At 42.7% G+C, this 131,471-nt stretch overlaps 2 protein-coding genes and 1 pseudogene across 14 annotated transcripts; 2 read left to right on the top strand and 1 right to left on the bottom strand.

Moving 5' to 3' along the window:
- The first annotated feature begins 17,127 nt into the window (after positions 1-17,127).
- Positions 17,128-31,633, top strand: LOC309651606 (arylamine N-acetyltransferase 1 pseudogene; annotated as a pseudogene). 7 transcript variants are annotated; one of them, XR_014268734.1, is made up of 5 exons: positions 17,128-17,473; positions 20,860-21,045; positions 27,135-27,258; positions 27,701-27,776; positions 30,654-31,633. The product of XR_014268734.1 is annotated as an arylamine N-acetyltransferase 1 pseudogene (transcript). The 7 variants fall into 7 exon arrangements; XR_014268735.1 differs by lacking the exon at positions 27,135-27,258; XR_014268738.1 differs by lacking the exons at positions 27,135-27,258; positions 30,654-31,633 and adding an exon at positions 29,622-30,643.
- A 28,709-nt stretch (positions 31,634-60,342) lies between these two features.
- On the top strand, positions 60,343-83,144 carry LOC309651549 (uncharacterized protein; the record flags this gene model as incomplete). Of its 6 annotated transcripts, XM_082444402.1 has the most annotated exons (5): positions 73,617-73,941; positions 74,553-74,589; positions 75,421-75,640; positions 77,662-77,740; positions 82,976-83,144. In XM_082444402.1, the coding sequence occupies exons 1-5, from the start codon at positions 73,904-73,906 to the stop codon at positions 83,142-83,144; spliced, it is 543 nt and encodes a 180-aa protein (XP_082300528.1). In that variant the 5' UTR covers positions 73,617-73,903. The 6 variants fall into 6 exon arrangements, 1 of the variants encoding a protein (XP_082300528.1); XR_014258223.1 differs by lacking the exons at positions 73,617-73,941; positions 77,662-77,740; positions 82,976-83,144 and adding an exon at positions 60,343-61,387 and having other exon boundaries at positions 75,461-75,604; XR_014258224.1 differs by lacking the exons at positions 73,617-73,941; positions 77,662-77,740; positions 82,976-83,144 and adding an exon at positions 60,343-61,387 and having other exon boundaries at positions 75,421-75,563.
- A 26-nt stretch (positions 83,145-83,170) lies between these two features.
- Positions 83,171-98,051, bottom strand: LOC309651599 (uncharacterized protein; the record flags this gene model as incomplete). Its single annotated transcript, XM_082444430.1, is given in 7 exon segments — positions 83,171-83,329; positions 84,478-84,795; positions 84,797-85,089; positions 85,092-85,133; positions 85,335-85,470; positions 97,380-97,960; positions 98,015-98,051. Coding segments are annotated over 7 exon segments (1,566 nt in total).
- Between the last annotated feature and the right edge of the window lie 33,420 nt (positions 98,052-131,471).

Consider the following 131,471-nt stretch of genomic DNA (forward strand, 5'->3'; position numbering starts at 1 on the left):
CACAAGCCTTGCTTTCCCATGTTAAATCTCTAAACATGCTTCCCTCAAAAATCCTAAATAACACTCTGTTTACCTGGCCTCTGGTCACTGTAGGCAGCCCTCTGGAAAGAAAAAGAGTTTTCTCTAAGGAAACACGGTGCTTCCATAGCATGGGTGGGAGCTCCTGCTGTCCTGCTCTAGAGCTACAGGGAAACTTGACGTAAGTCTTTGCCTCAAGCTAAGGCCTCAAAAGCCCTGCTGAAGCGAAACCGCTTAACAGTTTCCATTATGTCGTATTCGAAATTCTGCTTTACTTGAACGTTTCTTCACTTTTCCAGACACTAGGCACCGCCGTGTAGGCACCCTTTTTCCTACAAATACACTGTGTACCGGCAGTCTCCTTTGCTCTTCTAAGAAACATCCAGTCTTAGAAGCCTTTCCCAGTCCCTCTATGTATTCAGAGTGTAGGGCAACTCGCTGCACACTTCCTTAGGAAGCTAGGTGGACTCAGCTCTTCAACATCTCCAGGGATTCTGTTCTCTCACGTCCTACATGCCATGGAAGTCTGCCTCATTGGCCTCATTGGAGCTTCACTAAGATACACAATCTGCTTCGCCTACCTCTAGGAACTCTTACCCAATGACCCCATACCTACAGGAGAAAGGAGGCTTACATTCCTACTGGAACCAAAGCACAGTTTTTCCTGTTACACTGCAGGACTTTAGAATAGGCTTAGGCCCTATAGCATACCTAGAACGTTCCAAGGATGAGGGAGTTCCATACATGCAGAACACTCTGTGAAGAAAAGTTGATTCAGCAAGGGACCAGGGTGTAGCTAGAGTCTCTTTGGAGTTTTTAGATATAAGAAGGTGTCCGGGTGCATGTTCACCGGAAATGAAGACCTGAATGCCTAAGCCTTGCGTTCCCATTTTAAATCTGTATCCATGCTGCCCTGAGATACCTAAATAACACTGTTTTTGACTGGCGTCTATTCACTGTAGGCAGTCCTCTGGAAAGAAAAGGAGTTTCTCTAAGGAAACACGGTGCTTCCATAGCAAGGGTGGGAGTTCCTCCTGTCATGCTCTAGAGCTACATGGTAACTTGACGTGAGTCATTGCCTCAAGCTAACTCCTGAAAAGCCCTGCTGAATCGAAAGCGCTTAGCATTTTCCATTATGTTGTATTGGAAGTTCTGCTTTACTTGAACGTTTCTTCACTTTACCAGACAATAGGCACCCTAGTGTAGGCACCCTTTTTCGTACAAATACAGTGAGTACCAGCAGTCTCCTTTACCCTTCTAAGAAATATGCAGACGTAGAAGCCTTTCCCAGTCACTCTATGTATTCAGAGTTTAAGGCAACTCGCTGCACCCTTCCTTAGGAAGCTAGGTCGACTCAGCTCTTCAACAGCTCCAGGGATTTTGTTCTCTCACGACCTCCATGCCATGGAAGTCTGCCACATTGCCCTCATTGGAGCTACACTAAGAAACACAATATGCTTGGCCTTCTTCTAGGAACTCTTACCCAAGGACCCCATACCTACAGTAGAAAGGAGGCTTGCATTCCTACTGGAACCTAAGCAAAGTTTTTCCTGTTACACTGCAGGACTTTAGAATAGGTTTAGGCCCGAAGGGTTACATAGAGCGTTCCAAGAATGAGGGAGTTCGATACATGCAGAAAACCCTGTGAAGAAAAGTTGATTCAGCAAGGGACCAGGGTGTGGCTAGAGTCTCTTTGGACTTGTTAGAAATCAGAAGGGTTTCGGCTGCATGTTAACCGGAGAAGAAGACCTGATGGCACAAGCCTTGCTTTCCCATGTTAAATCTCTAAACATGCTTCCCTTAAGAATCCTAAATAACACTGTTTTTACCTGGCCTCTGGTCACTGTAGGCAGCCCTCTGGAAAGAAAAGGAGTTTTCTCTAAGGAAACACGGTGCTTCCATAGCATAGGTGGGAGCTCCTGCTGTCCTGCTCTAGAGCTACAGGGAAACTTGACGTGAGTCTTTTCCTCAAGCTAAGGCCTGAAAAGCCCTGCTGAAGCGAAAGCGCTTAGCAGTTGCCATTATGTCGTATTCGAAGTTCTGCTTTACTTGAACGTCTCTTCACTTTTCCAGACACTAGGCACCCTAGTGTAGGCACCCTTTTTCGTAAAATACAGCGAGTACCAGCAGTCTCCTTTACCCTTCTAAGAAACATCCAGACCTAGAAGCCTTTCCCAGTCACTTTATGTATTCAGAGTTTAAGGCAACTCGCTGCACCCTTCCTTAGGAAGCTAGGTGGACTCAGCTCTTCAACATCTCCAGGGATTCTGTTCTCTCACGACCTACATGCCATGGAAGTCTGCCTCATTGCCCTCCTTGGAGCTACACTAAGATACACAATCTGCTTCGCTTTCTTAAAGGAACTCTTACCCAAGGACCCCATACCTACAGGAGAAAGGATGCTTGCATTCCTACTGGAACCTAAGCAAAGTTTTTCCTGTTACACTGCAGGACTTTAGAATAGGTTTAGGCCCGAAGGGTTACATAGAGCGTTCCAAGAATGAGGGAGTTCGATACATGCAGAAAACCCTGTGAAGAAAAGTGGATTCAGCAAGGGACCAGGGTGTGGCTAGAGTGTCTATTGACTTGTTAGAAATCAGAAGGGTTTCGGCTGCATGTTAACCGGAGAAGAAGACCTGATGGCACAAGCCTTGCTTTCCCATGTTAAATCTCTAAACATGCTTCCCTCAAGAATCCTAAATAACACTGTTTTTACCTGGCCTCTGATCACTGTAGGCAGCCCTCTGGAAAGAAAAGGAGTTTTCTCTAAGGAAACACGGTGCTTCCATAGCATGGGTGGGAGCTCCTGCGGTCCTGCTCTAGAGCTACAGGGAAACTTGACGTGAGTCTTTGACTCAAGCTAAGGCCTGAAAAGCCCTGCTGAAGCGAAAGTGCTTAGCAGTTTCCATTATGTCGTATTCGAAGTTCTGCTTTACTTTAACGTCTCTTCACTTTTCCAGACACTAGGCACCCTCGTGTAGGCACCCTTTTTCCTACAAATACACTGAGTACCAGCAGTCTCCTTTGCTCTTCTAAGAAACATCCAGACCTAGAAGCCTTTCCCAGTCACTCTATGTATTCAGAGTGTAGGGCAACTCGCTGCACCCTTCCTTAGGAAGCTAGGTAGACACAGCTCTGCAACAGCTCCAGGGATTCTGTTCTCTCACGTCCTACATGCCATGGAAGTCTGCCTCATTGACCTCTTTGGAGCTTCACTAAGATACACAATCTGCTTCGCCTACCTCTAGGAACTCTTACCCAATGACCCCATACCTACAGGAGAAAGGAGGCTTGCATTCCTACTGGAACCAAAGCACAGTTTTTCCTGTTACACTGCAGGACTCTCGAATAGGCTTAGGCCCTATAGCATACATAGAACGTTCCAAGGATGAGGGAGTTCCATACATGCAGAACACTCTATGAAGAAAAGTTGATTCACCAAGGGACCAGGGTGTATCTAGAGTCTCTTTGGACTTTTTAGATATAAGAAGGTGTCCGATTGCATGTTCACCGGAAAAGAAGACCTGAATGCCTAAGCCTTGCGTTCCCGTTTTAAATCTCTATCCATGCTGCCCTGAGATACCTAAATAACACTGTTTTTGACTGGCCTCTATTCACTGTGGGCAGCCCTCTGGAAAGAAAAGGAGTTTCTCTAAGGAAACACGGTGCTTCCATAGCATGGGTGGGAGTTCGTCCTGTCATGCTCTAGAGCTACAGGGTAACTTGACGTGAGTCCTTTCCTCAACCTAAGGCCTCAAAAACCCTGCTGAAGCAAAAGCGCTTAGCATTTTCCATTATGTCGTATTGGAAGTTCTGCTTTACTTGAACGTTTCTTCACTTTTCCAGACACTAGGCACCCTCGTGTAGGCACCCTTTTTCCTACAAATACAGTGAGTACCAGCAGTCTCCTTTACCCTTCTAAGAAACATCCAGACCTAGAAGCCTTTCCCAGTCACTCTATGTATTCAGAGTGTAGGGCAACTGGCTTCACCCTTCCTTAGGCAGCTAGGTGGACTCAGCTCTTCAACAGCTCCAGGGATTCTGTTCTCTCACGTCCTACATGCCATGGAAGTCTGCCTCATTGCCCTCATTGGAGCTACACTAAGAAACACAATCTGCCTGGCCTACCTCTAGGAACTCTTACCCAAGGACCCCATACCTACAGGACAAAGGAGGCTTGCATTCCTACTGGAACCAAAGCAAAGCTTTTCCTGTTACACTGCAGGACTTTAGAATAGGTTTACGCCCGAAGGGTTACCTAGAGCGTTCCAAGAATGAGGGAGTTCGATACATGCAGAAAACCCTGTGAAGAAAAGTTGATTCAGCAAGGGACCAGGGTGTGGCTTGAATCTCTATTGACTTGTTAGAAATCAGAAGGGTTTCGGCTGCATGATTACCGGAGAAGAAAACCTGATGGCACAAGCCTTGCTTTCCCATGTTAAATCTCTAAACATGCTTCCCTGAAGAATCCTAAATAACACTGTTTTTACCTGGCCTCTGGTCACTGTAGGCAGCCCTCTGGAAAGAAAAGGAGTTTTCTCTAAGGAAACACGGTGCTTCCATAGCATGGGTGGGAGATCCTGCTGTCCTGTCTAGAGCTACAGGGAAACTTGACGTGAGTCCTTGCCTCAAGCTAAGGCCTGAAAAGCCCTGCTGAAGCGAAAGCGCTTAGCAGTTTCCATTATGTCGTATTCGAAGTTCTGCTTTACTTGAACGTTTCTTCACTTTTCCAGACCCTAGGCACCATCGTGTAGGCACCCTTTTTCCTACAAATATAGTGAGTACCAGCAGTCTCCTTTGCTCTTCTAAGAAACATCCAGACCTAGAAGTCTTTCCCAGTCACTCTATGTATTCAGAGTGTAGGGCAACTCGCTGCACACTTCCTTAGGAAGCTAGGTAGACTCAGCTCTTCAACAGCTCCAGGGATTCTGTTCTCTCACGTCGTACATGCCATGGAAGTCTGCCTCATTGCCCTCTTTGGAGCATCAGTAAGATACACAATCTGCTTCGCGTTCTTCTAGGAATTCTTACCCAAGGACCCCATACCTACAGGAGAAAGGAGGCTTGCATTCCTACTGGAACCAAAGCACAGTTTTTCCTGTTGCACTGCAGGACTTTGAATAGGTTTAGGCCCGAAGGGTTACATAGAGCGTTCCAAGAATGAGGGAGTTCGATACATGCAGAAAACCCTGTGATGAAAAGTTGATTCAGCAAGGGACCAGGGTGTGGCTAGAGTCTCTATTGACTTGTTAGAAATCAGAAGGGTTTCGGCTGCATGTTAACCAGAGAAGAAGACCTGATGGCACAAGCCTTGCTTTCCCTTGTTAAATCTCTAAACATGTTTCCCTGAAGAATCCTAAATAACACTGTTTTTACCTGGCCTCTGGTCACTGTAGGCAGCCCTCTGGAAAGAAAAGGAGTTTTCTCTAAGGAAACACGGTGCTTCCATAGCATGGGTGGGAGCTCCTGCTGTCCTGCTCTAGAGCTACACGGAATCTTGACGTGAGTCCTTGCCTCAAGCTAAGGCCTGAAAAGCCCTGCTGAAGCGAAAGCGCTTAGCAGTTTCCACTAAGTCGTATTAGCAGTTCTGCTTTACATTAACGTTTCTTCACTTTTCCAGACACTAGGCACCCTCGTGTAGGCACCCTTTTTTGTACAAATACAGTGAGTACCAGCAGTCTCCTTTGCCCTTCTAAGAAACATAGAGACCTAGAAGCCTTTCTCAGTCAGTCTATATTTTCAGAGTGTAGGGCAACTCGCTGCACCCTTCCTTAGGAAGCTAGGTGGACTCAGCTCTTCAACAGCTCCAGGGATTCTGTTCTCTCACGTCCTACATGCCATGGAAGTCTGCCTCATTGCCCTCATTGGAGCTACACTAAGAAACACAATCTGCTTCGCCTTCCTCTAGGAACCCTTACCAAATGACCCCATAGCTACAGGCGAAAGGAGGCTGGCATTCCTACTGGAACCAAAGCACAGTTTTTCCTGGTACACTGCAGGAGTTTAGAATAGGCTTAAGCCCTATAGCATACATAGAACGTTCCAAAGATGAGGAGTTCGATACATGCAGAACACTCTGTGAAGAAAAGTTGATTCAGCAAGGGACCGGGGTGTAACTAGAGTTTCTTTTTAGTTGTTAGATATGAGAAGGGTTTCGGCTGCATGTTCACCGGAAAAGAAGACCTGATGGCATAAGGCTTGCTTTCGCATTTTAAATCTATATCCATGCTGCCCTGAAGATTCCTAAATAACACGTTTTTCGACTTGCCTGTATTCACTGTAGGCAGCCCTCTGGAAAGAAAAGGAGTTTTCTCTAAGGAAACACGGTGTTTCCATAGCATGGGTGGGAGCTCCTCCTGTCATGCTCTAGAGCTACAAGGAAACTTGACGTCAGTACTTGCCTCAAGCTAAGGCCTGAAAATCCCTGCTGAAGCTAAAGCGTGTAGCAGTTTCTATTATGTCGTATTCGAAGTTCTGCTTTACTTTAACGTTTCTACACTTTTCCAGACACTTAGGACCCTCGTGTAGGCACCCTTTTGCCTACAAATACAGTGAGTACCAACAAGCTCCTCTGCCCTTCTCAGAAACATCCATGCCCGAAGCCTTTCCAAGTCACTCTATGTATTCAGAGAGTCGGGCAACACACTGCACCCTTCCTTGGGAAAGCTAGATGTCCTCAGCACTCCAACAGCTCCAGGGATTCTGTTCTCTCACGTCCTACATGCCATGGAAGTCTTTCTCATTGCCCTCATTGTAGCTGCACTTCTAAACACAATCGGCTTCGCCTTCCTTCTAGGAACTCAAACCCAAGGACCCCATACCTACTGGAGAAAGGAGGCTTGCAATCCTACTAGAACCAAAGCACAGTTGTTCCACTTACACTGCAGGATTTTAGAATAGGCTAAGACCCGATAACCTACATAGAGCTTTCCAAGGATGAGGGATTTCGATACATGCAGAACGCCCTGTGAAGAAAAGTTGATTCAGGCAAGGGACCAGGGTGTAGTTAGATCCCCTTTTGACTTGTTAGACATCAGAAGGGTTTCGGCTGCGTTTTCATTGGTAAGCAGCCCTGATGGCACAAGCCTTGTTTTCCCATTTTTAACGCTCTATTCATGCTGCCCTGAAGATACCTAAATAACACTGTTTTTGACGGGCCTCTAGTCACTGTAGGCAGCCCTCTGGAACGAAAAGGAATTTTCTTTAAAGAAACACGGTGCTTCCATAGCTTGGCTGGGAGCTCAGCCTGTCATGCTGTAGACCGAAGTGGAAACTCGTCCTGAGTACTTGCCTCAGGCTAAGGCTGAATTGCCCTGCTGAAACAAAAGCTTGTAGCTATTTCCATTAGGTCTTAGTCGGAGTTCTGCTTTACTTTACCGTTTCTACACATTTCCAGACACTTAGGACCCTCCTGTGGGCACCCTTTTGCCTACAAATACAGTGAGTACCAGCAGGCTCCTCTGCCCTCCTAAGAAACATGCAGGCCCGGAAGCCTTTCCAAGTGACTCTTTGTATTTAGAGAGTATGGTAACACACTGAATCCTTCCTTGGGAAAGCTAGATGTCCTCAGCACTCCAACAGCTCGAAGGATTATGTTTTCTCACGTCCTACATTCCTTGGAAGTCTGCACATTGCCCTCATTGGAGCTGCACTTAGAAACACAATTGGCTTCGCCTTCCTTCTAGGAACTCATACCCAAGGACCCTATACCTACAGGAGAAATTCGGCTTGCATTCCTCCTGCAACCAAAGCACAGGTCTTCCTGTTACACTGCAGGATTTTAGAAGAGGCTAAGGCCCGATAGCCTACTTAGAGCCTTCCTTGGGTGAGGGTGTTCAGTACCTGCAGAACACCCTGTGAAGAAACGATGATTCAGGTAATGGACCTGTGTGTAGCTAGAGTCTCTTTTGACTTGTTAGAAATCACAAGGATATATATATAGGCTGCGTGTTCACTGGAAATGGGGGCCTGACAGCACAAGCCTTGCATTCCCATTTTGAAAGCTCCGTTCATGCTGCCTTGAAGCTACCTAAATAACATTGTTTTTGACGGGTCTCTAGTAACTATAGTCAGGGCTCGAGGAAGAAATGGCGTTTTTGCTTAATAAACAGGGTGCTTCCTAAGCATGGATGGGAGCTCATCCTGTCACGCTCTAGAGCTAAATGGAAACTCGACGTGTGTACTTGCCTCAAGGTAAGACTATGAGTCTAGATATCAATTAGAGCAAAAACTCTGAAAAATATACAAATACATGGAGGCTAAACAATACACTACTTAATAACCAAGGTATCAGTGAAGAAATCAAAGTGGAAATCAAAAAATACCTAGAAACAAATGACAATGAAAACACGGTGACCCAAAACCTATGGGATGCAGCAAAAGCAGTTCTAAGAGGGAAGTTTATACCAATTCAATCCTACCTCCAGAAACAAGAAACATCTCAAATAAACACCCTAACCTTACACCTAAAGCAATTAGAGGAAGAAGAACAAAAAACCTCAACGTTAGCAGAAGGAAAGAAATCATAAAGATCAGATCAGAAATAAATGAAATAGAAACAAAGAAAACAATAACAAAGATCAATAAAACTAAAAGCTGGTTCTTTGAGAAGATAAACAGAATTGATAAACCATTAGTCAGACTCATCACAAACAAAAGTGAGAAGACTCAAATCAATAGAATTAGAAATGAAAAAGGAGAATTAACAACTGACAATGCAGAAATACAAAGGATCATGAGAGATCACTACAAGCAACTATATGCCAATAAAATGGACAACCTGGAAGAAATGGACAAATTCTTAGAAAAGCACAACCTTCTGAGACTGAACCACGAAGAAATAGAAAATATAAACAGACCAATCACAAGCACTGAAATTGAGACTCTGATTAAAAATCTTCCAACAAACAAAAGCCTAGAACCAAATGGCTTCACAGGAGAATTCTATCAAACATTTAGAGAAGAGCTAACACCTATCCTTCTCAAACTCTTCCAAAATATAGTAGAGTGAAGAACACTCCCAAACGCATTCAACGAGGCCACCATCACCCTGATACCAAAACCAGACAAAGATGTCACAAAGAAAGAAAACTACAGGCCAGTATCACTGATGCACATAGATGCAAAACTCCTCAACAAAATACTAGCAAACAGAATCCAACAGCACATTAAAAGGATCATACACCATGATCAAGTGGGGTTTATCCCAGGAATGCAAAAATTCTTCAATATATGCAAAGCAATCAATGTGATAAACCATATTACAAAATTGAAGTATAAAAACCATATGATCATCTCAATAGATGGATAAAAAGTTTTCAAAAATATTTAACACCCATTATGATAAAAACTCTCCAGAAAGTAGGCATGGAGGGAACTTACCTCAACATAATAAAGGCCATATATGACAAACTCACAGCCAACATTGTCCTCAATGGTGAAAAACTGAAACCATTTCCACTAAGATCAGGAATAAGACAACGTTGCCCACTCTCACCACTATTATTCAACATAATTTTGGAAGTTTTAGCCACAGAAATCAGAAAAGAAAAAGAAATAAAAGGAATCCAAATCGGAAAAGAAGAAGTAAAGTTGACACTGTTTGCAGATAACATGATACTATACATAAAGAATCCTAAAGATGCTACCAGAAAACTGCTAGAGCTAATCAATGAATTTGGTAAAATAGCAGGATACAAAATTAATGCACAGAAATCTCTTGCATTCCTATACACTAATGATGAAAAATCTGAAAGAGAAATTAAGGAAACACTCCCATTTATCATTGCAACCAAAAGAATAAAATACCTAGGAATAAACCTAACTAAGGAGACAAAAGACCTGTATACAGAAAACTATAAGACACTGATGAAAGAAATTAAAGATGATATAAATAGATGGAGAGATATACCATGTTTTTGGATTGGAAGAATCAACATTGTGAAAATGACTATACTACTTAATACTTGTTTCTAACACTTTGCCCCAGGTTCTGATTTCTGGAGAAACCTAGATAGTGTTTGAGTGGCATGTAACGTCATGGTAATGAATGAGATCATCCAAGAAAAAATGTGTACATTGAGAAGAGAAAGTGTCCCAAGACTAAGGCACCACAACCTTTCTTTAAAAGTGAAAGAGAGAAGGCAATTTTGGGTAAGGAGACAAAGAAGAAATAGCTAACGATTTAGGAGGGAAATCAGGAGATGATGGGCAAAGGAAGACAAACAAAAACGTGTGTTTCAAGAAGGAAATGATAGATAATGTTGATAGCTGCAGAGATATACAGAACTATCAATAAAATAAGCGCTAATTTTTATCAAAGAGCTAGCTTTTGGTTTTGTTATTTTCTCTATTGTTTTTCTGTTTTCAATTTCATTGATTTCTGCCCTGATTTTTATCATGCTTTTTCTTCTGCTTTCTGTAGGTTTGTATTGCTATTCTTTTTCTAGTTTCCTAAGGTTAAAACTTAAGTTATTGTTTTAGATCTTTATTCTTTTCTACATTTAATGTTATAAATTTCTCTCTAAGCACTGTGCATTCCACAAATTTTGATAGATTGTATTTTCCATTTCATTTCCCACTTTTCTTAAGATTTCTTGTTTAGTTCTCATGCTATTAAATGTGTGTCATTTATGATACAAATAAACTTATTTACAAAACAGAAACAGACTCACGGACTTAGAGAATGAATTTATGGTTATGTGCGGGAGGAGTGTAGGGGGGAGGGATAGATTGGGAGTTTGGGATTGACATATACACGCTGCTATATTTAAAGTAGATAACCAACAAGGACCTACTGTATAGCACAGGAAACTCTGCTCAATATTCTGTAATAACCTAAATGGGGAAAGAACTTGAAAAAGAATAGATACATGTAGAATACCTACATGTATTCAGTATAACTGAATCACTTTGCTGTACACCTGACACAAACACAACATTGTTAATCAACTATACTCCAATATGAAACAAAAATTTAAAAAAATAATCTAAATGTGCGTCATTTAATCTCCCAAGGCTTTGAGATTTTCCAGCTGTCTTTCTGTTATTAATTTCTAATTTAATTCATTATGGTTTGAGAACGTACATTGATTCCTTTTTTTTTAATTAATGAAGAACATTTTATGGCCCAGAATGTGGTCTTTCTTGGTGGATGATTCCATGTGAGCTTCAGAACAATGCATATTGTGCTATTATTGGATATAGTCTATTAATGGCAATTAGATCCAATTGATTGTGTGGCTCAGTTCAACTGATTTTTTGTCTACTGGATCTGTCAATTATTGATAGAAAGGAGTTGATGTCTCCAACTATAAGTAGATTCTCTATTTCTTCTTGCAGTTTTATCAGTTTTTCCTTCATATATATTGATGATTTGTTGTTAGGCACATGCACAGCTTTACTTAAAGAATTGACCCCTGTATCATTATGTTCTTTTGTATTCCTGATAATTTTCCTTATTCTGAGCAGGCTTTGTCTAATACTAATATTACCACTTCAGCTTTCTTTTGATTTATGTTAGCATGATTTATGTTAAGAAAGGGATATTTCTTCATCCCTTTACTTTTTTTTTTCTTGGTCTTAGTTAGCTATTCTAGGGCCCATTAATTTACATATAAATTTTAGAATAAGCTTCTCTGTATCTACATAAAATAAAAGTAAAATAAGAACAACAAAAATTACTTCCTGAAATATTGATAGGAATTGCATTACACTTATATATCAATCTGGGAAGAATTGACACTATGTTGAGTCTTCCAATCCACAAACACAGTATGTCTCTGCAGGCCAGGTCTACTGGTGACAAATACTCTTAGTTTTTGTCTTTCTGGGCACGTCTTAATTCTCCTTCACTTTTCATGGATATATTTGCTGGATACAGAATTCTAGATTTGTGGGTTTATTCTTTCAAACCATTAAATATTTTTCTTTACTTTTTGCATGGTTTCTGAAAATAAGTCCACTATAATTCTTGTTTATCTTTAGTGTGTAAGGTGTTTTTTTTTTTTCCCCTCTACCTTCTTTCAAGATTTTCTCTTTGTCTCTGTTTTTTCTGCAGGTGTCCATTTTTGGATATTTATTATGTGCGTTATTCTCTGAGATTTCTGGATCTGTGTTTTAGTGTCTGTCATTAATTTTGGAAAATACATATTCAGCCATTATTACTTCAAATATTTCTTCTGCTTCTTTCTTTCTTTCCTTCTTTCTTTCTTTCCTTCTTTCTTTCTTTCTTTCTTTCTTTCTTTCTTTCTTTCTTTCTTTCTTTCTTTCTTTCTTTCTTTCTTTCTTTCTTTCTTTCTTTCTTTCTTTCCTTCTTCTTCTGGTATTCCGATTACATTTATGCTGTATCTTTTACAATTGCCCTGCAGTTCATGAATGTTCTCTATTATTTCTTGGTTTTCTTTTTGCATTTTGGGAAGTTTCTATTGACATATCTTCAAGCACACTGAATCTTTAATTGGCCATGTTCAGTCTACTGGTAAGCCCATCAAAGACATTCTTCCTTTCTGTTATAAATTTTTATTTCTAACATTTCCTTTTTTTATAAATTTATTTATTTAATTTATTTATTTTTGGCTGTGTTGGGTCTTCATTTTTACACGTGAGCTTTCTCTAGTTGTGGTGAGCCGGGGCTACTCTTTGTTATGGTGCATAGGTTTCTCATTGTGGTGGTTTCTCTTGTTGTGGAGCATGGGCTCTAGGCACGTGGCCTTCAGTAGTTGCAGCACGAGGACTCAGTAGTTGTAGTGCATGGGCTTAGTTGCTCTGTGGCATGTGGGATCTTCCCAGACCAGGGACCGAACCTGTGTTTCCTTCATTGGCAGGCAGATTCTTAACCACTGCACCACCAGGGAAGTCCCTCTAGCATTTCCTTTGATTCTTCCTTAGAGTTTTAATTTCTATGCTTACAATGCCCATCTATTCTTGCATGTTGTCTGCTTTTCCATTAGAAAGTTTAGCATATTAATCATAGTTATTTTAAATTCCTGGTCTGATAACTCCAAAATCCTTGCCATAGCTGAATCTTACTCTGATGCTTGCCTTATTTCTTCATACTGTGTTTTTTCATATGTTAGCATGCCTTGCAATTTTATGTTGGAAGCTAAACATGATGTACTGTGTAATAAGAACTGAGGTATGCAGGCCTTTAGTGTGAGGGTTTATGTTTATTTCACTAGGAATTATGCTGTGTTTACTGTTTTCTGTAGCTATAGATGTCCAAGTCTTCAATATCCTTTACTATGCTAGTTTTGGTCTCTTTCTTGTCTCAGGATTGCCTGGAAATCCCTCATTAAATAGTGTCTGAAACTTGTAGCTTTTCATCTGTAATTCTCTGTTATATACAGTAGAATTATTGATATGGTTATAAGGGATGGTGAGGAGATAAGTATATTTATAGTCCTATCATTAGTCTCAAGTTTTAAGTAAGCCTGGGTTTTGCCCCAATGTGTGACCTTCAAAAGTGCATCTCAACTTTTCCTCCCCTTAGGTGAGGCAGAAATGCTGGAGATGATTGGAGTTTGGTATTTTCCTTACCTTACTTTGACTAGGCTGTTATAAAGTAATTTCCCTGGAGGGAAGGGAGAGAACAGAATTCTGTGACCTGATTTCAAAATGATTACATTTTCCTCCTTCTATCAGAAGCGCATAGAGATTATTCTGTTGTCTTCACAATGAGAACTTGGGTGGGGATCCTGGTGGTAAAATCCACAAAAGTGTGGAGGACTCCATGAGACTGAGACAGCCCATAGTTTGTAACTTTCAAGCTCATCTACACTGAGTCTCCAGGAGTTCATTGAAGTTTTTAAGTGTTCTTAATAATACTGGTTTCAGCTAGGGCTTCTAATCTTGAACTTCAGTTCACAGTAATCTCCGATTCTATGTATGCACCTGTCTGTCTCTCTACTTTTTAGCAGTGTTGCTGAAATTTGGCCTCTGTACACTGATGCCAGATTAAATCTTGGAGACAGAGTTTTGGGTGAAGTAGAAAGAAATAGCTTTATTTCTCTGCCAAGCAAAGGTGGCCACAGTGGGTAATGCCCTCAAGACTGTGTGTCCCACTCTCGAGGGGGTAGCAAGGAGTCTTACAGTGTTCAAGGCACAGGGTGTGATCAGGTCATGGAATTTCTTCTGATTGGTTGGTGGTGAGGTAAGTGGGAATCAGCATCATCAGCCTTCTGGTTCCAAACGTTCTGGGGTCTACATGCTTGTGGGCAGCATACAGTTAACTTCTTCCACTTGGTGGGGGTTTCAGTATCTGCAAAACAACTGAAAGGACATGGCTGAGAATATTATCTATAGTCCTTGAGGAAGAACTAAAGATCCTTGACATTGTTTAATGGCTAAATTATTATTATTTTGTCTTGCTTGACTGTTTTCCTTTCGTTCTGCATTTTCTCGCTTCTCTGATTAAATTTATTCTCTGAAAAAAAAAAATTTATTCTCTGACTAAAGTTTTTCTACAGACAAAAGGCAGGAAGAGAACATGGGTGGGGGTCTATTCTGGGAAGGCCTCATAGAGTCTTGCTTGGTTGAAGCAGCATTTTTCCTCATGATGTTGATACACTAATGGATCTGTTTGATTTTTCAGGACTTGTTGCTTTTGCAATAAGAATGAGAGGATTGGGGCTTCCCTGGTGGTCCAGTGGTTAAGAATCCACACTTCTAATGCAGGGGGTGGGGGTTCAATCCCTGGTCAGGGAACTAAGATCCCACATGAGGCACGGCAAAAAAAAAAAAGAGAGAGAGAGAGAGAGAAAGAGAATTGATAACTTCTACCTGTTGGAGCAGAAACCAGAAGTCTTGGCAAGCAAATTTTAAAACAGATTTATTCAACAACAAAAGATCTTAAATTAGAGGTAATTGTCTTCCATAGATTCCATCATCAAGAGGGGGAGTTTTAGTTCAAACTTCCTATCTTTGCAAAAGTGTAGGTCTGTTTGTTTTTCTTTAGCAATGAAATAAGAAATTCTTTACATGCTTTAATATTTGAAAGAAAACACTTTAGAACAAGTTAGAATACTTACCATATACAAGTTAATTCTACTGTATTAAGTATATTTATTTTTTTAAAAGCAGAATGCTTAAACTTTTCCAACTTGTACATACTGGAATAAAGAGGGAGTTTATTACTACACCTAACTCACCTCTTTATGGTGAGGAGAATGCTCAGTGACAGCTCCAGTATTTCTCACTTCTGCTCTCCTTCCACATGGAAAGTCTAGGAAGTAGTCAGAATTTGGCTTGGCAGTTCAGATGGCCACCCTGATCCCAGGCCTACATCCTCTGGTGTCCCTGCCCTCAGACCCCAGGATCCATGACCCTGGTCTTACTCTCCCTTAGCCACAAGCCTCCTGACCAGGTTTCTGAAACAATTCTTTCTGGAGATCCTCAAGGGCCTCTGTTACTTTGGCTAGAATGATGGAAGCAATCTCAGAATTACAAACTTGCCATCTGGATCTTAATTCCAGGTGTAACATTTCCCAGGATCAGGGGACAATAGCCCTACTCCATTGAATGAAGCCTTTCCACAATTTCTGTCAAAATGACCCAGGCCCAGACCTGCATTCTGAGATTATATCCTTCTCCAGCAATATTTTTCTAGCAAGATGTCCTCTGCTATCCATCCTTCATCTCTGCTGTGCCCTGGCTACTATGGCAGAAGAGTGCTTCCTCGACACCTTGCCATTTAATTCACCACCAGTAAATGTGATGGGTCAATAGGAATATGAAGTGATGCTCAAACTCACTAGGAATCAGAGAAGTGCAGATTAGAATTACACTGAGCTATCACCTTAGACACATGAGATTGGCAGACATTTGAAGGTTGCTAACCGAAAGTATCAACCAGGATATGAGGAAAGCAGGAAACTTTCTACACAAGAGGACAGAAATGCTCAATGAAATTAAGTACACTGATGCCCTGTCCTCTAGCACGTTCCATTCCTGATGTCTATCCAAGCAAAGTCCTCATGTCCATCTACAGGGCACAAGTAGGAAAGTGCTGATTACAGTGGTGTTTGTAGTAACCAGGAGGTGGCAGCAACCTAAGTGTCCTTCACCAGTGGTACCAGTAGGTTAAATGGTTTTAGGTTGGTTTCCTCCAAAACCAGACCCTGAGATGAAGATTTGCATTCAAGTAGCTTACTTGGGAGGTGATTTAAGGAAGTACCACCATGGGAGTAGGAAAGTGAGGCAGCGGCTCTCTGAGACTCAATGAAGGGTACATGATCGGCAGGTTACCTCAGAGGACAATGGAAGCTTCCTCTCACTGGAGAACATAGGGAGGCAGTGCTGGCCATGACCCCAGAGTAACCCCACCTGAGTAGGTGGAACACAGGGGCATTTATGCTCCCACTCACATTTTCCGGGCTGAGTGGTGTTCCAGGGCCATTAGTTGCAGGTCCATCTGTATGGCCAAAGCACAGGCCAAGAGAAAGCCTTCAGGTAGAGAATCCCAAGTTCATGCAGCATAATACAGGAGGCATGGACTAGAACTGTTAGTGCCAAAGAGAGAGCACAAGCAACACTTGTGTCACGAAGATGGTTTTAGAAATGGGGGCAGGTGTTGTGGGATGAATTAGGAGATAGGAATTGACATATATACACTATTGATACTATGTGTAAAATAGATAACTGATGAAAACCTACTATATAGCACAGGGAACTCTACTCAGTGCTTTGTGGTGACCTAAATGAGAAGGAAATCCAAAAAAACAGGGGATATATGTATATGTATAACTGAGTCACTTTGCTGTATTGTATAAACGAAAACAATATTATAAAACAACTATACTCCAATAAAAATTTTTTTTAATTATATAAAGAAATAAAGTATAGAGGGAAGTGCATTAGAAACAGCAAGAGTGATAGACCTATATCATTAACATAAATTAAAAATACATGCAGAAACAAAAGCACATTATATATGTCACACTCATAACTTATATGTGAACAAATTTAGGACATATTATACAGTGCCTCAGGGTGGAGTGGTGAATGGGACTGAAGATGGGGAAGAAAAATAGGAATTTAGGGGCCACATGGAAATTCATGAGGAAATGCTGTCATAACCTGGGGGAGTGATTTAAAATATCCATCTCCTGCTCCTCTAGGTTAATGAACCTGCTTTTCCTGGATCCCCTTAAAACCCTAACCTCCCACGTTACACTTAGGATATCTGGATTCAGCCTCCCTAAGAGTAGGAACTGTATGGATTACAAGGTCACTCCACTCTCAGCCTGGTGCCAGGTCTCACCAGAGTACATTTGAACAAGATGTGCACAAGGACAACCCAAGTTCCCACGACTACATTTCCCAGAGTTCCCTGGTGATTCTAACTAGATTCAAGGGGTGGAGCAGTTTGCAAACGAGTGAGGTTTCTTCCTGGGCTTGTCCAGGAAGTGGGAGGATGGCAGTCAGCCCGGTTCCTGGTTGTGGGCCCCAGGGGAGCTCGGTAAGTGACACATTGTGCTTTGAAATCGGGGCTTAATCCTATTTCAAATGTGAGTCCAGGAGACTAGATACTACACAGACCCGAATGTCAGGTCCTAAGCCAGTTCAGAAAGTTTGGTTGACATATAAGTTGAGTCCTTATACTGTAATTACTGTACAGGATAATGGAGGAGATAACACACCCCAATTCAAACTGTCGGGGTTGATGCCGAAAGCTCAGCTTCTCTGTACGCCAGTGCCAAATCAGATCTTGGAGACAGAGTTTTGGGTGAAGTAGAAAAGGAGATCTTTATTACTTTGTCAGGCAAAGGGGGACACAACAGCTCCTGCCTCGAAAAATTATGTGTCCCAACCCAAGAAGATTTGATAAGGAGTTTTATAGCAATACTTCCCAAGGGTGGGGTTGTGGACAAGATAAGGATGTGTGCAGGGTCTCAGGTGGTCAGTCCCCTAATCTTGATGAGCTTCTCTGGTCCCTTTAATCTTGCTTCGGGTGGTTTCTTGGCTGCTCCTCCCTTGATTAGCAACTGTTCGAATCTGCCCTCTGGAACTCAGGGAAGGTCAAGGAGGCTGGAGTCTTGCCGACAAGAAATGGGGGACAAAAATAAGAGGCCAAGCCTCCATACCTGGGTGCCTCACAAGGCCCTGCTCAGTTTCAGGGTTAGAGTAACAGCCGTGTGATATCCCAGGTGTGAGGACTTGGGCAGGTCATTTAAGCATCTCTAAAAGTCAGTTGATCCCTCAGAAAATTGGAGCTAATAAGAGAGCTTACTTTAAAAGTTTGTTGCGAGGATTAAAGTATATAAAATATAGCTAATGTGTACAACACGTGATTCAGGGGACAGGATTTCCCTCTTGGATAATTGAAACAGCAATGTCCACCTTCTCTATCCCCACCTGGGTGTGTCCCAAAGGGCCCAGTTAGTCCTGCAGTCAGCAAATTCATGATCACTCCTGCTCCTCCTGCATTAGCTGATCAGAAATTCTCTAATGATCATCCCCAAACTCCAGGGAGGCTGTGTTGCGTTGTCTGCACAGTTTAAGGGAATTCTTGAGGACGTTTTATCTTGATGGAAGGCAGACCCTAAGGGAAGGTCTCCAGGAGCCATAAATGACAAGAACCAGCTCTTTCACTGTCAGGCAGGCTGAGGACACCACTCCCTGCGCACAAATGTGCAGAATTCCACAGGAGAGAGGAGCCTGTGGCGGCTGACAGCCCCAGAGCAAGGGGTCTGTGGGCTCTCCCCTCTGGACTTTGCTCCCTTGCCCTGGCCCGACGCCCACAACAACAACACGCCTGTTGGCTCTTCTTTGATGAACTGACCTTTCCCTTCCCCCAAGTCACAGTTTAGTTCCTCAGCCACAAAGTGGCTGACCCCGCCCCCTCTCACTCAGAAGGAAGTTGTTAACTGCCAACTATGTATATAGCTGCATCCTGCCCATAGGCTTATTTTGTTTGCCCTTTATAGGTTTAAATAGTTCAGAGCCAACTTTAAAAATAGGCAGATTTCACCCACAACTCTGAGCTTCTGTTCCTCAAGAGGGGGGAAAAAAGAGAAACAGAAACATTCAGAACTTCCTGCTGCCTGGGTGTAACTTTTTTTTTTTTTGGCTGTTTTCCATTGGCGTTCTGTGCACTAAGCACTGTGAAGGACGGTCTGTGGGCACGGCTTGCCTGGCAACTTCTCTTGTTTTCATCCAGAAGATCACTGGGCTGGCCACTTGCCCCTGGGGGTGGGTTGGGTTGTGGTGTCCTTGCAGTGAGCCTTGGCACCAAAAAAAGGTAAGTAAAGGGAAGGGATAGGAAGGGAAGGGAAAAGGAAGGATAGGAAAAGAAAATCACAGCATATAGAATGAAAAGCCACTTAGAAGCACCTCTTAAAATTCTACTATTCATTTGGACAGTTCTATTGCTAGGCATATACCCAATGAATTGAGAACAGATACAGAAAAAAGTACTTGACCACAAATGTTCTCAGCAGCACTGTTCGCAACAGCCGAAGGTGGAGCGGAACACAGAGACAGGACATAGACTGGTGGTTGCCAGAGGCTGGAGGAAATGGGGAATAACTGCTTCATGAGTCTGGGGTTTTACCAGGGGTAGTGAGATATTTTGGAACTAGATAGAAGTCGTGGTTGCACAAAGTTGTGAATGCACCAAATGACACCGAATTGTTCACTTTAAATGGTTTATTTAGGTCACGTGAATTTCACATCAATTTTTAAAAGTCTGTTCAGTCATGACAGATATGCTGGCAGTAGGTACAGAAGGTTCCACCTCTGTCCAAATGTGTATTTATGCTGCTTGTAGCCCTGAGTGTGACATCAGCATTTCACTCCCTTCCCCTGGGCCCTCATTTTAGTTCCTGAAGCATAAAACAGAGGACTCCATTCCTTCCCTCAAAAGGAGGTTTTTTTTTTTTTTTTTTACTATCAACTTCCTAGTACTTCTGTCCCAGAAACTTATTTTGTTTGGCTTTTCTATCTTCAGCTGAGCAGCTGTGTTCCTTTAGATTGTCTCTCTGGGCCTGCTCAGTAGTCCTCACAATACCTGCCTGACTCTGCAAGCTTTAGCTCAGAGCCCTGGCTGAGCTGCAGGCCTTCAGTACATAAAGCCCTGTTGTCCAGTGGCCTCTGAGCAGGGCTAGCCTAACAGCTCCCTTTCCATCCAGAAATCAAGCAGATGCCCACCTGCCCTGGTGTCAGGGTGGGTTGTAGTGTCAATCCAGTGTGATGCCATGTCCTTCACTGAGATAGAGAAAAGGAAAAAGAAGGAAAAGGATAGGACATAAAACACAAACACACCACACACACACACACACACACACACACACACAAAGAAAAGCCACTCACTAGCACTCCTTAAGGCTCTTTTATTCAGTCATGCCAGAAGTGCAGGAAGTAGGTATAGAAGATTTCGTCTCAGTCCATAACTGTACTTGTGGTGGCAGCATCTCAGGGGTGAACTACCTCTGGATCAAACTGTTTTTAATTCTTCTATTTTAAGCTTTTGCTTACAACTTTATTTGGGGAAAGAATAAGTGTTTCTTTAGTTGAAAAATAAAAAATAAAATAATAAAAATGAAATAAAATAAAATAAAATAGGAAAACACTGCTGTTCATGAAAGAGGTAGAGACCCTAGACTGGGAGCTGGACAATGAGTTCTTCATATTGACCTGCTCTCCAGGGCTACATCAAAAGGTAATTTGTAACTGAAGTACCATGTCACTTAGGGGTAAATCACAGCAGCCAGCTGACTATTGAACATTGACCATTCAACAAAATAACAAGCATTCATTTGGTGACAGAAGAAGTCTCTTTTGCCTGACTTTCAAGGCCCTCTGGAAGTTGCCTCATCTTGTACATCTTACCTTTCTTTCACACAGCTCTCCAAAATGACCACTGATACGACTTGTCAGGTTCCCCAGATTTAGAAGCTGAGGCCAGGACCATGTGCAAGTGGCTTATGATGTGCTCCTGGGAGAACTCCAGTGTCAGCCTGAATGTGAATTATAACTCAAAGTCTTTCCAGACTCAAGGCAAGGCAGCTGGGTTTTCAGAACATCTCACCAGTAAGTCACTGATACAGGGCTGTCCTGGGAGAACATGAAGTCCCTGGCACTTCCAATTTTCACATAGGAAGGCAAAGCAGCTCCAGGAACCCCCAAGAAGTCTTCCAAAGAGTCCGCAATGCAGCTCCTTAAGCACAAGGACACAGAAGCCATGCTAGTCAGAGGCACAGAAAAAGCGGTCAAAGACATCTAAAGGCTTCTGGGTGGCTTACAGACAGCATTCTCCCCACATTAGCCTCAGTCCTGAATCCTCACCAATGCCATGTGCCCTCTCAAGGTACCCTGAGCATGCTCTGTTCTTTACCCTCTGTACCTGAGGCAGAAGTCTATAGGTCTGATGGCTTCCATTACAACACATTTTAAAAATGTTTTTAAACTACTTTAGCCAAATTCTCATAACATTTCTACTCTTTGTTCTATATTAAAAGGAAACTATTCCTTATATATAGTTCTGTCTCCACCTTTGATTTCTTTCTTGAATATAGTTTAGGTGAGATGTCTGGCTGGAGTGGAGCTTGGACTCCTCAATCTTTCCAGTGAATACAAGGGAAGATGACTGATGACAGGAGATACTTTAATGGCTGATCTTCTGTATATCGGTGGTTCTTCTTCCTTTCCAGTGACACCATACATTAAGAACACTGCCTTATTTTTCTACCCCAATATCCCCAATTATACTTTACACATAAAGGAAGACCGTGTGCTACCATTACATATTGGTGTTTGCTATGTTTGGTAATTCTTGTAGTAGCAATCAGGGACATAGAACATGATTCACCCGTCCTAACTGATCCTATGGCAACTAATCATCTGATTGGTTCCTTCTGAGCCCCTTGTGCTGGCTTCCACAACCTCCAGGCTCAGAACCCATCAGTGTTGCTGTCATTTCCTGTGGTTACACTTGCTACACCCTCCCCTATGCAACTCAGATGCCCCCTTTACTCTTCAGTCCTTTCCCTTCTCTTTTGTGATTTTTAGGTACTTTTCACAACTCATGTAACACTAAACTATCTTTCTGTTTTCAAAGGAAGTCACAATATACATTTTACTATCTCTTCTATTATTTCTAGAGTTTATTATTTCTAGAGAAAGGAATTTCTGAGACTTCTGAATTAAAATTGAACATCAACTTGCTTCCATTTGCTTAGAAATGTTTTAAGTGCCTTTCTGGGAGTTCTCAGTAGATGCTCTAAGTGTGTTCTTTATATATCCCTTGAGTCTTCTCTAATATTAATCATGAAGCTGAAAGGAAAGGACATATCTGCACAGAAATGCTATATATCAAGAAATAAGGCTAGTTGTGTTTTCAGTTAGCTATTTTCCTGGCAACTGTTTTCTAAGTTTTGCCAGTATTTCACTGTGAATCACAACTTTAGTCATAGCAATTTCTTCTGTTTAATCACAGAATACTCAGGTAATATTTGGTTGCTCTTTCTGATTTACTTCACTCTGTATGACAGACTCTAGGTCCATCCACATCTCTACAAATGACCCAATTTTGTTTCTTTCTATGGCTGAGTAATACTCCATTGTATATATGTATCACATCTTTATCCCTTCATCTGTCGATGGACATTTAGGTTAATTCCATCTCCTGGCTATGGTAAATAACGCTGCAATGAACATTGGGGTGCCTGTGTCTTTTGAAGTATGGTTTTCTCAGGGTATATGCCCAGTAGTGGGACTGCGGGGTCATATGGTAGTTATATTTTTAATTTTTTAAGGAACCTCGATACTGTTCTCCATAGTGGCTGTATCAATTTACATTCACACCAACAGTGCAAGAGTGTCCCTTTTCTCCACACCCTCTCCAGCATTTATTGTTTATAGATTCTTTTGATGATGGCCATTCTGACCACTGTGAGGTGATACCTCATTGTAGTTTTGATCTGCATTTCTCTAAAAATTAGTGATGTTGAGCATCTTTTCATGTGCCTCTTGGCCATCTGTATGTCTTATTTGGAGAAATGTCTACTTAGGTCTTCTGCCCATTTTTTGACTGGGTTGTTTCTTTTTTGGATATTGAGGTACATGAGCTCTTTGTATATTTTGGAGATTAATCCCATGTCAGTTGCTTCATTTGCAAATATTTTCTCCCATTCTGAGGGTTGTCTTTTTATCTCATTTATGGTTTTCTTTGCTGTGCAAAAGTTTTTAAGTTTAATTAGGTCCCATTTGTTTATTTTTGATTTTATTTCCATTACTCTAGGAGGTGGGTCAAAAAGGATCTTGCTGTGATTTATGTCATGGAGTGTTCTGCCTATGTTTTCCTCTAAGAGTTTTATACTTTCTGACCTTATATATACGTCTTTAATCCATTTTGAGTTTATTTCGGTGTATGGTGTTAGGGAGTGTTCTAATTTAATTCTTCTACATGTAGCTGTCCAGTTTTCCCAGTACCACTTATTGAAGCGACTGTCTTTTCTCCATTGTATACTCTTGCCTCCTTTGTCATAGATTAGGTGACCATAGGTGCATGAGTTTATCTCTGGGCTTGCTATCCTGTTCCGTTGCTCTATATTTCTGTTTGTGTGTCAGTACCATACTGTATTGATTACTGTAGCTTTGTAGTATAGTCTGAAGTCCAGGAGCCTGATTCCTCTAGCTCCGTTTTTCTCTCAAGATTGCTTTGACTATTCAGAGTCCTTTTTGTTTCCATACAAATTGTAAAATAGTTTGTTCTAATTCTGTGAAAAATGCCATTGGTAATTTGATAGGGATTGCATTGAATCTGTAGATTGCTATGGGTAGTATAGTCATTTTCACAATATTGATTCCTTCAATCCAAGAAAATGGTATATCTCTCCATCTGTTTGTGTCATCTTTAATTTCTTTCATCAGTATCTTATAGTTTTCTGAGTACAGGTTTTTGCCTCCTTAGGTAGGTTTATTCCTAGGTATTTTATTCTTTTGGTTACAATGGTAAATGGGATTGTTTCCTTAATTTCTCTTTCTGATCTTTCATTGTTAGTGTATAGGTATGCAAGATAGTTCTGTGTATTAATTTTGTATCCTGCAACTTTACTAAACTCATTGATTAGCTCTAGAAGCTTTTTGGTGGCATCTTTAGGATTTTCTATGTATAGTTAGAATGTCATCTGCAAACAGTAAGCATTTTACTTCTTTTCCAATTTGTATTCCTTTTATTTCTTTTTCTTCTCTGATTGTCATGGCTAGGACTTCCAAAACTATCTTGAATAATAGTGGGGAGAGTGGACACCCTTGTCTTGTCCCTGATCTTAGAGGAAATGTTTTCAGTTTTTCACCATTGAGAATAATGTTTGCTGTGGGTTTGTCATATATGACCTTTATTATGTTGAGGTAGTTTCCCTGTATGCTCACTTTCTGGAGAGTTTTTATCATAAATGAGTGCTGAATTTTGTCAAAAGCTTTTTCAGCATCTATTGAAATGATCATATGTTTTTTATTCTTCAAGTTGTTAATATGGTGTGATTTGTGTATATTGAAGAATCCTTACATCCCTCGGATAAATCCCACTTGATCATGGTGTATGATGCTTTAATGTGTTGTTAGATTTTGTTTGCTAATATTGAGGATTTTTGTGTCTATATTCATCAGTGATATTGGTCTGTAGCTTTTTTGTGATATCTTTGTCTGGTATTGGTGTCAGGGTGATGGTGGCCTCGTAGAATGAGTTTGGAAGTGTTCCACCCTCTGCAATTTTTTTGGAAGAGTTTGAGAAGGATGGGTGTTAGCTCTTCTCTAAATGTTTGATAGAATTCTCCTGTGAAGCCTTCTGGTTCTGGACCTTTGTTTGTTGGAAGATTTTTAGTCACAGTTTCAATTTCTTTACTTGTGATTGGTCTGTTCATATTTTCTATTTCTTCTGGTTCAGTCTTGGAAGGTTGTACTTTTCTAAGAATTTGTCCATTTCTTCCAGGTTGTCCATTTTATTGGCATATAATTGCTTGTAGTGGCCTCTTCCAATCCTTTGTATTTCTGTGGTGTCAGTTGTAACTTCTCATTTTTCATTCTTAATTTTGTTGATTTGAGTCTTCTCCCTTTTTTTCTTGAGTCTGGCTAAAGGTTTATCAATTTTGTTTATCTTCTCAAAGAACCAGATTTTAATTTTATTGACCATTGCTATTGTTTTCTTCATGACATTAAGAAAGAATTAGGTTTTTAATTCCTACAAAACACCTTTCAGCATGCTTAACTTTCTGATAACACCCTCACCTACACCAGTTTTGTTTTGGGGGTTTGTTGTTGTTGTTGTTTGTTTTTAGATCCACAGAACATGAAAATCCTTTTTTTGACAAGGCTTAGAAAGCTGACACTATCTCTTTTTTCCTCCCTCTATATGAAGAATATATTTAAATGAATGTTGGTCAGTAGGACATTTGTCAGCTATGGGTATTGGGTGCTCAACTGTCTAATATTACCATTTGAATGTTGTATATGATTGTAAGGCTTATGTCACTAAAGATTTTTATTCTGATTTTTCATGATCAAAATTCATGTGATATTGTATAGACATGCTTTGTAGTGAACTATAGTAGCAATAATTTCTGTACATGATCTAGGGTTTATTCCAGCATTTCTTTTCCTTTTTTTTTTAAACAAAATATTTTTTTAAAAAATTAACAAATGATGGAAATAGAAAAGTCTACATAAAGATTTTAGAAGGAGAACTTACAGGACATAAATTTGTGATTCATTAGATGAGACACTTGGATGTGATTCCAAAAGCTTTTATTGAGCATTGTCAAATTTGTAAGCTTCATAGGGATGGACATCATACTTATAAATGCCCTTCTATAAGGGCTACCGTAGATGTGAAATTCTTGACCTTAATATCATCTTTGAAAATATTAAATTGAAAATTCTGTTAACTTATATTTTAAGAATCGGCATATTGTATTACTGCAAGAGATTTGATTTTCAGCAGAGTGCAAAGTTCTTTCAAATGCGCATGTCTTTTTTTCTAATTTCATTTTGTTTTAAAGCACTTTTTAAGTGTAGTTTTCTCATTTAGTAAATGTTGTTTAATTGAACAAAAAAGAAAGACAATAGAAATACATAGCTTATCACCATTAACCTATGGGTGGGATTCTTTGTACCATGTCACCTCAGGCCATGTCATCTTACCAATAGTAATGCACCACTGTTACAATTAGTGCCCATACTAGATTAGAACTCTGGTAACAGGGGACAGAAATTTTTTTCTACATGGGATTTTACAAAATACAGACTTTGGGGGGAGGGGGTGCTCACCTTACCAGAAAGTCAAGAGACAGCCTAATCCTCACCAGTGTCATGTGCCCTCTCAAGGTACACTGAACATTCTCTGTTCTTTACCCTCTGTACCTGAGGCAGAGGTCAATAGGTCTAATGGCTTTCACTTAAGTCACACTTTTTAAATATTTTAAAATTACTTCAACCATAATTCTCATAACTTTTCTACTCTATCTTATAATAAAAGGAGTCAAATCTGCCTTTCTCTTCCTTAGTTTTTCATTTTGATTTACATCTTCACGACTGATGGAGAGATAACACTATTAGAATATATACATTTTTTTTTTCTATTATCCTTTTTGAGTTTTATTTTTTCCTTCAGAAATACCAATTATCTTTATATTGGATTGTCTGGTTTTATGTCTATTAGCTTCTCTCTAACTCTTTAATGGCTTTATCTCTTCATTAAAACCATTGAGTATTAAGTTTTTCTTCTACATAAGTCATTTGATATTATGCTATATATATATTCCCCTTTTGTTCATAATTACTTATATATTATCTTTGTTGTTATTCTTAATTAGTTTCCTAAGTTATAAATAGTTCTTTTGATAACACTGTGTTATTTTATCACCTCATTTTTTGGCTTTTTGGTATGAGTCCATTTTAAATATTCTATCTCTTCAAGTACCTGTGAAGAATATCTCTCCGTTGTTCAGTTTATGTTTCTTCTTGAGCTGGTTGTCTTTTTCCCCTATGTTTTGTGTATTATGTCCTTTTCTTCTGATCCCAGTCTCATAGTATATTTGCATTCTGTTTTTTCATCATATTCATGCATGTATAGTTCTGTCTCCATCTTTTATTTGTTTTTTGAATGAAATGTGACTGGTGAGGTGTCTGGCTGGAGTGGACCTTGGACTCTGCAATCTTTCCAGTGGAGATGAGGGAAGATGACTGAAGACAAGAGATATTTTGATGGCTGGTCTTCTGCATACGAATGGTTCTTCCTCCTTTCTGGTGACACCATACATTAAGAACATTGCCTTATTTTTCTGCCCCAATATCCCCAATTATACTTTACACCTAAAGGAAGACAGGTGCTACCATTACATACTTGTCTTTTCTGTGTTTGGTAAATCTTGTAGTAACAATCAGGGACCTGAGAAAGGGTTCACCCATCCTTGCTGATTGTATGACAAATATTCATCTGGTCTGTTGTGTCTGAGCCCCCTGCTGGTGACTTCCACAGTCTCCAGGTTTAGAACCCACCAGTTTTGCTCCCATGTCCCATCATTGTACATTCAGCTCTCTTCTCTATGCAATCCAAAAGGCCATTTTACTCCTTCTGTTTTGTGATTTTAAAATATTCTTCATATTCATGTCCCAATGAGAACTACTGTCCTTGTTTTCAAGGAAGAATATGATATATTTAAAACTATTTTTTCTTTTATTTCTACAGTGTGAACTAGGAAGAACTATCCTAAGTCTTCTGAATTAAAACTGAGACTCAAACTACATTGAACTTCCTCAGAAAGGTATGCTTTTCTGAGACATCTCAGCTGGCTCCCTAAGTGTGTTCATGCTCCCTCCTTTTATTCTTTTCTTATATTTATGATCAAGCAAAATGAAATGGTATATCAGTGCACATCTAAATTACAAGTCAATATATAAACTTTGCAGTGTTTTCACCCAGTTTTATCCTGACAACTACTTTCTAGTGCCTCCATATTTCACCTTCTATCATAACTTCAGTAGTACAAAACCTCTTATATTTAGTAATGGAATATGCAGGTATAATTTGGTTATAACATGTTGCTTGCATCCAGACCCCTATACTGTCTTCTTCTCAATGAACTTGAAGTTACTAAATTCTAAATTAACATAATATCTTTTTTTAACATCTTTATTGGCGTATAATTGCCTTACATTGTTGTGTTAGTTTCTGCTGTATAACAAAGTGAATCAACTATATGTACACATGTATCCCCATATCCCCTCCAGAAGTAACAAAGAAAAATCTTTAAAATCAAAAGATAGCTTTACAAAATATACATTAATTTCCAAATCAAAAGATGTTGGTTAACCCAGAAATGAAATGGCCAGGCAGGTCCAAATCATATTTCTTTTGTTCCACATCACCTGCCCTCCTTACTTACCCAGCACTGATTCTGGATACAGAAGCAGAAGAGGGTCTGTGGTGGTCTGGCTAAGTTGTTCTCTCGGTGTCTGAGTGGTATAGATTTTGGCTTGTGCAGATGTTGAAAAAGGATACTGATGCATGTAAAGATGAGAAGAAATGAAATAAGCTTAAGAGATTTGGAAGAGATCAGATTGCAGACATCAAGAATAGAAAAAGTTGAAACAGTAGCAAAATGGGAAGAATAACTGATCAAAAAAAAGAATTAGGTGAATCTGAAAGAAATGACATTAAGAAGGACAACAGGAATACATAACTTATCACCATTAACCTAGGGGCAGGGCCTTTTGTAGCCTCTCACCTCAGGCCATGTCATCTTACCAGTGGTAATGCACCACTGTTACAATCCGTGTCCACACTGGATTATGACTCTGGTATCAGGGGACAGAAACATTTCCTACATGAGATTTTACAAAATAAGGGCTTCTTTTTTTTTTTTTTTTCTGGTTTACCTTACCAGAAAGTCTAGATATAGCTTAAGACTTGATTTTTGTCTTTTCTCATCTTTCCTTTTCCTGCTTTTCATCCCTCAACTCAATACATTCTTTGTTGCTATTATTCTTCAGCAAGTTCTCCTAGTAGATTTGAGCAAATATCGTACCAGGTTCTGGCCCTGCAGTAGAAGCATCTGCTTAGGTTTCAGCAAAAGTTCCTCAACAGAATCTTACTGAACTGACTTGGACCACATGCCATCCACGAGCAAAACACTGGTCCTAGAGCAAATGTACTTTGAATTATGCCTACCTGGGTCACATGTCTATTCATTCAGCTCAGTATGTACCGCTCACTCTCCATACAAGCCAGACATAACAATTTGATGATGGTGCATTTTGTCCAAACTGCAGCCTTCCCCTACTGCCCTTCTCACAGTGATTTCTCATCTCAGAGTAAAAGACAAAAGGTCAGATCTCATCTCAATCCATGCTTCCACTTACTCCCTCTGCTCCCTTCATCCTGTCTTCCTTGAGTGTTCTTTGGAGACTCTAGGCAGGTTCCAGTTTAGGGGTTTTTTTTTTTTTTAACTCTCTGGTCCTTCTTCCTAAATCATCCTCCCACACTTGTGGACATGGCTCATTCTCTCACGTCCTTAAAGTCATAGTGAAGCTTCCTCTGCCCACCTTATTGGAAACTGAAGATCTCTCTGTGCACATCTTATCTACATTCTTTGCTTTATTTTCCCCAGAACACTTATCACTATCTAAGAAATTGCATGTTTTTCGGCTTCCCTGGTGGCGCAGTGGTTGAGAATCTGCCTGCCAATGCAGGGGACACGGGTTCGAGCCCTGGTCTGGGACGATCCCACATGCCACAGAGCAACTGGGCCCGTGAGCCACAATTACTGAGCCTGCGCCTCTGGAGCCTGTGCTCTGCAACAAGAGAGGCCGCGATGGTGAGAGGCCCGCGCACCGCAATGAAGAGTGGTCCCCACTTGCCGCAACTAGAGAAAGCCCTCGCACAGAAACGAAGACTCAATACAGTCATAAATAAATAAATAAATAAATAAAAGAACGTGAATTTCTTTAAAAAAAAAAAAAGCAAACTGGGCTATTCATTTAAAAAAAAAAAAGAAATTGCATGTTTTTTAAATTCATTTAATTCACTATCTGTGTCATACCAGACCGCACTAAAATGTAAGATTCTTTAAGATAAGCAACCACTAGGTCAGTAACATATACATAATAGATTTTCAGTAAACTATTTATTGAATAAATCAATAAATCAGTTTGTGAATGAATATGAATCTTTGAGTGGGGAAATTTGTGTAAGGTTCAGCTGAAGAGGATATTGAGTTGGTCAACTACCATGAATGAAAGTACTATAATATATAATTCTCCTGTTTGTATTAGAAACTGTTTGTAAACTCTATTTTAATTGATAGCAACTTGTACCTCTCCTTATTCATCACCAAGAAAACCACATGTAAGCTGTTTATCATTTTACTCATCACTTCATCTGGATTTCCAACTTCTCATGCTCAAAACATGGAAGAAGTCATAATATTTTTCTTTCAGGGTTACTCGCACCATTAAGTGAACTTATGCATGTGAAAGCCATTAATACACCAAAGCACACACAGAAAAGACTTATAATTACAGATATTTATAACCATTGTTTGTGTTTACATGTTTAAAATACATTTGTTATCATTAGGCTAATCAAAGAAATCCAAGTACAAAAGTAATTATTTGTTTTTTTTTGTTTTCCTTGCCTTAAGGAATCATGAACATTGAAGCATATTTTGAAAGAATTGGTTATAAGCACTGTAGGAACAAATTGGACTTGGAAACATTAACTGACATTCTTCAGCACCAGATCCGAGCCATTCCCTTTGCGAACCTTAACATCCATTGTGGGGAAGCTATGGAATTGGGCTTAGAGGCCACTTTTGATCAAATTGTGAGGAGGAACCGAGGTGGGTGGTGTCTCCAAGTCAATCATCTTCTGTACTGGGCTCTGACCACAATTGGCTTTGAGACCACGATATTGGCAGGGTATGTATACAACACTTCAGCAAACAAATACAGCAATGCCATGATTCACCTCCTGCTGAAGGTGACCATTGATGGCAGGAACTACATAGCTGATGCTGGATTTGGACGCTCTTACCAGATGTGGCAGCCTCTAGAGTTAATTTCTGGGAAGGATCAGCCCCAAGTGCCTTGCATCTTCTGCTTGACAGAAGAGAGAGGAATCTGGTACCTGGATCAAATCAGAAGAGAGCAGTATATCCCAAACCAAGAATGTCTTAATTCTGAGCTCCTGGAAAAGAATAAATATCGGAAAATCTACTCTTTTACTCTTGAACCTCGAACAATTGAAGACTTTGAGTCTGTGAATATATACCTTCAGGAATCTCCAGCATCTGTCTTTACAAGCAAGTCATTTTGTTCCTTGCAGACTCCAGAAGGTGTTCACTGTTTAGTGGGCTTCACCCTCACCTACAGGAGATTCAATTATAAGGACAATACAGATTTGGTAGAGTTTAACACACTGAATGAAGAAGAAGTAAAAGAAAATCTTAAAAATATATTTAATATTTCCTTGGAGAAAAAGCTTGTCCCCAAACATGGTGATAAATTTTTTACCATATAGAGTAAGCAGTAAAAATGGTCTCAGTATTACTTCTGGTGCTGTAACTTTTTATTATAAAAAAATTTTAACTTCTATAAAAGTAGAGAGAATGAAATAATAAACCTCCATTTGTTTATCACTCAGTTTATCAGCTATAAACTAGAGGCCTATCTATCATATTTTCTCAATGCTCCCACATTATATTGAAGAAAATGCTAGACATCAAATCATTTCACCTTTAAAAATGCCAGCATATATAATCAGATAACATTTAAAAAAAACATAACCATATACCTTTTCAAAAATAATAATAGCAAAGATGTTTTAATGATGGTCTATGGTTTTCTTGAGGAAAAAGTGATTTATACTAGAAAACTTTCCACATTGGTTGAATGTTGAATTCATAGAACATGTTTACCTATCATTCAGTAACTAGAACCTTGAGGAAAACTTTTTTATTAAATTCTACCAGTGTATATCCAATGTCATATTTGTGCAGAAATACCACATGTATAATGGTATTATAATTCAACCAAAAAGAAAGAGACATGACATTGCTTCCAAATAACCTAATATTTCTCAAAATGAGGTGTAAACCAATACTTGTTAGCATGTGATCAAGTACCAAGAGAGGGACACAACTAATAATTTCTTACATGGCTCCTTTTGCAACCACACTTCTTCAAGTACCATTTTTCTTAATATGGGAACACTACTATTTATAACTTTCAAATTTTGGAACTCAGTATTTTTGCTTAAAAGTAATAAGTACTGCAAATTTAAAAATACTTATTATCTAAAAACTTGATGTTCGAAAAGTATTTTAAAACATTGTTGGCCAATACAATATCAGTCATAAAATTTTTGTTTGGCAGAGTTAGGTTATTATGGGGTTTCTTTTTTTTTTCTCCTGCAGTAGAGTCTTCCTTGAATCCTCTTTCTTGTCTCCCAGTTCTATTCTTTTACTTCCTTTTACACTTTGTTGTAAGAGAAAGAGTATGTGCTTCACAGTATACAGTTCTGAGTTCAAATCCTGTGGACACCAGGTGAATTAATTGATGAATCTGTGGCTCCCAATCCTCAGGGATAAAATGGGGACAATACCTATATGAATAAGTGCCAAACCTAGAGTGCCATCTTCCTTCCCTCACATTGGCCTTGTTCAGCTCTGCTGTTATCTTGCAGCACAGTCAGGTCCTGTATGGTACTGTTGGACAGAAAGGATTTTCTCACATTCTGAAAAGACAATACCAAGGGAGGAGATGTCGGCAAGAGATACATTCCAGATCAAAATGTGGCTCAAGAGAGGACCTTTAAGATGGCGGAGGACTCAAATATGGAGGTCACCTCCCCACAAATACATCAAAAATATATCTATATGTGGAACAACTCCTACAGAACACTTACTGAACACTGGCAGAAGACCTCAGACTTCCCAAAAGGCAAGGAAATCCCCACGTACCTGGCCGTGTGGCTGACAGGGACTTGGTGCTCTGGCAGGATGTCAGGCCTGAGCCTCTGAGGTAGGAGAGCTGAGTTCAGGACATTGGACCAGCAGAGACATCCCGGCCATATGTAATATCAATCACCGAGAGTTCCCCAAAGATCTCCGTCTCAACACTAAGAAACAACTCCACTCAATGACCAGCAAGCTCCAGTGCTGGACACCCCATGTCAAACAACCAGCAAGGAACACCAACACACCCATTAGCAGAGAGACTGGCTAAAATCATAATAAGTTAACACACACCGCAAAACACACCACCAGACATAGTCCTCCCACCAGAAAGACAAGATCCAGCCTCATCCACCAGAACACAGGCACCAGTCCCCTCCAATAGGAAGCCTACACAACCCACTGAACCAACCTTACCCACTGGGAGCAGACAGAAAACAACAGGAACTACAAACCTGCAGTCTGTGCAAAGGAATACACAATAAGTTAAGCAAAATGAGAAGACAGAGAAATACACAGCAGACGAAAGAGCAAGGTAAAAACCCACCAAACTAAACAAATGGAGAGGAAATAAGAAGTCTACCTGAAAAAGAATTCAGAGTAATGATAGTAAAGATGATCCAAAATCTTGGAAATAGAATACAGAAAACACAAGAAACGTTTAACAAGGACCTAGAAGAACTAAAGAGCAAACAAACAATGATGAACAACACAATAAATGAAATTAAAAATCCTCTAGAAGGAATCAATAGCAGGATAAATAAGGCAAAAGAAAAGATAAGTGACTTGGAAGATAAAATAGTGGAAATAACTAACAAAGAGCAGAATAAAGAAAAACGAATGAAAAGAATTGAGGACAGTCTCAGAGACCTCTGGAACAACATGAAACGCCCCAACATTCGAATTATAGGGGTCCCAGAAGAAGAAGAGTAAAAGAAAGGGACTGAGAAAATATTTGAAGAGATTATAGTTGAAAACTTCCCTAATGTGGGAAAGGAAATAGTTAATCAAGTCCAGGAAGCACAGAGAGTCCCATACAGGAAAAATCCAAGGAGAAACACGCCAAGACACATACTAATCAAAGAATCAAAAATTAAATACAAAGAAAAAATATTAAAAGCAGCAAGGGAAAAGCAACAAATAACATACAAGGGAATCCCCATAAGGTTAACAGCTGATCTTTCAGCAGAAACTCTGCAAGCCAGAAGGGAGTGGCAGAACTTATTTAAAATGATGAAAGGGGAAAACCTACAACCTAGATTACTCTACACAGCAAGGATCTCATTCAGATTTGATGGAGAAATTAAAACCTTTACAGACAAGCAAAAGCTAAGAGAATTCAGCACCACAAAACCAGTTTTACAACAAATGGTAAAGGAAATTCTCTAGACAGGAAACAGAAAAGAAGGAAAAGACCTACAATAACAAAGTGAAAACAATTAAGAAAATGTAATAGGAACATACATATTGATAATTACCTTAAATGTAAATGGATTAAATGCTCCCACCAAAAGACATGGACTGGCTGAATGGATACAAAAACAAGACCCGTATATATGCTTTCTACAAGAGACCCACTTCAGACCTAGGGACACATACAGACTGAAAGTGAGGGGATGGAAAAAAGATATTCCATGCAAATGGAGATCAAAAGAAAGCTGGAGTAGCAATTCTCATATCAGACAAAATAGACTTTAAAACAAAGACTATTACAAGAGACAAAGAAGGACACTACATAATGATCAAGGGATCAATCCAAGAAGAAGATATAACAATTGTAAATATTTATGCACCCAACATAGGAACACATCAATACATAAGGCGAATACTAACAGCCATAAAAGGGGAAATCGACAGTAACACAATCATAGTAAGGGAGTTTAACAACCCACTTTCACCAATGGACAGATCATCCAAAATGAAAATAAGTAAGGAAACACAAGCTTTAAATGATACATTAAACAATATGGACTTAATTGATATTTATAGGACATTCCATCCAAAAACAACAGAATACACATTCTTCTCAAGTGCTCATAGAACATTCTCCAGGATAGATCATACTTTGGGTCACAAATCAATACTTGGTAAATTTAAGAAATTTGAAATTGTATCAAGTATTTTTTCTGACCACAACGCTATGAGACTAGATATCAATTACAGGAAAAAATCTGTAAACAAACAAACAAACAAACAAACAAAGCATGGAGACTAAACAATACACTACTAAATAACCAAGAGATCACTGAAGAAATCAAAGAGGAAACCAAAAATTACCTAGAAACAAATGACAATGAATACACGACGACCCAAAACCTATGGGATGCAGCAAAAGCAGTTGCAAGAGTGAAGTTTATAGCAATACAATACTAACTTAAGAAACAAGAAACATCTCAAATAAACAACCTAAACTTACACCTAAAGCAATTAGAGGAAGAAGAACAAAAAAACCCCAAAGTTAGCAGGAGGAAATAAATCATAAAGATCAGATCAGAAATAAATGAAAAAGAAATGAAGGAAACGATAGCAAAGATCAATAAAACTAAAAGCTGGTTCTTTGAGAAGATAAACAAATTTGAAAAACCATTAGCCATACGCATCAAGAAAAAAGGGAGAAGACTCAAATTAATAAAAATAGAAATGAAAAAGGAGAAGTAACAACTGACACTGCAGAAATACAAAGGATCATGAGAGATTACTACAAGCAACAATATGCCAATAAAATGGCCAACTGGGAAGAAATGGACAAATTCTTAGAAAAGCACAACCTTCTGAGACCGAACCAGGAAGAAAAAGAAAATATGAATAGACCAATAACAAGCACTGAAATTGAAACTGTGATTAAAAATCTTCCAACAAACAAAAGCCCAGGACCAGATGGCTTCACAGGTGAATTCTATCAAACATTTAGAGAAGAGCTAACACCTATCCTTCTCAAACTCTTCCTAAATATAGCAGAGGGAGGAACACTCCCCAACTCATTCTACGAGGAAACCATCACCCTGATACCAAAACCAGACAAAGATGTCACAAAGAAAGAAAAGTACAGGCTAATATCACTGATGAACATAGATGCAAAAATCCTCAACAAAATACTAGCAAACAGAATCCAAAAGCACATTAAAAGGATCATACTCCATGATCAAGTGGGGTTTATCCCAGGAATGCAAGGATTCTTCAATATACACAAATCAATCAATGTGAAACACCACATTAACAAATTGAAGGAGAAAAACCATATAATCATCTCAATAGATGCAGGGAAAGCTTTCAACAAAATTCAACACCCATTTATGATAAAAACCCTCCAGAAAGTAGGCATAGAGGGAACTTTCCTCAACATAATAAAGGCCATATATGACAAACCCACAGCCAACATTGTCCTCAATGGTGAAAAACTGAAACCATTTCCACTAAGATCAGGAACAAGACAAGGTTGCCCACTCTCACCACTATTACTCCACATACTTTTGGAAGTTTTAGCCACAGCAATCAGAGAAGAAAAAGAAATAAAAGGAATCCAAATCAGAAAAGAATAAGTAAAGCTGTCACTGTTTGCAGATGGCATGATACCATACATAGAGAATCCTAAAGATGCCTCCAGAAATCTACTAGAGCTAATCAATGAATTTGGTAAAGTAGCAGGATACAAAATTAATGCACAGAAATCTTTGGCATTCCTATACACTAATGATGAAAAATCTGATAGTGAAATTAAGAAAACACTCCCATTTACCACTGTAACAAAAAGAATAAAATACCTAGGATTAAACCTACCTAAGGAGACAAAAGACCTGTATGCAGAAAACTATAAGACACTGATGAAAGAAATTAAAGATGATACAAATAGATGGAGAGATATACCATGTTCTTAGATTGGAAGAATCAACATTGTGAAAATGACTATAATACCCAAAGCAATCTACCGATTCAATGCAATCCCTATCAAACTACCACTGGCATTTTTCACAGAACTAGAACAAAAAATTTCACAATTTGTAAGGAAACAGAAAAGACCCCGAATAGCCAAAGCAGTCTTGAGAGAGAAAAACGGAGCTGGAGGAATCAGGCTCCCTAACTTCAGACTATACTACAAAGCTACAGTAAACAAGACAGTATGGTACTGGCACAGAAACAGAAATATGGATCAATGGAACAGGATAGAAAGCCCAGAGATAAACTCACGCACATATGGTCACCTTATCTTTGATAAAGGAGGCAAGAATATACAGTGGAGAAAAGACAGCCTCTTCAATAAGTGGTGATGGGAAAACTGGACAACTACATGTAAAATAATGAAATTAGAACACTCCCTAACACCCTACACAGAAATAAACTCAAAATGGATTAAAGACCTAAATGTAAGGCCAAACACTATCAAACTCTTAGAGGAAAACATGGGCAGATCACCCTATGACATAAATCACAGCAAGATCCTTTTTGACCCACCTCCTAGAGAAATGGAAATAAAAACAAAAATAAACAAATGGGACTTAATGAAACTTAAAAGCTTTTGCACAGCAAAGGAAACCATAAACAAGATGAAAAGACAACCCTCAGAATGGGAGAAAATATTCGCAATTGAAACAGGCAAAGGATTAATCTCCAAAATTTACAAGCAGCTCATGCAGCTCAATATCAAAAAAACAAACAACCCAATCCAAAAATGGGGAGAAGACCTAAATAGACATTTCTCCAAAGAAGATATACAGACTGCCAACAGACACATGAAAGAACACTCAACATCATTAATCATTAGAGAAATGTAAATGAAAACTACAATGAGATATCACCTCACACCGGTCAGAATGGCCATCATCAAAAAATCTACAAACAATAAATGCTGGAGAGGGTGTGAAGCAAAGGGAACCCTCCTGCACTGTTGGTGAGAATGTAAATTGATACGGCCACTATGGAGAACAGTATGGAGGTTCCTTAAAAAACTAAAAATTGAACTACCATACGACCCAGCAATCCCACTACTGGGCATATACCCTAAGAAAACCATAGTTCAAAAAGAGTCATGTACCAAAATGTTCATTGCAGCTCTATTTACAATAACCTGGACATGGAAGCAACCTAAGTGTCCATCAACACATGAATGGATAAAGAAGATGTGGCACATATATACAATAGAATATTACTTAGCCATAAAAGGAAACGAAATTGAGTTATTTGTAGTGAGGTGGATGGACCTAGAGTCTGTCATACAGAGTGAAGTAAGTCAGAATGAGAAAAACTAATACCGTATCCTAACACATATATATGGCTAGCACATATATATGGAATCTAAAAAAAAGAAAAGTAAAAAATGGTCATGAGGAACCTAGGGGCAAGACGGGAATAAAGACACAGACCTACTAGAGAATGGACTTGAGGACACGGGGAGGGGGCTGTGTAAGCTGGGACAAAGTGAGAGAGTGACATGGACATATATACACTACCGAACATAAAATAGATAGCTAGTGGGAAGCAGCCACATAGCACAGGGAGATCAGCTCTGTGCTTTGTGACCACCTAGAGGGGTGGGATAGGGAGGGTGGGAAGGAGGGAGACGCAAGAGGGAAGAGATATGGGGATATATGTGTATGTATAACAGATTCACTTTGTTATAAAGCAGAAACTAACACACCATTGTAAAGCAATTATACTCCAATAAAGATGTTAAAAATAAATAAAATAAAATAAAATTTTAAAAAAGGAAGTAATCAACCAAAGAAATAAACCAACCCAAAAATTAAAATAAACACAATAAAAACAAAAGAAGAAAACAAAAGGAAAAGACACAAAACAATAAAAAAATAAAGTCAAAAAATAGAAAATATAGTTTAAAAAAGATAAAAAGCAAAGGAAAAAAACAGAAACAAGGAAAAAGCACAATATATTAAAAAATAAAGTAGAAATGGAAAAAATATATATTAAAAATAAAAGCATCAAAAGAGAAGAAAAGAAAAAATAAATAAAAAAGTAAAAGAATAATTTCTTAAAAGAACAACAGCAGATCGATATGAAACAAAAAAATAATAGCAATAATAATAATAGTTTCCTGGGCCCTCAGCTGTCAGTGTCCTTGCCCCCACGGTGAGCCACCCCCAATCCCTGCCTACCCAGGAAGTCCTCCCATACCTCTAGGTAGGTCTCTAGACCTGCTCTGGGCACTGTGGGACAGCTCAGACTCTGACCTGGCCTTACTTCCACGTGTACTTGCTCCCAGAGTCCACAGTTGCCTCCCAAATCCACAGCATCAATTGTAGGAACACTCATTGTCTACTCAGATACTCCACAGATGCAGAGTTTACTAAGCCAATTGCGGGGATCTAATCCACTGCTCCAGCAGCTGCACAGAGAGATTTCCCTTCCTCTTCTTTGGTTGCACCTCCCCTGGAGTCCAGCTTTGGCTTTGGCCCCACCTCTGCATGTGAGCCACCCTCAGGCATCTCGTCCCCACTCAGGCAAGAGTGGCTGAAAGCAGCGGCTGTTTAGGGTTCACTTGCTCCCTCAGGCCGGGGAGAGGGAGGGAAAAGGCAGTCACAATTGGGATGTGCGGGGAGTGCCTGTGGCGGCAGAAGCCAGCTGGAAGTTGCAACAGCCTGGGGTGTGCCGTGCACGCTGCTGGGGAAGTTGGCCCCAGATCGCGGGACCCTTGGGAGTGGCTGGCTGCACAGGCTCCTGGGAAGGTGTGGGCAGTGACCTGCGCTTGCTCACAAGACCCTTGGTGGCAGCGGCAGGAGTGGTAAAGGAGCCACCTCTGGGGCCCGAGATAGCAGCCGTGGCTCATGCTCACCCCTGGAGCTCATGAAGGTTGTACTCTGCTGTCTGTGAGCACATGGAGAAAGAAGCTCCTATGTGGGCCTGCCCCTCTCCTGCCACACCCCCCAACAATGGTCCCTTGCCTCTCTGACAGGCCAAGGCTTCTTCCCGGACTCCCTCAGCTGTGACACACTAGCCCCCTCAGGCTGTCTTCACCCAGTCAACCCCAGTCCTCTACCTGGGGTCTGACCTCCAAAGCCTGAGCCTCAGCACCCAGCCCCCATCCAACCCAGCGGGCAGACTAGCGTCTCAGGCTGGGGAGTGCTGGTTGGCACCAATCCTCTTTGCAGGATTCTCTCTGTTTTGCCTTCCACATCCCTGTTGCTGCACTCTCCTCTGAGGTTCTGAATCTCCCCCCACCCTTCTCCGCCAGTGAGGGGGGTTCCTAGTGTGCAGAAACTTTTCCTCCTTCACAGCTCCCTCTCAGTGGTGCAGGTTTCCCCCCCCCATTCCTTTGTCCTTTTTTTTTCCGTTTTCTTTTGTCCTACCCAGTTACATGGAGATTTTCTTGCCTTTTGGGAAGTCTGAGGTTTTCTGCCAGCGTTCAGTAGGTGTTCTGTAGGAGTTGTTCCACATGTAGGTGTATTTTTGATGTATCTGTGGGGAGAAGGTGATCTCCACATCTTACTCCTCTGCCATCTTGAAGGTTCCCCCCCTTTGTGTTCTGATTATAACTAGTATGCATGGCTGTTTTGAGATCTATCATGATGAATTATTTATTTGCTTGCTTCAGTTAATCTCTGACTAGTTTGTGAATGCTTTTAGTTGATCCACACTTGTGTTTAGCCTTTGCTTGATAAAAGGATATAGAGATGAATACATTTTTGTAAAATTAGTGCACAAATGGATGTGCTTAAGCTATAAAAACACTGTACTCAGACATGCAGATAATAAGGAAGATGGGGTGCTTCAGAAAATGGTTACTTTAGTGTGGCTAGTGCATAGCATCATGATGGGAGATGGAGCTGGAAAGAATATCTGGAAAAGGACTGTATATTATGTTAAATTCCTGAGTTTGAACTTTTTAATCTGCTATAAATCTGGGTTTTTTTTTAAATCCTATTAAACATTTTCCAGACCACCATGAAAATAATTAGTTAGCATTCAAAGTTCCCTAGTCAATAATAATCAAGATGTCAGAGAGAGCTTTGCAAAGACTTGATATATCATTATCAAAGTCTACCCAAGAATGTTTTGTAACTAGCATGGTAGATGTTAAAAATATGCAATGCTTCATCATGGGTAAAATGAGTGGTGCTCAGGTATGTTGTTAGGTAGAAATATCATACAGATACCATCACCATTGTTTTGTGGACAAGTATGGGCAACTGGAGACCCAGAAGCCTCACCCTCAGGAGGAGGGCTGGAGGCCTGGAGCTCTGCATGGCCTGTGTCCCCTCTGACCACAGGACAGGGTCTGCTTTCTGATCTGAATAGAAAAGGCCTGGTCCTGACATAATAATTTTGCTATATTCTCCTCAAAATGAACCTCTCATTCAAGGTACTTGTTAGAGATTCCTCAAACTCATAACAATAAGTTGTATGACAGTTTTTGTTCTTGACAATAAATATTACACTTTGACAGAATTTGATCTAAGACTTGCTTTCATTCTCATATACCACCAGTTAGGGGAGAAGACAGATATAGTTCAACTTCTTCTAATCATTGGATTCTACCTATATTTACCAGAAGTCTACCACTTCGTACCTAATAGAATGGCTATAAATAAATAAATAATAAGTGTTAGTGAGGTTGTGGAGAAACTGGAATCCTCATACATTATTAGTGGGAATGTAAAATGGTGCAGCTGCTTTGGAAAATAGGTTGGCAGTTTCTTTAAAAGTTCAACATAAATTTACCATATGAACTAGCAATTTTACTCCTAGGCATCTTCCCAAAAGAAATGAAAACCTATGTCGACAAAAAACTTGTATATGGGGTCATAGCAGAGTTACTCATTATAGACAAAAACTCGAAAAAATTTTAACATTCATCAATTAGTGAATAGATAAACAAAATGTGTCATATTCTCACAACAGTCTATTTGTCAATAAAAAGGAATGGAGAGTATCCTTGCTACCACATGGATGAACTTCAAAATATTATGCTAAGTGAAATAAACTAGACACAAAGCCACATATTGTATGATTCCATTTACATGAAATGTCTAAAAAAGCTAAATCTATAGAGACCTAAAATAGATTAGTGGTTGCATGCGGCTGGGAATGGGAATGGAAACTATCTCTTGGGGAGTTGGAAATGTACTAAAATTGGATTGTGACAATGGTGGTACAACTCTGTAATTAATTTACTAAAAATCATTGAATTGTACACTTAAAACGAGTGATAAATTATATGCCATATAAGCTATTTTTAAATTTTAAATTATATGTCTATATAAGCTATTTTTAAATGTTCTAAAATATATATGTATGTATAAATAATAGATGCTATATAGATGATAGATAGATAGATAGATGATAGATAGACAGATAGATAGATAGATAGGTAGGGATAGGTGGTTGGCCAAATTAGATCAGTTTGCAACATCTGACAATGGATGCACTTGTGAAGGGTTTACCTTGTCAACTGAAAAAAATGCGCAACCTAAAAGTTGAGAATTATGTTTTACTTGGTGGACTCTCTGAGGACTTCAAGCCCGGGAGGCAGCCTCTCAGATAGCCCTGAGGAACTGCTCCAAATAGATAGGGCAGGAGCCAGGGGTCTTTGCCACAATGACCAGGTAATTGGAACATCAAATGATTACTGTTGAGCATCTATTCATGTGCTTTTTGGCCATTTGTATGTCTTCTTCGGAGAAATGTCTATTTAGAACTTCGTTCCTTTTTTTTTTTTTTTTACTTCAGTAGTAAAAAAAAACCAAACCAACCAACCAGAAAAACAACTAACACTAAACTTTCTTTGGGTTATTTGTATGGAAATATGTTAATATAAATGTTTCAGACATTACATGAAATTTCTAAAAATCTTATATGTTCTGGTATAATGTTATAAGTCATAATTCTAGTTATTACTTTAAAATGTATATCTCAGAAATAACTAAATTTCCTTGTCAATTGCATTATTATGAACTTTCATCAAGTCGTAAACCATGGTCATTAAAAAAAAGATATTTAATCATTGAAATCATAGATTAGGTAAAGAACATATGACTTGATTTATACTTTACTTGAAAATATTTTCTGTTTACTGAGGAGGCACAAATTTTGCACTACCAATATAATTAGTTAACATAATTTACATATTCCAAATTTCTTCATTTCAGTTTAAAATACATGTTCCATGTAAATCTTTTTTTTTCCAATGGATGACCACAACAAAAGCAACAATGACTGCAATTACCAAACATGAAACACACTCATACTATGTTATAATATTGACATTCAGTCCAGTAATCCTCCACTGTAGCAGCTCCTTTACTTTGCAGTGAAAATTGATTTGTATATTTTTTGCCTCTGAGTCCTTGTGGAATTTTTTTTTTCTTATTCAAACAGAAACTCACAAAAATTATAATCATCCTCATCAGTTCACTCAGTCCCATGTAATTAATTTTTTTTTTCATCTTGATCTTTTTTCATCTTGATCTTAGCACTTTTATGAATTCATCAGCTTTCCATTAGAGTTCTGAAAATGCTTATTCATTCAGTTCAGCAGTATACTCAGTTACCAGAAACCTGTAATAGCCAGAGTCTTTTCCATGAATTCCTTAAAGATGAAACCCTTTTATAGGAACATATTTGCAAAAGCATCAGAGTACACCCAGAACTGTCTGTAAATGACAAAAGACTTAAAAATGACCAAGGTTAAAGATTTGATGAAAGTTCATAATAATGCAATTGACAAGGAAATTTAGTTATTTCTGAGATATACATTTTAAAGTAATAACTAGAATTATGACTTATAACATTATACCAGAACATACAAGATTTTTAGAAATTTCATGTAATATCTGAAACAATTATATTAAAATATGTCCATACAAATAACCCAAAGAGAGTTTAGTATTAGTTGTTTTTTTGTTTGTTTGTTTGTTTATACTGCAGGTTCTTATTAATCAACAATTTTATACACATCAGTGTATACATGTCAATCCCAATTGCCCAATTCAGCACACCACCATCCCCACCCCACCACAGTTTTCCCCCTTGGTGTCCATACCTTTGTTCTCTACATCTGTGTCTCAACTTCTGCCCTCCAAACCAGTTCATCTGTACCATTTTTCTAGGTTCCACATACATGCGTTAATATACGATATTTGTTTTTCTCTTTCTGACTTACTTCACTCTGTATGACAGTCTCTAGTTCCATCCACGTCTCAACATATGACTCAATTTCGTTCCTTTTTATGGCTGAGTAATATTCCATTGTATATATGAACCACAGCTTCTTTATCCATTCATCTGTCGATGGGCATTTAGGTTGCTTCCATGACCTGGCTATTGTAAATAGTGATGCAATGAACATTGGGGTGCATGCGTCTTTTTGAATTATGGTTTTCCTGGGTATATGCCCAGTACTGGGATTGCTGGGTCATATGGTAATCCTATTTTTAGTTTTTTAAGGAACCTCCATACTGTTCTCCATAGTGGCTGTATCCATTTACATTCCCACAAACAGTGCAAGAGGGTTCCCTTTTCTCCACACCCTCTCCAGTATTGGTTGCTTGTAGATTTTCTGATGATGCCCATTCTAACTAGTGTGAGGTGATACTTCATTGTAGTTTTGATTTGCATTTCTCTAATAATTAGTGATATTGAACAGCATTTCATGTGCTTCTTGGCCATCTGTATGTCTTCTTTGGAGAAATGTCTATTTAGGTCTTCTGCCCATTTTTTGATTGGGTTGGTTTTTTTAATGTTGAGCTGCATGAGCTGTTTATATATTTTGGAGATTAATCCTTTGTCTGTTGATTCGTTTGCAAATATTTTCTCCCATTCTGAAGGTTGTCTTTTCATCTTGTTTATGGTTTCCTTTGCTGTTCAAAAGCTTTGAAGTTTCATTAGGTCCCATTTGTTTATTTTTGTTTTTATTTCCATTACTCTAGGAGGTGGATCAAAAAAGATCTTGCTGTGATTTATGTCAAACAGTGTTCTTCTTATGTTTTCCTCTAAGAGTTTTACAATCTCCGGTCTTACATTTAGGTCTCGAATCCATTTTGAGTTTATTTTTGTGTATGGTGTTAGGAAGTGTTCTAATTTCATTCTTTTACATGTAGCTGTCCAGTTTTCCCAGCACCACTTATTGAAGAGACTGTCTTTTCTCCATTGTCTATCTTTGCCTCCTTTGTCATAGATCAGTTGACCATAGGTGCGTGGGTTTATCTCTGGGCTTTCTATCTTGTTCCATTGATCTATGTTTCTGTTTTTGTGCCAGCACCATATTGTCTTGATTACTGTAGCTTTGTAGTATAGTCTGAAGTCAGGGAGTCTGATTCCTCCAGCTCCATTTTTTTCCCTCAAGACTGCTTTGGCTATTCGGGGTCTTCTGTGTCTCCATACACATTTTAAGATGATTTGCCCTAGTTCCAAAAAAAATGCAATTGGTAATTTGATAGGGATTGCATTGAATCTGTAGGTTGCTTTGGGTAGTATAGTCATTTTCACAATATGGATTCTTCCAATCCAAGAACATGGTATATCTCTCCATCTGTTGGTAACATCTTTAATTTCTTTCATCAGTGTCTTATAGTTTTCTGCATACAGGTCTTTGGTCTCCCTAGGTAGCTTTATTCCTAGGTATTTTATTCTTTTTGTTGCAATGGTAAATGGGAGTGTTTCCTTAATTTCACTTTCAGATTTTTCATTATTAGGGTATAGGAATGCAAGAGATTTCTGTGCATTAATTTTGTATCCTGCAACTTTACCAAATTCATTGATTAGCTCTAGTAGTTTTCTGGTGGCATTTTTAGGATTCTCTATGTATAGTATCATGTCATCTGCAAACAGTGACAGTTTTACTTCTTCTTTTCCAACTTGTATTCCTTTTATTTCTTTTTCTTCTCTGATTGCCGTGGCTAGGACTTCCAAAATTATGTTGAATAATAATGGTGAGAGTGGACATCCTTGTCTTGTTCCTGATCTTGGAGGAAATGCTTTCAGTTTTTCACCATTGAGAATGATGTTTGCTGTGGGTTTGTCATATATGGCCTTTATTATGTTGAGGTAGGTTCCCTCTATGCCCACTTTCTGGAGAGTTTTTATCAGAACTGGGTGTTGAATTTCGTCAAAAGCTTTTTCTGCATCTATTGAGATGATCATATGGTTTTTCTTCTTCAATTTGTTAATATGGTGTATCACATTGATTGACTTGTGTATATTGAAGAATCCTTGCATCCCTGGGATAAATCCCACTTGATCGTGGTGTATGATCCTTTTAATGTGTTGTTGGATTCTGTTTGCTAGTATTTTCTTGAGGATTTTTGCATCTATATTCATCAGTGATATTGGTCTGTAATTTTCTTTTTTTGTAGTATCTTTGTCTGGTTTGGGGATCAGGGTGATGGTGGCCTCATAGAATGAGTTTGGGAGTGTTCCTTCCTCTGCCGTTTTTTGGAAGAGTTTGAGAAGGATGGGTGTTAGCTCTTCTCTAAATGTTTGATAGAATTCACCTGTGAAGCCATCTGGTCCTGGACTTTTGTTTGTTGGAAGATTTTTAACCACAGTTTCAATTTCATTCCTTGTGATTGATCTCTTCATATTTTCTGTTTCTTCCTGGTTCAGTCTTGGAAAGTTATACCTTTCTAAGAATTTGTCCATTTCTTACAGGTTGTCCATTTTATTGGCATAAAGTTGCTTGTAGTAGTCTCTTAGAATGCTTTGTATTTCTGTGGTGTCTGTTGTAACTTCTCCTTTTTCATTTCTAATTTTATTGACTTGAGTCCTCTCCCTCCTTTTCTTGATGAGTCTGGCTAATGGTTTATCAATTTTGTTTATCTTCTCAAAGAACCAGCTTTTAGTTATATTGATCTTTGCTATTGTTTTCTTTGTTTCTATTTCACTTATGTCTGCTCTGATCTTTATGATTTCTTACCTTCTGCTAACTTTGGGTTTTGTTTGTTCTTCTTTCTCTAGTTCCTTTAGGTGTAAAGTTAGATTGTTTACCTGAGATGTTTCTTGTTTCTTGAGGTAGGCTTGTAGAGCTATAAACTTCCCTCTGAGAACTGCTTTTGCTGCATCACATAGGTTTTGGATTGTCGTGTTTTCATTGTCATTTGTCTCTAGGTATTTTTTGATTTCCTCTTTGATTTCTTCAGTGGTCTCTTGGTTATTTAGTAACGTATTGTTTAGCCTCCATGTGTTTGTGTTTTTTACGTTTTTTTCCATGTAATTGATTTCTAATCTCATAGCGTTGTGGTCAGAAAAGATGCTTGATATGATTTCAATTTTCTTAAATTTACTGAGGCTTGATTTGTGACCCAATATATTATCTATCCTGGAGAGTGTTCTGTGCGCACTTGAGAAGAAAGTGTAATCTGCAGTTTTTGGATGGAATCTCCTATAAATATCAATTAAATCTATCTGGTCTATTGCCTCATTTAGAGCTTCTGTTTCCTTATTTATTTTCATTTTGGATGATCTGTCCATTGGTGTAAGTGAGGTGTTAAAGTCCCCCACTATTATTGTGTTACTGTTGATTTCCTCTGTTATAGCTGTTAGCAGTTGCCTTATGTATTGAGGTGCTCCTATGTTGGGTGCATATATATTTATAATTGTTATATCTTCTTCTTGGGTTGATCCCTTGATCATTATGTAGTGTCCTTCCTTGTCTCTTGTAACACTTTTTATTATTTTTATTTTTTTAATTATTAGCACCTTTAGTTATTATTTATTTATTTATTTATTTTTGGGGGGCTGTGTTGGATCTTCGTTTCTGTGCGAGGGCTTCCTCTAGTTGGGGCAAGCGGGGGCCACTCTTCATTGCAATGCACGGGCCTCTCACTATCGTGGCCTCTCTTGTTGCGGAGCACAGGCTCCAGACGTGCAGGCTCAGTAGTTGTGGCTCACGGGCCTAGTTGCTCCGCGGCATGTGGGATCTTCCCAGACCAGGGCTCGAACCCGTGTCCCCTCATTAGCAGGCAGATTCTCAACCACTGTGCCACCAGGGAAGCCCCATTCTTTATTTTAAAGTCTACTTTATGTGATAAGGGTATAGCTACTCCAACTTTCTTTTGATTTCCATTTGCATGGAATATCTTTTTCCATCCCCTCACTCTCAATCTGTATGTGTCCCTAGGTCTGAAGTGGGTCTCTTGTAGACAGCATATTTGTGTGTTTTGCTTTTGTATCCATTCAGCAAGCCTGTGTCTTTTGGTTGGAGCATTTAATCCATTCACATTTAAGGTAATTATCAATATGTATGTTCCTATGACCATTTTCTTAATTGTTTTGGGTTTGTTTTTGTAGGTCCTTTTCTTCTCTTGTGTTTCCCACTTAGACAAGTTCCTTTAGCATTTGTTGTAGAGCTGGCTTGGTGGTGCTGAATTCTCTTAGCTTTTGCTTGTCTGTAAAGCTTTTGATTTCTCCATCGAATCTGAATGAGATCCTTGCCGGGTAGAGTAATCTTGGTTGTAGGTTCCTCCCTTTCATCACTTTAAGTATATCATGCCACTCCCTTCTGGCTTGTAGAGTTTTTCCTGAGAAATCAGCTGTTAACCTTATGGGAGTTCCCTTGTATGTTATTTGTCATTTTTCCCTTGCTGCTTTCAGTAATTTTTCTTTGTCTTTAATTTTTGCCAATTTGATTACTATGTGTCTCGGCATGTTTCTCCATGGGTTTATCCTGTATGGCACTCACTGCACTTCCTGGACTTGGGTAGCTATTTCTTTTCCCAAGTTAGGGAAGTTTTCGACTATAATCTCTTCAAATATTTTCTCTGGTCCTTTCTGTCCTTCTTCTCCTTCTGGGACCCCTATAATGCGAATGTTGTTGCATATAATGTTGTCCCAGAGGTCTCTTAGGCTGTTTTCATTTCCTTTCATTCTTTTTTCTTTATTCTGTTCCGCAGCAGTGAATTCCACCATTCTGTCTTCCAGGTCACTTATCCGTTCTTCTGCCTCAGTTATTCTGCTATTGATTCCTTCTAGTGTAGTTTTCATTTCAGTTATTGTATTGTTCATCTCTGATTGTTTGTTCTTTAATTCTTCTAAGTCTTTGTTAAACATTTCTTGCATCTTCTCGATCTTTGCCTCCATTCTTATTCCGAGGTCCTGGATCATCTTCACTATCATTATTCTGAATTCTTTTTCTGGAAGGTTGCCTATCTCCACTTCATTGCGTTGTTTTTCTGGGGTTTTAGCTTATTCCTTCAACTGGTACATAGCCCTCTGCCTTTTCATCTTGTCTATCTTTCTGTGAATGTGGTTTTTGTTCCACAGGCTGCAGGATTGTAGTTCTTCATGGTTCCACCTTTTTAAGACTGTTGATACACATTGCCAAATTACCATCCAGAAATGCTATGCCAATTTGTAGTCCACCCCAACAGTGGATGTGAAGCCTGCCTCACACAAACACTGGCTTGTAGCACTTTTTAAAAAGTGTAAAACTACAAAAATGAGTACCTCTCCCTTTTTCATGCAAGTGGGATTACTCCAAATTTCATAACTTTTTTCAGTTAATTTAGCAAGTCTGTAAATTTGTATCTACTGCATCATTTTTTGTGACTGTTCAGTGTTCCATTATATGAATATGCCACAGTACACATAGCTTATCCATTCTTGTATATAAACTATGTCCAGTTTTCCAGTTCCAAATAGTACTCTGATATGTATCCTTGCCTATATCTCTGACTATTTCTTTTGGTTAAATACTTAGAAAAAGAGTTGTTGGATCAAAAGCATATACACATTTTAAAGGCTTGGCTCAATCTGATAGGTGAATAACCACATTTTGTTTTATTTTGTATTCCTTTGATTTACTGCTGGGTTTACTGGCTGTTTGTATTAATTTGGCTAGTTGGTTAATTATACCCTGTGTCCATTCTTCTGTAGTGAGAGGTTGTAACGGTTGTATCCTATCCTGTCAGGTCCATATGTCTGACTTCTGTTTCTGTGTGTCATGGGGTGTTGAAAGACTCCAGCTATTTTAATGTGATGCCCCACACAGCACTTAAAAAAATAACTCACGATAGTTGCCTTTCATGTAATATTTTTTAATACCTGCGCTTTTGTGATGATCCCTTTTGTTTAAGTGAGTAGGTTGTTCAGCCTCAGAACTACTAGAATTCATGATGATTTGTTCTAGTTTTTGTCTGACCTTTTACTGAGAGAGTTCTTGACCATCATACTTTCATGATAGGTTTTTAGTATGTACTGTGTCGTCACACATTCTTTGAATTTGTTATTATTTGTATCCTCCTAGACTTGTCATTTTTGCTCTAAAACTAACAGTTATTACATTTCTTCTCTTTCGTTTTCCCCTTTTAAATAGTTTGAAGTGTGATTTGAAGCTCAAGATCATGATCAAAAGAATGCAGTGACTTTCTCAGCTCCACCAGTTTTTGCTTCTGAGGTTTACATGCCACTGCTGCCCTTGCTAATTATGAACTGAGATTCATTTTGTGATGTTTTTTTCTCATAGGTTATATACAGTTATCCTTCAGGTCTGTAATTGTAGAACATGTTGGATGATTTATTGGTACTAAAGGCAGTGTTATCATTGCACATCCAAAAAGTGCTTTTTTTTTTTGTTTTGTTTCGTTTTTGTTTTTTGCTTTATTGGAGTATAATTGCTTTACAATGGTGTGGTAGTTTCTGCTTTGTAACATAGTGAATCAGCTCTACATTTACATATATCCCCATATCTCCTCCCTCTCACGTTTCCCTCCCAGCCTCCCTATCTCACCCCTCTAGGCAGTCACAAAGCACTGAGCTGATCTCCCTGTGTTGTGCTGCTGCTTCTCACTAGCTGTTTTACATTTGGTAGTGTATATATGTCCATGCCAGTCTCTCACTTCATCCCAGCTTACCCTTCCCCCTCCCCGTGTCCTCAAGTCCATTCTCTACACCTGCATCTTTCTTCCTGTCCTGCCCCTAGGTTCTTCATAACCATTTTTTAAAATTCCATATATATCTGTTAGCATATGGTATTTCTTTTTCTCTTTCTGACTTACTTCACTCTGTATGACAGACTCTAGGTCCATCCACCTGACTACAAATAACTCAATTTCGTTTCTTTTTACGGCTGAGTAATATTCCATTGTACATATGTGCCACATCTTCTTTATCCATTCATCTGTCGATGGACAATTAGGTTGCTTCCATGTCCTGGCTATTGTAAATAGAGCTGCAATGAACATTCCAAGAAGAGATTTTTAAATTGGATTATGCATTATGTGTGTGCGTATATATTTCTGTTTTTTTCCATACCCAAAATTACAAACCTGCCATGGCTGGTCTTCTGCAGGACTCTTCCACATGTGAGAAAATGAGAGTTGTTTATATGTTAAATTTGTATAGACTTCGCAAGTGACCTTTTGTCTTTCATCAAAAGCACTTGACCTGCAGCAGTGTGGCCTCACCAGTGAAGGAGCAAAGGCTTTACTAAAGGCCCTTGAAAGCAACAGAACTCTGGTCGCTTTGGATATAAGAAAAAAATCCACTTGTTCATACGTGGTCTTTTTTTTTTAATTGATTAACACATAGCAAAACAAAAAGAGTTTGTTCACGTATTGACAGTTTTTAAAACTTAATGTGTTTCACTTTCCTCATCGTATACAGTTGGCCCTTGAACAGCTTGGGGGTTGGGGTGCCACCCCCCACACAGTTGAAAATCTGGGTATAAGTTTATAGTCAGTGGTTCCGCATCTGTGGATTCAACCAACCTTGGCTCGTGTAGAACGATAGTACATATTTATTGAAAAATATCCGTGTGTCAATGGACCCGCGAGGTTCAAACCCATGTTGTTCAAGTGTCAACTGTACTTTTCTAAGGTTGCACTTCCCTTATGTTTTTAGCAGATAATGTACTAATTAAAGTGAGTTATACCTTTAAATTGTTCTTATCTCTACTCTGAATAGAGGTGAACCTAGATACTAAGCCTGCTTCCACCAAGAGCATTATTTCCTTGTTGTGCAACCTCTGAATTCTTGCAAGGAGTACTTTATTCATTTGTCAGTTTCACAAGCAATTGTTTTAATAGCTTCTGTGTGCCAGATATGGGTCAGGCACTAGGGATAAAGCAGTGAACCAGACAGACAAAAGTCTTGCCCTCATGGAGCTTACATTCTAGTGAAGGGGTTCAGATAGAAATGAGTAAACAGATAAGTAATATAATTTTAGATAGTAGGAAGTGCAGAAATATCATAATGTAAGGAGAGTGAGTGGAGGCAGGTAGGACTCCATTGGATAGGTTTGTTAGGGGACAGCTTCACTGGAGAAGTGGCATTTGAATGGAGACTTGAATGAAGAGAGGAGCAAGCCATGGAAGATCTGGGGTAAGCACATTCCAGGACAAGGAGGCAATGAGTATGCAGGCATGTAGGTGGGTGGAGTATTTAAGGAAAAACAAGGAGGCCAATCTGGGCAGAGTACTGAGTGAAGAAGAGTGTGGTATGACATGAGGTCAAGGAGGTAGCCAGGGATCTGATCTTGTAAAGTCTTGAAGGCCAGAGTAAAGATGTGGATTATTCTAAACAAGTAGAGGGTTTTGAAGTGGAAAAAGGCATGATCCAAATAGTATCTCAATAAGATGACCTGGTATGGAGAATAGACTTGGGAGGATAAAGAAGACAAACAGGGAGACCAGTTAGTACACTATCACAGTGGTCCAAATAAGAGATGTTTATGGCCTAGGTTAGGTTGGAAGTTTGCAGCAAGTGAAAAGTGGTTGAATTCAGGTTGTGTTTTAAGGGTGTAGATAACAAGACCTGCAGATAGATTAGATGTGAGGTAGGAAGGAAATAGTAACAAGGAGACAAGTCGTTGATGATTATATGTGCAACTGGGTGGTATCACTTAGAAGAAGGGGGCTGATGGGAGGAGCAGCTTTTGAGGGAATATCAGGACTTTGGTTTGATATCTTAGATACCCTTTAGGTATCTAAGTGTCTGGACAGTGCTCAGACTGTACTTTCTATCCAAAGGTATCCAAAGCCACTTTAAATGCAAAATGTTTAAAGTTGACCTTTGCGCTAATCTTGCAGCCTGTGGAACAAAAACCACATTCACAGAAAGATAGACAAGATGAAAAGGCAGAGGGCTATATACCAGATGAAGGAACAAGATAAAACCCCAGAAAAACAACTAAATGAAGTGGAGATAGGCAACCTTCCAGAAAAAGAATTCAGAATAATGATAGTGAAGATGATCTAGGACCTCGGAATAAGAATGCAGGCAAAGATCAAGAAGATGCAAGAAATGTTTAACAAAGACTTAGAAGAATTAAAGAACAAATAAACAGAGATGAACAATACAATAACGGAAATGAAAACTACACTAGAGGGAATCAATAGCAGAATAACTGAGGCAGAAGAACGGATAAGTGACCTGGAAGACAGAATGGTGGAATTCACTGCTGCGGAACAGAATAAAGAAAAAAGAATGAAAAGAAATGAAAACAGCCTAAGAGACCTCTGGTACAACATTAAACACAACAACATTCGCATTATAGGGGTCCCAGAAGGAGAAGAAGGAGAGAAAGGACCAGAGAAAATATTTGAAGAGATTATAGTTGAAAATTTCCCTAACATGGGAAAAGAAATAACCACCCAAGTCCAGGAAGTGCAGCGAGCCCCATACAGGATAAACCCAAGGAGAAACATGCCGAGACACATAGTAATCAAATTGGCAAAAATTAAAGACAAAGAAAAATTACTGAAAGCATCAAGGGAAAAATGACAAAAAACATACAAGGGAACTCCCATAAGGTTAACAGCTTTCTCAGCAGAAACTCTACAAGCCAGAAGGGAGTGGCATGATATACTTCAAGTGATGAAAAGGAAGAACCTACATCCAAGATTACTCTACCCGGCAAGGATCTCATTCAGATTTGATGGAGAAATCAAAAGCTTTACAGACAAGCAAAAGCTAAGAGAATATAGCACCACCAAGCCAGCTCTACAACAAATGCTAAAGGAACTTGTCTAAGTGGGAAACACAAGAGAAGAAAAGGACCTACAAAAACAAACCCAAAACAATTAAGAAAATGGTCATAGGAACATACATATTGATAATTACCTTAAATGTGAATGGATTAAATGCTCCAACCAAAAGACACAGGTTTGCTGAATGGATACAAAAACAAGACCCATATATATGTTGTCTACAAGAGACCCACTTCAGACCTAGGGACACATACAAACTGAAAGTGAGGGGATGGAAAAAGATATTCCATGCAAATGGAAATCAAAAGAAAGCTGGAGTAGCTATACTCATATCAGATAAAATAGACTTTACAATAAAGAATGTTACAAGAGACAAGGAAGGACACTACATAATGATCAAGGGATCAACCCAAGAAGAAGATATAACAATTATAAATATATATGCACCCAACATAGGAGCACCTCAATACATAAGGCAACTGCTAACAGCTATAACAGAGGAAATCGACAGTAACACAATAATAGTGGGGGACTTTAACACCTCACTTACACCAATGGACAGATCATCCAAAATGAAAATAAATAAGGAAACAGAAGCTCTAAATGAGGCAATAAACCAGATAGATTTAATTGATATTTATAGGAGATTCCATCCAAAAACTGCAGATTACACTTTCTTCTCAAGTGCGCACAGAACACTCTCCAGGATAGATCATATATTGGGTCACAAATCAAGCCTCAGTAAATTTAAGAAAATTGAAATCATATCAAGCATCTTTTCTGACCACAATGCTATGAGATTAGAAATCAATTACAGGGAAAAAAACATAAAAAACACAAACACATGGAGGCTAAACAATACGTTACTAAATAACCAAGAGACCACTGAAGAAGTCAAAGAGGAAATCAAAAAATACCTAGAGACAAATTACAATGAAAACACGATGATCCAAAACCTATGGGATGCAGCAAAAGCAGTTCTAAGAGGAAAGTTTATAGCTCTACAAGCCTACCGAAAGAAACAAGACAAATCTCAAGTAAACAATCTAACCTTACACCTAAAGGAACTAGAGAAAGAAGAACAAACAAAACCCAAAGTTAGCAGAAGGAAAGAAATCATAAAGATCAGAGCGGAAATAAATAAAGTTGACCTTTGCTGCTGCCAAAATAGTAGCCACGGGGGCAGTCTGCAAGATGGCATCTTAGGTTTATGAGGAAGAAATTAGAATACACAAAGGGGGAAATAAGTGTATAATTCCATAATGTAGATTTCATATTTAATTTTATGGGAAAAGCAACAATTAGTTGGCTTTTTGTTTTAAATGGAAATAGCCACTCATTGGGAAATAATTACTCTAATTTCAATTTATTTTACTTTAAATCATTCTGTGATGAAAGCAGTTATCAAGAAAGGTCTCCAGAATGGAAGGAGTGCCAAGTCAGAGGTATATAACATGTTTTAATTCTCTCGGAAGAATCTCTCTTTAATGGCTTGTTTTTCTTTCCTTCTTAAAAGAAAATTATCAAGGTACTTTCTGCCATCTTAAAACTAAGCTTTTAGTCAAATGAAATGGCTTTTCTGTTTTTGAAAATGTGTGATGCTTTAATTTAGCTTCCCAGAAATGCAGATTGAAGACCTTTTATTAACTTAAAATATCTTAATTTCCAATGAAGATCAAACCCTCCTAAATTACCTGTGACTTAAATGGCATATTTTTCATTTCTCTCTCAGTACCAGTGGATAGCTTCTCCATCAGTGAAGGAACCATCCAAAGCTGCTAGACAGAAAAAGAGAATTATAATTTTGGGAAGTGGTCGAAAAGGAAAAGATACTATTAGAATTGGTAACTCTTTCTTTTTTTTAATGCTACTAGAACTTATACTCCTTATATATCCAGTGTGCTAAAATTAAAACAGCCTTAATGGTTATTCCTTAACGGTTATTTCCTTAACAGTTAGCTGTCAATATTATTTGTGGTTCTTATGGAACGCACCTAGAATGTTCCTGACACATAGTGTTTAATATGTATTAGATATTAATTTTAATATGATAAAGCTCTTGAAGTGACAAAATCCATATCCAGATACGAGGTCACCTTTTCTCCCTTTCATGTGGGGTCCAGGCCTTAGGAAAGAGAGGGGAGCATGTGACGTGTCTAGTGACAACCCCAAAATAAAATAAAGTAGGCAGAGCCCTTGGCGCTTTACAGATATTAATACATTTTATTGTCATCACAGCCCTGTGAACAGACTGTGTTTTACAGCAACGCAGACAGGTTAGGGTCAGGTGCAGCGGGGAAGTGGGATCAGGCAGGATAAGAACATGGTGAGGGTCGGGCGGGCTGGTTCCAGAGCCTTTACTAAGGAAACAACAAAAATCACAGATGATAATGACTGTTATTTCAAAATGCAGGAATCAGTGGAAAAACTAGAAATGATCATGTTCTGAATTGTGATCAGTTGTGTCTAAATATGTGAAAGTCACTTTCCCATAAGCCAGAAATAACAATAAAAAACAAGGAAAGATCCCATTCGCAATAGTCACAAAAATTAGTAAATATCTAGAAGTCAGTTCAGTGTTCACCTGAAAAAGTTAGTGCAAAAGGATAGATGAAACATTTTAAACATATTTGTTAACATTAATAAAACGTTATGTTAACATATGATCTATTAACATATAAAGCCACTGGCAGAGGGAAAGACAGATTGGTGGAAAAGTCCAGAAACTGGTCCCTGTTTACTTGAGAATTGTATTTTAACTTAGATAATTTTAAAGTCTAACTTGACTTTTTGTCTAATTGACTGATTGAAGCATTGATAATTCATTTAAACAGAAATTAGATATTTGCCTCACAGCATACACAAATTCTAGTCCGTCGAAAAGATGCAAATGCAACTAAATGCAAGAAGCAAATATAAAATACAGGAGAGAATTTCTGTGTAAGTGTAGGGAGTACAGAAGCCTTCCTAAGTAAGCCATACAACTCAGAAGCCATAAAGTAAAAGATATTTAATTACATGAAAATTTAAAACTTTTCTACAGTTCAAGACATAAACAAAACAAAATGACAGGCACCAAAGTTTGGTAGTGTATTAACATATAAAGGTTACTGTTGATATAGAGAAGAACCCACAAATTAATGAAAAAGGATAATCAAATTTTAAAAAGGCAGGGGGTGGTTTTTAACTGTATGAGCAAACAACTCAGAAGAAACACAGCTGGCTAATAGACAAATGAAGAGGGGCCAACTTCTTTAGGAAATGCAGATTAAAACCATGGGATTTTCTTCCCCTCTGATGGGCAGAAATTCTAAAGACTGATAACATCTGGTGTAGACAAGGGAACAAACACACTTTGCGTATGTTAAGTATAATAAATGTGTTCAAAATAATAATAATAATAATAATAATAATAAATGTGTTCAATTTTGGAGCAATGTTTGCAGCATCCATGAAAGTTCAAAACTCTCTTGCTCTTTGACCAAAGACTTTTACTTCTAGGCACCTGCCCTCTGCCAGTACTCTGCCTTGCATAGAAGTGTGCATAAAATCAGGCACCCACAAGTCCAATGAGGGATACTTACGTAATGGGGAAAATCTAGAGACAACCCGGATGTCCTTCAGGAGGGGTCTGATGAAGGAAATTAGGATCCATCTGTGATATGGAGTAACGTCTGTGTGGAGAACGGGGAAGGTCTGTGAGCAAACTGGGAAGATGACCTGATACGTCATCAGGTTAAAAGGAAAAAGAGCAGGTGTAGAAAAGGACATGTCTATTATTCCACTTAGAAACCCACAATGTTTGTATTTGTAAATACTATGTATGTATATATGTACATATGGAAACATGCATATATACACATATACACATTTGTGTATCTGATCCTGAAAATGCACAAAGGACTGTTAATGACAACCACCTCTATGGAAGGGAATAGATCTTTACATTTTTACTCTAGTTTTCCTAATGGTGTGCAAATTTAGAGTTAATTTTTTATTTAAAAGTTAGGCAGTCAGGAGAGGCCTAGTGACTCTTTTGTGGGCTTCTCTCACCTCAGGATGCACTCTTCACGCCTTTCTTGTTTCTGGTTTGTCTTTTGAAGCAGACACCACTGAAACGAGCGTCTTGTCATCGCTTGCCAACTGCCTGCGGTTTTCTTGGCGCCCTCCTAACCCTCACCACCTTTGTGAGATGCTGTTTCGCGCTGAGGTGGTGCCTTTCCCCTCACACATACCCCTCTGGTACCTTGGGAAGTCCCGGGGTTTCTCAGTGGGCATTCTAGAATACTCATCCCAGAGATGCAGTGGGTTTTTCAGCCACATGCATTTGGGGAAAACTGTGTTCCTATATGAATTATCCTCTTGGGAGTTCACAAATCACCGGAGCTCTTGAGACGCTCTAGGAAGTTGAGTCAAGAAACCCTTGTAGCCCTGTTAATTCAGGATTTCCTAAATGTCTATGACTGACTGTGGCACAGCTTTTCCAGTCACAACCATCCTTATCAGCTTCCGTCATAGACTCCTGGGGAGCGCTGCTCAGACTCTGTCCTGGAAGCTTTGTAGTCCCAGGATTACCCGCTGCTTCCGCGCCCACCCGGCCCCGCGCTAGCGCTCTGTCAGCGTGGCACCTTCTCCCTGCCCCCCAACTCAGTCAGGCCACAGGCCCTGCCCCCGCTCTGGGATTTAGTGATGACGCCTGGGAGCGGTGGTCCAGCACAGCCCACGGCAGTGCTCGGTGTGGCTCACAGGGTTTAAAACACACAATGTGAGCCCTTATTGGAACATGGGAAGATGATTTAAATCCAGATGTCTTATTTCATAATCCCCGTGTCTCTGAAAGTGGGAGAAAAGGACTGGGAAGGCCGTATGTTTCAAGCAAAAGGGAGACTCTGTTTCTCTGTGGGAGTAAAGAACGGCCCCTCACAGTTAACTGGTAACGTAGGGAGTTTGTGCTGAGTCTGTCATGTTGGGCCTGTTATACTCATTTATATGACCGTTGGGTCCCTATTGGCATTTGCATTTACTGCCCATGCTTGAAACTCCCCAGTGTCCCTGTCTTGGTCACGAGCCCGAATTCTGTTGACCTAGAAAGTTCTTTGTGGGAGCTTTCTAGCAGGCCTCTCCCCCAGTGTCCCCACCCTCCAGCCCCTATGTTGTAGTGCTTTTTCTAAAACGCAGAACTCCTTGTTGTGCAGACCTGATTGCTCCTCGTTGCTCCAGGATCCGATCGATCCAGTTCCCAGGAGAGCGTGTCTGCAGGGCCCTCTGCGGTCTGCAGTCCTGCCCCCAGCCAGGCACCCAGCACCCCAGGTGCTGCAGAGAACTTGCTGGCGTCCCCCGTACCTTGGCAGACACAGCTCTCTGTCAGATGCCCTTCCTTCGTCTCCCCCTGTCCTGACCCCTCCCACCTCCCTTCCTCTGAAACCTTCAACCTTCTCTCGGGCAGAGTTACTTGCTCAGCTCTGTGCTTCCACAGCGCTTGTCCTGTGGAATTTGAATTCCCTCCACAGCCGTCTTGCTAGGTTGGGAGCAGCTAATTCCCCTTCATCTTTTTCTTCCTTCCCTCAGCCCCACACCAGGGACACTCGCGGGCACCGTGCAAACTTAATCTTCAGTTTCTAGTTGTTATGACATTGTTGCTGTCATGATACCACCTACGTTCACAGTAGGATGGGTAAATGTGTGGGGGACGACTGTCAATACAGATTCTTTGTAAATCCAGGTTTTTAATTCTTCCCCCTTTTAACATTTTTTCCCCTGAAAGCACGTGTCCTTTTTGCTGCTCCAGCTCTATAATTGGACTGTCACCTTGGGAGCCTGAGGCAGCAGAATATCAAAGAGGGTAGACACTAAATTTTTAATGTAAGTGTCAACCAGGATACCTACTACCTGTGCAAAGGGGGGCCCAGAATTCAGGCTCAAAGCCTATTACCAGATACTTGGTTTCCCTGCTTGCGTCTCTTCTGTCCGTCGACGTGCACTTGAACTCCTATTAACTTTAACAGGAATTATGTGTGTGCCCTGAGGGGCGAGCATAGCTTTTAATGGGGGCTTCCTCACACTGTTTTTCTTTGTTGCTTACTTTTAATGAATCCCACCCACCTTGTAGAAGTGGAAGAATAAGACAGGATGTGTTTGAGAAAATGGAGAGAGTTATTACATATTTTCCTTGTAATCCAGAATAGCATGTCAGCTCTTCTGTTTGTCTCCTTTGGTTGTCAGTGGAAGATAATTTTGGCTTGCTTACTTTGCAAATGAGAAACTGAAGTCAAATACTAATGTATCCTAGATGAAACTTGACCCATTCATTTTTGAGAGTCTGTATGAGCCCTGTGCAAGGTGCTGAGAATAAAAAGACAGATTTATTGACTTCAATAGATATTTACATAGCATTGAATGTGTTCCAGACACTGTTCTAAATTCTATCAGTTATCTACTTTTGCATCATAGAATACTTCAAGACAGTGACTTAAAACCACAGCCATTTCTTTTGCTCAAGATTCTTTTCAGTCAGCAGGTGGGGCTGGGCTCAGTGGGGTGGTTTCTTCTGCTGGTCTCATCTGAGATCACTTACTCAACCAAAGTCATCTGGTGATTCACCTAGAGTCTCAATGGCTCCCCTCATCTGTCTGGCAGCTGGTGCTGGCTGTTGGCTGGGCCTGTTATTTCCAGCAGGCTAGCTCGGGCTTGCTTACATGGCAGTGATGTTTTAAGAGGGCAGGTATAGAAGCTGCATGCCCCTTGAGGCCTCAGCTTGGAAGTTGCACAGCATCACTCCTGTTGCAGTCTCTTGGTCAAAGCAAGTCCACAAGGCCAGCCCAGATTCAAAAGGTGTGGAGCACTAGACCCCACCTCTTGCTGGGAGGACTGCAGAGAATTTATGGCCATTTCGTCATCACATCAGAGAGGCACAACAGAGAGATTTAGTAACTTGTTCAAGGTCACACAGCTTGGGACAATACAGTGTTTTAAGTGCTTTGAAAGCAGCTGCTCATTATTTTTAAATCTTACAGCCACTATTCCGACCAACTTTTTTTTTTCTCTGCAGCCTTGTAGAGAAAGGGTCATTCACATTGCTGTGTGGCTGCCATGGGTTGGAAGCTTCATATATGTTGTACCACTGAACTGTCATAACTAGTATGAAATGGAGATATTATTATTATTCCTAATATTCAGATGAGGAAACTGAGGCTCTTGGAAATTAAGTATGAGTCGTATAAGAGAATGTTAGCTCAGTGTTCCATATGCAAGAGTGGTCTACCTAAGTAAATTATAAATGTCCTGGGGCCAGATCTTTTTTTTAATCTCTTGTTTGCATCTGGAAAATGGTTTTTAAAACCTTTCTGTTGCTTTGTTAATGGCAATTGCACATTGCAGAAAAATAGCTGGAACAAAAAACGTGTTTTTCAGATGTCCAGTGGAGCCCCAGAATAGAAGCAAGATAAATATTCCATTCCACATTGGCAACACCAAAGGAGATGATGCTTTAGAAAAAAGATTTCTCGACAAAGCTCTTGAACTCAATATGATCTCCCTGAAAGGGCATAGGTGGTGAGTACATGTCCCATCCAGAAGCTTGTCAGATAATTGGTTTAGTTTTCAGACGCTGAATGAAACACATCCAGGAGCCTGCCCAACCTGGAGTAGCAGTTATTGTAACTAGTTGGGAAAGACCATTTATTACGGGGGTTCTCCTGCTGCTGCTTACAGACCCCTTAGCACAATTCCATGGCTGAGAGCATGGGGGGGGCACACCTTCTTGGAGCTTTGGTCAAAATTACCTTTGAAAATCTCTGCTCTGACAGCACAAAGGGTGCCATCCCATCTCTGGTGCGGCTGGCACAAGCCTGTTCAGTGTAAGAACAGATCACTGTTGCTCCCCTGAACATCAGAGAGAGTAGTTAATTCTGTAAGCTCCATGAAAAATGTGTGTTCTCACACATGAGAATAACTGCCTGTTCCCTGCCCCCTGTACGGCAGGCTCATCGAAGAGTTGAGCTAACCTAGGTTCCATGTGAGCGTGACGGTCCTTCACTGCGTTGGAAAGGAATTTTCTAATGACTGAGATGTGTGAAGCTCCTGGCCACCTGCGGGGACTTTCAGGAGGGAGGTTGGACACGATGGTCTCAGGTGCCGTGACTCTCGCAGGAGCTGGTGACAGGAAGGAGGGTCGTCTTGATGCTAAGCCAGATGCTCCTGTTCTTAACGGCTGCATTGGTGGTTCTTCTGGGTCCGTGGGAGGCATTCGGGCCTCTCTGCATAATGCTGTCACCATCGAAGACGTCCAGAAGCTTGCAGCCTTCATGAAGCATTTTTTGGAGATGCACCAGCTATGAGCACATCCTAACCAATACACACTCTGCCCTTGAACAGTGTACAAAATTGAAAGTCACTTGGGCATGGCTAAAAAAACAAAACAAACAGTATTTTTCTCGAATGAACATGCTTATGATAGATTTTCTTCTTTTTTCAGAGAACAGCAAAACATCCACAGCTATCCCAAGCTGTTGAAACTTAACCTTAATTCTGACTTGAACTGGAAGCTTTTAAAAAATCTTCTCTTGCTTTTCTACCAAATTCTAGCTACTGTTGTCTTTGCTGCTACTTTTTCTGCCTAGATCTCACATTCAAAGCTGCCTATGGGTTTAATTATATGCAAATTGCAGGTTATTATTTTTAGAGACACACACACACACAGCATGGAGGGTGGGTGGGGCCCTCTAGGTGCTGAATTTTGATCCTTTGCAAGATGACAGCAGTGGGGTCTTCTGGATTCTTTCTTTATACGGTTATTCTCATAAAGCAGTAAGAGTGACATTCTATATATTTATCTAGCAAGGTCTGTTCTTAATACCAAATAGTTTATATCTCTATGCATTTATATCTCTGTGCCTTTATATTTCTAAGAATACGGTTCTTGTTGGTATATGTTGAGACTTTGAGAATGTTAGGATCCTTGACCTTGTGCATTAGAGTGTTACGTTCTCAACTGTTGTGTGCCTCCCCTTCCCCCTCCCCTCTCCCTTTTTCAGCTGCTTCACAAGATTTGGAAGCTCCCTGATTCACTTTTACTGTTAAACTAAAAATCCCCGTTAAACTCCCTTACTGTTTGTTCACGTGACTGTTCTCTTTATGGTGTTTGACCAGTGATGCTGTGAGTTCGGGAAGATCTTTGCTGAAGAGTCTTTTCCCAAATGGTTCTTCCATTGTCAGTGTTTTATGTTGACCGTATGAAGGACATTAAAGTCCTAAAACATCAATGACTTTCTTTACATGCTTTTTAGACAGATTGTTCTTTTAAAAACTTTATGTTGGGAAAACTTGAGTCTAAACATAGCATCTGTGAAGGGTATTTTGTTCAAAAAGGTGTAAGACTTGAGTCCTGTACATCCATGTTTTTAATGATTCAGCATACTTGTAGCTTTCTGTTGGCTTTTAGAATGGACATTACCAACAAACCACCTTACAACACAGCTGACGGGATAAAGTTCTATGAACTTTGTCCCACTTAGGCTGGAAACATGCCGTTAGGACAGTTTTGAGCTATCTTTGTGTTTCGTTGGATTGTGTAATGAGGACTACACTGATATTTTGTCCCAGCTCTGCACCAATTAGTTGGGTTAGTTGGGTTTCCTGCTTAGGGCTAAGCCTTGCCAGTCTTGGTTCTCTCATCTGTAAAAAGGAGGATTGAAATAACTCCCCCACTTATCTCAGGGATATTTAAAGAGCTTAAAACGAGGGCTCCATGCAGGATGTGACTAATAACCACAGTAAATGTTTAAATAGCAAAAGCCAGCCAGTCCATGGACACCATCCAAGTGTTCACATGTAATAGTGCTCAGAGTCTATTTTGCCTCCTTCCTCATCCATTCATATGATGGTTACAAGTCCCTGTGGTTTGTACCGGCCCCAAATCTCTTGAATCTCCACTTATTTCCAGTCCCATTGCCACAGCCAGCTCTGTCAGCCCTCAGCGGATCATTTCAGCAGCCTCATCTGCCCCCATCTGCCCCTACCAGCACAGCCAGTTGGACCATCACTTCCCCTTCATGCTCCTCCTTGGTTCATAAAAAAAGCCCAGACTTCTGAGCCCAACGGTCACAGCTTTGTGGTGTCTGGTCTGGCTTCTTCTTTCTTGTGTTTCTGGTTCTTGGAATGTGGCGTGCATATATGCCCATGCTACATCGGGTAAGACTGGAGCTCCTGCCCGCGCTCAGCAAGACTGACATTCTTTCAAGACACTTGCCAACCTCCTGACCTTGTTTGTGTCTCCTGCATTGGAAGGATGCGCTTTTCCTTTGTTCTTATAAGCGTGACCCTTTTATCCCATCACAGCACCTCTATTCTGTGTTTTCCTGTGCCGAGGGTGTCTGCTTATGTGCCTTCCCCATCAGAGCAAGGAACAAGCCCTGTTTCTCCACCTGCATCACCTGGCATCCTGCCTTGCCCTTAGGGGGTGCTCAGTGACTGTCTGTTTAATGAATGGAAAGGCAGGGCTTCCTGAATTTCGCAAACAGCCTGCAGTAAAGGCAGGGGTACAATCTCACATACGTGGATGTTTTAATTTTTCAAAAGCTTACTATGTAATTTCATTTTTTACTAAAATTTAAAATCTTGGAGGGCTCCTAGATTCTTCTTTACATATGTGTGAAAGTGTTTGGAAAACGTTCAGCAACTGCATTCATACCAGGACAAAGGGTAGTCACTGTTGTCTGGAGCACAGATCGCTGTAAGATACACATTGAGTGAAAACCTTGACCTTTGTATGTCTCAAGTGAGTGAACGGATGCCAGTCTGCTGACCACTTGGAGAGAGGGGAAGGGGAGATAAGGATGCAGGCCCCAGGTCAACAGGCTGCGGGAGCCACAACTGGCCAGTCTTTAAGATTAAAAGCAAAGTGGACAGACAGGTGTCTTTCAGGCCTTGGGAAATCTGTGTAAGGCTTGGTGGCCTCATGTTCCTTTATATCCTCCAGAGTGGCCTCCTTCTTCTCCCAAACTGTTTTTGTCTATTTTTCTCTTTCAAAATTTGACAACATATAATCATGTTAATACCACCTACGTGAGAAAAAACAGATTTGTTCCCACGTTGCTTATGTTTACCTCCACACACTCCTTCATCCCCAGCACTGTGGCTCTGTTCTTTGCCTGCACAAGAAACAAAATTGTTCTGTTCCGCGCTAGTCTATGTTTATCTAAACATCTAATGCTGTCTCATCACAACTTAGCAGATGCTGGAAGGTTTGGCAAGCCCTTAGGTGAACTATGTGATGTAACAAATAATTAGTCCCTTTTTTACCCTATAGAGCTTCAGGAGCCAGCAAAACCCCATAAAATGGACAAGACCCATTGATAGATGTCCAGCTCTGCCAAAGGCCCTTGCAGGTCTGGCCTTGTATCATTCTGGAATTAATGTTTGTTGTATCGTGTTCTTTGGAAGGAAAATAAAACGAGGAAGAATTTTCTCACATTTGATCAGACTGAACATAATTAAAAAGTGAAATGCTACTGCATCTGCAAAGAAATCAATCACTTTAATTGCAAAGAAGCTTCCCCGCCTCGGTTAGTAATTGGGCTCTTGGTAATTTAGAATCAGAATCCATGATAGTTTGTGATGAATTGGCTCCTTTTGGGCTAAAGAAGGTAAGAAGTTCTAATTACCCCTGGATTATTCCAGAGTGGGTGGGAAAGCTTGATCAAAGAGATATTGGGGGCTTCCCTGGTGGCGCAGAGGTTGAGAGTCTGCCTGCCAATGCAGGGGACACGGGTTCGAGCCCTGGTCTGGGAAGATCCCACATGCCGCGGAGCAACTGGGCCCGTGAGCCACAATTACTGAGCCTGCGCGTCTGGAGCCTGTGCTCCGCAACAAGAGAGGCCGCGATATAGTGAGAGGCCCGCGCACCGCGATGAAGAGTTGCCCCCGCTTGCCACAACTAGAGAAAGCCCTCACACAGAAACGAAGACCCAACACAGCCATAAATAAATATAAATAAATAAATAAATAAAAAAAAAGAGATATTGGGAGAGAGCTAGAAAAGCTAGCAGTGAGCAATGATTTCTTGACTTTCTTTTTAAGAAGCTAAAGAATAAAATAGTTCATTTGTTGTGACAAAAACCAGAGCCTGTGGTATTTGAAATCCCAGAGCAAATTGGATTTTCTAAGAAAATAGGGAACTGGGCATATTAGAAAAAGTTTATGTAGCCAGAAGTCCTATAGTTAGGTTATGGAAATTGGCCTTGCTTACTTGTTAGCACACGAGAATACTGACAGCCTTGGGCTTCACTTGGGGAAAACTATGGAATTCATACTTTGAGTGTTTAAATGTATAAGTAATTGGCACTAAGTTTAAGGAAGTCCAAAATGTTTTATTCAAATGAGAGTGTAATTTAAGTTAGTAGAAATGTACTCAGGGCCCTAATGAATGAATCTACTAACCCAATCCCTGTTGGTATCCTAGCCTTTGTCTCTCTTCAGATTACCTAACAATACCTGAAGAATAGGCTGGATTTTAGGTTGATGCACTTATTTTGAATGGTGTGTGTTGATTTTATATATCTATATAGATGTAGATATATAGTTATAGACATAATTTCAAACTTAAAGAAAAGTTGCAAGATTAGTACAAAGAACTCTTGTATATGCTTTACCTAGATTCACCAATTATTAATATTTAGCTTTATTTGCTTTGGCATTCACTGTCTCTCCATATATACATGTTTTTTTTCTCCTGAACCCCTTAAGGGTAAGGAGACATTGTGCCCTTTTCCCTGTAAATAGTGATTACTTCCTAAGTGAAACAACATTTTCTTACCAAACCACAGCACAGTGGTCTAAGTCAGAAATTTAATATTGATACAGTTGACTGATCTACCGTCCATATTCAAATTTTGCCACTTATTCCAGTAACATCCATAATGGCTAAATTTTTAGCCCAGGAACCAGCCTACAATCATGCGTTGCACTTAGTTCTCATGTCACTTTGGTCTAAGTATGAAATAATTCTTCAGCCTCTTTGTTCTTCATATTATTGAGAGCTTGTGATGAGTACAGGCTGGTTGTTGTGTAGAATGATCCTCGGTCTGGGTTTGTGCTCTGTTTCCTCATGGTTGTTTCATGTTATGTGCTTTGGATGGGGGTTCCACAGAGGTGACAGTGTGTCTCTCTGTGCATCCTTACAGGAGCCACCTGATGGTCATCTGTCTCGTTAGCATCTTGGTTAAGGTGGTGCCCACGAAGTTTCTCCACTGTCAAGTTATTATTTGTCACTTTGTAGTTAATAAGTAATTTATGGAGAGATATTTTGAGACTCAAAGCATTCTGTTCTTCATCAAACTTTTGAATTACTTATTTGGTTCATAGAGCCGATAATTCAGGTGGATTTATTTGATGGAGAAGGTGAAGTGATTCTTAACGCTTACTTTCCACTAGTATTTTTACAAGCCACTCTTCTCTCTCCCAAAGGAAAAAAAAATCCTAAAGTATAAACACAGGTGTGCAGAACAGTTCATTGAAAAGTCAAAAGTCAACCGTTGGAAGATATAGATTCCAGGAGTTCTGAGAGTAACAAACATATTTTGAGAATGTGAACAGTATGGGCAAGTGTGCTTTTTGGTGAACCAGGGAAGGAGGAAAAGAATCCCCTGATCAGGATATAGGGACCAACTTGTAGACTTTTCCTTCCCTGTCTAGTCAAGGTTGTTTATTTCTCAACAGTTGTAGAAGTACAGCCCTTTGGCCACACAGACCTTTAATCTAACAACCAGATCATGAACCACAGAGCCTGATTATGCTTTGAAAGATGTGATATATCTATAACAACCTAAAGTTAAAGTTGCTTCTAATGACTCTAGCCTAGCAGAATAGCCCCCAAGAGAAAAGTAAAACCTTGGCTTCCATCTAGCCAGGTGAAAAGCTGTAGGCATCCCGAGAAATGAAACTTGAAGTTGAAACGTAAGAAATGTAGGAATTACAGGTCATTCTGCTGCAACGCTATTATGCTTAGTGAAATAAGTCAAACAGAGAAAGACAAATATGGTATGTTATCACTTATATGTGGAATCTAAAAAATAAGGAATAAATGTAACAAAGGAAATGAACTCACAGATCTAGACATCAAAGCAGTGGTTACCAGTGGGTAGAGGAAAGAGGGGAGGGGCAAGATAAGGGTAGGGGAGGGGATTAAGAGGCACAAACTACTATGCATAAAATAAATAAGCTATAAGGAATATAGCCAATGTTTTATAATAACTTTAAATGGAGTATAATCTATAAAAATATTGAATCACTGTGTTCTAATATATTGTTATTATAATATAATACTGTAAATCAACTATACTTCAATTCAAAAAATGATCACCACAGTATGTCTAGTTAACATCCATTACCATACATGGTAGAAATCTTTTTTTCTTGTGATGAGGACTTTGAAGATCTACTCTCTTAGCAATTTTTAAATATGCAGTACGGTATTATTAACTATAGTCACATCCCCAGGACTTATTTATTTTATAACTGGCAGTTTGTACATATTGACCATCTTTACCCATTTCACTCACCCTCCACCCCCTGCCTCTGGTAACCACCAGTCTATGTATCTATGAGCTTTTTAAAAAATTCCATATAAAGTGAGATAATACAGGATTTTTCTTTCTCTGTCTGACATATTTTACCTAGCATAACGCCCTCACGGTCCATTCATGCTGTCACAAATGGCAGGATTTGCTTCTTTCTCATGGCTGAATTATATATATATATATATATATATATATATATATATATATATATATATATATATATATATATATATATATATATATATAATATATATATATAATATATATATATATAAATTATATACATATATAAATAAATAATTTGGCATATTATGCCAAATGTCCTTTATCCATTTATCCATCGATGAACACAGGGGTTTCCCAGTCTTGGCTATTGTAAATAATGCTGCAGTGAATATGGAGGTACAGATTTCATTTTGAATTAGAATTTCTGTTTCCTTCATACAAATACCAAGTAGTGGAATTGCTGGATCATATGATAGTTCTATTTTTAATTTTTTGAGGACCTCCATACTGTTTTCCATAGTGTCTGCACCAATTTACATTCCTACCAACAGTGCACAAGGCTTCCCTTTTCTCCACACCTTTGCCAACACTTGTTAGCTCCTCTCTTTTTGATATTAGCCATTGTAACCTGTATGAGGTGATATCTCTTTGTGGTTTGATTTGCATTTCTCTGCTGATTAGTGATTTTAGGTGCCTTTTTAATTACCTGCTGACCATCTCTGTATCTTCTTTGTAAAAATGTCTATTCAGATCCTCTGCCCATTTTTTAGTTGGATTTTTTTTCTATTTTTTTGGTATGAGTTCTTCATATAATTTGAATACTAACCCCTTATAAGATAAATGATTTGTAAAAATTTTCTCCCATTCGGTACGTTGCCTTTTCATTTTGTTCTTGGTTTCCTTTGTTGTGCTTTTTAGTTGGATGTAGCTCCACTTGTTTATTTTTGCTTTTGTTGCCTTTACTCGGATCAACGTCTTTGCATAAGTTCTGGAAACACCTCTTTCATAGTTTCCATGGATCGTTTTTAGGGGAGAGGGTGAGTGAGATGAACTACTAGTGAAAGGAGGGTCAGTGGGTCGAACTATAGCCTCTGTTACTGTAGGTGGCCTCAAAGCCACAACTGGTAGTCATTGTCTCCCTCCTGTGCTATCCATTCTCAATTCCCCTCATCCTTGGATAATACCTCTGCTAAAATGGATGGCTTACTTGGTGGGGTGACCCTCACCCTCGTCCCTGAGTGAGTGTTCTGAGCCCTGGTCATCATTTCTTTCTCAAACCATGGCTGCTGTACTTGACCATTTACTGTGTACTTGACCATTTACTGTGAAAACTGGGAAAGGCAGTACCAAGAAATACCCCACAGACTTTTGTTGTTAATCAATCATTTTCCAATTAAAAAAATTTTACTTCCCACAGACATTTTTATCACCCCAAAAGGAAACTCTGTACCCATTGAGAAGATACTACTTCTCTCTTTCTATCAAGCCCTGGAGACCACCAATCTGCTTTCTTTCTCTATGGATTTACTTATTCTGGATATTTCAGATAAATGGAATCATACAATGTGTGACCTTTGTGTCTGGCATCTTTCACTTAGCATGATGTTTGTGAGAGTCATCCACACTGTAATATGTATTAGTATCTCATTCCTTAAAAAAATGTTTTTGGCCGTGTAATTGTTTGATATTTACTTGCTCCATTCCTTTTTATGACTGAATTACTATTCCACTGTAGGTATATACCACAATTTGTTTATTCATTCATCCATTGATGGACATTTGGGTTATTTCCATGATTTTTCTACCGTGAATAGTGCTGCTATAAACATGTGTGTACGTAGGTTTGTTTGTTTTCAATGACTTAGGAGTGGAATTGCTGAGTCATACGGTAATTCTATGTTTATCCCAAAAAACACACCCCAAGAAACTTCCTGAAAGTCTGTCCTTGTCTCAGAATCAGCTTTTCAGGGAACATGACCTGCAACAGTATGGACAGTGTCCCATGAGAGCTTATTTGTGATGCCTGGGGGTCTGGAGTTGGGAAGGGCTTCCCTTAAGAAGTGGCAGCTAAACTGAGGGCAAATTCAATGTTTTTTCCTTCCTTCCTTTCTTCCCTCCTTCTTTCCTTCAGAGGGATGACATAGATGTTTTACACAGTATATCCTTTTAAAGCTTTTGCATTTGAACCCTGAACTTATTCATAAGACAAATAAATGATTATTTTAAGCAGCGTATTAGGGCTCAAATTATTAATATCATAGAACCATTATAGTGACAACTTGGATTGGAAACAATTTATTAGGAAAATATATGGAAGGTTTTTTGTTTTTTTTTTTAATTAATTAATTAATTTATTTATTTATTTTTGGCTGTGTTGGGTCTTCGTTTCCGTGCAAGGGCTTTCTCTAGTTGCGGCGAGCAGGGACCACTCTTCATTGCAGTGTGCGGGCCTCTCACCGTCGCGGCCTCTCTTGTTGCGGAGCACAAGCTCCGGACGCGCAGGCTCAGTAGTTGTGGCTCATGGGCCCAGTTGCTCCACGGCATGTGGGATCTTCCCAGACCAGGGCTCGAACCCGTGTCCCCTGCATTGGCAGGCAGATTCTCAACCACTGCGTCATCAGGGAAGCCCTGGAAGCTTTTTTTATAACAATTTTGATAAATAAAAAAGTTGAGAAATCAGAGTGTATAGACAGAATATTGGTTATTTGGGAAATTGTATCATAAAATGGATGGGCTCCACAAATTCTTCCATTTAGTTGAAGAAAAGAGTGCTAAGCCAGTTTGGGCTGCTGTCACAAAGTACCACAAACGGGGTGGGGTGGGGCTTGTAAACAACAAAACTGTATTTTCAGTCCTGGAGGCTGGAAGTGTGAGATCTAGGTGCCAGGATCATCGCCTTCTGGTGAGGACTCTCTTCCGGGTTGCAGACTGTCCACTTCTCATTGTGTCCTCATAGGGCAGAGAGCAGAGGAAAAAATCAGCTCTCATGACTCTCACAAGGGTAAGAATCTCATCATGAGGGCTCCATCCCGATGACCTCATCAAATCCTAATCACCTCCCAAAAGACCCACCTTCTAATACCATCACATTGGAGGTAGGGTGTCAACATGTGAATGCTGGGGAGACCCAAATATTCAGTCTATAACAAGTACTAATGGGGAAATGAGAGCTTCTATTGAGGATGTTAAGGGCTGCTACAAAGATCAACGGTACATGTGTTTCCAGAGAGAACTACAATATAGAATAAGTTCTATAAGGCGTTCACAGAATAGATTCATGTTTCTTCCCCAAAACAGTCCTTGGTATCCAGGGACCCATTCCTGGAAATTGACTCTTGCTCAAGGAAATCCATCCTCTCATTAAAAAAAAGTCTTACGAAGCTACATGAATGACACAAAGGACTTTTCCCAGCTCTAAGATTCTGTGTGTAAAACCTGTTAGTCTAACTTTATTTCCAAAAGATAGACCCTCCGCGGGGTCTGCTCCTGCGGGGAAGGTGGGACCCCCGCTTGTGCCCCGGACCCCAGGTGTGGCTTCCTCAAGTTTGGGGTGAAGCCCCCAGCCCCCTTGGGCTCTGCAACGCTGCGGTGGGCTCCGGGGAAGGAGTACGGTCTCTGGGGTTTCTCAGCAGGAGATGCCGGGGCTGCTGCGCAGGAACCCAGCGGCCCTGGGTGGGGTGCAGACTCGCCAGGCCTGGGTGTCCCTGCTGCGCATGGCTGCTGAGAACAGGGTCCGCGATGAAGCTCTGCCTGGCAAACGGGGACTGTGGGCGGCTCCATCCTCCCCGTCCGTCGGCACAGCCCCATCGCAGCCCTCCTTTCCGACAGGCAAAGCCTGTGACCTGTGGCCGGAGGGCTCCACACCCTCAGGCCTTGGTGCTCGCCCCACGCGGGGAACAGGCACAACCCCTGGGCCGGCCTCTCCAGACGGCAAGAGCAGGATGGCTTCTTCGGCGCACCTGTCGCCCACCCCGAGCCCAGGGGCCGGCAGGGAGGTCTGAGGGCCACTCGGGCCTGGGCGGGGCGGAGGCACGGGCTTCGCGTCTGGGCCGGCCCTCCTCGCCGCCTCCTGCCTCTGCGCCCCGGCCCGGGGTGGGCTTCCCGTGGCCCCATCTCCTTCCCAACCCCGTCGCGCCTCTTGCCCCCCGGGCCGCGGGCTCCACCCGGAGCAGCACCGCGTCGTGAGGGTGCGGGAGGGCGCCCGCCCTCGGGGCTTCCCCGACACCTACCGGCTGTTCGGCCGGCCGCGTCCCGGATGGGCACCGGCAGGTCAGTGGAGCGGAGTCGGCCCGGGTCTCCTCTCCGCTGAAGAGGGGCCAACTGGCACCGCGCACGAAGCAGCCCTGGTGGGAGGGAGACCAGGGGGGAGGGGTCGGTGGGGAGCTTGACTCTCAGTCACTTCCGAGGGGACGCTGAGCCCCCAGAGCTGGGGGCTGACTGGACTCAGCACTCCCACGAGGGGGTGGTCAGGAAGGAGGGACCCTGTGCCTGGGGCCCAGGGCGCTCCCGGGTCAGGCGGAGTCACCAAGTGTGTCGGGTGCCGTGGAGAGCTGAGGCATGTTTAGCACAAAGGAAAGTTCCAGCGCATTGCAGAGAGCAGACGAAATACCCGGTGGTGAAAATTCATTGTTGCTAAGGGTTGAAACGAGCCAATAATTCCTCCTGTTTCTCAGGGTGTTCCGTTTGGCTGTTAATGAAATGTATTTCCAAGGAATGCAGGCATGTGGCTGAAAAGGCCAGCGGTGCCTGGGGGTCACAGCGAGACCCTCCCATCTCGCCCCCCTCGGCCATCCTGTGCTCTGGGAGCAGAGCTCTCAGCTACAGGTGAAACATAGTAGCTTCCATATCCGGATTCTAAGATTTTCTAAAGCCCTTTAAAGGCCCCCTTCTCTGAGTGGTGCTTGACCTGCTGGTGTTTGGGGCGGGAGGGTGGGCTGGGTGGAGGGTCTGAGCACCATCCTGAGGGAAGGGCTTTGGAGGCCTGTGTGAGCCTGAGACCGGGGGCCCAGTGCCCGTGTCCGAGGGGAGGCTAGCGCTGACTCCAGCCGTGCCGAATCAGACGTCGCCCTCCTTCCCGACAAGCCAGCAAAGCCTGTCGCTCACCTTCCTGGCTGTGCTGCTTACACGTGCCCTCTGGGAAGGCCAGCCTGGCAGAGCTCTGTTCCTGCCCTTTGGGCTGCTGGTAACTGAGTACCTAGCCTGGGTGCTGGAGGGGGGATCCATAGATGGTGGAGGCCCAGCGCCTGCCCAGGGTGCTGCCCCTCTGCTGAGGGGCGCTTGCCCAGCTGGTTAGACCTGTTCGCACCCAACTGCCCACAGTCAGCACCCAGGCTAGGAACAGCAGCCTCCCCATTTCCTCGGTGTCTTCTAGTTTTGTTCCTTTCTTCTTTTCGCTGCCTTCCTCCCCAAAGAGGCAAGATACTCATCTTCAAGAACCAAATCAGGCCATGATTTTCCAGCTAAACTCATGACAGTTCTGCACTTCTGAATGACTGGGTACAAACATTTGCAAGGATGCGCTCTTGGGTGAGGCGCCAGCCAACTTTTCTAGCTTCATCTCTCTTGCTCATGTGTGGGCACCCCCTGCTGCCCCAGATGCCTTGACTCCTCCATTTTCGTATATTCCTCCTCAGAATGCTGCCACCACCCCATCCTGGCCTTTGGGAATGTTAGCTGGCTGTTCCCCACAGCATCCTGTCACTCTGGTCCACTCTTTCTAACCTCTGTATGCCCTTCTATGAAATCTTGTCAGGTCCAACTGGAGGAAGACCACCGTATAGGTCAATTAGCTTGGGAAGGAACCCAACTGTGTGACCTGCTTCCCCTTTCCCAGTGTCTTTAAAATAACGTTAAAAAAAAGAAAAAAGAAAAAATGTTGTTCTAGAGCTCCTATACCATCTCTTACCACCATCAGAAAACCATCCCCCAAAAGGGGAACCTCATTCATATTGAAAATAACTTCTTAACGTGTAGGCATTACCTTAGGGCATTCTAGACACTGGGGGAGGGAAAAACCATTGTATTTTTTTCTAACATTCATGTGAAACTTCTTTCCAAAGTTCTTTAAACTGTGGTATTCTTACAGGTAGACAATGTTGCTGATCAAGCGCTTGTTTCTTCCCTTTTTCTTCCCCCAGGCTCAAAGATTTGGAAAGAGATAGTTTAACAGAAAAGGTAAGGTAATCTCCACCTTAACAAAATTTATGATCAAATGTGACCATTTGACAGACACTATGTAGTTCCTAAAAACAAATTTAAGTGGAATTGGCTCTCTTTTCCCTGAAGTTGAGGATAACGTGGATGTTTTTGTCTAACGTGCTGGACTAATAGGCTATTATTGGTTAGCTTTTGGTAACTCATCGAGTTTCCCAGTCTGGGTTCCGTACCATCAAGTCTGGATTATAATTTGTCCTGGTTACACTGTTTTTCAAAATCAGGTTTGTTCTAGTATGCTATTATGTGTCTGTTTCACCTTTAATCTTTCCATTTTTCACCACTCTGGAGATGGTGTGATATGATCTTAACGAAAACAACAGGAACATGTCTTGTGAATGTCTTGTGAATATTTAGCTTTCTTTTTGGCTGACTCAGCATTGCCTGCCATTCAGTCATTGTTATGTGACCAGGCAGTGTAACTATTTGTGTATTAGTCCATTGGTTCATAGCTTGGGAATGTGGAGACTTCTAAACCCATATCCTTCCCTTAGGAATGCGTGAAGGAGAAATGGAATCTCTTGCCTGAATTTCTGCAGACAGAAATAAAGAATCAGTTATCTAACTTGGAAACCAAATTACATAAAGAAGAATTATCAGAGGTTAAGTCGTCAGCATGCTGGCGGCTAGAAAACGTTTCCTCCCATGTAACTTGTCTGTGACCAGGGAGGCAGGATAATCCCACCTCTCCCTGTTACCTGATAGTTATAAAGGAAGCGCATGTGTTTCCTTATTCTCTCATGGCCACTTGTTTACATTCACTGTTAGTTAAATTATCCTTTCCTGCTGTAGGAGGGCTACCTGGCTAAAGTCAAATCCCTTTTAAATACAGATTTGTCCTTGGAGAACAGAGCTCATGCTTTCAGTCGGGAAGTGAATGGATGTCTAGAAAACGGGAGCCAGACAAGTGGTGAGGAGCGCAGAGTGGAAATAGCAGAGAAAAAGAAGTCCCCCAAACCTGTTTCCAAACTTTGCATGCCCAGGAGAAGCAAGTCCGATGGAGAAACAAAATGTAAGAGCACTTGACTCGTTTGACCTCGTTGGAGTCTGGTACCGCCTAAGGGGAGGACAGACTTGGTGCCATACGGTCTGTCTGTTCCCCACACACACAACCCCTCCACCGGCAGTACTTGTTTTTTGTGTATCTTTTATTTTATTTTTTGGGGGGTGGGGGGTGGGGGGTGGCTGTGTTGCTCGGCTTGTACGATCTTAGTTCTCCAACCAGGGATCGAACCCGGGCCCTCGGCAGTGAGAGTGCCGAGTCTTAACCACTGGACCGCCGTGGAATCCCCTCTGTGTATACTTCTAACTAGCTTAGATATATACTTTAAATTTTTGTCTTCGACCAAGTTATAGAGCATTAGATCCCCAAATGTGGTTGAATTTATGAGGTATAAGAAAACAAGAGCTGCTGATATTTATGACTTGTAAGTTACATGCCTGTTGAAGCTAAACGTTTATTCTTAGACTCCTTCCCCACTTATAGTTAGAGTAACTCTTCTGGAATTTTTAAAATAAGAGCCTGGGACTTGAGCTCAGATCCGGTGCTTGGCCACTTCATCGTTTGACAAAATAAGCAGAGGCTCTGTTTCCTTGTCCGTCTCAGGGTTGGGCCCTTCATACGAGAGTCTGTGTTAAAATGGCCTAGCAAACTGGCAGGTGCTAATGTGATGACTTTATGAAGACGGTGGTTGCTTAGAATAAGAAGAGAAGGATACTTAATCCTCAGAACCTGGTCTCTGCACCAGCTTGCTAATGCTGAAGAACTGTACCTTGGCTGTGAACTCTTTATTCATAGTGGCTTTTTTGTTTCTTTTCTGTAAGCAGCTGAAGTCTCATGTAGCCCCAGGATTACAAGGCAAACTACCAGGCAGACCACCATCACATCTCATTTCACAAGGGGGTCAGTATATAATGAATGGACAGCCCCCATTTTAGGGGCCAACTGTTTTTGGTAAAACACATATAGAATTAGTAGGATGTAACTTAGTAATTCTGACTTCCACATTGCTTAGGTTTTCCTTTTGATATTCTGTTTTTAGACATTCATGAACAGCATTTCTGAAGACCTCATCCATTTTTACTCTTAGAATCGGAAACTTCAAATGTACATACACAAAATACCAAGGATAGTAAAATGAACCCCTGTGTACCTATCACCCAGTATCAACAGTTAACAGCTCCTGGCTGTTGTTTCATCTATACCCCCATAGGCTCCAAGTGAAAATTATTCCAAATGGATTACAACTCCATACACACCCATGTCCCCCCAGTTGGATTACTTTGAAACAAATTGGACATGTCATCTTATCCACAAATATGATATTTCTAGATGACAGGGTCTCTTTCTCTGACAAGTTTTTATTTCATATTTTGCTATAATTGCTAACATCTAGCAAACAGTCTTTTGAAGAAGACAAAACATGCCTTATAAAGTGTAACAGTTCCTTACTAACAAATATACAGCAGTGTTCATACCTCCCCTTGTGTAACAGAGTTTGGTTGATTTGTTCCTTAAGCCTTTCAAGTGATAGATTCCTTATTTTCTTGCCATTTATTTAAAGAAAATAGGTCTTTTGTCTAATAGCTTCTAGGTCTGGCTGACTGCATCGTTTTGGTGGTTAATGTGTTCCCTTGTCTCCAGTTTTCTGTAAACTGGTGGTTAGGTCTAGAGTCCTGATCAGATTCCAGCTTTATTTTGTGCGACTTCATTGACGGTATGGGGCTGGCCATCAGAGGCATGTAATGTCTCTTCGGTGATTCTAGCAGCCGTTGATGAAAGTCTAGATCCATTATTTCTTAGGGTTTGCAAAACGGTGGTATTCTAAACCTGTCATCCAAAGAAACATTAAACTCGAAGCTTGTTTTAATGTCCTGGCAAAAAGGGCTTCTCCTTGGAGGGAAGAGGGTGTCCATGCCCTGAATCTTTCCAAACAGAGGGTACTCTTGGTAGGGAGGAATATAAGTAGTTTTGTGCCCACTGCAAGTCTAGGGTCTGGCTGAGCTAACAGTTGGCCTTACTGTATGTGACAGCCCTGCCAAACAGAAACCTGAGGAAGACCCTGAAAAAGCAAAATCAGGTGATTCTGTCGGTGAAGAAGAAAAAGACCAGGTAGGGCTTGCGTTCAAGTTTCTTAATTCTGCCTTATTTTGGTACACTTGCTGATAATTGTGAATTTACACTTGGTCTGTCTATGGACCGTAAGTGACTGAGAGGGTGTTAGAACATATCCCTGGACCCAGGGCAGTACGAAGTGTATTATGGTTAGACCCGAGGACTCAGCAGGCCCGTAACTTTGGTGTGTTCTCTCCTGTCTACCTTCCTACCTCTCCAGCTGTCAAGATTTGACAGTCAAACCAGCAGATGTGATGCGTTTAAAGCATTTCCTTCTGATGTCAGATAAGCTCCTTTCCCACATCTAATCTCTCTATAAAAGCAGAGTTGTCGTGTTACTACGTGTATTGTAATGCTGCTTCGACTTTTTAGGTTAGAAAACTGGTGGCTTGCCAAAGGCCTCCAATATAGAAAATGTCAGTCTCTAGCACTGTCCCATGTGACTTGAGGGGCAAACCTAGATATTACCAGATGGTCACACGCTATCTATTTCATTCCTGCCACAGGATTAGCTGTGTAAGTCGGGAAGTCTGTAGGTTTACAGGTGGGTAGTAAATGCCCTGTTACCTGCTAAAGATGAGTATCCGTGGTTTGCTCTAAGGCAGGATTTCTCAACCAAGGCATTGACTTTTGGGGCCAGATAAACCTTTACTGTGGGTGTGAGTCCTGTGCACCGCAGAGTGTTTAGCAAGGTCCCGACCTCTACTCACTAGATGCCTGTAACATTCCCTCTCTCTCCTCCCAGTTGTGACAACCAAAATCACCTTCAGACTTTCCCAGACTTTCCCCATTTCCCAGATGAGGGGCACAATTGCACTGAGCGAGAAACACTGGACTCAAGGCTAGCAATATCATTGAGGTAGACATGACGTCCTGTTGTAAAAGACATACTCATTCTCCTGTTTTTATTTTGGAAATTAGATGCCACTGTTCATGATCCTTATTCAGATGTCTGTCATTAAGTTGAGTCAGACTACTCACTCATAGGTGGGACACTGAGACAGAGGGAAACAGCTTGTCCAAGTCACATGGCCACATCCCTTGCCTCCTAAGAAAACGTGTCACAAGGGAAAGCAAGCTGGCTCTTGTAATATTGACAAGTGTTTTTTTTTTTAAACAAATGTGCCAGTTTTAGAGTTGTTCTTTGCCCTCTAACCTTTTGGAGGGCTTACATAGCCTTCAAGCTTCTGAAGAAACGAACTGGGGCACTCTTTCCCAAGCAGGAAGCAGTTTCGCTGGCAGTGTGTGAGAGGCCTTGGGGACCTGGAGGATGAACACTTGTCGCAACAGGGTTTATCCCGATATGCTAGAGTAAGGCTCAGTGCACCACACCGGTGTCATCAGGTAGTGTTTGTTGGTCAAATAAGTAGTACTACAGAGAGAATCTTATTTTAGTCAATTTAAAGTTTTGAGATCTTACTATGTTTTTTTTGTTGTTGTTGTTGTTGTTTAAAGCTTTTTTTTTTAATTTTTATTTATTTATATTTATTTTTGGCTGTGTTGGGTCTTCGTTTCTGTGCGAGGGCTTTCTCTAGTTGCGGCAAGCGGGGGCCACTCTTCATCGCGGTGCGCGGGCCTCTCACTGTCGTGGCCTCTCTTGTTGCGGAGCACAAGCTCCAGACGCGCAGGCTCAGTAATTGTGGCTCACGGGCTTAGTTGCTCTGCGGCATGTGGGATCTTCCCAGACCAGGGCTCGAACCCGTGTCCCCTGCATTGGCAGGCAGATTCTCAACCGCTGCGCCACCAGGGAAGCCCCTTACTATGTTTTTAAAAACAGGTATTAAATACATGCATTTGGTAAAACAGTACAAAAGGCTGTTTGGTACATAGCAGCCAAAGAAAAACAATGTGGCTATTCCGTGCTGAGCTATGCTGTGAGCGTTATCAAATAGATACTGGGTTCTGAGGCCTTTGTTCAGGAACAAAAAAGAATATAAAATATCTGATTACCACAACTAAGGAGCCGGCCTGTGGCAACTAAGACCCGGCACAATTAACTAAGTAACTAACTGACTATTTTTTAAAATCTCATTAATAGGTTTTTAATATGATTTTTTTAAATTTATTTATTTATTTTTGGCTGCGTTGGCTCTTCCTTGCTGCGTGCGTGCTTTCTCCAGTTGCGGCGAGCAGGGGCTACTCTTGGTTGCGGTGTGTGGGCATCTCGTTGCTTGCTGTGCGTGGGCTTCTCATTGCGGTGGCTTCTCTTGTTGCAGAGCATGGGCTCTAGGCACACGGGCATCCGTAGTTGTGGCTTGCGGGCTCTAGAGTGCAGGCTCAGTAGTTGTGGCACACGGGCTTCGTTACTCCGCAGCGTGTGAGAGCTTCTCAGACCAGGGCTTGAACACTTGTCCCCTGCATTGGGAGGCGGATTCTTAACCACTGCACCACCAGGGAAGCCCGAGCTCTAACCTTTTAAGAAATGTGTTCCGTCCACCTTCATGGAGCAGGCGTAGGGGATGGAGAGGAGTGAGAACCCGATTGGCAGGGGTCCGGTCGCAACCCCGGAAGGGGACGGGGGAGGATCTAAGAGGTGGCACCGGGCCACAGTCGACCCCCAGTGACAGCTAAGAGCTGCACTGCTGCCCCTTCCTGCCCCAGGACCTGAGCTTAGGTCCTAGGGCGGCTGGAGAAACGCACTGTTTCTGGTGAGATGCTCTTACTTACTGTGTGGAGCTGCTCCGGCTGCCCTGGCGACCACACCCCTGCAGGGCCCTGTGCCCGTCCTCCCTGCCCCCTGCCCAGGGCTCGGGGAACAGCAGTCTCTGTGGGGCAACCTGCTTCCAAGTCCTTCAGTGACCACGGAGGAGTGGGAACGGGCTGGGCTGCCGGGGAGCCTGGGCATGCAACACCTGAGCTCAGCCCTGGGGGCTCACGTGAGGGCAGGGGCTGGGGGGTGCGGGCGGTGAGCGGAGGGGCCTCCAGCCGGTGTCAGTCTGGGCCCTGGACCTGGGGAAAGGCCTCACCCTCTCAGTCCTGACCTGCCGCTCAGGAACCCTGTGGCCCACCAGCCCGAGGCCTGTGGCACCCGCCACAGACTGCCCGGCACACGGGTGGGGTGCCAACGCCACACCTGGATTTTGCACGGGGACCATCGAGGGGCTCGGTGCACGGGAAGACGAGCAGCCCCCAGGCCCCGACATGCCCCTTCCATGTCCATCGAGAAGTGCCGGATGGAAGGCCGGCTGTGTTCCTTTTCGAGCCCCAGGGAATTCGCAAGAACAGCCCTCCCGGCCACGGGGTGCCTGCCCACCGGCTCTGGGCCTGCGACCAGCCCAGAACACAGAAGGCACAGAAGTGGGTGCAGGGAGCTGAGCCAGGTCTGCAGAAGGGCAGACACCACAGCCTGGTCCACAGCCGACTGGCCCAGGGTGGGTGAGAACGGGCAGGCAGGCTGAGGGGAGGACAGAACGTGGCACAGCCTGCCCGCCTGGGCCCTGGGGAGAAGGTCGGGGCGCTGCCCACGCCCTCGCTCCGCTGCCTGGCGTCCTTTGTGGGGGCGAAGGGCCGGAGGCAGGGCTCCTGAGGCGCTCAAAGGCCAGGGAAGGACATAAGGGACTGTCCAGACCCACCCTAGCGTTCCAGTGGGGCAGCACCCTCTCTGAATTCCTACTGCCACCAAAACACATCCCTAAGGCCTTTGGGAAGAATCGCTAGGACCCAGGAAGGCGGCCCCTTGCTGTGGTCCAGACTTCACCAGCTGCCGATGACCGGAGGGAGCCAGCGGGCCGGCCACGGGGACAGGGACAGCCACAGCAGGGCTTCCCGCAGCTGTGCCCACCGCCAGAACCAGTTGCAGCCAATCACAGCCCCCGACATGCCAAACAGTGCCAGGCGAGAGGCCGGCAGGAACCTGACACCCCCTCACTAGAGAGCCGGCCCGGCCAGGTGGGGGGAGCCATCCCCGTCTGAACTCACCCCACAGCTCAGCCATCTCCCAGTGACCCAGACGCTACACCAGCAGAGAGCAGCCTGCAACGGCCGCAGGGCTGATCCCCGACCAAGGTCAGAACTCCCCCCAGTGTGATGGCCCCCATGCCGCTCCTGTGGTGGAAGGGACCGTAGGCAGAGACCAGGAGTGGAGTCTTTTTATTAATGGCTGCATTTTCAAAGAACCGTTTTGTAAGCAGGAAAGCTCCCCAGGAAGGGATTGCATTAGTGCAACAAGGGGGAGCCTTGATGCCAGGCCCTCCAGACACATCCAGGTGGAGACTTTTGGCCGAGGCCGGCCACCAGGGACTCAGGGGCTGGGAGGACACGCAGCCCCTCCCCCGCCCCGGCGGGGCGCTAAGGCACCGGGTCCACCTGAGTGGGCAGAACCCCGTGCCATCAGCAGCCGGTGGCTTGCAGCCCTCAACCTGCAGCCCTTTGCTCAGGAGGAAGGCATCCTGCGTGGGGTTGCAAGCCAGGAAGAGCTTCACCATGCCCCTGGCATCCTTGGAGCCGCCTGGCCTCAGAATGCAGCTTCTGTAGTCCATGGCAACCTGCCGAGAGGGGGCGGGGCTGGAGGGTGGAGCTCCGCCTTCACTGAGGGTGTGGGTGTGGCCACCTCTGCTGTGACTGAACAAAGGGCAGGGGAGCAGGAGGTCCAGGGCAGGGCCCTCAGAGCCTGGCAGGCCCAGGCGGGCGGCACAAGCATCTAGGCCGAAGCCGAGGACCTCCGTGTTGGTCTGCGCGGCAGGACGGCCTCTCACCTTGCCACTCAGGACGTCCTCCTGCTTGAAGCGTGTGTGGAACGTGTCCGCGGAGTACACCTCGCTGCACAGGCAGCCATAGGACTGGGCGGTGTATCTTCCTGCCAGGCGGCCGAAGGTCGCAGGCAGGTGGGTCCCTGGGGCACACGCAGAGAGGCTCCTGCCCGGCCCCCTGGCCGCTCCGTGCCACTTCCCCAGAGCGGGGGCCTCAAACAGCCCTGTCTGAGTCCCCTGCCACTAGAGGGAGTATTGGCCCAACACTTCTAGAAAACGGGGACCTTGAGGGCAACTCAGTGGAGGGACACAAATCAATCTTTGCCGACTTTCTGCTGAAGCTCACGAGGGTTCACCCCTAAGCCTCTTACAAGGTCAGCTGCCGAGGCTCCGAGGGATGAATCAGGGCTCGCCCTCCAGCACGGGGAGAGCACGGGTTAAAGCACTCACGAGGGAGTGAACCGCGTGTCCGCACCGACACGCACGGGCAAACCTCGTCGACGTGTTCCGTCCGGGCTATGAAGCCCTCTCCTGCCTCTTCCAGGCTCTCCAGAAAGCACGTGCAGATACGCCCACCCCACCCTCAGACTCCGCGGGCCACAGCTGGAGGGACCAGCCAAGGAACTGAGGCAGGAAGAGGCCAGAGGTCACCGGGCCTCGGCCAGAGCCTGTCAGTCGGTCCCCTTTCACACACCACCAGACGATCCTCTTGACCTGGGCAGTAGCCGCCAACCGACCGCTAAGGTGGGCCCGGCTCGCGCTTGGCTGCCTGGCATGGCTGGGCCCCCGAGGATCTCCTGGCAGAGGTGGGCATTCTCCTGGGCCGGGTCCGTGGGCGTCTGCGTGTGCAGGGCCTGGTACACCTCTGCCAGGACGATCTGGCGCAGGTTGAAGAGGCCTGGGGGGCAGGAGGAAGGAGACGGGGGGATGGAACTGTGTCCAGGCCGCGCTTTCCAGCCGGGCGGTCCAGGCGCCCCCTTCCCTTCCCTCGGCCCGGCCGCACCTGGGTTGGCCTGCCGGGACTTGATGAGCTTGTCCCACAGCCCCTGGGGGATGGCGCTGCCCGTGCCCCACTGAGACTGGCAGCATCGCCAAGGCCTCACAGGGTGCGGTGCCCCTGGCCCCAGAGCCTTCCCTCTGGTTCTCATCACCGGCTGTCACCAGACTCGCAGGCAACGTGCCTTTCTTTTCAGTTTTCTTTTTTCCGGCCCTCAGCCACGAAAAGGGGTGAAGCCCTGACACTCGTTGCCACATGCATGGACCCTGAGAACACGATGCTCAGCGAGAGAAGTCAGACACAGAAGGACACACAGGGTGTGACCCCACTGAGGGGAAACGTCCAGAACAGGTAGATCCACAGAGTCAGAGTGGGTTCCTGGTTGTCAGGGGCAGGGGAGGGGAGGGAGTGATAACTAAGGGCGTGAGGGACATTTTTGGGGTGATGGAAATGTTCCAAAACAGGACAGTAGTGATGGCTGCACAGCTCAATAAACTGTCCCCGCGCGCTCCGGTGCAGCCTGTGAGAGCATCGCTCTCAGGACGAAGGGCTGACCGCAGGAAGACTGAACGAGCACTGGGTCCGGGGCCCAGAGGCTCAGCTGGGGGTCCCCCCATGGGGAAGACACTGGGACTTGCTGAGACTCCACGGAGACTGGCAGCAGCCCCAGGGCCTCACAGGGCACGGCGCTCCCGGCCCCAGAGCCTTCCCTCTGGTTCTCATCGCCGCCTGTCACCAGACTTGCAGGCAACGTGCCTTTCTTTTCTTTTGTCTTTTTTAAAGGCAACTCTTGAGTACATGTACTTAACATGCAGGGAACCAGTCCTGACTCCTTGATCTGGGGCTTCCAGCCTCCAGAGTCTCGAGGACATCCATTTCTGTTGTTTATGCGCCCAGTGCGTGGGCTTTGATGATGGAAGCTGACACCGAGGGCGTCGCCATGTGCGGGGTGACATCAGTGGAAGAATCCTGTGGCGAGGGCCTGCCTGAGGACCACGCATGCCCGGGCCCTCCCCGGCCCCTGCCCGCAGCCCCGCACCCGCACCCACCTGGGAGCGGAGCTGGTGCATCGCTTGCCAGAACTCATGGAAGTAGGTCTCCAGCTCATCGTGCTGCAGCAGGGAGGGCGGGTCGGGCGTGGGCTTGGTGAACTTGGCCACCACGGCCACCATGGCGATCTGGCGGCTCCCATCCTGCTGCAGGCAGCTCGGCTGCAGGCCGAAGCAGGCCGCGTGCCCGGACTTCCCTTCCTTGGGGAGGGACGCGGGGTGAGGCCCAGCTTCCACAGAGGAGCTCCGGCCCACGGCCGACAGGTTCCTGCACGCACGCAGGCACCAAGGGTAGAGATCCAGGTAGAACTTGCCGATGGATGACCTTCCCCGAGGCCGCGTCCCAGACCGTGTAGAGCCTCACGTCTTCGTGACACACGTTGGCGCCCTCCTCCAGGTCAAAGGTCAGCCCCAGCAGCTCCTGGGAGATGCCCAGCAGCCCGTGCATGACCACCTGCATGGGGAAGGACTCACTGAGCAGGTACTGGTCCTCGTGGTAACACGTCTCCTCCCCCTGGTTCATGTAGTAGCGCAGGTCCCAGGCGTTGATGGGCCCGTCACAGTGCAGGCCCCGCCTCTGGCACTCGGCCTTCTTTAGCTCCAGGATCACGGCCGCTCCTGCTCCCCGAGGGGCTTCAGCTTCTGGGACAGCTCATCTGCGGGCAGAGGGGAGAGGCTCGGCTACGTCCCTGTGGCGGCTCCCCAGCCGCCCCCCCACCCTGCGCCCCTCGAGGCAGAATGGTCTGGGAAGGTGACCCCCAAGGGCTGACACAGTGGGGTCTCAGGCAGCACCACGCCCAGTTAATAAGGTCCGCCTGACGCCCTCCCCACTGGGACTCAGGTGGAGGCGGGGTTACCTAGGAAAGTGGCCACCACCTGGCTGGTCTTGGCCATGTTCATCTCCAGCACGGAGTCGGCACGCGTGCTGAACCCCAGCAGGCAGGACTTCTGGACCTGCAGCCTCACCAGCTCCCCGAGGATCGTGCAGTTCTCCTGGAACCCAGAGACGGCCGGCGCTGGGGACCGTGGGCCATGCTCTCCCTGTGGGACCCCTGGCCAGGTCTCTACATGCGGGCAGGGCTCTCAGGCCACTGGCGGGCACAGCCAATCCCCCTCCCTCCTCCTCCTGGCCCGGATTTCTAGACACTTTGGTGCTGTCCTAACACGTGGTCTTTATTAACACAGGTCTTTTTGGAACCAGAAACAGCGTGAACGTGATGGGCTCTAAGGCCAAGGGCAGGAATAAATGTGGCCAGGCTCTCCAGGAGCCACCCAGGCAGGGGCCTCCCCGGGCTCAACAATACAAACTCGGCTGCCGTGGAGACAGCAGCTCATCCCCACGGCGCCCGAACACCCAGTCCCTGGACGGCGAGACGCCTGTTGCTGCAGGTGGCCCATGGCTCGTTGGTGAGGCCCGGCCCCAGGCGTACGCCACCTTCTCTGGGGCCACCTCTCCGGTTCTGCGGTGGGGTTCTCCTGGAAGCCCCCAGTCACCACAGGACCAACGTGGCCTGTCTGCAGCCCAGGAAGGTGGGGACACAGGACTGTTCCCCGTGCCCCCTGCATCACCCGCGAGGCCCAGCAAGCACCAGTGGTGTCTGCAGGGAAGATGAAGGGCTCGTGCACAGCCCCCATCTACTGAAGATGCTAAATGGCAGAAGCGCAGACTGCAGCCACACGCGGTGTGGACCAAACGCAAGTGTCCTTACAGGACCCGATGTCTGAATGTCAAGGCCGTGCCCAGGCCACAGTGAGAAGGCCCAGACACCACGCAAGGCACAGAGGGGGGATGGGGGGAACATCTGCGAATCTGAGCTCATCAGGCATCACCCCAGAGGGAGAGGGAGAGGGAGAGAGGCAGAAGGAGATACGGAGGGAGAGGGAGAGAGAGGGAGGGAGAGACTTCTCTCCCTTCTCTGGGGGTTCTCTAGTGCAGCCAATGCTGAAAACCACTGCATTTCAGGAAATGGGTCCTCATAGAAAAGTTAAATAGTAGCTCATGGCATTATCGACACATAATAAAAAGGCCCAAAATCTTGGGGAGTCAGGGAGGGGAGCTGGCGGCTGCCTCGTAAATGAGGAGAGATTGGGCGTCAGAGAAGGGGCCTGTGCAGCCTGCCGCCCAGGGCCCCGTAGACGTCATCTCCCAGCTGTGGTCCAGGGCTGGGAGTCAGCGGGGAGGTCAGGCCGTCCAAGCATCAACGTTGACTTCAGGGCTGATCTAAAATGTGCCTCGTGTCTGTTGAAGCAGAAAAAAGAGAAAACAGTGGGGAGAGCATGGGAGGGGGAGGGAGCCCCCCTCCTCAGCCCTTCTCCCTGTCTTCCTCCCTCCCTCTCCCTCGCTGCCTCTCACTCTCCCTCTCCCTCCATCTCTCCCTCTGCCTCTCTCTGTCCCTTCCTCTCCCTCTCTCCTTCCCTTTCTCCCTGGCCCTCTCTCCCTGTCCCTCTCTCCCTCCCACTTTCCCTGTCCCACTTTCCCTGTCCCTCTCTCCCTCTACCTTGTTCCCTCTCCTTCTCTCCCTCCCTCTCTCCCTCTCCCTCCCTCTCTCTCCCTCTCCCTCCACCTCCTTCCCTCTCTGGTGAGGGAAGGAGGTGGAGGGAGAGGGAGAGAGAGAGTGGGAGAGGGAGGTGGGAGAGGGAGAGAGAGGTGGGAGAAGGAGAGGGAGAGGGAGAGAGGGATGTCTCTCCCTCCCTCCCTCTATCCCTCCCTCCCTCCCTCTCTCCCTCTCCCGCTCCCTCTCTCCCTCTCCTCCCTCTCCCTCTCCCTCCAACTCTCCCTCTCTCTCTCCATCTCCTCACTCCCTCCCAGAGAGGGAGAGACAGAGGGAGAGGCAGAGACGAGGGAGAGGGAGATAGGGAGAGGGAGAGGGAGGGGGCAGAGAGGGAGAGGGAGGGGGGAGGAGGGAGGGAGGGAGAGGGGAGAGAGGGAGAGGGAGAGAGGGAGGGAAACAGGGATCCCTCTCCCTCCCTCTCCCTCCCTCTCCCTCTGAGTCTCCCTCTCTCACACTCTGTCTACCCTCTCTCAGGAAGGAGTGGGAGCAGGAGGGAAGGAGAGGCAGAGAGGGAGAGGGAGAGAAAGAGAGACAGACAGACAGAGACAGAGAGAGAGGAGAGGAAGCAGGGAGAAAACAGAGAAAGAACACACCATCTACATTTCTGTCAAATGACACCGGGGATCCTTACACAACCAGGAGAAAATTACACAGCGAGGCTCTTTCTCAGCTGGAACTGCAACTGCAGACGGGGCCAAACACCACCAGGCTGGCCACACATGTCCAGCCGCTGCCCCAGTCCCGTGAGTCTGGTCAACAGGGCTCTGAGTGTCTGCTCCAGGGAGCTGGGGTTTACCCTCTCACCCGGGAGGCTGGGCCAAGCCAGTAGGGCCCCGGGCTGGACACATAGGGGGGAAAGCATCCCCACAGGACAGCTTGTGCGAGCAGATTCAGCTGCCAGATTCTAGAGGCCCGGGATCACCCTGTGGCCCGTGAAACCCAGGAGCCACGAGGGTCTTGCATCGTGATTCCTGTCCGTTGGACTGTCAAGTTTATGTAGGGAATCTTGGAAACAGTGGTAACAAGACTGAATTGGAACGAGCTTTAGGCTATTATGGACCACTCTGAAGTGTGTGGGTTGCTAAAAACCCTCCCGGCTTCCCTCTTGTTGAACGTGAAGATCCCCAAGATGCAGCCGATGCTGTCCGAGAACTAGATGGGAGGACGCTAGGTGGCTGCCGAGTAAGAGTGGACCTGTGGAATGGGGAAAAGAGAAGTCGAAATCGTGACCGCCTCCTTGGGGTCGTCGCCCTCGAGATGATTATCGGAGGAGGAGTCCTCCACCTCGCCACACATCTCCAAGACGGAGAAGCTTCTCCCTCAGCCAGAGCAGGTCCCTTTCTAGATATAGGAGAAGAGAGAGATCACTGTCCCAGGAGAGAAATCACAAGCCGTCCCAATCTTTCTCTAGGTCTCCTAGCCGATCTAGGTCAAATGAAAGGAAAAAGAAGACCACTTTGCAAGAGGGGTGGTGTACAGGAAATAACTTCATTTGACAGGAGTATGTACAGAAAATTCAAGTTTTGTTTGAGACTTCCGAAGCTTGGTGCACTTTTTAAATGTTTTAGCTGTTCACATCTGTTTGTCTCTTGGGACAGTGACACATAAAGGTATCATTCTCTATGGTTTGAAATGGGTCATATGAGGCATGTGATATGAAGAATTGTTACCTTACAATGTTCCCTTAAGCAAAATTGAATTTGCTTTGAATTTTTGGTCTTGCCTGGACTGATAGTAAAACTCTGACTCCTGCCCAGCTAAAGTGTGATGTTTACTATTATGGAAACAACACTGGCAAACATTGAAAAGGCTTTCTGTAGCTGGGATATGGTATGCAGCTGTAGTTAAGCAAGCAGTCTTTAAAAGGTGCTGTGAACACAAGCCAGCAGGTAAAAATTAAAGCTGCACCCTTACCCTAGATTAGAGGTTTAAAAATTCCACTAGTCTTCACACCGGACAAGAGGTTGTCCAGTACTGAGCTCTGACCGCCACAGTAAAAGTCAGCTCTACCCACCACCAGAGCCTCCCATCAAGCCTCTTAGATAGCCTCAACCACCAGAGGGCAGAGAGCAGAAGCAAGAAAAAACTACAATCCTGCAGCCTGTGGACCAAAAAACACAGTTACAGAAATATAGAGAAGATGAAAAGGCAGAGGGCTATGTACCAGATGAAGGAACAAGAAAAAACCCCAGAAAAACAACTAAATGAAGTGGAGATAGGCAACCTTCCAGAAAAAGAATTCAGAATAATGATAGTGAAGATAATCCAGGACCTCAGAATAAGAATGGAGGCAAAGATTGAGAAGACGCAAGAAATGATTAACAAAGACCTAGAAGAATTAAAGAACAAACAAACAGAGATGACCAATACAATAACTGAAATGAAAACTACACTAGAAGGAATCAATAGCAGAATAACTGAGGCAGAAGAACGGATAAGTGACCTGGAAGACAGAATGGTGGAATTCACTGCTGTGGAACAGAATAAAGAAAAAAAGAACGAAAAGAAATGAAGACAGCCTAAGAGACCTCTGGGACAACATTAAACACAACAACATTCGCATTATAGGGGTCCCAGAAGGAGAAGAGAGAGAGAAAGGACCAGAGAAAATATTTGAAGAGATTATAGTCGAAAACTTCCCTAACATGGGAAAGGAAATAGCTACCCAAGTCCAGGAAGCGCAGAGAGTCCCATACAGGATAAACCCAAGGAGAAACATGCCGAGACACATAGTAATCAAATTGGCAAAAATTAAAGACAAAGAAAAATTATTGAAAGCAGCAAGGGAAAAATGACAAATAACATACAAGGGAACTCCCATAAGGTTAACAGCTGATTTCTCAGCAGAAACTCTGCAAGCCAGAAGGGAGTGGCATGATATACTTAAAGTGATGAAAGGGAAGAACCTACAACCAAGATTACTCTACCCGGCAAGGATCTCATTTTGATTTGATGGAGAAATCAAAAGCTTTACAGACAAGCAAAAGCTAAGAGAATTCAGCACCACCAAACCAGCTCTACAACAAATGCTAAAGGAACTTCTCTAAGTGAGAAACACAAGAGAAAAAAAGGACCTACAAAAACAAACCCAAAACAATTAAGAAAATGGTCATAGGAACATACATATCGATAATTACCTTAAACGTGAATGGATTAAATGCCCCAACCAAAAGAGATAGACTGGCTGAATGGATACAAAAACAAGACCCATATATATGCTGTCTACAAGAGACCCACTTTAGACCTAGGGACACATACAGACTGAAAGTGAGGGGATGGAAAAAGATATTCCATGCAAATGGAAATCAAAAGAAAGCTGGAGTAGCTATACTCATATCAGATAAAATAGACTTTAAAATAAAGAATGTTACAAGAGACAAGGAAGGACACTACATAATGATCAGGGGATCAATCCAAGAAGAAGATATAACAATTATAAATATATATGCACCCAACATAGGAGCACCTCAATACATAAGGCAACTGCTAACAGCTATAAAAGAGGAAATCGACAGTAACACAATAATAGTGGGGGACTTTAACACCTCACTTACACCAATGGACAGATCATCCAAAATGAAAATAAATAAGGAAACAGAAGCTTTAAATGACACAATAGACCAGATAGATTTAATTGATATATATAGGACATTCCATCCAAAAACAGCAGATTACACGTTCTTCTCAAGTGCGCACGGAACATTCTCCAGGATAGATCACATCTTGGGTCACAAATCAAGCCTCAGTAAATTTAAGAAAATTGAAATCATGTCAAGCATCTTTTCTGACCACAATGTTATGAGGTTACAAATGAATTACAGGGAAAAAAACGTAAAAAACACAAACACATGGAGGCTAAACAATACGTTACTAAATAACCAAGAGATCACTGAAGAAATCAAAGAGGAAATCAAAAAATACCTAGAGACAAATGACAATGAAAACACGACGACCCAAAACCTATGGGATGCAGCAAAAGCAATTCTAAGAGGAAAGTTTATAGCTATACAAGCCTACCTAAAGAAACAAGAAAAATCTCAAGTAAACAATCTAACCTTACACCTAAAGAAATTAGAGAAAGAAGAACAAACAAAACCCAAAGTTAGCAGAAGGTAAGAAATCATAAAGATCAGAGCAGAAATAAATGAAATAGAAACAAAGAAAACAATAGCAAAGATCAATAAAACTAAAAGCTGATTCTTTGAGAAGATAAACAAAATTGATAAGCCATTAGCCAGACTCATCAAGAAAAAGAGGGAGAGGACTCAAATCAATAAAATCAGAAATGAAAAAGGAGAAGTTACAACAGACACTGCAGAAATACAAAGCATCCTAACAGACTACTACAAGCAACTTCATGCCAATAAAATGGACAACCTGGAAGAAATGGACAAATTCTTAGAAAGGTATAACCTTCCAAGACAGAACCAGGAAGAAACAGAAAATATGAACAGACCAATCACAAGTAATGAAATTGAAACTGTGGTTAAAAATCTTCCAACAAACAAAAGTCCAGGACCAGATGGCTTCACAGGTGAATTCTATCAAACATTTAGAGAAGAGCTAACACCTATCCTTCTCAAACTCTTCCAAAAAATTGCAGAGGAAGGAACACTCCCAAACTCATTCTATGAGGCCACCATCACCCTGATACCAAAACCAGACAAAGACACTACAAAGAAAGAAAATTACAGACCAATATCACTGATGAATATAGATGCAAAAATCCTCAACAAAATACTAGCAAACAGAATCCAACAACACATTAAAAGGATCATACACCACGATCAAGTGGGATTTATCCCAGGGATGCAAGGATTCTTCAATATACGGAAATCAATCAATGTGATACACCATATTAACAAATTGAAGAAGAAAAACCATATGATCATCTCAATAGATGCAGAAAAAGCTTCTGACAAAATTCAACACCCATTTATGATAAAAACTCTCCAGAAAGTGGGCACAGAGGGAACCTACCTCAACATAATAAAGGCCATATATGACAAACCCACAGCAAACATCATTCTCAATGGTGAAAAACTGAAAGCATTTCCTCTAAGATCAGGAACGAGACAAGGATGTCCACTCTCACCACTATTATTCAACATAGTTCTGGAAGTCCTAGCCACGGCAATCAGAGAAGAAAAAGAAATAAAAGGAATACAAATTGGAAAAGAAGAAGTAAAACTGTCACTGTTTGCGGATGACATGATACTATACATAGAGAATCCTAAAACTGCCACCAGAAAACTGCTAGAGCTAATTAATGAATATGGTAAAGTTGCAGGATACAAAATTAATGCACAGAAATCTCTTGCATTCCTATACACTAATGATGAAAAATTTGAAAGAGAAATTATGGAAACACTCTCATTTACCATTGCAACAAAAAGAATAAAATACCTAGGAATAAACCTACCTAGGGAGACAAAAGACCTGTATGCAGAAAACTATAAGACACTGATGAAAGAAATTAAAGATGATACCAACAGATGGAGAGATATACCATGTTCTTGGATTGGAAGAATCAACATTGTGAAAATGAGTATACTACCCAAAGCAATCTACAGATTCAATGCAATCCCTATCAAATTACCAATGGCATTTTTTACGGAGCTAGAACAAATCATCTTAAAATTTGTATGGAGACACAAAAGACCCCGAATAGCCAAAGCAGTCTTGAGGAAAGAAAATGGAGCTGGAGGAATCAGACTCCCTGACTTCAGACTATACTACAAAGCTACAGTAATCAAGACAATATGGTACTGGCACAAAAACAGAAACATAGATCAATGGAACAAGATAGAGAGCCCAGAGATTAACCCACGCACCTATGGTTAACTAATCTATGACAAAGGAGGCAAAGATATACAATGGAGAAACGACAGTCTCTTCAATAAGTGGTGCTGGGAAAACTGGACAGCTACATATAAAAGAACGAAATTAGAATACTCCCTAACACCATACACAAAAATAAACTCAAAATGGATTAGAGACCTAAATATAAGACTGGACACTATAAAACTCTTAGAGGAAAACATAGGAAGAACACTCTTTGACATAAATCACAGCAAGATCTTTTTTGATCCACCTCCTAGAGTAATGGAAATAAAAACAAAAATAAACAAGTGGGACCTAATGAAACTTCAAAGCTTTTGCACAGCAAAGGAAACCATAAACAAGACGAAAAGACAACCCTCAGAATGGGAGAAAATATTTGCAAATGAATCAACAGACAAAGGATTAATCTCCAAAATATATAAACAGCTCATTCAGCTCAATATTAAAGAAACAAACACCCCAATCCAAAAATGGGCAGAAGACCTAAATAGACATTTCTCCAAAGAAGACATACAGACGGCCACGAAGCACATGAAAAGATGCTCAACATCACTAATTATTAGATAAATGCAAATCAAAACTACAATGAGGTATCACCTCACTCCTGTTAGAATGGGCATCATCAGAAAATCTACAAACAGCAAATGCTGGAGAGGGTGTGGAGAAAAGGGAACCCTCTTGCACTGTTGGTGGGAATGTAAATGGATACAGCCACTATGGAGAACAATATGGAGGTTCCTTAAAAAACTAAAAATAGAATTACCATATGACCCAGCAATCCCACTACTGGGCATATACCCAGAGAAAACCGTAATTCAAAAAGACACATGCACCCGAATGTTCATTGCAGCACTATTTACAATAGCCAGGTCATGGAAGCAACCTAAATGCCCATCAACAGACGAATGGATAAAGAAGTTGTGGTACATATATACAATGGAATATTACTCAGCCATAAAAAGGAACGAAATTGAGTCATTTGTTGAGACGTGGATGGATCTAGAGACTGTCATACAGAGTGAAGTAAGTCAGAAAGAGAAAAACAAATATCGTATATTAATGCATGTATGTGGAACCTAGAAAAATGGTACAGATGAGCCAGTTTGCAGGGCAGAAGTTGAGACACAGATGTAGAGAATGGACATATGGACACCAAGGGGGAAAACTGCGGTGGGGTGGGGATGGTGGTGTGCTGAATTGGGCGATTGGGATTGACATGTATACACTGATGTGTATATAATTGATGCCTAATAAGAACCTGCAGTATAAAAAAACAAACAAAACAACTAATACTAAACTTTCATTGGGTTATTTGTATGGAAATATGTTAATATAAATGTTTCAGACATTACATGAAATTTCTAAAAATCTTATATGTTCTGGTATAATGTTATAAGTCATAATCCTAGTTATTACTTTAAAATGTATATCTCAGAAATAACTAATTTTCTTGTCAACTGCATTATTATGAACTTTCATCAAATCTTTAACCGTGGTCATTTTTAAGTCTTTTGTCATTTACAGACAGTTCTGGGTGTACTCTGATGAGTTTGCAAATATGTTCCTATAAAAGGGTTTCATCTTCAAGAAATTCATGGAAAAGACTCTGACAAGTACAGGTTTCTGGTAACTGACTGTACTGCTGAACTGAATGAATAAGCATTTTCAGAACTCTAATGAAAAACTGATGAACTCATAAAAGTGCTAACAAAGGATCAAGATAAAAAAAAATTTAATTACATGGGACTGAGTGAACTGATGAGGATGAGTATAATTTTTGTGACTTTCTGTCTGAATTAAAAAAAAAAAAAATCCCACAAGGACTCAGAGGCAAAGAATATACAAATCAATTTTCACCGCAAAGTAAAGGAGCTGTTACAGTGGAGGATTACTGGACTGAATGTCAATATTATGACATAGTATGAGTATGTTTCATGTTTGGTAATTGCAATCATTGTTGCTTTTGTTGTGGTCATCCATGTACAATGCTTGGTGTCAGTCTATTTATCTCTTGTAAAAATAAAATACAGTGTGTGTGTGTGTGAAAAAAAAAATGCTCTAGTTTTCCTGAATACCTAAAATATAATTACAATACATTTAAAAAAAAACTGTTATGAGTGAAAAAGAAACAGATTAATCAGTAAAAAAAATAATAGGAAAAAAAATATGAACAGGTATTTTGAAAAAAAAAAAATTAATTCTTGTAGTGTGTTACGAAAGATGACTGAACCAAAAGGATAACGGTGTTTCTGGTTCTGTTGTTAGTGTTCTCCATGGAAACATCGCGGAAGCTTCTGGACTCAATTTCCTTCCCCATGTGTGAATGTCATTGAAAATATCCAACTCCATTCTATCCCCATAGAACTTCAGAAACTAAGCAAAATGAAGACTCAAAATTCATTTCAAATAATGAAATGAAAATATAATGTAGAATGGAACTGGGAAAATACCTGGTTTAAATTCTGGAAAGTACTAACTATACAACTCTGGATAAGTTGCTTAATCTTGTTTAGTCTGATTTCATGCGGATCTCACAGGATGTTACGATGATTAATTTAATACCTTTGTATAACGTACAGTGTTATGTAATTTCTTCTTGTTCTTCTTGAGTCAATTCATATCTTTAAGCAACTCACTTTAAAAAATAGTTACTTACTTGCTTAAATTACTCTTACCTTCTATTATCAGCTGAATTGTGTCCTGCTCAAGTTAATATGTGGAAGTCTTAACCCCCAATACCTCGTAATATGACTGGATTTGGAGATAAGGCCCTTAAATAGGTAACTGAGGTCAAATGAGCGGGCTCTAGGTCCAATATGACTGGGGTCCTTATAAAAAGAAAATATTAGGACACAGGCATGCACAGAGAGAACAAAGTGATTATTAGTAACCACGATCATGTCCTGAATGCATGGAACACGTCACCATTTGCCAACCACCCTGTCAAGTCAGCAGAAACTACAGAAATTGAGAGCTCTCCGCAGAAATTCACACACCCGTGCACCAGGTAACAGACCACAGGCAGACGTTCACTCAGCCTTTCACGTGTCCCTCATGGAGGGCACGCTCTCTCCTGGGCGGGGCGAGCACAGACACTTATCGGGAGGTTTACTACTTTTAAAATGCGTTGAGTCTGGAGCCTGTGCTCCACAACAAGAGAGGCCGGGACGGTGAGAGACCCGCGCAGCGCGATGAAGAGTGGCCCCCCCACTTGCCACAACCAGAGAAAGCCCTCACACAGAGACGAAGACCCAACACAGCCAAAAATTAGTTAATTAATTAATTAAAAATTAAATTATATAAAATTAATTAAATATAAATATATTATATATTTATATATATAATATATATAAATCTATAAATATATAACATTAAATTAAAATTTAAAAAATTAATTAATAAAAAAATCAACCACTGCAATTAAATATTATTATTATATTTTTTTTTTTTTCTGGGTGAAGTAGAAAAAATAGCTTTATTGCTCTGCCAGGCAAAGGGGCACACAGCGGGCTCGTGCCCCTCAAAACAGTGTGTCCCTAAACCGGGAGGATTTGGTGAGGAGTTTTATAGCAATGGTTCAAGGGCGGGTTGCTGATAAAGATTACGGTGTGGGCAAGGCCTGCACTCCTTTAATCTGGCCTCAGGGGGTCTTCTCCTAATGAGCTTCTTTTGGTTCCTTTAATCTGGTCCCAGGTGGTCTCCTGATGAGCTTCTCGAGATGATCAAACTCTGGTCTTCTCTGGAATGAAGAATGCTAACATCTTCCATTTGTTGGGGGTTTTAGTTCGGTGATCAGAGAAAAATCACGACGCTGAAGTGCCACTTTAAAACCATCAGGATGGCAAAAGGCTCTAGGAAGCGCTGATGCGACTTCAACTTGGCTCCGGCTCCGCACAACATCCACCTGGCAGAGTCCCGGGGCCATCCAGGCGCCGCGAGCGCGGAGCTGGCAGGTCCCGGGCGGACCCCGAGGGCGCGCCGCTCCCCTGGGTGGGGGTTGGCAGGCAGGAACGCGCCCCCTGGGCACGGTTGCGGCTCGGGCGCCGGATGTGGAGCCCCAGCACGATGCCCCCACGGCGCCCGGGGCTCGGCGCGTGGACCACGGCCCGGCACACCACAGTCCAGCGAGGCCACCGGGGCTTTGCTTTCGAGAACCCGATCGGAGTAGGCATTTCGAAGCGGACCCGCCGCGCGGTCCATTGCCCCCCGCGGACCCTGCTGGGAGGACAGGGCCTCGGAGGAGAGGATCAGAGAGAAGCGGGGGGGGGTGTTTACTGGGGTCCGCGGGAGCCCCTGGGCGCGGGGAAAGGGCCGCCCGGCAGGCTCCGGGGAGCAAGCGCCCCCGGCCCGGACAGACCGCGCGCCCGGGCGCAGAGCCGGGCCTGCGTTCGGGGAAAGTTGCAGTTCTCCTCCGGCGCCCGTCCCCGCGCCCCCGGGACACCCGACACCTGGGCTCCGCGTGCGCGGCGGCCGCCGCCCCCAGCAAGTTTCCCCAAGCGCCCCTACCTGGGTCCCCGGCCGCGGAGGGGCCGGTTTCCGCGCCGCTCCTGCAGGCACACAAAAGAGCGGGGCGGCTGCGGAGTCTGCGGGTGGCCCCCGGGCACCCGCCCGGACGTAAACAAACTCCGGGGTCCGCGCTGGGCGCCCCACGCCTGGCGGGGGAGCGGCGGCGCGGTCCCCGCCTGCTGACAGCCGGGGGCCGCGGCCGGGGCCCGGGCCGGCCGGGGAGCGCGGACGCCCGCCCGGCCACCCGCCCGCCTGGCCGGAGCCGGGCCGCGCCGCCGCCGCCGCCGCCACCGGCCGCTCTGACCCTCTCCCGAGCCGGCGGCACCACAGCGCCACCAGCCCCGGCTCCGCCGCGCCGGCGGCAGTGGCGGCGGCGGCTCCTCCTGGAGAGGCAGGCGCTTCACCCCCACAGCAACTCCCCACAGACTTTTCCCGGGAATACGGCGGGCCGGGGGTGCGCGGCCGGGCGCCGCCGCCAGGCAGCAGCCCCCTCCCGGCGCAGCGCCCGCCGCCGCCGCCCGCTCCCCCGCAATTATATATTAAAAAAAAAAATGCGTTGATACAACCATGTCTCACCTTTGCTTGGATCAGTCAGCAAACGCTTTTTGGAAACCCCAAATTCTCCACACTCCTACCTTTCCGGCTGCCCTGCTCCTCAGGCCGGGTTCCCATGGGAGGTGGGGCTGCGTGCGGACGCACGACGAGTGCACTGACGTCCTCGAGCCCCGCCCCCACGGGGCCGCCTGCCGGTTGGAACGGCAGCCCCCTGGCGCGGAGAGCGATGAGGCCGGCGCCGAAGTGAGCCCCGCACGGAGGGGCCTGCCTAACTGGGGCCCGTGGCCCTGCGTCTTCTGGCTGCGACGCGGGTCTTACCATTTTATTTGTCAATTATATCTCAACAGAGCTGAGGAAAAAAAGAAGGAAAACAACAGGGTCATCTTGGATAGTTTCCCTTCCTGTACTGCCACACTGTCCCCCCAACCCCCAAGTCCCTTAGGATAAAGTATAAAAGTTAAATAGTTAAAAACAGAAAGAAAGAGTCACTCCCTTACCTGAGGAAAGAAGGAACATTCCACTCAGACACAGTAAAACCGGCCAGTGCAACCAACGGAGCCAGGGGTCAGGGGCAGGCTGTCACCCTTGCTCCAAACAATGGTGTGGAGAAGCAAAGAGCACACCAGATCAGAGAAGGAGGCTGCACTGCACAGGGAAAGCCCACAGAAAGGGACTCACACGCAGCTGTTCCGAGGCCAGAGACGAGAGAGGAAGGCCTGCTGCTGGGAGAGCCTGCTGACCGCCCTTCAACATGGGCACTTAGTGCCTCCACAGAGAAAAGAACAGCCGGCCTTCCCGTGGAGGTAAGTCTCCATCAGTTCCGCAGGACCCGAAAAGAGGTACCCTTCAAGAGCATTCCAGGTTAGGGCAAATCTAAGCATTTCAGCTGAAAATCACTTCTGTGGAGGGCCACAGACTGCAGGTGCTTTAAATCTGAACTTGCAGACATCTCATGTACCAAAGCTTCCAGGAGGTCAGTTACAGTAGATGAGAGCATGAGATAATAAAAGTGTCACCTTGTTTGCAATTCCAATACCAAACTCGAAAATCAGTCCAGTAATGTCATCTCCCAAAAGTACAGTCAGAAATGATTTACACAGTTCCGAGCAACGGTGTTTATTTTCATACAAGGAACGGTGCTTGTACACTTGCCAGGCTGGGCCAGAGGCAGGGCCATCCCAGTCCTCTACCTTGAATGAGGAGGACTCAGGTAGGGAATGGTGTACTTCATGACATCAGTCTCAAAAGTTCAAGAAAACAAGTAAGTAAATAATTTAAAATGTGAATAAATACTCATGTACAAAGATGTTTATTAACAGGGTCGTTTATAATGATCATGAAAAAGAGGAAACCACCTAACTGTCCCCAGACAGGAGAATGGCTGCGGAAACACGGGTGACTTCTAAAGACGAAATATTATGTAGTCACTAAAATGGTGTAACTTGAGAGTTTTACATGACATTGGAACATAGTAATAATGCTAAGTGAAAAATCAGTACACAAAATGGCCTGGGCCATATCTCAACCGTGTTTAAGAATGCACCGGGGGCTAAGGGACTAAAGAAACACGCCCAATAAGAGCGACTCTCTCTAGGTGTTCTTTACATTTTTTGATATTATGAAAATTGTCTACAATGAGCCATTACTACTTTTATCAATTAAAAAAAAACCTTCAAACACTACAAAGAAAAGTACTTTTTTTTTTAAAGTTAGGCATGTACAACGAAAACATGCTTAGTTTTTCCTAGTAAAGAAAATGAATTTCATATGAATCTGTCTGTTTTCAGCCTAGGCCTCTCAGATAATTCTTTCTTCCTTACGACCCACAACCTAAGATGCAGAATACGTCTTCTGTTCTCTTCATTTATCTTATCTTTGTTTTTCACTTTCAAGGCTGTCCCTTCGTTGTGGTGTCTGAGCCCTCGGTGGATAGGTCTCTGCATGGTTTGGGGCCTCGATGTGCAGGAGTCTAAAGGTTCCTCCTCGGTCACACTTGCTCTTTCTCTGGATTCTTTCTTCAGCCTTCTCATGCTCCTCTGGAGGCTTTGGCCATCAGGACTGAACTTCACCCAAAGAATAAGAACATTTCCTGCTGGTCCAAGTACTTCACAGTAGTTGAGGTTAATGTTTACAAGAAACAACCTAGGATGAACTCTTTTAGCCTATGTTGGTTCACAGAATTAGAGAATCATAAAACATTGGATCTGAAGGGACTTTTAGAAGTTATCTATTCCAATTTTGGTCCTTCTGAAGATGTGACTGTCCTAACTGAGAGTACAGCTTGTGATTATCCACTTACTACGTAGGCGGCGCTCAAACGAAACCCGTGCGAAGGCAGCGGAAGTGATGCCCCTGGCTGACATGCATCGGGCTTTCTTAATGACCCTACTCCTGACCCCGGGGGTTGGGACACCTTGAGGTCCTGGCCGCAGCCAGGGGTGGGGAGGCAGAGACCATGGGGAAAGAGCAGAGGGTGATAAAGCGAGCGGGTTACCAAGAAGGCTGCAGAGTCTGCACCCTGGAACGTTTTCAGGGTCAGCTGATGTCTCAAGTGCTGTCCAGCTCCGTTATTTTACATCATCCAGAGACCACAGGGCCGGGAAGAGGCGGTTTAGCCTGGAACTATGAACCACAGGATTGTCCTGCGGGGAGAGGGAGTGGAAATTTCTGACCCTCTCCTGAGCAGTGCAGTCAACGGCCTTCATGAATTTATGGAACATGAACAAACTTATTTTGGTCCTCTAGCTACAGTTTCCACTGCAGAGCCTGTGGGCTCAGCCCTTCTGTACCAGGCCCCATTCCAGATATATTCACTCTTCCTCCTGCATTTTTGTCATTCTGACATTTAAATTTCTTGTTGGCTCATAAAGCTTGTGTGTTATTCAGATGTTTGCCACACAGCCTTTTGCTCCCTGGGAAGGCACTGTCTAAACCTAGGAAGTAAAAATATTTTTCAAAGGATGAAGAAATAAAAGCAAAATTAATTCAAATGAATTAAAAGTTAAAGGAGTTAGGATGATTTGGCCTGAAGAAGGGAAGATTTAGGAGGTCCTACATGACTTACATGAAAAATATTTCTTAAAAACGGAAAGACGGCCTCAGGAGGCATAAGTGCTAGTTTCCTGGAGGTGTTCAAATGGGACCTGAATGACTGAGTGGTGGGTTAGAGCAACAAAGCCCCTACCTATTGTTTCCATTTTAAACGGATAATTCAGTGATTCCATGAAAAGGTTACCAAAAGGAAATACATTATCAGCCACTCTTTACCCAGTTGGAGATACAGCAAACACTCTTTCCAACGACAGGCGAATGGATAGACAAGATGTGGCACGTACATACAATGGAATATTACTCTGCCATAAAAAGGAACGAAATTGGGTCATTTGTAGACACGTGGATGGACCTTAGAGTCTGTCATACAGAGTGAAGTAAGCCAGAAAGAGAAAAGCAAGTATCGTACATTAACGCATACGTGTGGAACCTAGAAAAATGGTACAGACGAACCTATTTGCAGGGCAGGAATAGAGACGTAGACATAGAGAATGGACATGTGAACACAGAGAGGGAAGGGGAGGGTGGGACGAATTGGGAGATTAGGTTTGACATAAATACACTACCATGTGTAAGTAAAATAGCTGGCTAGTGGGAATCTGCTGTATAGCACAGGGAGCTCAGCACAGTGCTCTGTGACGACCTAGAGGGGTGTGATGGGGGCTAGGGGGTGGGAGGGAGGTCCAAGAAGGAGAGGATATAGGTATACATAGAGCTGATTCACTTTGTTATATAGCAGAAACTAACGCAACCTTGTAAAGCAATTATACTGCAATTAAAAAAAAGAAAAGTCTTTCATTGTAATAAGAAAAACTACACTCAGGAGGAAAAAACTTTGTAACTGAATGGGTTGCCACACACTGCAATAAGCTCCCACTGGAAATGTGGAACTACTTGCAGTGAAGATTTGAAAAAGATTTGAAAAATAGATTATTACCATCTTGCGGAGTGTTTTAGGTGCAATACTGCTTGAAAGCCAGGGACTAGAACAGCTGAGCTTTACACATTTTCTCCCACTCCAAGACAGAAGTGGCTTCTGAACGTTTTTCACTTTCTGTAGGCACTATAGACAGATTCCCTCCAAATCTTCTAGGTAAATTTTTTTCTTCACTCCTAACCAAAAATAGATGCATTTTCATGAGCAAATCACTTAACATCCCTTCTATCAACTGGCCAACCTAGGATCACTTGTTCCAGTTCTGTGCCCTGAAGTGTTGGGCTCCTTGGCTAAGTTCCAGGAACTATATTAGGGAAATACTTTCCCTTCAGCCACAGTTTAAAATGGAACTATGTATATAAATAGATATCTTGGTTCTTACATATTTATTTGCTAATTCTGTTCCAAGTATAATGGAAGCTCAATAAAAATATGAATGACACAAAAACATTGATTCCTGATACCACTACATATTATTTCTATTAATGGAACACTAGTATAAGTAGAAGAGTTGATAGATGAAGATTATTATCTTAAGTATTTTCCATGCTCAACTTATAGCCCCATATTTCTTGTTCTCATTCCAGAGGTTCTTAAGCAATAGTTCTTAGGCAGCAGAAGCAAGAGAGGACAGATAACTATTAAAATGATTTAGTTGGACTTTTTGGGATGTAGCAAAGTCTGTTCAAGGCTCTGAAGTGCCTCATCAGAAGGCTGCAAACTTGATTCAGTTCCACCAGTAAGTGCAAAAGAGCAGTGTAAGTAGCCTAAACAAGGCAATAAGTCCATAAATTGTTCATCTGGTTTGTAAGTCAGGTGAAAATTTAGCAGTTCTTCATATCTCTGAGACTATGAAATTAAAGTCTTGTTACCAAATTAAGAAACCATAAGCATTTACTTGATATCACCTTCAAAGGACCACGGAGACAGAAGTTAAAAAATATAAGAGCGATAAGACCGTTTATAAGATTTCTTTGAAAATTATTTCCCAATTCTGAGAGTACTCCTAGCACTTCATTCCTTATGCATGATTAAGATAAACTTTCCTGGGCAAGTCACTAGCTCCCTTTGCCTCAGTTTTTCCTTCAAAAAACTTAGAGCTGGGGAGGATGCTTTGATGTGAACATAAAGGGCTTTCTTATAATAACCAGAAAGCAACCAGATATAAGCTACTCTTTTTTTTTTAATTTTAATTTATTTTTATTTTTTATTTTTGGCTGCATTGGGTCTTTGTTGTGGTGCGCGGGCTTCTCACTGCAGTGGATTCTCTTGTTGCAGAGCATGGGCTCTAGGCGCGTGGGCTTCAGTAGTTGTGGCTTGCGGGCTCTAGAGCACAGGCTCAGTAGTTGTGGCGCACGGGCTTCGTTGCTCCGCGGCATGTGGGATCTTCCCGAACCAGGGCTCAAACCCGTGTACCCTGGATCAGCAGGCGGATTCTTAACCACTGTGCCACCAGGGAATCCCATAAGCTACTCTTTAGTGATGTTTTAAATCACTTAAGAGAAGAAAGATATGTAATTATACTGTCTTTTATCATTACCTACTTAATTACCTTTACTGGAGTTTGTGTGTGTATTCAAATTGCTGTCTTGTGTCACTTCCTTTCAGCCTAACGAACTTCTTTTAGTATTTCTTGTAAGGCAGATCTGCTAGGAGGGGATTCTCTCAGTTTTCATTTACTTGGGAATGCTTTTATTTCGAAAGACAGCTCTGCAGGATGCAGGACTCTCTCAGCACTTTCACACGTCTTCTCACTGCCTGCGAGCCTCCACTGTTCCTGATGAGACGTCAGCTGTAGTCTTGGTGGGCTTCCCTCATACTCCACAAGTCACTTCTCCCTTGCTGCTTTCCGATTTTCTCACTTTCAAAATTTTGACTATAATATGTCTGAGTGTGGATCTCTTTGTGTTTATCCTCGTTGGCGTTTGTTAAGCATTCCGGGTGTGTAGGTTAATGTTTTTCATCAGCTTGGGGAAGTTGTCAGCCATGACTTCTTTGAGTGTTTTTTCTGCCCCTTTCTCTCTCTTCTACTTCTGGTATTCCCATTGTGACACTTAACAGTGGCCTATATTTTTCTGAGGTTCTGTTCATTTTTCTTCATTCTTCTCTCTTTCAGTTCTTCAGACCAGATAATCTCTGTCACTCTATCTTCATGTTTGCTGATTCCTTCTTCTGACAACTCAAATCCACGGTGCAGCCCCCTAATGAGTTTTTCATTTTGGTTACTGTACTTTTCAACTCGAAAATAGCCACTTTAAAAAAATGTTTTAATTGTGGTTAAAATAAACATAAAATTTACCATTTATCCATTTTTAAGTGTATAGTTCAGTGACATTAAGTACATTCACATTATTGTGCAAACATCCCAATCATCCATCTACAGAACTTTTCATGTCAAACGGAAACTCTACCCATTAAACAATAATTTTCCATTCTCCCTGGCAACCACCATTTTACCTTCTGTCTCTATGAATTTGACTACTCTATCATATGAGTGACATTATACAGTATTTGTCTTTTTGTGACTGTCTTAACTTCACTTAGCATAATGTCTTCAAAGTTCACCCATGTTGTAGTATGTGTCAGAATTTCCTTCGTTTTTTTAGGCTGAGTAATAGTCCATTGTATGTATAGACCACATTTTGTTTATCCATTCATCTGCTGATAGACCTCTGGGTTGCTTCTACCTCTTGGCTATTGTGAATAATGGCATTAAAATGGGTGTACAAATACCTCTTCAGGTCCCTGCTTTCAATTCTTTCGGGTATACACCCAGAAGTGGGACTGCTGGGTCGTATGGTGATTCTGGTTTTAATTTTTTGAGGAACTGCCGTACTATTTTGTACCACAGCTGCACCATTGTACATTCCCACCAGCAGTGCACAAAGGTTCCAATTTCTCCACATGCTCACCAACACATTATTTTCTATTTTATTTTGTTTTCTAATAGTAGCCATCCTAATGGGTGTGAGGTGATATGTCTCACTGTGATTTTGATTTTCATTTCTCTAATGATTAGTGATGGTGAGCATCTTTTCATGTGCTTGCTGGCCATTTGGAAATCTTCTTTGGAGAAATGTCTATTTAAGCGCTTTGCCCATTTCTGAACCAAGCTGTTTTTTGCTGTTGTTGTAGGAGATTTTTACACATTTATATTTTGGATAATAACCCTTCATCAGATACATGATTTACAAATGCTTTCTCCCATTCTGTAGGTTGGCTTTTCACTCTATTGATTGCGTCTTTCGATGTGCAGAAGCTTTTAATTTTGATGTAGTCCAATTTATCTGTCCTTACTTTTGCTGCTTTTGCTTTTGGTGTCGTATCTACATTTGGTTCTTTTTTTTTATCATTTCTATCTCGTTAAGAATACTCTCTATCTATGCGATGAGTCACTGCTCCCACACCTTCCTTTAATTCTTTAAGAATGGTTTCTTTTAGTTTTTGAACTAAGAAAATAAAATAATAGCTTCTTTGAAGTCTTTGTCTGCTAAGCTCAGTAACTGGGCCCCTCCAAAAGCAGTCTCTACTGTCCAGTTTCTCTAACATGTCCCATAATTTTCTGTTGAAAAATGGACATTTTAGATAATATATTGTAGTAACTCTGGTTACTGGTTACTCCCTCCCCACCAGAGGTTTGTTGTTGTTATTTGGTTGTTTGTTTACTTGGCTGGACTAATTCTGTGGAAGTCCACTTTCCCTACAGGGTACAGCTGTTGATGTCCCTGCTCAGATATTTCTCCCTTTTATATACTTCAGTCTGGCTTGCTAGGGATCACCCTTGGGACAGCATAAGACACTTACCGGTCAAAGGTTGTGCTTAAGTCCCCTTAGCTAGTTAGATTTTCACCCTCTACCATGACGTTTGGGGCTTAGAGACTACTTTCACAGTTCAGAGAGCAAGGGGTGGAGGGAAGGTCTGAATATAAAGGAGCTGCACAAGAGTTGGAATTATTATGTATCCTGGCTGTGCTACTGGCCATAAAAACCTAAGCATGTGTAAAACCTCATACCACTGTACACCAGAAAAAGTGAATTTTACTGTACGTAAATTTTTAAGTGACTGGATTTGCCTTTTAAGAAAAGATACCTCTACACCTGTACTGCTCTTACACAGCTGGATCCAATTTGATCACTTGGGTTCTTAAAAGTTCAGTACTTAATATTTAATAAGGGGACAGAAAACAAAATCTTTCTTATTATACTACTGCCTACTGGGGGTCATTTCTTCTCAGAACACAATACAAACTAAACTTAAAAAACCACATCCTTGGGCTTCCCTGGTGGCGCAGTGGTTGAGAGTCTGCCTGCCAATGCAGGGAACACGGGTTCGTGCCCTGGTCTGGGAGGATCCCACATGCCGCGGAGCAACTGGGCCCGTGAGCCACAACTACTGAGCCTGCCCATCTGGAGCCTGTGCTCCGCAACAGGGGGGGCCGCGATAGTGAGAGGCCCGTGCACCGCGATGAGGAGTGGCCCCCGCTTGCCACAACTGGAGAAAGCCCTCGCACAGAAACGAGGACCCAACACAGCCATAAATAAATAAAAATAAATAAATTAATTAAAAAAAAAAAACACATCCTTCTAATGCTTAATAGTTAGTATGATAAGGTCAAGCTTTTATACCTGACCAAAGAAGTCTCTTCTGGATTAGGCGTCGTCATTTTTCTTTAAGTAAAAATTCTGGATTTCCTTAATTGTTACTGACAAGGCCCACAGAGCCTGAAGACACTATGACTTAAAGATCAAGGAAAAATCAAACGAATGTAAACAAAAGTAGAGATGGCAAAAATCAGGCGTGACAGACGAGGTGTGAGGCTGGACGCACTGCCTTCCGGGTCCCCAGGGATCCTCAAGTCTGCACAGCAGGCTGAGGCACAGAGTGACAGAACAACTCAGCGAGCCTCTCTTGCCGCTCCGGCCGCCACTTTAATTTCAGGTCAAGTTTAAAGCAATCCCTCTTTTTTTTTTTTTTTTAAACCTTTATGGTAGTAGATGAGCTCATTTATAACTCCCAACCAGCCCGCTAAGTTGAGTACATCCGTACCCTCTCATTTTTGCTTTTAATCTTCAGAGTAAAGGCAAAAACAAAACAAAAAGGGAATGAACAAACAAAAAAACAAAAAGGAAGGAAATAAACTCAGTCCAAATTTTTAAGCCAAGATTCATTCTCCTCTTGCTCTTACAAAAGCCACCCTTTCCCTCGACAACCACCAGTTTCCTGCCTTTTCTAAGGTAGCTTATAGTTTCACGAAGTACTTTTATCTGCTTTATCCCTTTTATTTTTTTTTATTTTTATTTTTTATAAATTTATTTATTTATTTTTGGCTGTGTTGGATCTTCGTTGCTGCGCGCGGGCTTTCTCTAATTGTGGCGAGCAGGGGCTACTCTTCGTTGCGGTGCGCGGGCTTCTCACTGCGGTGGCTTCTCTTGTTGCAGAGCACGGGCTCTAGGCACATGGGCTTCAGTAGTTGTGGCACACGGGCTTAGCTGCTCCGCGGCATGTGGGATCTTCCCAGACCAGGGCTCGAACCTGTGTCCCCTGCATTGGCAGATGGATTTTTAACCACTGCGCCTCCAGGGAAGTCCCTGCTTTATCCCTTTTAAAAGGATGCTCTCTTTCTTCCTTCGTGCCACTCAACTGGCAAAGCCTTCTATCAATCAAACTGTGACCACCTGCTTATTCATCTTGATACACATCTGTGCTCTCACTGTGTGCGGATAGCTCTGTGTCTCACTGAAGTTGGAACCGCTTGGTGGCAAGGATGTGCGGAAGTGGCCTCCACAGTCCTCACTGGGAACAGGGTTCCATCCACTGAATATCTGACTATCTGGGTTAAACCGTTCACCCACTGCTCTTTTCCCCTCCCCTGACCAGAGAAAATGAAGATAAACCCATGGGGGATGTGTCTTTACTTCCTCGGGGAGGCAAGAGTGTGGAGAAGGATTACGAGATGATTCCTACTGTATAAGTGCAGGAGAAAGAGACAAAGATGATGAAGAAAGGAAAGAGAGGATGAGGAGAAGAACGCTCCTTGTAAGGATGAAAACAGTAGGAAGGAAACTTGAAAAACCAGCTTTCTCAGTTCTCAGGATTCCAGGAAACACTCCTGATGAGTAACAAAGTTTCTGAACCAAAGACTAGGTCAAAATATGGTTGTACAGGATCCTAGATTCCTTCTGGTTTCTCAAGGCTCTTTGGCTTTAAATTAAGCTTAAGGTATCAGTCCTCTTGACAGTAGATTCAACTGAATCTCAGTCCAGACCTCCGTCTTCAAGTGAACCTGGGGCTGGATCCACTCATTTGGGCCGAGGCTTAGGAATAGACGAAATGAGAGACCCTTTACATAACCATCAAAAGGACTTACCCTCTCGACTCACCATACAAAGTGGGTAGAAAGGGAGGTCTCCTGCTTCTGCTCAAGACTTTCTTAAATCAACAGCCACCCGTACCAAAGCAACTCCCCAAAACAGCCTTCTGATTAAGGCCACAAGGACATCCTGGCAGCGTGTGGCAGAAGTAACTGAGACAGCCGGTGCTCTCCTACAGGGCCATCACTCACCTCAGTAAACGCTGCTGAGATACACGCAGATACCACACAGCTAAGTACTGTGGAAACACTACCCGAGGCCCCCAGCACATGGTTCCACCACCCACTACTCTGGATCTATGATCTAGAAGGACAGCCCCTGACAAAACTTAAGTGGGTAATCGTAACACTAGGCATACCATTTTAATGACTTTTTAAAATATGCTGGATTCCCCAGCTCCCTGTCTTCGCTCTCCACAAAACACTGAACCTGAGACCCTGGCCAATTTGACATTCATGTGAGAGTTCACGGACCCTCCAGAGCACCCAGTAGTGACGGCAGACCCCTGCTGAATGCCCTTCACACTGCAGAATTAACAGGATCAACCTTCACTGGTAATTGCTACACATCAGCCTATGTGGGCCTCTTCCCAAGAAACAAGATCTCAAGTCTCTGCCTTACAGTTTTCCATTGTAAAAATAATATGCGTGCATATAAAATTTTTGGTAAATATGGAAAAGGAGAAAGTAAGGCAAGGAACAATGCTCCTAGCCCACCACTGCAAAATGACCATTGTTTTTGTGTACACTTTGGTGCACTAGTTTTATCCACAGGGGTAGGCATTAATTATGTAAGCCACTGGGAGGCCACTGGTGAATTAAATAAAATATAGAAGTCAAAATAAAAATGAGTTACAGGGCTTCCCTGGTGGCGCAGTGGTTAAGAATCCTCCTGCCAATGCAGGGGACACGGGTTCGATCCCTGCTCTGGGAAGATCCCACATGCCGCGGAGCAACTAAGCCCGTGCGCCACAACTACTGAGCCCGTGCTCTAGAGCCCGCAAGCCACAAGTACTGAGCCCACGTGCCACAACTACTGAAGCCCGTGTGCCTAGAGCCCGTGCTCCGCAACGAGAAGCCACCGCAATGAGAAGCCCGTGCACCGCAACGAAGAGTAGCCCCCGCTCGCTGCAACTGGAGAAAGCCCGAGGGCAGCAACGAAGACCCAACACAGCCAAAAATAAATAAATAAATAAATGTATTAAAAAGAAATTAATTACAATAGTTCCTTTTTGAAAAGAAAGTTTTTCATTATTACATAAGTAATATATGCTCGTTGAAGAAAGAAAGTCTAAAATACAGGTAACCAAAAAGCCAGGGGAAAATCATGCATGAGCTCATTTCCTACAGATAACTATTGTTTATATTTGTTGCACTGCATTCTTTTTTTATGTACATATAAATGCCTTCCTTTTAAAACAGGAATTAAAGCCATTAGCCCATTCAAAAATGCCTTCCATTCAAAAAATGAGGTGATACACGTTTTCTGTAACCTGCTAGTTTTACTCCATAAACATCCAACATCATCATTTCAAATGGCTGCAGTGTGTTGCATTATATGGCAACACCATAAATTATTTAACCTGTACCTTACTTGGTTGTCTCTGGGGATCTTTTATGGAATTATTAGGTGAGTAATTCTTGTGTAGTCTAATAACCAGCTAAGGAGTTTTTTTCCTCTCCTTTCGAAGACATTAAATTTTTTGACTCAACAACTACCATGAGACAAAGTTAATCCCAAACCATTTAACCACTCTCAGTTTTAAAAAAAATTTTAAATTAATTAATTAATTAATCTTTGGCTGCGCTGGGTCTTTGTTGCTGTGCACGGGCTTTCTCTAGTTGTGGCGAGCTGGGGCTTCTCTTTGTTGTGGTGCACGGGCTTCTCATTGCGGTGGCTTCCCTTGTTGCAGAGCACAGGCTCTAGGCACACGGGCTTCAGTAGTTGTGGCACGTGGGTTCAGTAGTTGTGGCATGTAGGCTCAGTAGTTGTGGCTCACGGACTTAGTTGCTCCGCGGCATGTGGGATCTTCCCGGACCATCGCTCGAACCCGTGTCCCCTGCATTGGCAGGCAGACTCTTAAACCATTCCGCCACCAGGGAAGTAGTCCCACCACTCTCATTTTTTTTTTAATTAATTAATTAATTTATTTATTTATTTATTTATTTATGGCTGTGTTGGGTCTCTTAGTTTTCGTGTGAGGGCTTTCTCTAGTTGCGGCAAGTGGGGGCCGCTCTTCATCGCGGTGCGCGGGCCTTTCACTATCGCGGCCCCTCCCGTTGCGGGGCACAGGCTCCAGACGCGCAGGCTCAGTAGTTGTGGCTCACGGGCCCAGTTGCTCCGCGGCATGTGGGATCTTCCCAAACCAGGGCTCGAACCCGTGTCCCCTGCATTATCAGGCAGATTCTCAACCACTGCGCCACCAGGGAAGCCCCCACCACTCTCATTTTTAATGACACATCTGTGGACTAGATATGACTGATTTTAGAAACAAATATACTTTTGCCATGGCGAAATACCGAAGAAGACTATTTTGTCATTTCTCTTTGTACAGAAATGAAAATAGCCTTTTGCCTGCTAACATGGAGAACCAAATCAAGCAGCCATTTGGATTTCCTCTACTGGATACATAGTTATTGAGAGTTCAGGGGTTTTAAAGATAGTATTTTCTACTCAGAGACTGATCCAGGGCGTTAGAAGTTAGTCGTCTCTGCTCTCTGAATCACTAAGACAAACCTGTCTTCTCTATGTGCAACCACCACAGGGACCAGGTCTCACATACTCTGTGCGTGGACACAGATGTAGAACGTGACAGTACACGCAGCCTCATGTCTGAGAAGTCAGTTTTTTCCAACATAACGAGGTCTGAAGGCTCAGTGACAGCCTTGGAATACTCACCTGCCACCTTCACCCTCTGTCTCCCATGACAAGGCAAACGAGTCTATGCCAGACTGCCCTCACTTGAAGGAATGTTGAATATTCTGCAAATGTGTGATAAAGAACAGCTATGAAAGCTAAGGATGCCACTATCCCCGTTCCCAGCGCTGAGCTCTGAGGGCCTCAGAGCCGGGCCAAGGCAGGACGTGGCCTCTCTGGGGACAACAGTGCGATCCTGGTGCGACACTTTCTAGGCAGCACTGGCAAAACATGTCCTCAGAGAACCCTTTCTTCACTCTGATCACAGGAAGCCCTGATTGTCCTAAACGCTACACAAAGTGTAACACACACACTCTCCGTAGTTTGTTTTCAACCCCAGACAACTCCTTCAAGCAAAAGTACAAAGGAAAAATACACAAAAGGGCAAAGACAACTAAATTAAGATGCATTTTTATTATGTGCAAAATGGGGGGCTGCGGGGGGAGGAGAGGGACTCAGGAGTAAGTACCTGGACTGGGGAGGGTCAGAACTGCCAGCTGCCCGATTCGAGATCATTAATTACACGGGCAAGGGCAGAGCACCTGTGGCCTTGGACGGTGCAACGGAATAATTCACTAGGTATTTGTGTTAAGTGCCTACTAGGTGTCCTGTTGGTTGTTTGCTGCGGATACAAAACAACAGGATAAACAGGTCCCTATCCTCCGGCTCTAAGGGAGACCCACTACCACAATATATTTAGGTCCCCCTGTCCCCAGCTTCCAGGTGGCAGGTGGAACTCCCCGTGCAGGCACGAGGGATGGCATCCTGCAGGCGGAAGGGACAGAGTTGGGAAGATGGGGTGGCATCACACTGCCCCTGTCCCCACGCTTCTTCTGATGGGGAAGAGCCCCCCTGAAATGGGGACCGTCACATCAGTCTGCGGCACAGAGGAGTCACGGGCCAACATCAAGGGGCTCCCTATTTTCCCAGCTGCCCAAAGCTGCCCTCAGGTGGCTGCTGAGAAGTCACACGGGGAGCAGACAGTCTATTTAATGACACTGTGATAGAGCAAAAGCAGGAGATATAACACAGTATGACTTCTATCACAATATCTCATCTGCTCCTCATCTGAAATGGGCACTGTCTTAACTACTGAGTTCAGAAAAGTAATTGCAAAATTCTCCTGGGTAATTATTAGTCTTCTCTCAGTGACAGAGGAAATCCAGAGCAAAGTTAGGGCTAGAGGGGGCTGTGACAGGTCATTTAACTCCTGACTTCAGACAGAATATTGAAGACACTACAAACAAATATAAACCCATTTTTAGATGACTTCAGGAAAAACGTTTCTATTTTCCAGTACCCAAATTCCCCATTTTGTAATACTCTTCTTTGTACCTCATCTAGTGGTCCTCCAGCTTCATCCGAGTCACTTGGGGGGTGAGCTAAAACACAGATTGCTGGGTCCCACCTGCACAGTTTCTGAATCCACAGGTCTTGGGTGGGGCCTGAGAATGTGCATTTCTCACAAGCTCCCAGGTGGTACTGATGCTGAGGGTACTAGGACCACACATTGAGGACCACGGTTCTAACCTAACCCTTACTGGACTGAACCCTTACATCCTCAATAGAACTGGATACTAGTTGGCCATCATCCCCTGGTCCAGAGGTACACAGATACTGGAATAACAATTCAAGAGTCCCCTGGTCATTTTTTTCCCTTCAGCCTAAAAAATAGATGTTCCCTAACCTCTTATTATAGGCATCATTTTTCAACCCTTTAATCATTTTTGAGGTTCTCTGTTGGGATCTCTCCAAGTCCCTTTTAGTTGTGGAGCCATGAACGAGACCCGGAACCTTAGTCAGAGATGGGATGAGGTTGACTATAAAGGGAAAATGACTCACAGATTCATACCACATCCTCCTTTTATTAATCTCCAATACCCGAGCTTGCCTTGTTAGCTGCCTCTGATTCCTGTCCTTCTGACACCGTTCTGGGCTGCAGTCATGCTGAGCTGACCTTCGAAACGCCTTTCTTCAGAGAAGCTCAGAGCACTTCTCTAACTGATACAACTGTTGACTCGACATCCCCAACAAGATTAGGGATGAAGTAACTTGTTCAATCGTGTATCAGTTTAAGAGGGAGAGAAAATCGGGAACCCAAATGCAGGTTTCTATCCAGACATCACTCTGTGGAGAAAGATGCTCCTTACTTTTATGCGGTATCAAGTTTCCTCCTTTATAGAAAAATAAACAGTCCCTTTCCAGGTGCAGATGAAACTCCTGATCTCCTTCCCTGTGTGGGGAATCATGCCAGAGACCTGGGGCTGTGGATCAGGCCCTGGGGGCCAACCCCCTCTTACCTCCATCACTTCCCCAGCTGCTGGAAGAGACAGGGAAGCAGGGCCCCGTGGCACTGCTGGCTGCCCGAATCCTACAAGGCGGAAGCCCAGATGGACTGAAAGCAGCCCACGGGTGACCCCCCGACCCTCCCCATTTGTCTTCCTTTCCTTCCTTCTATTCCTTGCTCTGCGGGTTTACTCAGTGTGCAAGTCGTGGCCCAGGCTCTGTCCCGCCGAATTTGAGCATGTGGGCTCTTTGAGAGTAGGAACTATGCTTTCTTTGTGCATTGTATGGCTCTGGGGGTGCTTAATACATGCTAAATAGTAACAGCCGTCCCAGCATTTCCAGAAGCAATCGGCATTCCTGCCGAGGACCAGATCCTATTACCATACACTTGTGCCCAAGACAGGCAGCGCTGAAGACACCCCTCCGCTCACTGCTCCTTTCATCCGGAACTCAACGTATCAAATCCTATTCCTGCAAGAGTCCCTTCTGAAAGAGAACATTCTAGAAGTGTGATCACCGAGCACATGCATTAGGCTCCCAACCAAAAGGCAACCTGTTAGATAATGTAAGTCTAGCCATACAGTTAGCTACTAAAAACCGCATGTGGATGAAGGGGAGCCAGAGCAAAGGTTCCTCTCCACTTCCCTGAAAACCCCGCAAAGCTTCAGAGCAGACGGCTCTTGTCTAGGAATGACGTCACAGTAAAAGAAATCTACTGCAATCAGGAGTCACTCTGTCAGAGCCTCTGGGGCTGTAACTAGTTTAAGAGGGAGAGGACTAGGACAGGAGGGCAGGCTGCCAGGGAGAGCAGCTTAAACAGCACTCGAGGACACACCTGCACCAAGTTAAGTGCAGGAGGGCTACGGGAGGCTCAGGCGTGCCCGGCACGCGGCCGAAACCACGGGTCCCGGGCTCCTTCCACAGCCCACAAAGCTGCCCACGTTTCTCAGCATCTGGACCCCCTGCTGGTGACTCTAGGTTGAGCTCATTGTGATTGGTCACGGCCAAGGTCACAAGTAGTCAACAGAGCCTCTTCTCAGGAGGGCACCGAGACCACTGTCCCTTTACCAGGCACCCGGGGTGAACAGCAGGAGGAGAATCGCGGCTCCAACAAACAGGAGAAATTCCCACCCTGACACTGACATCACCTCCTGGCCTAGGGCACTCTCTCAAAGCGCATAAATCACAAAAACAAACACTCGGAAAGTGTCTACAAGCATTTTAGTAACTCCTCCTGTGGTGGCCCCCAAGCTGTAAGCTTATTCAGCTTTCTGCTTTCCGGAGAACTGCTTGTCTCTTTCTTGGTATGCACTCCTGACGCTGCGGTATTGAGCGTAAAAAAGGAAAATGGCTTGCGGCCAGTTTCGTTCCAGGTGCCTGCTCTGGATCTAAGAGCCCCTGGTTGTTCCCCAGAAGAAGGACGTGCTGCCCTGAGGGGGAAGTCTGTATCTCCAAAGAATGGCCCATAAGGCATGCTGACGCATAGATAGTGGCGCATAGATAGTGGCGACAGAATTATGTGGAAATACAAGGTTTACTGATTTATTGGAAATACAAGGTTTACTGATTTATTGTCTGATATTTGTTCCGTACTAAACCTATATATACATTCATGCTCTTTGAATAAACTTGCCTTGCAACCATCAGTTGTCTTGGCCCTTCTGATCCCATACTGGTGCTTTTCAGTTCCTTACCCCTCACCGCCAGGAACTTCTAGCTTTCTGCAGCCGGTCTGCGGCATCCTCCTAAAAGAACATATGCTTCCTTGTAGTAAAAACACCTTTGGAAACTTCTTTCTGTTAAATTAAAAACATGGATAAATCTTAAACAGCTTTTCTTTTTCGCAGGACTAAACGACAATTGAGCGGATGAATAATAGCTTGAAAAGGATCTAATATCCAACCACAGTATACCTCTAAAAACACTCCACTGAGACTCTGATGGTGCCTTATTAACAGTCAAAAGTAAGAACAGTTACTCTCTTCGGATAAAAGTATATATTCTGAAGAACATCCTGGAACAAAGTCCCTTTAACTGCTGAAGATGACATTACAGACTTTTCTGTTATAATTACAATGAATCCGGGTGGCAAATTTCTATTCTACTCAATAAAAAGACTTAAGTTTAAAAAAAAAAAAAGTTTATTTCTAAAAATAGCCCAAGAACTCAGTTCTATTTTCCCCATCTTACATTCTTTTCCTACTAAATGTACCACTGAAACATTTCCTTTCATTGTTGGCACCTTGGGTTGTTCGGATTTAAAATCAGACAATACACAGTAAAAAAGAAGTCTTTAAATACAGCTTTCCAAATGGAAAATGGCATCTGAGGGCAACCCTTCCTCCGGGCCCACAGATGATGGAGCCCTAACGCCTGGGAGCAGCTACTACCCCCTGTTAGAACTGTTTCATTAAAATCAACATTCCCAGGGGGGAGATAATCTACGTATTAATTGATAAAGAAATTCCTGCCAGGTTCTGTGTTATAAGCAAGTTGTTTGGCATGAACTCCGAGTCTTCTGAATTAAAACACACTTCAAACTAAGCAAGGTGATTCAGACTTAACTGAAAATATTCTACATTAAAATCTTTAGTTTTCTTCAGTCCAAATTTAAGTTGGTGACTTGTTACGTTAAGATTAGGGAATTCTTCCAGAAGATAATTTCAATTACTTTCCAAAAGCTTCCTCCTAAATTCATTTTATTTTTTAAGGGCTTCTCTTTAGGAGTATATGGATTTAAGCACCAAATCCTCCTTTGACAAAAACTGTCCATCTACACAGTTTACAAAATTACATTTGACACTCCCATTATTTCTGCACATAAGCTTGTAGCTCACAGTAAGTGTAACAGGAATCCACTTTCAACACTTTTTTTTCCCCTCTAAGAGTTAGGTTACCATTGAAAATAAAGCTCAATGACACACCATTCCATTAATCAAATATTTGAGCAGATAAAGTATGTAACAATCCACAGACTGCTTTTGCAAAGATAAAAATAGTAAGAATCACATACTTTCTCTTGGGAAAATGGAGTAAGGCAGGTTTCTTGCATTAGGATACATTTAAGGAAAGCCCTTTCACCACCATTCTTAGAAGCCTCTAAAGTGCCCACCCCAGAGCTCCCAGTTTTCCCAAGAGATAAAAAATTACTATGATAGCAACATTAGGAAGATTTAAGGAGAAAAGAACAAAGAGAAATCTGAAAGATTCACCCAGTACTCACAAGTACTTTCAAAGGAAATCGGGGCTGCAATTCTTCAAAGACTGCTCTCTGCGTATCACCAACAACCTGAGTCTAAAATAGACGCCTCTCACATGGGGCGGAGAAGTCACATTTCAGCTTGCTAACTTCTACTTGGGTAAACAGGTTTACAACTCATAGAACAAACCCTGGCTAAAATTAACTGCACGGGCGCAGCAGGCAGGAACTCGCTGATCTGCATCATGAGTGCGGGGATTTATTCGCTGGGACAACATTGGTGTCCTCTTAATGGGAGATCTGGCCAAGGGGCGTGCCCTGGGGAACAATACGGAGCATCATGATTATGCTAATTATTGAGTTCAGTCCCATGGTGCTATCTCCTTTTACGCTGTTTTCCTGTTTTTGGCAAGTACTGACAGAGGGAGAGAGAGTAAGCTCTTTTTCACAGCAGGCGTTCACTTGATTTTTAAGCACTTTCAAATCAGACAAAACTTTGGCAACAAGGTGGCAGTGCTGTATGCTCTTCACAAGGAAAAACCAAGTCAAGGGATATTCTGTCAGATTATTTACACAGCATGACTAGACGTGGTACTACGTGAAATTAAACAGGCATCAAAGACACATACCAGTAAGTCTACCAACAAAGAGAGGTAAATGAAAGCTCTTTTCTTGATATATAATGAACGAATTTCGTTTGCTTTCTGGCTTTGTCTTCTGCACCTCCCAAGGAGTCGCTATGAGGATACAGGTTCACTACTAAATTACAGCTGAGAACAAATATCTCAAATATTTGCAAAAGGCATCGTCCTTAGCAAGAAGCATGTTGAAGTGTATTTAACTGCCTTGCCTGGCTGTCTGGAACTGGTAAGTTGTCCTTTATAGGTGACAGACCATCTATCAATCGTGTTGAAGCTCAAGTTGACAGTTAAAGACCCCAAGTACATAGCTGATATTCAAAAGAAAATTAGAAGTAACACGGAACTTTCTTTGAAAAACACAAATTGCCTTAATAAGTACAACTTGGATCAAAGACACAGAACTGCTTATCTACTCAAGATGGTTCAGACTAGTTTGTGTAGATATTTAAGTTCTTATGACATAGTTTGCTCTTACTGGACACTTTATGAGAGCTATCCAGGCACACTACGAACATCAATCAAATCTCCAAACATCTCTGGGAGATGTCATTTTCCCATTTTGTTTTTTAAACAGATGGGTAAACAGGGAAATTCAATGCCTTGTCCAGCGCTTCTCACTGAATCAACACGGGATTATTCCACCCCTGCTCCTTACCTCTCTATGACATGTCTTCCATGTTAACTATTCAGCTATAATCCTACAAATCTTTTCAGAGCTGTTTGTTTTCCCAATTTTAAAATGTCGTGTGTCAGTTTAGATTTCAAGAGATTTATTCTGCTCAGCTCCCAAATCCCAGGTCTGAGCTCTGAGGCTCACACCCCAACTCCCTGGTACAGGCAGGTGACATGGACCCCTAAGGCCTGGCTGTGTCCTTATGAAGCACTGGCCACCTGTGGCACGCCACCCAAAGCGGCGAACGGGTTGGTTTTCACTGGCCTGAGCTGGCAGCCACCAGCACAATCCCCCTCCCGGCTGTTTACAAAAACTGCTGGCTGCCAGTCTGGGCGTCCACCCCCAGGCCCAGCCTTCGGCGGCCATAGCCAGCACGAGCTCACCCCCGGGAGATGGTAGCTGCCCTGCACTCACCATTCCAACCCCAGTCGCTGGAGTGGGCCCCCCACTCTGCGCCCAAAGGAAAGAACTTATCGAAGATGGCTGACCTCTGATTAACATGGTCAGTTCTCAGTGATCCACAGCGAACTGACTCTGGAATTCTTCATGCCAAAGGAGGACATCAAGAGGCTATTTTTTTTTTTTTTTTTAAAGAAATTCACATTCTTTTATTTATTTATTTATTTATTTATGACTGTGTTGAGTCTTCGTTTCTGTGCGAGGGCTTTCTCTAGTTGCAGCAAGTGGGGACCACTCTTCATCGCGGTGCGCGGGCCTCTCACCATCGCAGCCTCTCTTGTTGCGGAGCACAGGCTCCAGACGCGCAGGCTCAGTAATTGTGGCTCACGGGCCCAGTTGCTCCGTGGCATGTGGGAACTTCCCAGACCAGGGCTCGAACCCGTGTCCCCCGCATTGGCAGGCAGATTCTCAACCACTGCGCCACCAGGGAAGCCCAAGAGGCTATTTTTGACACAATTATCCTTATCCTATTATGTCATAGTTCAGTCAAAGAGTTTCTAAGCCAAAACATTATTTCTAGCCTAAACTGAATAAAAGAAAAAAGCCAATACACCATAAATACTTACGCATAGGATCTGGCATCGGAGAGGGCCAAGATGATGGACCCACACCCCTTACACTGAAGGCAGGGGACGCCGAGCAGTTTTCCAGTTCCTCACGTGTCAAATATGCTGAGTATGACCCCACTGTTGCTTTCAACAGAGGCCTCACCTGTTCCAAAATGCAAGAACGAAAACATTCCAAAGAAAATAGTGTATCCTCCAATGTACGAGTCACCCTGCTGTTTCCTTTTCATTAGTGAAAAGAATGTGATAGTCAACTGTACTCTTGTTCCAGGCATACCTGTGACAGTAGAGAAAAATCTCTGTGCCTCATCTTAAAACAAGGTAAAGCCTCCCGTTCGCTGTCATGAACTGTGGGTGGCAGGGATGAGGCAGAGGCAGAGGCAGAGCTATGCGCATGGGGGCCGGTGCCTAGGGGCTCTTCAGTCTGACAGACCCATGAAATTCAGACAATGAATCTCCATCTTCTCCCTTTCCCTTTATTTCCTGGAGAACTCCCAGAACTTCCAAAGAAACAATGCATGGGATATAAACCTCTGAGTCCTTGAACATCTCAAATTACTTTTATTCTCTCTTCACAGTTGGTCACTTATTTCCTGGTAGATACATTTTAGAATTAAAGTTATTTCCATTAGAAATCGAAAGGCATCGCTCTGTTATCTTCTAATCACCAGTGATGCTAAAGAGTATCTGATTTTTGTTTCTTTGCAGGTAATTTATTTTTCTTCAGTGGAAGTTCTCAGGGTGTTCTCTTTATCTTTCATACTCGATAATTTCACAAGAATAGGTCTAGGTCTTTTTCATTTGTTGAGTTGTACCCTCAGTAGGCCCCTGTAACCTTCATCTGGAGAAAATTTTATTTTTTATTACTTCTTTGATTGTTTCTTAAACTCTTGCTCTCTTTCTAGGACATTTATTAGATGAACTTCCTGAATTAGTCCCCATGTCTCTTTATTCGTATTTCTATTTTTTTTCCTCTACGTTTTGAGAGATTTCTTCTATTTTGTTCTCTGGTACTTTTATTGAACTGTCTCAGCCCTCATCAGCCATACTTAAAGTCTCTGACTTTCTGATTATTTTTTTTTTTTTTTTTTAAACCTTGGGTTTATTTATTTATTTACTTATTTATTTATGGCTGTGTTGGGTCTTCGTTTCTGTGCGAGGGCTTTCTCTAGTTGCGGCAAGTGGGGGCCACTCTTCATCGCCGTGCGCGGGCCTCTCATTATCGCGGCCTCTCTTGTTGCGGAGCACAGGCTCCAGACGCGCAGGCTCAGTAATTGTGGCTCACGGGCCCAGTCACTCTGCGAGCATGTGGGATCTTCCCAGACCAGGGCTCGAACCCGTGTCCCCTGCATTGGCAGGCAGATTCTCAACCACTGCGCCACCAGGGAAGCCCCTGATCATGTATTTTTTAATGGCATGTTTTCATTGTTTGGGGATGGAAAATATCTTTTTGAATAGGATGCTTTAAAAGTGCTTCCTTGCTGCCTGAGTTTTTTCTGTTTCTTCTGGTTCTTCTTCTTCTTTTTAAAAAATCTCTTTTAAAATCTTGTTCAGAATGAAGATACTTGATTCTCTTTGTACACCTGACGACCTCTGGTTTCCTGTTCACATTTAATGTAAAAGGACTGTGCAGCCTGGCAGGCTTCCTCTGGTGCTGTGTAAGCAGCCTGGTTCCCGGAGAGGCCTCTCCCCCCAGGAGGGATTCTTACCAGGCCTGTTGCATGAGGCAAAGCAGGGCTTGTGAACTGGCAGATTTTACGTCATCTGAGATAGGAGTCAGCTGGGAGATTGGGGGCCTCCTCCATCTCTAGCCCTGAAAAAAGGCCTTATTCTGGGTCATCAGTATTCCCACTAGAAACCTAACTTCCCCCCAGATTTCTCTGATTTATATAGAGAAGATTTGGATAGTGCTGTAGTGGTGATAATGGTAGGGTAATCAATTTTTTTAGAGCCTCAATTTGGGACAGGGACACAGTTGCACCAGACTAAAAACAAAAGAAAACCAAAAAACAGGCCCCCAAAACCCATAATAGTATAATATAAAATAATTATACCTAAGTGTGTTATAATTTAACACAAAAATACGAAAAACAGGTGTTTATTTGCAACTCTAGGTCATTCCGTAATATTTACTTTTCTGTTACATACATGCTATTACTTAAAATAACAGTAGGACTAGAGAACAGTGGCAATGAGTAGTATTTAATAGTAAAAGAATTAATAATAAATAAAAAATTAAAATTAATTGATAGTAATTAAACAAATACTGTGTAAGAAAATGTAATTATATTTTTATAATGTTTCTCTCTTTTGATACAACAATTTATCTTACACCTTTTTGGAAACTATTTATTGTATATTTTCATTTTTTAGGCTATATTATTATGTATTCCTAAGATGCATAAATGTGAGGTTTCTTTTTAAAAAAGGGAAACACAATAGGAATAATTAAATAGTTATTACCTATATTTAATAAAAATGACAATGACATATGTTTTCCATCCCTTGATACAGTTGGATATTTTTACTCTTTCTGTTTCCTTTTCCAATAATGCTTCTTTGAATTGCTTACAGCTTTTTCTTTTTCTTTTTTTTTTTTTTTTGGCCATGCCACGTGGCTTGTGGAGTCTTAGTTCCCCAACCAGAGATTGAACCTGGGCTCTCGGTAGTGAGAGTGCGGAGTCCTAACTACTGGACCACCTGGGAATTCCTTGAATTGCTTACAGCTTTAAATAAAAAGCCTTCTTTTCTTTTATGTAGTAGTAAAACTGAATACTGTCAAAATTCACTGCCTCGCAGTGCTCTTATTAAGCCCACATTATACTGATTTCTGGAGTCAGGCCAATGTGATGGCCTCAAGCTAAATAACCCCTCAACAAAGGTATTTGGCCATAGGATAGTTAGGATTTTTCCTTACCAGCACTAGCAGGTTTGTAGACTTGTAGGAATTTGTTTGCAGCTCTCCCAAAATGTTCATTCACTTTGTATCTATGGACTTTTCCTGTTGGACCAGCTCTCTGCTAATCAGGTCCTTTGCATTCATAATTTCATCATATAGGCTGGCCATCTCCAAAATGTCCATCATTTTAAAACACTCTGAAGCACGTCGGGTGACATCATAAATTAAATCCCTCTCTGTGGGGGAAAAATACTTTAAAAACACAGAAGTAATTTGAACTTGTGAAATCAAAGCTGGATTTCAAATAAGTTATGGTTTTAGTAAACAAAATAAGAAACTCCTATTTAACTTGGCTGCTCCTTTCCAGTAACAGATTTTTGAGTTTGGAAGTAGTCTTATTTCCCAAAAATGAGTCATTTCTTTTTTCTGTGTGACTTTTTACTGCAGCCTACATTTCACATCAAACAACTCAGATGCGGTGAGCCTCACCTTTTCTAGGAGGCTTACGGGCTCTTCACAGATCATCAAATTGTTTTGCAGAAACAGCGCATACATTTCTGTTTTACTGTAATCCTCTTCTCCATTCTCATCCCCAGTGTGTTTCCAAGCACTCTTGTGTTTCCACGTTCCTCTTGTCCCACATTTAGAGAACATGATTATATGGGAGGACAATCTTTTAATTTAATTTCTGTGGCTGGCAACAAAAATAGCCGTCTTGTAGCAAGAAGAGACCTCCTTACAAAATATCAGAAATCTAAGTGCTTCCGCATGTTCTGAAGAACCTGGAAAGTGATCAAAAACTTTTCATTACGAAAGCCTCAGTATCACACAGGTAAGCAAATCACATCTTTTTTTTTTAAGCACTGTTCTGTACGAGGTGTGAAGGACATTTGACAGCTGAGATCTTTCATTTTCTTTGGTAAGAACTTGACGCAGGAAATGGAATTTGCCAAAATTTACATTTGTGTTGTCTGCCAAATATGCAGCTAGAGGAGGGAAGCTGAGTTTTTTTTGGACAGGATTGTTGATTAAAATGATTTGAAATTCCATTTTTGAAATCAAAGTGCCTAAGAACTAGGGGGAGAATTTTTTAGTTGCTACAATTTGATGCTTCATTTGATACACAGTAAAAAGCATAATCCCTGGTAAGATTTTACAGAATGAGTGGAGTGCTACAGCATTAGGGGTCAACACAAAATTTATCAAAATGTTCCCTTTTGTTTGCCCACAGGTCATTTCAGTTGCATCTTCTTAATCAGAAAATGTAATTTTACCACTTTACTCAATTTCATAGAGCAATCAAAAGAAGAATACAACACTATGAGCTTTTTTGCATGGTGTACTCAAGATAATTCAGCAGTCACTATTTTTGACTGAGCATTGGTGTCTTTGGGGAAACAAGAAACTGGATGGATTTAGAAGTACTTGCCTGTCTCATCCCAGATGTTTGAGGTCCAGTCTCTAGGAGTACTTTCGTGCCCTCTTCTCCACAATGACCAAACTCTTTCTGGCATGTCATGCAGTGTGCCCTGCTTTGGTTATTTATTTCCCTCATCCAGTTGTATGCGTCCTTCTGTCTGTCATTAAAATAACACAGTTGTTTAGTCTCATTCAGTGATGTCTGGGTCATGCGGGTGTGAGTTCATTGTTCTCATTTTGATGGCATGAACTCTTAGAAAACATGATCACAGTATTCACAGTGTGAAAAGTTAAACAAGCACTATCCCAATACAAAGCACAGCCATTACTTCTCGGGCAAAGTCAAAGTTCCAGTGCATTTGAATTGCACACTGGAATCTCATTGCTCGGGGGATGAAACCACAGAGGATCTAATGAATGAACCACAAGTGGTGGTCACCAACATCAGCGGTCAGGAGAGGTGAATGACAATGACAACATCTATGAAGGCAAATAATCTCTGCCACGTCCACTTGACATTAAAGGTAGTGCTGCTTCAGTCCCTATTTTGGGGGTCACTGTATGGGTTTTATACTTTCCCCCCAATCTCCTGCACTCGCAATGGAAAACCAGGACTTTCCACATCTGGGAGGGATTTCCCAGATGGTGGGACTTTCAGTAAAAATCCAGGATAGTCCTGGGCAGAGTGAGGCAGTGGTTCTAGAAAGATCTGTCTGTGCTCCATGGGGAAGGAGTGGGTGGGATACAACCATCCCCCATATAGACCTGTCTTTAATCCTCAGCTTTCAGCTTCATTTCTCAGTCTTACCCCTCGAGGTGACTCAGCCCTCAAGATCTCCAGGTAGACTGACAGACAGACCGACAGAGGCATGATCTAGGCTAGACGTTCTCAAACATGTTGGTCTCTGGACTCTACATTCTTAAATATTATTGAGGATGCTAGCGAGCTTTTACTTATCTGGATTGTATCTGTCAATGTTTACTGAATCGGAAATTAAAACCGAGAAATTTAAAAAATAATTATGTATTCACTGATTTAAAAATAACAATAATAAAACCATTGCATGTTAACAGAAAAAAGCATATTTTTTCATGAACAATAACTACATTTTCCGAATCAAAACAGTTTAGTGAGAAGGGTGGCTTTGTTTCATTTTTCTGCAAATCTCTTTAATGTCTGGGTTAACAAAAGGCCTCTGGGTTTTCATTTCTACTTCTGCATTCAATCTTGGTTGAAGTATTAGAAAAATGTGACTTCACACAGATATGTAGCTGGAAAAGGGAGGAGTATTTTAGTAGCCTTTGTAGATAATTCTGTATACATATTCTATTCGACACCAAAACTTAAAGGTCAAAATTAATACAATTAGTAACTTTACTGTTTCAACCTGTAACAATTGTTGTAACATCCTTAGGTGAAATTGACTTTTTTCCTGCAGGTGCATGGGAGTGAATAATACAATGACTTCTGGGACAGTATGGTACCTCTGCCTGGATTCATGATGAGACCTCTGCAGTTTTACCCACCATTGCTTTTGGACCATCAATGCAAATGTCAACAAATGAAAATGGCAAATAGGATCTTAGTATTATCATGAAAATATAATAATGACATTACTGACAGCCCACACTTTGAGAACTGCTCATCCAGGCCATCTCTTTCTTGGCTTACTTTATCCATCCACTAACTCCCATTCACTTTCTTTCAGAGGTATTTTGAATTCTCTTTTTGATCTAGGTTATTCCATTTTATGTTTTCAATCCTTATTACAGTGGAATCCCACTGCATTTAGAGAAAGCAAGTATGTCTGGCGTATCGAAACATAGGGTTCACATAAGTCCTTTTTACTGTTTGCCCAAGAATCATGAAATTCATAGGTAAAAACTTCAACAAAGGTGAGAGATGTTGTTTTGCAAACATGCTCATTTCTTAAACAGAATCTTTTAGAAAGTTCAACATGAGGAAGCTCTCTGTTCTCATTTAGGTAGACTTCAGCCTCAGCCAGAATTGGTTCTCATTTGGAAGCCTAGGTGGCGCTGCTTAGAAACCCCCTGCGATTGGTCAGAACATGAACCTGTGGTGAAGAGTTTATCTTCCTTTGATCCTGTACAATAAAAGGTTGACTCAGCAGGTCCAGACTGTCCAAACCCTACACATTCCAGAGAAGTTCTGCCCCTTGACAGCTGCTGGGAAGTTCTGCCCCTTGACAGCTGCCGGGAGATATACTCTAAACCCTTGAAATATCCTGCCTGATCTCAGGTATCTCTGTTTACCTGGGGCCCTGATCCATGGCCAGATTCTTTATGCTAACAATGTGATTTATGGTGGGGACCTTATCAGTGTGACCTCTGGAGTGACCAGAGACTAAGAAACCAAATTCAACTCTGTGGACACTCCATGCCTACATGACTGATCCCCAATAAAAATGCTGGACACCAAGGCTCAGGTGAGCTTCCCAGATGGCAATGATCCATGGTGTTGTCACACGTTGTTTGCTGGGAGAATTCCACACTGAGTAAATGCATGGGGAGAGGACAACTACAAGGTCATGTGTGGTCTCTTTTCTGGGCTCTGCCTTATGTGTCTTTACCTGTCTGATTGTAACCTGTATCCTTTTGCTATCATAAACCACAACTGTGAATATCATCGCTTTTCTGAGTTCTGTGAGTCCTTCTAGAGAAACACGGAACCTGAGAGTGGTCCTGGGGATCCCTGAGAACAGATCCCTCCTGCCCACTCTGCTGTACCCAAAATTACCTAAAAGACAGAAGCTAGGCACAGATGCTGCCTGCCTGCAAGGAGTTCATGGTTTAGTAAGAGAGGAGGTTAATATGCCCAAAGTACAGTACAAGGTACACAAGCAAGGAACACTGTCAGAGAGATCCACAGGGTCTCATGGCTTAGAAAGGAAAAGGAATCCATCAGGCTGGGGGTATTTTGACACAAAGGTAGTGAGGCTAGAAATACATGAAAACTCACAGAACAAAAACATTCAAATTGCCTTTGGAAATAGAATCAATTGTTAGCCAAATGCTGAATCAGAAAATCCAATGTCTGTAGTTCTTCCTCCCTGACCTTTTCTTCCTCTTTGTTTTGTTCTTGCTTGAATTCTTTGCCATCTGGCTGGCTCTATCCAAAAAGATATCTAATCTTTTTTGCACTTTGACAGAAACTCTTTCACATCAGAAAATTCTGCCTCCCAGGTATTTGCTCATAAGAGCCTTTTATCTGTAACTGGGGTCTGGGACTGCTCTGTCTCTGGTTAGAGTAACATCTGGCAACAGCAAGATAATATTTTCAGACAGGTGGAGAGAGAATTCTCCTGGCCACTGAGCTAACTGTTGCCAAGGCTGCCTGGAAATGTACATCTGCTTTAGTTCGTTTGGGGCCAGAGATGGGTTAGAAGGAAGAGTAGGGTATCAAGACATCTCTTTTCTTCTTCCTCTCCCCTGCCCCCAGTTCTAAACATCTCATCTTATTTCTCAAATCCAAGATTCTCCCCCAAAAGTTTCTCCCTGTAACATTTCCCTTCCCCTTCATTTCCTCTCCTTGTAGGTGAGCATGACCTTGGGAGCAGGTACCCACAGCCAGAGACCTGGAGTTTCTGACATCTGGGCTCTCTCCTAGGGCATCTAACCTGGGGGAAGTGAGCTAGTGGCAGCTGCTTGATGACAGTGTGTGTGTGTGTGTGTGTGTGTGTGTATTGTGGGATTTAATTTTCTGTGTTAAGTAGAGGCTCAAATAGAACACTTCTAATTTTCCAGTTCTACTTCAAGATGCTATGGATATTTGATTAAATGAGAGATGGGAAATACAGATAAACGAGTCATCATTGATGTCAATTATAAGTAATGCAGAACAGCAAGCAAACAAAACTCTGAAACTTGGTGTTCTGGGTAAGAACATTACCAATAGAAGTCATCTATGAGCATGACTGACCATTGCAGCTCATTCACCCTGCAATATAATAACACTTATATAGAGGCGGCAACATGCCATTTTCTTGGTTATGTTTTACTTGATCAATAAACTCTACATGATGCTCACTTTTCATTCATTTTCCCTTTGGATACAGTGGTTGTCTGCACACAACTTCAAGTGAAAAGGAACATAGCCTGGGAAGGGGCTTCCCTGGTGGAGCAGTGGTTGAGGATCTGCTTGCCAATGCAGGGGACACGGGTTCGAGCCCTGGTCTGGGAAGATCCCACATGCCGCGGAGCAACTGGGCCCGTGAGCCACAATTACTGAGCCTGCGCGTCTGGAGCCTCTGCTCCGCAACAAGAGAGGCCGCGATAGTGAGAGGCCCGCGCACCGCGATGAAGAGTGGTCCCCACTTGCTGCAACTAGAGAAAGCCCTCGCACAGAAACGAAGACTCAACACAGTCATAAATAAATAAATAAATAATAATAATAGCCTGGGAAGACTCCGTTGATGGATGTGCCATTTTGGTGCTTTTGTGGTTTTCGCATTCTAGATGGTTTGCAAATTGCACGCCATCATCCATTCAGTGGATGCCTGCTATGTGCCTGCCTTCTCAGTGCTGTTCCCCTCTGCATGGAAGTCAGGGCAGGTGAGGACAGATAGGGAGGCGGTTTTTACAGCTCTTGCCAGAGGGAAGTCCTCTTGGATGGTGAGGAAGTGGCCGCCTGGATTGTCCCCCAGGGCAGCCACCCAGCATGGGCATGGCTGTTAAAGCCAGCGCAGGCTCCCAGCAGCTGGCAGGGACGGCTGAGGACCCTCCTGCCCTTGCCTTTGTGGGGTCCCAGTCCAATCCCCACTCCACCTGACTCCATCCTCATTTCACCCCACTCTTGGTTTCTGTACTTGGAAAAATAAACACTTTTCCATGAGCTCATTCTTTAGACATGCGCCTTCCTCATCACTTCAGGGGAGCTCCTGTACACAGCCCTACTTCTTTTTTTTAGGAGTATTTTATCATTTATTTATTTATTTATTTTTAAAATTTTTATTGGCGTATCGTTGAGTTACAATGTTGTGTTACTTTCTGCTGTACAGCAAAGTGAATCATTTGTACATATACAAATATCCACTCTTTTAAGGTTCTTTTCCCATTTAGGTCATTACAGAGTATTGAGTAGAGTTCCCTGTGCTATACAGTAGGTCCTTATTAGTTATCTATTTTACATATAGTAGTGTGTATTTGTCAATCCCTTCTTTAGGACCAAATTCCATGCTGGTCCCCCTAGGGGAGGCCCTGGAGGCTAGTGATTTGCAGGGAACATTGTTGACTTGGTTTTTAAGTTCTGAGTTTAACCCCATTTTGACCTTGTCTTTAAGAGAATATTCGCTTGGAATGACTGTCACAGTAAATGTCCTGATTCTGTACTTCATTCCCAAATGAAATTGGGTCAAGTGTCGTACTGAAGATCTCCTTTTATATGAGCAGGAAGGAGTAGCTCATCAGATGGGAATATGCTCTATGGAGGTACTGACCTCTGAGAAGGGTCTCTTTATGCTAGGCTGCAGAATCATGATGGAAATGATGAATTGGGTCTACATGGGCCTGGTTAAACATGGCTGGGAAACATCTTTTTCTTGAGATCCACATCACACTTTCTTAGTAGAGTGGAAGAAAGATTTGGAGAAATAAGACTGTATTTCAAATAGCAATAGTGGCCCTTCCTGCCTGGGTGAACCTGGACAATTTACAGAATATCACTCCGCCTCAATTTTCTTCACCTTAACATGGTGTATTAGTTTCTGCGGGCTGCTGTAGCAAAGTACCCAAAAGTAGGTGGTTTAAGACAACAGAATTTATTGCCTCAAAGTTCTGGAGGCTGGAAGTCTGAAATCAAGGTGTGTCAGGGCGATGCTCCCTCCAAAGGCTCTAGGGAAAATCCTTCCTCGCCTCTCCCAGCTTCTGGTGGTTGCTAGCTGTCCTTGGGGTTCCTTGTCTTGTAGCTGCTTCACTCCACTCACATGGCCTGTGTGTCTTCACATCATCTTCCCTCTGTGTGTATCAGTTTCTGTGACCAAACTTCTTTTTACAAGGACACCAATCATATTGGATTAAGGCCCATCTTAATGACCTAATTTTAACTTGATGACCTCTGTAAAGACCCTGTTTCCAAATCAGCTCACATTCTGAGGTCCTGGGGGTTAGAACATCAACATCTCTTTTTGAGGGGACACGATTCAGCCCATAATATATGGGAATAATATTTACCCTATAGGCAACCATCTAGCACGGATGTGAACCCCATAAAGGAGAGATATTATATGATGATGACCACAGGAAGGGTGATTTAAAGTTATTAAATCTTCAAAGTCATTCACTTCTTCACTCATTATTTCCACAGACACATACTGAAAGCTGTGTGCCAGGCGCCAGGTACCAAACTTTTTTTTTTTTGGTTTCCACCTGGCTCCTGCCTTGGTCCCAGTTTCCCCCAGTCCCTGGCATTGGTTCCCTCTCCGCTGTGTAATCTCCTCCCTGCCTGGGTGGCCCAAGGGCTGGACCAGGCCTCCGGCTACAGACCCTCGGCTCTGCCACCAGCACCAAGGCTGCCTTGCTTCCCCAGCCCTGTTCTTCCTGCTCTGTCTTCCTAACCTCCCAGGCTCGAAGCCCTGACTTCATTCTCCCCACCAGGGCCTTGCTTCTGCATGTTATCCCTGCCAAGGTGGGGGATTTGACAGGAACTGATGAAGCCCTTAGCTGCAAACAGCCCTGGGGACTTTCTCTAGTCTGGGAGAGTTTACATCCTCTCCCTTCTCCATCCACGTTTTGTCCTCCTCTCCTTCTCTTCTGGCTCCCAGCCTAAGCTTTCCACATGCCCTGCAGAGCACCTGGCCATACTCAATCCCTGTGCAGATCTCAGGTGTTTAAGGATTGCAAGGAGGAGGCTGCAGACACACACACACACACACACACACACACACACACACACACACAATACGGTCCCAACCTATTTAATTAGGAATCTTCCTCTTAAAGCAAGTAAGGCATTTTATGTAGCAGCAGAGGCAACACACCTTGGGGTGGTTTTTCCTTGGAGCTGGGGTTTTAACAGGACATGCAGCTGCTGGTGACACTTTCCCCTCCAGAATTAAGAAAGCAGGTGGGGTCTTCCCTGGTGGCGCAGTGGTTGAGAATCTGCCTGCTAATGCAGGGGACACGGGTTCGAGCCCTGGTCTGGGAGGATCCCACATGCCGTGGAGCAACTGGGCCCGTGAACCACAACTGCTGAGCCTGCACGTCTGGAGCCTGTGCTCCGCAACAAGAGAGGCCGCGACAGTGAGAGGCCCGCGCACCGCGATGAAGAGTGGCCCCCACTTGCCGCAGCTAGAGTAAAGCCCTAGCACAGAAACGAAGACCCAACATAGCAATCAATCAATCAATCAATCAATCAATCTTTAAAAAAAAAGAAAGCAGGTGGATTCTTCTTAAGCCGCTGCTCTTTTATATACAGGGCTTACATTACCTTCCCAGAGGAACTTATATTAACAATGCACACACTAGCTACATATTAGAATCACCTGGGGGTGGGAGGTAAATACCCTCAAATACCCAGGTTTCTGGGTATATAGAGTCAACAGGTCTTTGACAAAGGAGCAAATGTAATTCAGCTGAGGAAAGATAGTCTTTTCAATAAATGGTGTTGGGACACCTGGATATACACATGCAAAAAAAAAAATTAAAAAACAGAATCTACACACAGACCTTGTACGCTTCATAAAAATTAACTGAAAATGGATCATCGTCCCAAATGTAAAATGCAACACTATAAAAGTCCTAGAAGGCAACACAGGAGAAAAATCTAGGTGATCTTAGGTTCAGTGATGACTTTTAGATACAATACCAAAAGCAAAATCCATGAAAGGAAAAAATGATAAGTTGGACTTCATTAAAATGAAAAACTTCTGTTCTGCAAAAGATACTGTTCAGAGAATGAAACAACAAGCCACAGACTGGGAGAAAATGCTTGCAAAACACGTATCTGATAATGGGCTAGTATCTAAAATACACAAAGAACTTTCAAAACTCAGCAATAAGAAACAAGCAACCCAATTTAAAAATGGGCAAATGTCCTGAACACACACTTCACCAAAGAAGACTTACGTACTTATGGGAAATAAGAACATGAAAAGATGCTCAA

Source organism: Balaenoptera physalus (assembly GCF_965194825.1).
Source record: "Balaenoptera physalus genome assembly, chromosome: 21".
Taxonomy (NCBI): Eukaryota; Metazoa; Chordata; class Mammalia; order Artiodactyla; family Balaenopteridae; genus Balaenoptera; species Balaenoptera physalus.